This window comes from Dermacentor albipictus, chromosome 1 (assembly GCF_038994185.2).
Source record: "Dermacentor albipictus isolate Rhodes 1998 colony chromosome 1, USDA_Dalb.pri_finalv2, whole genome shotgun sequence".
In the NCBI taxonomy this organism is placed as follows: domain Eukaryota; kingdom Metazoa; phylum Arthropoda; class Arachnida; order Ixodida; family Ixodidae; genus Dermacentor; species Dermacentor albipictus.
Genome location: NC_091821.1, coordinates 257,111,050 through 257,232,945, shown reverse-complemented (window position 1 = coordinate 257,232,945; position 121,896 = coordinate 257,111,050). Strand labels below are relative to the sequence as shown.

The 121,896-nt window shown below is 47.2% G+C and overlaps 2 protein-coding genes and 1 long non-coding RNA gene across 3 annotated transcripts; 1 reads left to right on the top strand and 2 right to left on the bottom strand.

Moving 5' to 3' along the window:
* Positions 1-496: 496 nt before the first annotated feature.
* LOC139054328 (atrial natriuretic peptide receptor 1-like) lies at positions 497-48,759 on the bottom strand. The gene is made up of 16 exons (XM_070531179.1): positions 48,641-48,759; positions 46,450-46,590; positions 45,702-45,836; positions 45,492-45,627; positions 43,161-43,252; positions 41,869-42,013; positions 41,080-41,300; positions 40,594-40,656; positions 35,784-35,861; positions 35,297-35,401; positions 27,438-27,509; positions 26,224-26,377; positions 21,825-21,989; positions 19,586-19,758; positions 5,009-5,713; positions 497-4,483 (listed from the first exon to the last, which is right to left on the bottom strand). The coding sequence occupies exons 2-16, from the start codon at positions 46,549-46,551 to the stop codon at positions 4,370-4,372; spliced, it is 2,460 nt and encodes an 819-aa protein (XP_070387280.1). The 5' UTR covers positions 46,552-46,590; positions 48,641-48,759; the 3' UTR covers positions 497-4,369.
* Positions 11,833-17,579, top strand: LOC139054329 (uncharacterized). The gene is made up of 3 exons (XR_011511147.1): positions 11,833-11,989; positions 16,034-16,144; positions 17,289-17,579. It is a non-coding gene; the product is annotated as an uncharacterized lncRNA (long non-coding RNA).
* Positions 47,182-61,105, bottom strand: LOC139048353 (uncharacterized). Its single transcript, XM_070522753.1, has 4 exons — positions 60,842-61,105; positions 49,279-49,710; positions 48,641-48,868; positions 47,182-47,223 (listed from the first exon to the last, which is right to left on the bottom strand). Exons 1-4 carry the CDS (start codon positions 61,103-61,105, stop codon positions 47,182-47,184), a joined length of 966 nt encoding a protein of 321 aa, XP_070378854.1.
* Between the last annotated feature and the right edge of the window lie 60,791 nt (positions 61,106-121,896).

The following is a 121,896-nucleotide window of genomic DNA, read 5'->3' as shown; positions in this document are numbered from 1 at the left end:
CGTTTGCGCTCGCTGCCTATCTCCATGCGCATCAGCCGGCACATCTAAAGGCTGACCCACATTCAACATTTCTACCGGCGTCAGCTGGCACTGCGTCACTCGGTGTCGACGCAAGGAGACTACCAGAAATGCCGACGTGCCAGATCTCGGCGTCGGCTGCCGGCGTCGGCTGACGTTGCGTCACAAGCGCAGCTCGACTTGGGGAGAGAGGCGACGGACGCCTTTATCTCGCATGTTTAGTCCTCGACGTCCTCAGCTCCGCGGCTCGCACTTTCCTACTCTCACTCCTCTTTGCGACACCCTCTTCCCATTTACGTTTCTCATCTAACGAGGTGCTTGCGTATGCGTTTGGAAGACGAACGAACAACGAATGACGAACGGCTGGCGAAATCCCACGAAAGAGTCGAAGAAAGCGATAAAGAAAGCTACATCGCTTTAAAAGAATGAGAAATGAAACGGAACGCTACAAAATACGGGTCAGTTTTCGCAGCGCACATTCATCTTCGCCGACAACGTCAGTCACAGTCAGCGGACGGCGCCGGTGGTGCTGCCGGCCACGCGTTGGTATACGTGCCTCTCGAGAACGGCGAACAGTCGACCTGACGACGACGAACTGGTAGCTCGCGCGAAATGTCTGCCATGTAGTGGTCCCAGCTGCGCCTCATCTTGTGAGTAGGCAGTTGTAAATATCTTTCCGTGGAATCGGCGTTTGCTCGAGCAATATTCCGGTGGTGATGGCGTTTCCCCGATCTCGCGTCCACGAAGTTCCGCAGCGGCTGCTACGTCCACCTTACGGCCATCCTGACGACAGCATCCCACCTGAAGCCTCATCTGCTGCTTAGTTGTTACGGATCTATGTATGCACAGTCGAGAGCAAAAGATTGCGGCATCTGCAAGAAGGGAAATATTAATCTCTTCTAGCACAGCCGTGCAACGTAAAATTGTTTTAATGCATGACGCTGGTCAAACAGGCTCACGTAGGCAGTACCACTTGATTCCAGCCTTTATGCCTAGGCTGCGAAGAAGAAAAAAAATTTTGCGGTACCCCTGGTCCCCAAACTTTTGCTCTCGACTGTACAAACCTGAACTCTGTCCATAAATAGATTTTCCAGGCATAATCCATCGCAACAATGCTTTATATATTTCTACAATTAAAATCTACACTGGGATCCCAACAGGAGCTGCTACAGAGGGTGCGGATTTAACTTGTTCCACTATAAAACAGTACGGTCGTGTTCATACGTGGGCTGTGAATATCCTATACATAGATACCTTTTATTGGGATCGAATGCTTCGCTTCATTTGCGCAGACGTTCTAGACGGTCGCGCTGCCGGAGACGAGGCTTCGTATAAAGATTAACTCCGTCGGTGAATCGGGCTCTCAGCAAGCAGAGACCTTGCGTCAGCGCTAATGAGGGGCGCCGGAATTCTTGCCCGGCAGTTGGCGTTAGTGGGGCTCTGACGGCTTCGCGCTTTCTTCGTTCGCACTGGCCCGCTTCTCGGCTGGGCGCTGCCGTCCAGCGCCTTTTGCAGGATTCATATGTCGGTCGCGCAGCTGTGCGCCAGCCCTGCGGTCTCTCCTTCGGCTTTAATGACCTGCAATGAGGATCGCGTCGGCCCCGTTCGGGCCATAGCCCTCATTTACGACCGCGGGCCCCTGTCTGCCGGGACGTTATTGATTATTTACCGGAAAACGGCGACCATAATAAGGCGGCGGGCGTTCACGGCGAATGAACGCTCTGCACAATGACGTCTGTGCAACACCCATTTCGCCGCGGTATTTCTAACGGCACGTGGCGTGCACGGCGGGCACAGAGTCGCACCGACCGCCTTGGCTCTGCGCCTGTCGACCCGCTTGCGCTCACACGAACACAGGACGGGCTTGGTGCATTTTATTCGTTCGAATTATTGACGAAATGTGCATGTACAGTCATGACTGTGAAGGGCTTCACGCGAGGCGACTACACGATAACAGCACTACGTGTACGATGTCGATCACGCTCGTGTATAACCGTGCATAAGTGTTAGTATCAAAGCTGGCCGAGCACTGGACAGTGACCTATGTGCGTACGTTGGGAGCTGGAGAGTGAACACGTTCGCTGGCAACGGCAATGTTTGGTGTGACCCCTTTCATGACTAGAGTGAAAGCCATCGAACACAAATTGTTCCACACAGATGGGGCCGACGGAAAGTATGCATTTAGGGAAGGTTGCCATGAAACACGCATCACAAGTTCTAGACAAGTGAGATCGACCTTGCTTGCACACTGGTAAAGCATAACAAGTGGGTTACACGAAACGACGAACAACTTGGCGTCTGCCCTTTGCTACGCTGGAGGTCGCAGTCTGCCTAAGAAAAGGACCACGCACGTTGCGGCTCCTAATGAGAAAACAAATAAACCACGAAAAATGACACGTACTTGCACACACAGATGACATCAACGAAAAGTACGCAGGCAACGAAGGCTGCCATAAAGCACATGCTGCTGGTGTTCGCAGGTTGTTGGCGATAACATTTACGACATTTCATCATAATGACATATCTGCGACAACGCCTTGAGTTCAGGTGTATCGTTACAAGCACGAACAGTATTGTAGAGACACAAAAGAGACGCGACCGTCGGCTGTTCGCCTGAACGGATGTAGTACAGCATTTGCAATCGAGAGTTCGTGACGAAACGTGTCATAGCTCTTTGTGTCAAAGGTTCAATGCTTGTCCTTAGCACACCACAGAAAATCGGCGCAGCGGCTATAAACCATGTGCTCCTGCTGCGGAGAGGGTTATTCCGAATCTCCCGGAGCCGATTGTGAACTCTATGGAGTCTTACAAACAGATGGCACGAGTTGCAGCCTTTTGTAAAGAGGCCACCACTCAGGAGGCGAATTTATGTCTTAGGTGTCGCTCCTAGTCTGTTGAGTTTACCTTGCAGGTACGGTTTCCCCAAATTCAGCCTGTTAATTTATAGCTAGCGGTGCCTTACCTCTTGTAAGCAAATCAGTTGTGCGGAAATCCGCAAGGCGGGGGTAGTTTTGTAGCCTTCCGTTATTCTTGAGTGGAGGTCAATTTTTACCTTTCAGAGCTGATTTGCCTGATCAGTGTTTCTTGCGCTTCGAATTGTTGATTAATTCGCCTCGCGCTGCCGTCTGCTAGCCTTTTGATTAGCCCAAACGGCATAGTGATCCCCCCTCCTCTTTTCCCTGAAGGAATGGTGTTGCCCACGGGTTTGATTCCGGGACCAGGACGAATGTTTCTTTAACCGCGAAGCTTCCTTTCTGAGAAAAAGTTTTCTCTTGTAGCCTTCTGCAGCTCTTGAGTAGAGGACAATTTTCCATTTCATTTGCCTCTTATATCTTCTTACTTTTTGTTTCTAGGGTTCAGAATACCCAGTACAATGGCGGCTTGCTTTTGTCGTTTTATCATTTCTGCTTTTGCAACAGCCCGGCCACGAAATTCAATGCCACGTCGTGACCTTTGAGTGCAGGAAGCCACCACAAGTGATTGTAGAGATGTAGAACTGAAACAGCATTTTCCAGTGCCACGAGCGCGAACCCAGTAAGAACAAGCAGAGAAAGAAAATCTTGAATTAAAGCAAAGCGACTGGCAATAACTTGTTGGCTGCGTACGTTTCGCGAAGTAGGGTAACGTGGATTGCATGTCCCCATGATGATGGTTTGACACGAGACACGTGACAAAGACAATGCTTGAGTCAAAAATCCTTCTCTCTCTAAGTCGATCAAGAAGGATGTGTATACGAGCAGGGAGCACTGTGGCTTTTAAACTATTTAAACGTATTGTCTAGCTTTATTTAGCCTATATTAAAGTTAACTGGGCCCTCTGTTGAGTTGCAGCCAAAGCCAGGAACCCGTGCGCGTCACCTTTCGTTACTGCCTTCTCTCGGCGCCGACTGATACCAGCAAATTTTGACTTGAAAAATAGTCACCACTATGCTCCCTTCCTCAAAACTTCCTGATGTTGCGCCTCGAAAGAGCCTGGCAAGGAAGGATCCCGGCTTAAACTTTTCGGCTTATCAGTGCTTGCGACTTAAGCGCGTGCCCATTCTTACATGTGATTAAGTACGCTAGGAAGAAATAAATAAAGAAAGAAAGAAAGAAAGGAAGGAAGAAGGCGTGATTCGTGAAGATTCGCGTCACATGCCTCTTTTTCCAGCAGACCATGGCGACCGCACTGCGTTACAAGATCTGGCGACTAGTAAAGCCGATACTACCGTTCAGGCCAGCTATTCGATTCTTTCGGAGCTCGTTCTCGTGCAGCTTAGCACATAGGCGCCACAATCTGGAGTGCACGCGTCACTTGTGAAAAGTGATGCGGGCAATCGGTGCCGGTGGCCCTCGATGGAAGTTGGTCCCGTTCAAAGCTGGCGCATCAGGTGCTCGTTTGTGAAGAATGTACCCTGCAAGCCTATGTCCGGCGAGAAAGGAGGGTCCTCTGCTTCCAGGAAATAGGTGCGCATCATGCCTTTGCCCTGGAGAAATTGGATGGGAAGCAGAAGCGGAAGGGAAAGTACGATAATGAAGGATTGTTGTTCTTTGTAGGCCTGAGATCATCGATCACGACGCTTGGAAATGTGCAATGACTCTGTGGGTGCATTCCAAGAAAGGCTAGATAGATTGTACTGTGGGAGTAAAACAGGTATGCTATGACCTTGTTGGCCTTCTCAGTTGCAGCTGTGCGTTTGTTGCACTTTCGTATCTATAAGTGAAACAGCTATCTAGTCATTCGTATGAAAATTTCTCAATGAGTGTGGATGGTAGTGGCTTAAGTTACCTAACTTAGCAAAGTCAGCACAGCTTGATGGTGATAATGTGGCAACGTAGAAGCGCTACGACGCGCAGACAGTGCATGGATGGTGCACTGCTTAAGTACATCTGGTCCATGATTACGCATGGGTGCTGGCACTATTCTCGAGCCTGTTGAATGCTCCTAGCGTTGGCGCGAAATATAGTGGGCACAGCAAGCGTCGGTGCTTAAAAGTGGGCATAGTATGTACCTTGACGTAGATGTCCCCGCGCAGCCGGTGGCGGAAGGTGCCGAAGGTGTCGAGCAGGCGCTTGGTCTCGCGCGTGATGTGGATCTTCATGGCCTCGCCGCAGCTCTCCATGCGCGAGGCAGTGTTGACCGAGTCGCCGAAGAGGCAGTAGCGGGGTCGCTTGAGGCCCACCACGCCAGCCGCACAGGGGCCCGAGTGGACGCCGATGCGCAGCCGCAGCTTGTTGGACGGCTGGTGGCGGATGCGAAAGCCCGAGATGGCCGTCAGCAGCGACAGCGTCATGCGGCCCACCTCGCGCGCGTGCTCCTTGCCGTTGCGCACGGGCAGGCCAGACACCACCATGTAGGCGTCGCCGATGGTCTCCACCTTGAAGACGTCGTAGTTGATGATGATCGCGTCGAAGCAGGAGTACAGGTCGTTGAGCAGATCCACCACCTCGATGGGCGTGCTGTGCGCGCAGATGGCCGTGAAGCCGACGATGTCGCTGAAGCAGATGGTGGCGCACTCGAACGCCTCGGGCTGCACGTACTCGCCGCGCTTGAGCTGCTCGGCCACCGAGCGCGGCAGCACCTCGTAGAGCAGCTCGTCGCTCTTGCGCTTCTCCTCGACAAGCGCGGCCGTCTTCTCCTCGACCAGCTGCTCCAGGTTGTTGGCGTACTGCTCCATGCGCTGCAGAAGGTTGTCCAGCAGGTTGCTGCTGCCCATCTGCCTGCACGGGGGCCCCCACACACATTCGCCAAGCGGCACAACACACACGGCGCTGCTGGTTGTTACGCTATGCATGCCTCCTTCTACTCAGTTTCTGTGTAGCGTAACAGACCAACTGGCTTTTGGGGATGAATTTGCTATGGCGACGCGGCTATGCGGCGTGTATTTTGTCCAAGTCGTCGTGCAATTCTGCAAGGCAGCGCAACGGACAATTCTTGCAATAAAAGCATTCCGCTTTCAAGACAGAGGGAATGTACGGCGTTTTCGTCCAATAGCGTCAACTGTACAGTCGAGCGCGATTTGAAGGTTATCGCGCGAGCGTCAACCAGCCCAGCACTCCAGGCACCTGGCGGCCGGTTTCGGGACAGGAAAAATCATGATTTCGCACTCTTCTCTCCCTCGTTCGCTGTTACATACAACAACCATCACCCCGCGACAAACTCACCGCCCTTTCTCTCTATTCTACGCTTTCCATTTGTTGCGATAAAGTGTGGACTTGGTTACCTCATATCTTCGCGGGCTTAAGCTAATGTTCTTGGTCACCCATTCTTCCTGGCTCAGCAGCAATGACGTTACATAGGCTAGATACAGCTTCGTAACGTCCAATTTCAGATAATACCGAAGAGTACTTCGTGCGCACTGCGATCACTGCCTGTTCGCAGAACCAAAAAAAAAAAAAAGAAACTGATAGCCCAGCAGGGAGTGACGGCTGCTGAAGGAACAGCAAAAAAGAGTGAGGGAAGCAGGCCTGATACCTCCCTCGCCTCGGCAGAGAATTCTGGGCCATGGCGCTGTTCGCGTTCCCGGTCGACGCTCGCGCGATAACCTTCAAATCGCGCTCGACTGTACATGTATATAATAAGAGCAGTCGTGTTCACTTCCTTTCGTTCCTTTTAGCTTATGGCTTTCGCAAAGGACAGTGATCAGGACGGCCTGGCAGCAACCAATGCGAGTATGTCATTTGTGTCAATTCATACCTAATTTTAGATGTCGTACCTGCTTTAGATGATTGGTATACCCTGTGGCAATAGCACGGACCCATTTCATGGCGCAGTACCCTAACGAACCTTTCGTTGGAGACTTAGATTCCATTCGGCGCACGTGACATCTTCTAGCGCTCCGTTGGTACCAGTCATGGATGCGTAGTGCTCTGCTCCTTCCTGTTTGCCGGGATCGCTGTGTTCAGTAATGCACATGCGACCACAGGAAATTCTCGTGTGCGCAAGTTCAAACGTTTATTGCGGCTGCAAATGTGTGAAAAATGTAAGGGATTCTGCATATTGAGGTCGCGCGAAATCACTGACTTACAATAAACACCTTTAACCGATCGCGAACGCTTCCGGTATCTCCATTTCGCATGCACCAGTTATCAATTTACCCTGTTACTGTAACCATTTGGCTGCAAAACGACCATGAGACAGATTGCGCTTTCTATGGTCGCTGTATTCATAATGATAAGCCGAATTGCACTTCCAAGTCGCTTTCATGACTGACAGAGGACTTTGGATAGCAATAAACACTTAGATTTCCTTCCCTGCGTGGCCGTGCAGCTTCTGGGGCCATAGAATTAGGCAAAAAAAAAAGTTTTTGTAAAGCGCAATACTTGCTGCAAGCGTTTTGGACTTTACACACAAAGCACTATAGAAAAAAATAAAAAATACAAAGTCAGACACATGGTGTTGTGAAGCTGCTGCTTTGCAGTAGTGACGCAGTTCATGCTGGTATCTTTGAATGACACAACGATGGAGTTTTTAAACTCGCCAGCAACTTTCTAGCGAGAGTTATTTCTATCGTATTTGTTTTGTTTCTTTCATCGCTTCCTGCGGCAAAAACACGAGCGCTCATACTTTTCCCTCTATTTTGTTGGCGGGCGCGTATTTTCCGACCTGGTGACGCATGGCGTTCCGAAGCCGCGTCCGCTGTTTTACTTTTCGGCAGCAGCATGTCTTTCTTGTCTATTTTTATTATTTCTCTCACCCTTTCTCTGCGCGAGCTACGTTTCTTTGCTGAAACTAGGACAATGACGCTCACTTTATTAATGAATACGACCCCCTCATTTTCTCCTGCTCTGCTCATTTCTTTAAAAATTTGCTCGTAAAGCTGGCTCCTTTGCCAAGTGAGTGTTATGTAGAAGAAGCGCCTTTCACAAAGTACTATTCGGGAGGGAAAGTGGTATTGTGGGAAGCAGCGGTGTGTAAGGCAAGATTCCCATCCTGGCCGCTATATGGTGGTTACGTCGTGGGGCGAACGCGTCTAGGCTACGCATAGAAAGAGATAGGCTTTTGTTATGACCACCGTCTCCGCGTGCCGCCTGCTTTCGGCTGCGTGCCACATCTCTGTCGCTCCCCCTTTCCTCCATCGCGGCTAGATGCACTTCATTCAGGCCAGCTTCTCCACTTATTTGCCATTAAAGTTCTTCATCTTGTCCTTTAATTATTCAAGGAAGCGTTGACCTAATCCTTCGCGGCCACGCTACACTCGACACCCGCCCAGATCAATCAATCAATCAATCAATCAATCAATCAATCAATCAATCAATCAATCAATCAATCAATCAATCAATCAATCAATCAATCAATCAATCAATCAATCAATCAATCAATCAATCAATCAATCAATCAATCAATCGCCGTGCCCTGGAACAATTCTAAGGAAATACAACAAGTGTACAACAACAACAACAACAATAATAATAATAACCAATGAACCAACGGCCAATGAATGGGCCAACGTGTGCCGTCGAACTTCTCAGTTTCTTCAGAATAGGCACGTAGGTGGAATGCGTGCAGGAGAACAACGTTCCCAGAGGCGACCATAAACTTTGTCGGATGCAAAAGGGTGTGCGGCGCGTCGTCCACACTTTTTACTTTTTCCTTCTTGGAAAGGAATCGCAATGCCGACAATATATTGTCTGGCGGCCAGAGGAATGACACCGAGCCATCGTTTAATCTCCCGCTCCACGCGGAAAACTTAGCGTCGCTCTTGATTTCGCAGAATTCAAGGCGCGGCCTTGCTCTTTACGTGAACCGTACAGGCTTTCTCTTTTTATTTTCTTCTTTCTTGAGCGAACGCTTTGAAGCGCCAAATGCCTGGAGTCAAAGCGGTAGCGTTATTTTCTCGTACACGTGGCCTGAGAATAGGCATCTATTGATCAGCGAAATCTTATGTTTATGTTAGGACAAGCTACAGTTTTACTGTTCAAACTTAAGCACAGTACTCGTATACAGTAGGCAAGCAAATTGTCACTGCAGCGTCACGAAGAGCACAGCGACGTGCCATCGTTTCAGTGAAATTGAGTGAAATAAAACATCAAATTGATTGCATTATCAAAAACCTTGAGACACGCGAAAAACAGGGGAAGCCAAATAGCCTGCAAAGCCGTAGGATTGCGTTGCTGCGGTCTCCGATAGCGCACGGTCCCTGTGGATCAATTTTGACATCGGGTAAAGCGGTTCACGCTCCGGCAATTCTGGGGAAGGAAACATGCCGGCCCTGCTGCGCTGGAGGACGACCACGCAAAGGTGTCCGAGCGTGAGCTGGCAGGCATCCGCAGCGAGAGAACACTTTTTTTTACATGTGCACGATGTGCTGTCAACATTAGCTGTCGCATTCTTGAGCTCTTTGAGATATATAGCTGGCCAAAGTAATAATGATATGAATTGGCGTCATAGTTTTAAATACAAATATAGTAATGCCTACATAAATAAAGAAGTAAATAAATAAATAAATAAATTTGAACATGGCATTTTTTTTGTAACACATAGGCAGCAGACAGCTTGATCGGATATTCTTTCTGGATTGTCTAGGACTTCGTCTTTGGCACTTAAGTTCTGTATATAATATTTGAGCATTTGGTTAACTAATATTATCGAATTATGTAATTAGGCGAAATACAAAAAAATAGCCTGACTTGTTCCAAGCAACGGCTACCACGTACCAACATTACGTTAGTACATGAGATTACCTTAGTCCAGGTATGTACATGAAGGTACATTTTTAAACCTTGACACAAGTTACGCGGGACACCCTGTTATGCCTACTATCGGGGACAGAACGGCTCAGGACGCGGCTCCAACGGCCGGAGCAGGGGAAAACTGCATTGCTGCGCCGTCTAGTGATGGTTCACCTGGCTCGAAATCAAGAATGACAGCATGTGCGTCCTAGCTTGTCAGCAGGCGTGTATACTCGCTGGCGCCTTCCATGTTTTGCCCACGAACCTTGCGCGAGATGCCGCTATGACCGGTGCTGCAGCGCTGGTGACAAGGCACTTATGGCTTTCGCCGAACGGGCGCGATAACCTCTTAAGCAAGCGTGCGTCGAATGGCAGTTTTTTTTAGTTCTTGTTGCCAACTGCGTCTCTTTTCGCAGTCTGTGCCCCGACAATCAAACATTGGTTTTGCGGAATGGGAAAGTGGTACAAACAATGACGCTGCCAATAACGCCGCATATGCCGTGCGTTTATAAACTGGATTGCAAGCAAGTCACGCTCCCAGCCGATGCCCACATAGCGGCATCTCGCGGAAGGTTACTGGACGAAGAGCAACTTGCGTGAAGGAGCCAGCGAGTACACGCCTGCACGTAGAGTGTACTAGAATAGTCTAGTACACTCTGCTTGCAACCAAGCTAGGACGCAAGCTCTGCCTCGAACCAGGCGTACCGTCCCTAGACCACGCAGCGATGTAGTTTTTACCTGCTCCGGCCGTTGGAGCCGCAGCCGGGACAGTTCTGTCCTCAATAGTACGTATATACAGGGTGTTGGACCGAACCGGAACGGATCTCAGCAAATGAAAATGGAAGCTGAGCCGGAACCGAACCGATATTTTCTTCCACCATCTTGGAATCCAACGCGAACCGGAGCTTTTTGTAGAAACCGCTCCAAACAGGTTCGACCACAGCTCAGTGTCGTCGCTGCTACACTTCGACGAAAGGAGCAGCGTGCGGTGTGTTGCACCGGGGCAGGCTCACTTGACTGTGTATACACGCATGGTCGGCTCAACTGCTAACTGTGCGCATTGTCGGCGCGCACTGTCTAGACACATCGTTGCTGGAGACACTGCTTGTGCTCAGGGCATCTGCTGTGCTCTGGCACAAAACTAAATTACGGGGTTCTACTTGACAAAACCACGATCTGATCATGAGGCACGCCGTAGTGAGGACTCCGGATAACTGGACCACCTGGGGATTTTTAACGTATACCTACTTCTAAGTGCACGCGTGTTTCCGCATTTCGCCACCATCGAAAATGCGGCCGCCGTGGCCGGGATTCGACCCCGCGACCTCGTGCTTAGGAGCCCAACACCATAGCCACTAAGCAACCGTGGTGATGGGCTCAGGAACAGTAGCGAAGAACTGGCCGTGCAGTACAATACGTGTGCACTATAAAAAATTGGCAGTGGCTTAGCTCGGCTATGCCAGGATATAGCCTTGGTCAATCCCGATAGCAAGTCCAGGTTAGTCTGGTTGTCTAGCTATGTTGCGGCGTTTAGCCAGTCGTTCGGCGCGCTGTTCGTCTGTTTCTTGGACGATTCGCTTCCTCTCGTTCCGATTCCAGGCCTCCTCCTGCTTATCAGAATTGTCGCCGTCCATACTGCCGCCTCAACTGTGGTTGCGGCGCACGCGAGCTCTCCTTTTCAATCCTCCGGCATGTTATCAGGCATGCGACGCAGCTGGCGAAGCGAGCGGAGGCGAACGCAACGACGAGGAGTGCGGTGTGACAAGGAACGCGGTGTGACGTCTTGTACGTCCTCGGAGCACGGCCACGGCGAAATCGCAAGTTCGCGGCCCGTAAAGCTTTCGTTAAAAAAAAGAAAAAAGAAAAAAAAAGCTTTCTTAAAATTACAGGAACATCCTATATACGGGACCGCAGCCGCACGAACGCCGTACCTGCCGCGTCCTGTACTGGGCTTCAACGGCACCGAACCGTTTCAAAATGGAAGCTTATTTTGGGATATCATAAGTAATTATGTTTAATGTGACTGACGAGGTGAGTACCACTGTTGTCTGCGATTGCCAGGAAGCAGCATTAAAACTTCGATCAAACTAACTTTTTGCTCGGAACTTGCGCTGCGACGCCACCGCGCGGAAGAACACGGCCAGGGGCACGCAGCACGCAGGCATAAAAGAAATTACGCAGGCCTGATTTCTGTGGTGGTTTCGGATGTGCCAGCGGTGGGGGCTTCGTCCCGGGTTTCATAATTTCGTGCGTTTTTCGCTGCTGCAAGGTACAACCGGGCAGCGTTGTGGATTCTCCGGCTCCTGTCAAATAATTTCACGGTAAGTTCGAATGAACTTATAAAGTTGAACTCTTGGTTGTGTCAGGAAGCTGTTCATCTACGAATCACTGATCCGCCGCCTGCCCGTGCGCTTGCTTATCTATATGGCACGCTTCCTTGCTGTAGGTTAATATTCTAGACCTCAAGCGACTGCTTTTGTGACGTTCAGCTGTCGCAATTCTTTCTGGACATGCAACTGAACGGCGTAGCTTGCTCTGTCGTCCTTGAGATTTAGAATTTTTCGCCGAATCGCCGGCGGGTGCTTGCTTGTAACTTCGTCTGGCCGCTCACAGAGCCTATATAGGTAGTTGACGTGCCTGTGCGGTGGTGTTTTGCATAGTGTGTCGTTCCATGAGTTTGTATCGGCATTGACGGCGTGCCCATGTCTCCTGCGCATGCCTCACAACTGCTCATAACAACGAGCGAAAGTGCGGCCACAGATGCCACCCACGCAATTATACACTGGCGCACCGAGAAAACCTCAATGAGGTGGCAAATGAAGCAGCACGAGGACTTTCTAGCCGTGCTCTTCAAGACCGAGCAAGTTACACTTCACCCGGGGAACACAGGGATCGATTATTAACATATAACGAAATCACGAAGCATTATTATTTAAGCAGAAGGGAATACCCATTGCCACACGGTAAGCTTTGCAGAGCCCAAGCGGTCACATTACGTTTGCTACAGACAAGAACATACTAAGTCCATATTTTATTAACAGGATCTATCCGGAGGGGGAAATTCAAACCAACTGTAATAAGTGCAATAGCATCATTACTCTTGACCACATGCTTTGGCAGTGCCCCGCGGTCTTCACGGACTGTGACAAGGAACAAGAATGGCGGCGGCAAGTGCTACACAGTGAATCACTCTGACCAATTACGGGCAGTCCAGAAGGCCCGCGATGTGGCTGAAGGGCTCGGCCTGATAATCCCAACGTGGGAGCGGCCCGCGTCAACGTACGGCTGACCTTCAGGACCCAATAAAGTTCTCCATACCATACCATGCCGGCGTTAGATTACGCGCCGCTGCCCAGGACGTGTTCGACTAACGCTGGAAAGAAATTCGCAAGTCAGCGGCGGTTATCACAGCACGATTATCTCTTGCTGGGGCATCGCAGCATCGTTTCCAACGCTGGCGGCAAACGAGGCGCTGGTAAGGCTGCGTTACTTCCACAAAAACACCATTCGCATGTATAGCCGTGCGCCACTCGGCACGGATAAGATATCTTGTTTATCTATCTTGTTTATCTTGATATACGTTTTCTTTTCATACATACGCCTGCGGGCGTCGTTGCGCACAAGGCGAGGCGTTAGGGAGGAGTGACTACGTGACACGCTTGATTATCATGAAGTCGCGCACGAGCTGTCACAAACAAATAAGTGACATGGGATGCACGCGCCGAGCGTTTCAAAGAGCTATCTGGCTTTGGAACGAGAGAAGTGCGCGTGGGATCATGGCCTATCTTTTGAGCACCGGGCTGCTGTGCTCGACGGCCGAATTTCGGTTCCACCGTCGGTCACACATTTTCATATTGCGCGGGGCTGTATAAAGAAGCTTCATCCAGACAGAGACTAAATCCAGGTTGTTAGGCTAGTGCTTTCGCACTAAAATAAGCAAGGAAGCTAACTGCGTTCTTGATTACACGCGTCATTCCTTGATACGCGCACCACTTTCTGTAAGACTACTAGCATATTCGACAAAAGTACGACCGAAAATAAAATATTACTGTCCAGTCTGGCACACTCGAATCTCATCAAAGCCCTACAGCTATATTTATTTATAACGAGTATTTCTGCTACAGCAGCATGTCCTTACAGATTAACTTTCACGGCTTATAAAAAGAGAAACATTTCCTACTTTTCTTTCTGTATTTCAAATTCTTCCTCTCTTAGCTCTGCAATCTTGCGTGTACATCGCCACTGCGCCATTGCGCATCCATCATAAGAACATGTATCTGCCACACGCACGTACTTCTTTGTACCTGAAGTCCTTCTTCGTTCAAACACCCGTCGTGGTTGCTTAGTGGCTATGGTGTTGGGCTGCTAAGCACGAGGTCGCGGGATCGAATCCTGGCCACGGCTGCCGCATTTCGATGGGGGCGAAATGTGCACTTAGATTTAGGTGCACGTTAAAGAACGCCAGGTGGTCCAAATTGCCGGAGACCGTCACTATTGCGTGCCTTATAATCAGATCGTAGTTTTGGCACGTAAAACCCCATAATTTAATTTTCATTTTTACGTTCAGACGGCCAGGGACAAATGATCTCGCCGATCAAACTATGTACCATTTCAAAGCCACTATAGAAGAAATATTTCTTTATCGAACAGAAGCCCACCCATCATGTACTACCCTGACAGGGGTGTTTAAGGAATTAATAAATTATTTGAACAAAGCAAATAGTGGGCATTCTACAGAGCTAATATGGATTGCGGCTGTGTATTGCCATGATAGCTTGTTTAGTCACCTTGCTTTTTATAACATAGCAATAAGAACAAGGGTTAATATATATGACCCATTTGCTGTAAAGTGTGTGCTACAGTTGGCAGTTTCCAACTTTTTTTCTGCAAAAGTTCCTTCTAGTCAAGACTGGCCAAGGTAACACTCCAAGGTAACACTATATGGTATTGCCTTATCTGTTATGCCCTTCAATTTTTATAGGTTAACCACAAAAGTAGGTAATGATACTCTGAAGGAAGCATGTGAAGCTAGGCATTATATTTTGCAAGTTGTATCCATAATTTGCAGTAACATGTATTAGTGTACTCAATCTCCCTTACCCTTACTGCACAGATAGCATTGCGTGTAAACAGTATTACTCAAGAAAATGAACACAAAGCCGATTTATTTGACTAATACTTTAGGGTTTTCTTTTCATTGTACCTGATTTTGAATTCTCCATCAGAAAGACAGCATGGCGTTTTTCATTTCTGCATTGTGTTACATTGAAAGTGTCACTTGTTTTTTGCTGAGATTTGACAGTTTCAAGCCGAAGAGGTATCATAGTCACATTATTTCTTGCATTTAAAAGAACGAAGTTTTAGTTCAGTTGGTCCATCCCTGATTATGCCTGTTAAGAATGCAGGTACACATATAGTTGCACAAGCTGTTCATGCATGGATACCATCAATTGTTATACGTGTTTCCGTTGCAGTGTGGAATAGCCTAGTATGAGTGCCAAGATTTGTATAGATGATCGTGTGTGGCTGCTGAGATCTGTGTGTATCTTAACAAGTTATGATACTGGTAGGGGCTCAAATTACATGCCAGGCTTAGTAGGTGATGCGGAATGAACCTTGGATTATAGGTTAGTTGTCACAATTGTTTTTTGCAAGGGTGTTTTTAATTGCATTGTCAGCTGCCTATCTCATATTCATTTCGGATACCTCGTTGGCATATGCGAAGAGTACACGCCAGCAACTGAATAGAAACAAAGGATCCCGCTCAAAGGCTCTGCCGGCTTGAGCAGAGATTGAGATCTTCAAATGGAGCTCTGTGGGTCTTTTTTATTATTGCTTGGCACTGGCTTACGTTTCCTGCTTTTCATCTTCAGCTCCTCTGATGGTCCAAGACAGGCTGTTCATGGTGTTCAAACACAGTACAACTGGAAACTGACCTTCATTTTTTTTCCAAAGACTGTCCTGAGCATTCGTGTAACCGTTATGGAATATCAGTTACTACTGCATGAAAAACATTTTGTATTAGACAGAAACGGATAAAGCTCACCAACAAAAATTGAGCCCCCGATACCCACACAAGACCCAAAAAGGCGGTTTTGTTCATTATTCTGGCTAACATACATATTTTTTAAAGAACTCTTGACTGTATGAGTTCCACTTTAATTAGACTGCCTAACAGGTGGCTGCAACACTGGGGAATGCTGCACAACACAGAAGGGAAGGAGTCGCACACACGAGCACCTCTTGGTGTTGTGATTTCTTTTCTTTCGTGTATTTATGTTGCATTACTTTACGACGTTTTCATTACCCATCAAAACTGCTGTACAACACTGCAACTATACAAATTTATTGCGGTGTCATTGCAGTCACGATGTCGCACTGGTGATCCCTCATGCGCTACTTACGGTTCCGACCCTGAACTTGCCTGTTACATTTATGTAGCCGTTTAGCCATGGTACGGCATTGACAATGTCCAGGTAACTACGGCTTGAAATGTTTTCGTTCGTGGTACGGCATTGGAAATGTTGGGAGGTACTACAGCTTTAGTGGTAATTTCTTGTGGCACGGCATTTATAATGTGGGTAATTAAGTGCGGCTTCAGAGGTTTTTGCATGTGGCATCGCATTAATAAGGTTAAGGAGCACTGCGGCTTCAAAAGTACTTTCTTGAGTTACGGCATTGGTAATGTTGGTTGGTAACTACGGCTTCGGTAGTATCATGTATCATTGCGGGAACTTCCTGGAATCAAGAGTCTGCAGGTTGTGATGACGTAATATAGCGGGACTTTTTTTAATGGTGTATTGCAGTTTCTAATGTAGCTTCAATGACTGCTGTTACTTTTGCAGCGTGATTGTGACTGTGTGGCAATTTTTCCATGGTGGAGTGAACACGGCCAGAGCCTAATGAAGTGAAAGAAAGCGCGGACTTTGTTTCGCGTGCTACCCGCCATGGTTGCTCAGTGGCTATGGTGTTGGGCTGCTGAGCAGGAGGTCGCGGGACGGAATCCTGGCCATGGCGGCTGCATTTCGATGGGGGCGAAATGCGAAAACACCCGTGTGCTTAGATTTAGGTGCACGTTAAAGAACCCCAGGTGGTCGAAATTTCCGGAGTCCTCCACTATGGTGTGCCTCATAATCAGAAAGTGGTTTTGGCACGTAAAACCCCATAATTTAATTTTTTGTTTCGCGTGCTGGCCCATTTTTCGCGAATTTGTGTAATTGTAGTCTCTCTCTATAACGTTTAGATGGCATTACTTATTTTTTGTGAAGCAGTTTGCACGAGCGCTTATTGAGAAAGTCAGGATGGGACATGTGTTATAATAGAATGCGAGAAAAAGTACTCCTCCGAGATATCCACTCACGCCGCTAAAAACGTGATAATTGAAGATATGAGCACGAAAACAGGACAAGAGAGACAATTGGACAGCTGCTCAGCACCCGATCAGCATCTTTCCAGTTGTCTCTCTTGCCCTGTCTTGTTTTGGTACTCGGTTGTCACTATGAACATGTATACACAACGAGCCCAGCAGAACGTTTCGCTAAAAATCTCGCACGATGTTTACCGAATTCTGCTCACTGTTCACACTACATACTCATCTAAATTTCTTTTCTTTTTTTACAGCGCAGCTCTTGGTGAGACTATAGAAGCGGTCTAAAACATCTTATGCGTGTTTTCACGGTGTCCTGAAAGAGCCACATCATTCACCAAGTTTATATTTAGAGGAAATAGGGCCTAAGTACATTAGGGATGGTAGAAGCTGAATGAAACTTAATGAATCCTCGTTTCCTGCTTGTTTAGTAGCGGTGCACGAAACGCTCAAGTTTTAGCACTGCCGTGGGAGAACCAAAAATGGCAGCAATCCTATGTTAAAAAAATAGGAGCGATGGTATGGATGACCCTTACATTGTGTAGATTATGTGCACCTTTTTCAGTAGAGATGTGAGGGTTTGCAAAAGAAATAACAGAATTATGAAAAAAAAAACAAATAGTTTCTTGTTTTTTTCCCAGGGCATAAAAAATTAAAAAAAAACACAGACTAACGGTTCTAATTTATCGAATAATATGGAGTGCACTGATTTTAATCATGCTAAAGTTAGGTTGGTGTTACTTTGCGAGTATAAGCATTCAGGGAATGTATTGTTTCATTCAGTTTGTGCAACACTTATGATGTTGGTGGTGTGCTGCATCTCTACGTTTGTTGCTCGCAATGGCAACCTCAGTATGCGTCACATATCGGGGGACACAGGATCCGACGTGCTACGTATGAAAAACGACAGGGAGGACAGTCTTGGTAACGCTCCCATTCATCACGATACAGAAAAATCGGCTTTGAAAGCCACGTCGGATGCCTTGCCTAGTCTGTCAATGGACGTCTGAGTCGGTAGGCGAAACAGAATCTGCCGTCTTCTTAACCTAGTGCTGAGAGCAGAGAGCTGAGAGCTGAGAGCTTGGCGATTCAGTGCAGCATTCTAGAGTAGCTACTCTGCACTTCCGTTTCTTGGTGTCAAAAGAGGCACACCATCCCATACTAGTTTCACCTTGTTTTCGCTGTATAGTGACAAAAGCGGGACACCTTCCTTCTCTGCGTTGTACATTTAGGAATTATTCCACCAGCAGTTTTTCTCTACAAAGGAACTGCTTGACTTGGCTTTCTGTCTTATTATTACAAAGAAAGCCTCCACAGAAGTTCCTTCTGTCCCTTGACTCTCAATTTCAATTCAAGCCTTTATGTTGTCATATTCCAAGGTAATATGCTGTCTGGCTGCACAACTCGAACTGACGCACTTCTGGAGCAAAAAGTGGGACGTGTTGATTCCGACAAATAAATTCATTAATTACATTTTAACTCAAGTGGACATTTGTTACTCTTAAAGGTATACTAAAGAAAGCCTTTAGCAAAATGGCAAAAAGCCCCCTTTTACCGTGAATAGTCAGGCAGAAAAAAACACATGAAATCCGGGTTGCACCATTGTCCTGAAGTTCTCCGCAATCGCTCGCCAAGAGCTCAAGGGTTCATTTCAATTCATGGACTAAATTGAATTTTGAACAAATCAAAGGCTCAGCCTTTTAAGTTTTGAGAACCTACTTGGCATCGAACGGCCCAAATACGAGAAAACAAAACTTAAAATTCGAGACGTCACATGCGTTTCACGGCCTAGAGGTTTCAACAAACAGTTCAGAAAAGCAAGCTTGGTCTTATTTCTTGGGTTATTTACCAAGCTTTCTCTCACAGAATTAATAAAAACAGTTTTGGAAGAATACTTTATCATTGTTAAATGGTTTCAAGCTTGTCGCATAAGAGAATCTACTTATGACTGCTCCCTTCCCACCGTTCCGTACGTCTAAAGGCGCCACAAGTTTGACCTGTAACTTTTGTCATGGCAAACCCTGCAACGTATAATTCACCACACGGCATCCGCAATTCGAAAAATTAAATTTCCAGAAGTGTGCAGACAGCAGCCTCCACTCTCTAAGAGAGTAAAAGAAAATGCCAAGTAAGAACGAATGCGCGCAACGGATCCAGCATGTATGCGCCAGCTTTAGCGAAGTCTTTGTTTTAGTCAAGGGGTATAAGCTGGATTTGACACGCAGATTTGTTTCCTCGTTGGGTGGTGTTTTATTGGTTTGAGGTGCTTACGTTTAAGGTCTGAAAGAATAAAAAACAAAAAAGAGCGCTCCGCTAGACGCGGCTCGTAAGTTGTGGCGCCGCAAGCGTTGTTCGCGGTTGCCTTCAACTTGAAAAGGCAAGACCACAGGGTTGCGAAAGGGGCTGCGCCATTGAACTACGTTTTGGTGAAGCCTACTAATTGTCTCTACAGAAGCCCCGAAAAGCAAGTGTGATATTAAGAGGCTAAACAACACGTTATGAAAAAAAAAATGAAAGTAGACTGTTTCTGTTATGAGCTTGAGTTGGGCACTCGCCTGGTGTACTTGCGCATGAGCTGCTTCAGTATGGCAAACGAAGGTCGCAGCGCGGGGCTCTCGTTCCAGCACAGCTTCATGAGTGACAGCAACTCGCGCGGGCAGTCGGCGGGCGTCACGTCAGGCCGGAACGGTGGCCGCGAGCCCAGCTTCACCCGGAACAGGATCTCTGCACACGTTCCGAGATCCCCCATTGAACCGATGTTTGCCCCCATCCCTTCATAGGCCTCGAGAGGACGCCCACAGAGACGTTTTCGCCACCACCATACTTCCGACTTCCGACGTTTCTGAGCAATCCAGAGACATCAGAACATAAACTAACATTGACGCGTAGAAAAAGGAAAGAGAGAGAAAGAATGTCAGCAATATGGTATGACACGATATGTATCAGATATCATGCCGGAGTAAGTCCTTGAACGCACATGGTTTCTTTAGGCGGGAAACACAACAGTACCAACAGAATCTACGCTCTAACGGAAGTGCGCTTTGTAAATGACCGGCACCCAAGCGGCACTTGATACGATAGCGAGCGAAGTGATAACCAGACCCCAACCGAAGTGGTGTTGCGATGCGAAAAAGTTTTCCTGACGAATCAATGCGTATTAAATGAGATCTTCGGTGGTATGGTGGAACCAAATATTAATCATGGTCTGCTTGGTTCTTGAAACCGTTACCTTATGTCGTTTATTTTTCATGTACTTCCAGAAGGACTACGTCAGCATTTTGTCCAGACAGGCTCTGAACGTTTAATCCGTCACGCAATGGCCACATCGTTTCAAGTACGATGCAACAAAAGTCGAAGTTTAGAGTCCGTCTGGCGCACCGTGCACGCACCATCAGGATGTTGCCACTGGCCACTCAACATATTGATACAGACTGCCGATATCGAATATTTTCCATCGTACTGCGGAAAATACCTTCGCACGCCGTGTTTGCGACTAAAACTGGAGATTTATAACAAGATTGGGCATATACAGTATTTCTTGGTGGCGAAGATAGGAGTGCGGAGCGTGGGGTCTTATTATGCATGGTATAACATTCAAGACGTGCCCCACTCGTGCAGTTACATTAAGGCATTAGGCATGCTTGCAGGTATGCTGTTGTGTGCGTTGGTACGCATGTATCACATTAATTTGGGTGACTTCGGAATGCATATGGCTGGCTCATCTCGAGTGCTTCCCTAATGTTGGCTAAAGCTATATGTGGAATTGTGATTTCGCAGACAGCAAAATTCTTGGTTTCATCTGAAGGACTGTAGTAAATTCAGTGCAAGGCTTAAAGAAAGGCAGACGCCGAATGGCGTCGCTTCACAGAAAGGCTGTGATGATCATCGCCAATGCCTTTTCGTATCTTTGTTTTGCTTTACGAAGTCAGGACGCAACGAAAGTGTCTCCAGGAGACCGGCCTGGAGTAACGCGGGATGCGCATCAACTATACGGAGCGTTTTCGACGGAGACACTGGCCCAGAAGAGGCTGCAACAAGCAGAGCGGAAGGGCGCCGATCTGCCGGAAGTCCGAGCTTCCGATCCGCCAGCTTGGGCGACTTGGGGAGAGCAAGCAGCAGGCAGACTCGAGAGTCGCGTCGCCGGATGCAATACATCTGCACTTTCGTCTTTTTTTTTTTTTACTGCGAGTGAAACCCGCCTGTGTCACCGAGTCCAAACTGTCCAATAACGTCGTGTTTAAACTACAAACTCTCGAAACGGCATTCAAGAAAAAAAAGAAGAGAAAGAGAGGAGAAACACAAGAAAAAAAGAATGCTCTGCACAAGTCGCGGATATCGTCGCGTGTCGGCGCTGGACTGAACTCGTGTGGTGCCCCGCCTTCACTCCATCTGCAGAAATTTTCTGCGCTCAAGTACGTGTTTACAGTACGTGGAAACGGCTGATAACGGAGTTCTCGGTATTTGTCAAGTCAACGTATGGCGTTTCAGCTCTATAAGTCGCGGCTGAATATCACGGGCAGGCTGGACGACACCGTATATGGCAGCCCATGCGCGATTATTTCTTTCACTTACGCTGCGCTGTCGTCTTTGTCGTTTTTTTAAAAGCTTATATATACCCAACCGGCATTTGATCTCTCACTGTGAGCCAGAGAGCGGGATTTCAACACCAAACATGACGGAGGGAAGCACCAGTTCACTCAAAGGCTGTTACCACTCGTTTTACGGTGGCGCTGGAGTCGAGGTATCGTACATATCGCTAGGAAATGTGACTCAGGCGCAGGCGGTCTCACCTTCTGGGGGCAGGAAGTGCTTGGAGTACTTTTCCAAGTTCTCGAAGGGCCCCGAGCGCGTGAGGATCTCCTGAAGGATGATGGCGAAGCTGTAGACGTCTCCTTTGACCGAGCCGCCAGGTATCTCCTCGCGCAAGTGTTCCGGGGCCGTCCACAGAAGGCTGCCTGCGCCCCGCGGTCCCAATCCCGGTGTTAATGACCTTTGGCACGTGGACAGAAACGCTCGTCCTGTGAATGAAAGCTTTTGTGCGCTCTGTGCGTTGGTTTCGGCACCACCACATCACTGAAAACGAAATGCGACAGCGGCCGTGCACCTTGGTTACGGTGCTTGTCAGAGAACAGAAGGGGCAGCTCGCACGAACGTTTATTAACGGAAATGATAACGAATTTAAGAATGCGTTCTTAAATGATTTCTAGACAACTCCCAGTCCAAATAAAAACGCTTTCTAAAATTTGTAGTTACTTTCGTTATTAAATGTTCGTGCAAGCCGCCCCAGGCCTGTTAGGATGAAACCGAAATCGTTCTTCGTGGTTAGCCTTGTTGCTGATTATACGGGTCCTAAGTAAGTGCATAACTTTTGACCACTGTCGGCACGGCGGTATATATGTGAAAGACGTGTCTCACCGTTGCAATCACAATGGTGGTGACAAATGTGTGTTTGCCAGTGCACTCTTCGTTTTAATTCTTCTTGTTGGAGGAGGCGGGATATACAACTGCATCAGTTTTTATCAGTCAGAATAATGATATCTCCTCTTTTGCCATCGAGCAAAGGAAAATATGACGTTAGAGGGGCCCGGTGTGTTAAAAAAAATTTGGCTTCAGTCTATAAGCTGCACATGACTGTACAGGTAAATTAGCGCGATAAAAGACACAGGTACAAGAAAGAGAGACAAAGACTAGCGCTTGTGTCTCCTGAGTCCGTGACTTTTATCGCGCCAATTTACCTGTTGAGTTATGCAAGACCAACTAACCCAACAATTCTTGCAGATGACTGTAACACGCTTGAAGCTGCTAAAATATGTAAAAAATTATGGGGTTCCACGTGCCAAGACTACGATCTGATTATGAGACGCTACGTATACAGAGAGGGGACTCCAGATTAATTTTGACCAGCTGGGGCTGTTCAAAGTGCGCTTATATCTGAGTACACGAGTATTCTTGCATTTCGCCCCATCTAAATACGGCCGCCGTGGCCGGAATCAAATCTGAGCCCTCGAGCTCAGCAACGCAACGTCATATCGTGTCTGTGAAAGAAAACAAAGAACAAGAAAGAATGACTCGGCAGCATCTTTCACAACTCGTTCAAAAACGGCTTCGAAATGCGACTGCAGTCGTTAACAAGTTTTTGTGGAGTGTGTAATCAAGTTTGACTATAGAATCAAACGACTGCATATCGTGCAGGGAGTTGGAACGGGTCACTTTAGATGAGTTGATAATATCTGCGGTACACTGGCTCATACACTTGGCGTGCACTAAGCGTACATTTTTCGTTCACACTGGCCACCGTGGCGGACAGCACCCCCCTGCACGCGCTGTGTCGATGCAGCTGCGCAAGACGCTGTGCTTCCATGTCTTCAACTTCCAATTTTCTCGAAAGAAAATGTCTTGATGCGTATTATGCGTATTAAAAAATTTGAAAGAAAAAGAAACGTGAGCAACACTTACAAATTGCGGCGAAAAGATCTAAGAAAACTTCGTTCTGCTTAGTTCTAATGACTGACGACGAGTCAGGATAAAATCAACAGGGCGTACGTGTATGTATAGATTGCTTTTTCTAGAGGCATTGGATCGTGTCAAGAACGACGAATTTCAGGTCCTAAGACTAATTTTGTTATAGGGTGCAGTTCTCACAGAGAGAGAGAGAGAGAGAGAGAGAGAGTAGGGAGGGAAAGGCAGAATGTTAGTTCCCGGTTTTCATCACTAAAGGGGTGAACGAAAAGTACGCGCAGCATGCTGCATTTTTATCCAATGATGCGAATGAGCACCATCGCATTTAAGAAATAAGGCGTATAAATGTTTTAACATCTGTCAAATTATACATTACTGCGTCAGATGATCCTCCCTGCGCCGCTTTCGCGCTCTCGGTCCCTTCAGTCAACCTTCAGTTTTTCCCGCTTTAGTGCAGACCGACACGAGCCGTTCGCAACGCTTTATAGACGGAGCTCCCATCGATTGCACTAAGCCGCTTTAGCCTGTGGCCGAACAGAGCTCTTGCGCAGTCCACAAATGGACAGAGACAAATTTGGCGCTGTTAAGGCTACGTTTTAAAAGAAATAAATGGCGCTGTTTTTCCACAAACCATTTGCACGACCGTTCGGTAAACAGCTACCCCGATGCGTGTGGCAACATTGAAGTGAAGACGACAAAAGGGCGGGTGCCGCATGTGCGTAGATGAGCCGTGTCTAGAGCAAGGAATGAGAGAAAGATAAAGAAAGGAAAAAAGAACAGCAGGAAGCAAAGTCCAGGAAAGGGGAATCACAGTCGATGCTCATAGTAAAAGGTGGGGGAAGGGGGAGGCGCGACTCAGCAGATTGGAAGCTTCAGAGCGAAAACAACTTCCGCAGGCTTGTCACATTCTTCTTGAGCATTTAGAGATGTGTGCGGCATGTCCTCTGTTCGTTTCACCCAGGATTCCCATTCTTCCTAACGCGTCTAGCTCAGTCGCTTTGGCGTTGCGCTGTTGAGCACGAGGTCGCGGGTGCGACTCCGGTCGCGGCAGCCGCATTCCAATAGGGGCGGAATGCAACAAACGCTCGTGTACCTGCATTTGGTGCACGTTAAACAACTCCAAGTGTTCAAAATTAATCCTGGCACCCCAACTGCGGCGTGCCTCATAATCAAATGGAATTTTTGGCACGTAAAACCCGGGAATATATATTTTCGTTCGCCCCATCTTCCGTAGGGAGAATATGACTTTAAGATGTAAAAAACAAGGATGTGTCTCGCTCTTCCAGTTACAAAATTTACTCCACTGCGCATGAGCGGTGGCGCTGCGGTCGGGCTTCGTATGCGCCAGGATCGCACGTTCGGTAAGCTGCAGGCTGGAGCAGCTTAGGAAATGACTCTGTTTCGTGCATCACTTGGCAACTCGCATTGTAATCGGAGTAGCCGAAGTCTCCATCTACAGACCCAGAGGCATCCTATTGATTTCGTTCAAAATTAATTTGTTCATAATCGATAGGTTTATTTTTGAAGCTTAGATGTAAAAATGACGTATTTTGCAGTACCTAAATGTACGGAAATATACAGTTCAACTAGATGTCCGTAAAGGTTTACGGGCAATTATAACCCGTGGGAATGGATTGAGCCACGGTTGGTCAAATGCGAACGAACAGAGAGTGCTGGCTTTCAAAGTGCTCTGTTATTGCCCCCCCCCCTCCCCTCAAAAATAAATAAAAGACTCGAAGCGATAGTGTATAATAGAATACACTGTGATCCCACCACTGTGGCGTTCTGCAAAGACCAGTCTAGCTTCGGGACGCAACAAGCCATGAATAAGTTGATTAAAATGATTATCAAAGTAGGGTTGCCTGGCACGCATTGGCACACGTACTGAAGCTGTTTTATAAAACAGTTTCGAAAGAAAATGCCCAAGCGATGGCACAGAAATCTGCTGTGGACACGGTACGTTTCGCTTGCATTCTAAGCGGTTAAGCAAACTCAATTATTTCAGTCAATACCACGTGAGAATGGAGATACTGAATCACGGTGGTCTGCCTATCGTGCTGAGTCCAAAAACGTGCCAGTATATACTTGCAGCCTTCAAGCTCCTCCGGAAGCGAGCTATGGTTTAAATGGTGATGAGGATAAAACTTTATTAAAATGCGAATGGTTCGTCGGGCTACTAAGGGTAATAGGGGTTGAAAGAACCGAACCTGTCATGGTGGCTAACAGACTATGACGTTCTGCTTTTCAGCGCGAAGTCGCGCCTTCGATCCCCGTCCGCGGGGACTGAATTTCGATAGGGGTGAAATGCAAAACGCGCTCGTGTACTTAGGTTTAGGTGCACCATGCAGGTGGGCAGAACACCGGGTGGTAAAAATTCACCCGGAGCCCTACACTGTGGCGTGCAGTTTTGAGACGTTAAATGCTATCTTTCTTTTTTTACAGCGAAGCTGTTTATGGCTATAGATTCTGGCGGATCTCGCCTCCGTGGACATAGAGCAACGATTTTTCATATGTGGACCAATCCCGAAGATAGTCCAATGCCGGGCCGGGTGGAGGTGCATTTCGCCATTAAGCAGTCCAGATTCACAGCTTCGCTCGCCGTCCTTCTTCACACAGTAGAAGGGCGCTGATTTTTTTTCCTTTTTAAATAGCCGACGGCAATCTTGAGGCAACAAACGCCCAGTGTGTAGCGGAGCTAAGAAACGCAGCTTGCGCGCCGCATATACGTACGAGGGTTCTCGATGTCTGGTGGCGTCACCTGCTTGCGAAGCTCTCGCAGGCCAAAGTTCGAGATTTTGACCACGAACCGGGCGTCGATGAGGCAGGCGGTGGACTTTAGACGGCCGTGGAAGCCGATGAAACCACCGTGCAGGAAGCTCATGCCCTGCACGCCACCAACAACGGCTCTGATGAGGTTGCGTATACCACTCAGCATCATCGCCACTTCGGGAACGCACGGTCTGTCTGTCTGTCTGGCAGTCTGAGGGGGCCATCTTATCAGAGAGGCCATGGTGACAAGGTTATCACCACGTTATAACACAGCAAGCTACGAGGCCAGAACGTTTCGCTGCTTCATTTCCTCGAATGTATCGGTGCATTATCAGTTGCTTTCCCGTATACGGTTTGTTTTCTGCTTCTCTAGAATATATCAAGAACAATAGCGCAGCTGTTTCACTTCTGGTGCATGCAAGGCGTAACTTATTAAAAAAGACTGCAAACTGTGAACCTTACGATGACGCCGCTCACATACTTCAAAAGCAACCGATAGGCGGCCGCGTGCCTTGGAAATAAAACATTTCGCGCTTCTCACTTATTCTTAATGGCGTGATAAGCTAACATTTTCGCTGAAGCCAATGGGCAGTTTACTGAACCATCTTTTCACCTTTGTGCAAGTGCAGTTAGTTGACCGCGCGAAGTATTTATTTTGGCGCTAGAGGCTACTACAGTGTTGAAGAGAGCACAAAATGGGCAAATTTCACGATAAAGAAACGCCTGCGCAATGCAGCCGGTCAATTATACTGGAAGAAAATAGTATAGGGAAGGTGGACAGGAAATGATAGCCTAAAATGAATAATTATGGGCGCAAAAGACGAACGTACGTTTTTAAGAGGATTACTGCAGAGCAGCTGCACGACCAAATAAGAAACAAGACACGAGACAAAGCGCTAACCTGTAATCGAGCTTGCCTGTACCATTCCGTTTTAAGATTTTTTATAAACATGAGTCTCATGTCTGATGGATGGTGCGACACCCAATAGAGACTTCATATTTGTAGTAACAATCGACTACGGATGTATAAGGAGAAGATTGCACGGCATGCCTCCGATGCGATGAGTTCGATGGCCCATGAAAGTTCAGGACATGGCCCATTTTTAAGCGCCCGTCGTACTTATTTGTGCCTGTAGTTGTTTCACGGTTCAGGTCTCTCCATAACATTAACTCACCTCGACAATATCGTTGATGATTGAGTACCTAAATGTCCAGTCCAGCTTCAATGACTCGTTTTCCAGGAGATCCTGCGTGCGCGCAATGTAAATGTAAGCGACAAATATGTATGATCGCGATGCCTTCAGTGGCGCAATTCATTAATGTTCTCGTGTACACACCAGCCGTATTCCTGTCTGCATTGATCGGCAGCGTGAAACGTCCTTCCGAAGCTATATATATATATATATATATATATATATATATATATATATATATATATATATATATATATATATATATATATATATATATATATATATATAGCTGCGGCGTAAGCAGTGTTACAAAAACATATACATGTCATGCACACCGTGCATAAAGCCAGGTATGTGGGCTAATCATTTCCGCTTATAACACCTGGTCGTATGCGAAAGCTTTTCGTTTGCAAAAGCTTTCGCTACCTGCGCTGTCATTCATTCATTTCCTTTCTGAGTTGCCTCTTGCTGGCAATAATGTGGAAGAGCGGACACAGTATACACTGGCACGCCTAGCACGTGTGCATCATTGCAGAAGAGAAACAAACACTGTATCCTCCGAAATAATAGTAATATAGGTATTACTACAGATCACAGCACAGCTGCATCTTTCAGAGGTGATCATTATGAAGTAGAGGGGGGGGGGGGAGAAGACAAAGGGGAGGAAAGACAGGGAGGTTAGCCAGTGTAAGTACCGGCTGGCTGCCCTGTGCTGGGGAAAGGGGTGAAGGGAATAAAAGGAAAAAGGAGAAGAAGAGGGAAATAAAGTAAACCGGAAAATTCACACAGTAACGCGATACTACGCGCTACAATACTCAAAGACGGTCGCACAATTCGCATGCCCGTAAAAACTTCAGCAAAGCCCTGAAGGCCTTGAGTGCCGAAGCCCGTCTGGACCAGTGTCCTAGAGCTTTTTCCTCTGTAAACGGGAGATTGCCCAGTTTTTCGAGCGTGGTCATGAGCACTTTTCTTGGCACTTTGTAACAGGGACAGTCGCAAAGGAGGTGCTCAATCGTCTCCTCGCAGCCGCAAGTGTTGCAAGTAGGGCTGTCGGCCATTCCAATGCGGAATGGCTCGGCGTGGCATTCACGAAGTAGAGGTGGATTTTCAGAATCGAGAATGGGGACGCCTAATTCGATCAGAAATCAAATTGTTCAGAGTTATTATTTATACGTCCCAACATAAAATTGTTCGTTCCGCCAAAGTTGAGCGACAATACAAACTTTGTAACTTTATTGCACCTTCTGCGGCTTGACACAGCATTCACGCGTCACTCTTTACACATGCTTCAATGCGTTGCTAGTGCACAGTGCCATTGTATGCTGACGAAGACGTACAACACCCCATTCTCGAGTGCCTGTGACAAGGCACCGCTAGATGAAGACTAACAGGCTGATTTAATGTTGTTAGACCGCAGACCTTTCACTCTGAAAAAAAAAAAAAAACTTGGCCCACAACAGAAAGGAGCACTTGTGGTTTTTAAAATGTTTTTTTTTAAGGAATACAAATATACTAGGTCCTTACTAAGTGTATCATGGATCAACCTACTATTGCATTTTCTTTGAATACCACAGGTTGGGATGTCAATGCTTTCAGGAAGGCATTGACATCACGCGACACTTCTTGTCTGAAAGTGGCATGAATCTCTCAGCCGACAAGTCAGTTGTATTGCCCTTCACAAGGGGACGCCTAGCAAACCTGAGAATTAAAGTCAGACAGATAGACTTATTTATTGTTCTGACTGACCGTTTCTTGGGAATAGTGTCAGACTGCAATCTTTCTTGGATTGGCCATATATCCCATATTTATGAGCGCGTCGATCGAACTCTCAACGTATTGCGGTGCATCGCAGGGACTATATAAATGGGGCAGCACATCAGACTCTCGCTCTCGCTCGCGAAAAAATCGCCTGCTCATTGCCTGCAATGCAAGGCTTATGTTAGCACCTGGCGGAATTATAACTAAACTGATTCCTCGGACTCTCAGAAAAAACCTTGGATCACGTCGCTCGTTAGTGAGCAACCGCGTTATAGCTGAAGCCAGGGAACCACTTGTTCAAGTTCCATGTGTTCGGGAAACTCTTAGACATTTCATCACGTTAACAATACAACGCGATAGCCATCCATTGCAGACTGTTCTCGTTCAAAGATTTGGACCAATATGCGGCGCACTGCGCTGTCATTATCCGTCCATTATTTCCCAGCAAAGTCAATATCCTCGCCCGAACTGAAGTATCTCGCTTTGGGATTCGATTATACCTTCATACCTTCTGTAGCTAGCTCTCAACAGAGAATAGCTGCAGTTCTGACATCGTCTTGTCTGCCGTGCGAAGCCGCATTCAAGTGAATTTGAAAGAGCCGCATATTGTAATAAGCTTTAGATATGTGGATGACTTCTTAGTAAATTTGAAAGATGTTTCGGACCTTTACCTGGTCATCGATAGTGTTGTGAGCGTGTTCCTAAAAGAAAGTCAAGGCACTTATATATACGTATGAAGGGCGTGTAAAGAGGGAACTCCAATTTTGGGGAGACTGCGTTTTGCAGATAATCATATCTGTTGGATGTACCATTCGAGATCGAAAAAAAGTTTTATTTCCTTTGACAGTGCTCATTTTAAACTTGTTAAGCGGAGCATTACAATGAACTGCCTGAACTCAACCTTAATCAAGTCATGTATTCATGGTACTTCTGAAGGGTACGGGGCTCAAGTTGTGAAACTGAAGCATGCGAACTTATTCTGCCAGAAGTTATTTCTGCCAAATGTGCGACCCTTTTGCAAAATATTGAACGTTTCAGCGCAAAAGAGAAGCCCAGGAAAGCAAAAAGACCCGTGCAAGTGATTCCCTATATTCACTATATTTCCCACACTATTAAGAGAACCGCCTCAAAGAACAACGTTCAAGTTGTACTTTCTGCGCCGTGCAGACTGTCAAGGCAGTGTGTAATGATTAACAAAGACAAGCGTCCTGGTTGGATGACGCAACACAGGAACAGGTATAAAGCGTCCCTCTTCTAACGTGGTTTATAGGATGCCCTTAAGCTGCGGTCGCCAATATATCAGTCAGACTGGCAGGTGCTTTAATGAGAGGGCTAAAGAGCATAATTTGAACGTGTGCAATAAGACAGGATGTTTTTTAGCTGAGCATTGTAAGCAATGTGGTTGCTCCCTTGGTTTTCACCACACGCAGTTTCTAAAGAAGGGGACAAAGGAAGTAGAACGCGAAATTGTAGAAGCTTTTTTTCATCCATGAAGCGGAAGACAATTACGTTACCAAGCCTTCTATTTCATTGTCTGGCGCAGAGATCGATTATCTCATTTTTCATTATTTTTTTCACGCTGTGTTAAGGTGTGTCGCGTATCGTTTTTAATGCCTTTTATCCGCGTTCTTGTTGATCATCTCCTGACAAGCACGCATATTGTGCCTTGGTTTTCTAGTTGCTATTTTTATTCGTCTTTCAAGCAAAGCATCCATTAGTTGTTACGTTTTCGTTTGATTAGTTCGGATTGTGGCGCCTTTCGTCCCACGCATGCTCAGAATGAAGCGTCTGCTGTGTGAAATCTTTAAAAGAATGTTTTTATTATAAGTTTCTGAACTGGCCTTCTCAAAGCAGATTGTCAATGCGTATTTTGGCGATTGTGGTACATATAAATATACAGGTGATGGCAACAAATAGTAGTTGTTAGTTAGCGCCCGTCATGTGTATTATGTGTCTCTGTCCCTGTGTTTTTTAATCGCTGCTTTCCCAACCGTTCTTAACGCGCGTAGTCGCTTTTCATGATTTAGTTTGTTTTTCCCTCGTTTAATTTTTTTAGAATTAGTGCGTATGTAGCTCGCGTTCGGGCGTTGTTATATGTGATTATGCGTCTTGTTGTGTACATATGCTCTGAACGTATGCGCGTGCTCTCAGAGTCTTTTGTAGACTTTTACATATATTTACTGAGCTGTGCACGGAACTCTTAATATCCTTTTACTTTCTTCTGTGGGTAGAGCTTTGGAAATGTTCGTGCTATTTGATCGTCGCCATCGTATATGATTTCTTGCGCTTTAAATTGTTTTCCTTGCCATGAGAAAAGGAATAGCCGGCAACAATAATGGTGCCAACCTTTCCTTTAATTTCGTATTAGTAAGAAAAAAAAAGAAGAAATGACGGAGAAGGACGCTGTGGTACAAAGAGTATGTAAGTTCCGTGAGCGATACGGTGAAAGTATTGAACGCAATACGTTACCTTGACCGCTTGTATGTCGCCAAATGTAAACGTGACTGTAAACACTTTATCGCTTCTGCGTGCTTAACATGCTGCACGCTCTTGAATATATTACTACTTTGCCGCCACTGAATGGTCAATCCCGTTCAACGTGAAGTCAACAAGTCGGAGGACGCTGCTTTTGAAAAAAAAAAAAAGACAAGGCGCACGTTACGCTGCGGAGGCCCCTGTACCAGTAAGAAGGATGCCTAGCACTTGTGGAATATTCACGTTGACACACTAGTAAAAATCTACGACCGAATTAAAAACCTTAGGCAGACTAAACTCCAGTCCACATCTACGTAATGCCAATCATTCTTGGTTTTGTATAGAGAGTGGTTGTTATGAATCATGTAAGTGTTCTGTAGAGAATGTTTACTGCTCTTGCGACGTGTGTAGTCTGTCTGTCTGTCTGTCTGTCTGTCTGTCTGTCTGTCTGTCTGTCTGTCTGTCTGTCTGTCTGTCTGTCTGTCTGTCTGTCTGTCTGTCTGTCTGTCTGTCTGTCTGTCTGTCTGTCTGTCTGTCTGTCTGTCTGTCTGTCTGTCTGTCTGTCTGTCTGTCTGTCTGTCTGTCTGTCTGTCTGTCTGTCTGTCTGTCTGTCTGTCTGTCTGTCTGTCTGTCTGTCTGTCTGTCTGTCTGTCTGTCTGTCTGTCTGTCTGTCTGTCTGTCTGTCTGTCTGTCTGTCTGTCTGTCTGTCTGTCTGTCTGTCTGTCTGTCTGTCTATCTAATCTAATCTAATCTAATCTAATCTAATCTAATCTAATCTCTTGGCACATTCCTAATGGCACTGAGTAAGCACATCTCTAGAAATCCTCAAGCACCTAAAGCGGAGCGGCACAGCACGACCGCCCTCGATCGCACTATCATAAGTGCGACCACAAAGCTAGAGCAAATGTGCCGCCCCTTTGATGCAAAGCAGCTTAACAAGAGGCGCAATGGTGTCGTAGTTAATTATGCAGTTTACACAGTTTCTTTCGGTGCACAAAGCATTTAATTCGGGCAGAGGTCATGTACAACGACTATCCAAACCGCGATATCTTTCTTTTTACTAGCTTCTCCGCTTACTGACTGCGTCGCGAAAGAGACCAGATACCGTATACACGACAAAAACTGAGTTGACTCGGACAAAATGCCTCGCATTAAAGAAGCACGGCGTTGGAGGAGCACTGAGCTTACTCCATCCTTTATGCAGGATAGTGTTGCGCTCTCAAATAACTTGTTTATATTGAGTATCGGAGGCTGGAGCAGGGTAATATGCGTGACTTCGCGTAAAAGAGACCTCCAGGCTCAAAGGCCTCGTGTTTCAGCAAGAGACGGTGTAAGTTTGTGGCTTTCGTCTTTTCATTTTTGACCATGACGCTCGACGAGGGCGCTTTCAACCAGAGCCAGATAATGTTTCCCGGCTTCAATAGATAACCTCGCTTTCCTATGAATAATGTCGCCTTCACGTTGAGCTATAGCTGTCCCCTTCATCCTCTTGACCAGAAAAAGAGGCACAAAAAAAAGGACAGCGTGTATTTCTTAGGCAGGCGCGTATCATTCGCAGAACTGTCGAAAGGACAGAGAATTTCAGATGTATTACACCGGCTAACTTTCTGCTCCCATATTCTGTATGTGAACGAAGAACCCTCGTACAGAACCTCGGTGATGTTCACATTTCCTGCATTTGTTTTACTTGCGCGCACTGTCCTGAATTCATTTGAACGGCATTTGTCGAAGCGCAATCAGCTTAATTGACCCTGAAAAAGGCTCTCTTTTACGGTGGCGCTCTGACGTGAACAAAGAACGCATCTCTGACGTGAACAAAGAACGCTTAGGGATACAGCGAAGTGGAGGAAGAATAAAAAAGACGAAAAAGAAGATTTTGTGCAGTTTGCGATGGGCAAACTCGTCCCGCGCGCGGAACGGCCGGTACTCACAGCCGGTACGCGGAATTAGGTTGCACTACTGAATTTGAAATAGCGTTTCCTTCTTACGCGGCGCACTTTCGTGTCACATCTAAATCTCGTCTTTTGTGCTGATGGGAAGCTTGTTTGACTAAGGGGAGTGTAGCACCTGCTTAGCCTTAAAACGTGCATGGCTATGAGCTGCACGAGTCTCGTCAGGTAGGTCAAGGAGGAAGCTGGTGCGTTTCTCTGTGTGGTTTTAATGCGAAGCAATCTCGACGAGTTCAACCCAGTTTTCTGTAACGACCATCTGCGACTACCTGGCCATTCTCGTGGGCGTTTGTGGGCCGATCCCGAAGGTAGTGTAGTGTAAAAATGGTAGTGGCACGTACCTAGGTATAACTGGGTATGTGCGACTGCGTATGTGCCGATATCCAATGAACCTACATGACACTAACTGAGTCCACTGGGTAGCGCAACCACAAAAAGCACCATGCGCTACGCTGCTCAGCAGTTCGCAACATGTCGCAAAAGCATTTACTGTTCACTGCAGAACAGTTATATGATTCATAAGTACGATTATCTACGAAATCGTGAATGCCTTACATTACGTAGATGGCAGCTGGAGTTGAGTCTGTAGAATTTTTTTTTTATATTTGCACATACACTCGCATAATTCGCACTGAAGATGGTTTTGCGCAGTAATAAAAACATGGTTTGGGCAACCAAAGCGCGAGCTTCTCGGAGAATTAAACGCGTGATCGAACGAAAGCAGGAAAGGCCTGTAGAATCCGGAGGCACATGCATCAAGTGGCGTCTTGTAGCCCAAATTTACTTTCCAACTTTTATTCCATTTTATCCGATGCGGCGTCAATGCACCGTAATGGCAGAAAAATGCCTTCCTATCAAGTATTTTACCTTTAGTTAAATATTATACAAGCAGGGGCATGTTACATCACAGTATGTTTATTGTCTACCACGAAAAAACAACGCCCAACCTTACATTTTCGTAACAAACTTACACGGGCGTCAGTCAATACTGCGACGCGCACAGTATTCTTTTCATCCGCGACTGTCACAAAAGGTCATAACTGTCTCGCTGCATATATGTCCTGCAAACGATACTTACATACTTGTATGCTTGATATTTGCACGCTTCGCATTGCATACTTGATATTGAGCGCAAAGAAGGACGAAAACGCAGGCCGACAAACAATAGCTAACATCCAGCTAAGCTGCATTTAAATCTCACGAATGTGCGCCCGTTTAGTGCAGTGCTCGCACCGTGCACGCTGCAAATGCACTACAAGGAGCAAAAAGCCTCTCTCTTACACTCGGCATCCACATTTAGAAAGCAAGCAGAGAGATGGCGAGGAACGCGATTTTTTAGAAAGAAATGGGAGGCACGTTCTCAGATTAATTATTATCAGTCTGCGCTGCATCAGCCTCCTCTCTGCGGGGTGTGATTAGTGTTCCGGACGTGCGTGAATTTCATGCGCGCGAAACAGACCGCTTCAGTTAGCGCTAATTACGACGAGTATAAAGTAGACGCCAGGCTCTCGTACAGCGGCCACTATACCGTCGCACGCCACAGCAGCCACGGTGTCACAAGTCGTGGCGAAATTCGTCTTCATTCGGGAGCGCGCGCCTTCGCGAATCAGCTGCGCGCGAGTTCGTGCGAAAGGCGTTGCATGCCGAAAACGTTCTCACCCTGAGGCTTCCCCGGGGACAGTACTCCATGACGAGTCCCACGTTTGGGTCCTCTGTGGTCAGCCCCACCAGACGAACCAGGTTCTCGTGCGTCACGTCCCTCATCTGCGTACACGCGAGCTTGGGTTGCCCCCACATGTGAAGAATCGCTTCCATGTGCGACGCCCTACTTCCGCCTCCTCCAGAAGCCTCTCCTTCGCCAATATCAGACCAATAAAGAAAAAAACACTGCACAGGCAGCAACCTATGGACCCTATAACACCGGTGTTCTGAGATGGCAGCCCCTAAAAGGCGCTGAGCCCAGCACAGGGAAAAAAAAAGTGAATTTTACTCCATGTCATAAGAATGTTCAAGCTGAACTGCAAGCTGAACACATCACGCATTAGCTGATATTTGAAAGAAAGCAACTTGAACGCCGCAAGACAGGCGTTGCAACTGTCGCACTTGGTTCTTGACGTTCGAAAGTGATTTCAAGCGTAACTATTACCTGTTTTAGCTCCAGGAGTATGGTTCGAGTGGCCGTGAACTTGGTGATGCGAATGGTCTTCACTGCCACAGTCATGCCCTGCGTAGAAGACCAAACGCGATGCACGCTTACATGGGTGCAGGCGCAGGAACACGTGCCTTGCACCATCGTTCATACCTGCGGTACCTTTTCTAAGCGCTCCTGTCATAAACATCTGTCTGGTCACAGGTACCTCCAAGCAAAATTTCTGAATACATTATATAGGTGCGAATAGTGTGTACCGACAACTTCTTTTGCGCCAGTGAATGCTTGTCCCTTATTTTACTTCATTTTCTAGACTTTTCGTACTCGGAAATAAAGCATCTTCAACTTATATGTGGGTACAAGCTGAGTGAACGTACTCCGGAGAAAAAGAACTCTCGAAGAAGTAGTTAAATTTGGAGCCCGCCGTGCACCCCCAAAAGGATGAGTTGCCAGCACTGCGTTTGTTCTTGGAGTGTGCACATCTTTTTTTCCAAGGCGGCCTCGTACGGTGGCCGATGTTGTCATTATGTCGCGATTCGCCATGTGGGAGCGTTTTGTGTATACATAAGCCGAGTAACAAACTGATTACTTCAGCTCAAGTCCTCCTTGCTATATGTGTGATTTGGATGAAGGTCGTGTTGACCTGAACAATTTATCTGTTGTCCTGTTTTCGGATGAGCCACCTTTTAGCCCAGTGACACAATCTAAAATGGTCTCGTCACACTGCGCCTTAAACATTACGCACAGCATACGACTTCGAGCAGGTGGTCCTGGTTTAGGCCTTCCGCTTGGACCGATAAACGAGCGAGTCGCATTCTGCTGTACTCGCTCCATGGGTTCCCCGCAGGGTGGTCTGATTAGTTGTGTGGCAATGATAGTTTAAGTAGTGTCGTAGTTTTTATCGTTCTACTGTCGCTCAGTATTCCCACCGTGATGGCTCAATGGCTATGGTTTCGTGCTGCTAAGCACGAGGTCGAGGGCTCGATCCCGACAGCTGCGGCGTTCCGAAGGGAGCGGAATACAAGAACGCTCACGTATACCGTTCTTTGGGTGCACGTCACAGGCCACCAAATGCTGTTCAGTTTCTCGAAGTACACTTCAGTTGATAATCAGCAACATTCTCTTTTTTTTTCTTAGTCTTTCTCCAGTCGCGCTGTTGCTGCCATTAAAGAACCCTAGGTGGTTTAATTTAGCCCGGAGCTCTCTTCATCTACGGCGTCCCTCATAAGCCACTCTGCCGTTTCGGGATGTTAAATCCAGCAATTTGATTTTGAACTGTTTGTTTCTGAACAACGAGCTATGGAAAGAAGAATGATGGGCGTAACGTTAAGGGATAAGAAAAGAGCAGATTGGGTGAGGGAACAAATGCGAGTTAATGACATCTTAGTTGAAATCAAGAAAAAGAAATGGGCATGGGCAGGACATGTAACGAGGAGGGAAGATAACCGATGGTCATTAAGGGTTACGGACTGGATACCAAGGGAAGGGAAGCGTAGCAGGGGGCGGCAGAAAGTTAGGTGGGCGGATGAGATTAAGGAGTTTGCAGGGACGACATGGCCACAATTAGTACATGACCGGGGCTGTTGGAGAAGTACGGGAGAGGCATTTGCCCTGCAGGGGGCGTAACCAGGCTGATGATGATGATGATGATGTTTCTGAACATCGCAGAAAATTTTCTATTTACGATTGATTGATTGAATGATTAGCTTTAACATGCGAAAGCAATCACTGGGCTGTGAAAGACGCTGTACTGGAGAGCTCCGAATAAATTTTTACCATCTGTAGGTTCGTTGAGGTTCACTTAAATCTAAAGGCACAGGAATTGTTTACATTTCGACCTCATGGAAATGCTGCTGCCGGGTTCGAGAACCGAATCAGCGACGCTATTCTCTGCACCAGAACGCCACATCCAGTGTGACAGAACTTTTTTATAACGCCAATAATGTTTTAACCATTTCACTATGTTTGAAACATTCCTGCCGTTATAATATATATTTAAGGACATACGTATCTGTTGTCTTTATGCCGAAAAAATGCCGCGATAAACATTTTTTGCGTGCATTAAACTCCTGATGGTGCTAGAAAAACAAAAAAAGAAAAGGTTGCGAGATGAGCAAGAAACAGAGATGAACTTCAAAGAACAATAAAATATAAAAGAAGCCCCAATGTTCGCGCTATGTACGAAGCCATAGTCAAGTACTAGAAAAAGCTATGAGTAAAAAAATCTACTCATGAGTAACGATCCTACCGCGATTTTAATCGGGGCTGAACGGCTGCCTCGTTAGACTGTCCTTTGCGTGAAACTACATGATCGGAGCTACGCCAACTCTATGCGCTTGTATTATTTTTCCATGCAGACGTCATTTGTAGGAATGTATTGCCATGTGCAATCATCAAAAATTTGCCGAGTTTTTCAATTATGAATTTTGCGATCATATTCATGTTAAACAGCCGAAACCATTGTTTCCCGAAAGAGAGCCACACTTTTTGAACACACTTCTTGAGCGCTTTCATTGTGGTGTGAGTGACTGTGCAGTTAATTGAAACGAAGCAATTTCAGTTGATGCATGCAGGAGTGGAAGATTGTATCTCGTCTGACGTTAAAAGCGAGCAGTTAAGCGCGCCATGGCATCACGTCAACGTTTCTACAGCGAGCTTATTTCTTCATCCGGGTCAGAGTGGTCGGCCTTAGCAGAGTTAACATGAACCTCTTACCCGGTAGCGGCAAGCAATATGGGGGATTCGCGTCGTCTACAGCTGGAGTGAGGAAAAGAAAATGCTTGGCTTCACGTGACAAAGGATACAGCCTTCGACACGTTGAGACGGGATTTCGGCGAGATGGTGGAGTGAGGAATATTGCATCAAATATTGGGCAGTATTATTAGAGGAGCACTGACACGCATTTTCAAAGTGGTAGAAGCTCCACCACAGGCCGGCTCGCACGTTAGGGTTGACGCTTGGCAAGTGTGAATGTTGAGAAAACTTAAATATTTTAACCTGACACTACAGTGTCCGTCTCTATGTAACGGACCTGGCGTCGCGACGTCATGACGCAGAGCAACATTTGTTGACGTCGTGTAGCGATAGCTATAGGCATGACCACGTCGCTTGTAAAAGAAGTAAAAATAAACAAATCTGCCGCGCGCTTTTCTTCTGACTGTGCTTGAGTGTGACAGCTGCCGCTTGCGCAGGAAAGGAGCGAGCCAATTTACTATGACGTCGTGACGCATCCACCTCCTGAATACCGAAGCCAATAATTCATGGAAACAGGGATTAATAATGGTAAATTATTTAGGGCGTCCTGACGCTTGCCAGTATTTCTTTCTTGGGTTTAGACCGTTTACACCTTCATTTAACGCAAAAGAAGAGAAGCTAATCAAAGAATCTTATGTCACTACCATTTAATGTAAAAGAAAGAATAAGAAAAAAAAAGAAGAATCTTTGTACATCGCGCCAGTCTTATTTTTAGGACATCTCTCTTCCGCGGCCGCGCATTGCAGCTGATGCTCAAGTTGTTGCACGCCAGATGACCGGAAAGCAATCGGTTTCCGGCCGGCGTCATCGAACGTCCGTTTCAGACCGAAGAGGACGTTGCGGCTCCTCAAACTCGCACGTTGCAACAGAGACAGCTACTAGGCGACACAGACCCTGTAATGGTGCTCCTCGTTGCGGTGCAGTGAACTACATCGACGGTGCATATTAGCCGAAATAGAAGACGCGCCCAATTGGCCACCCGTAAAAGCGTCGTTCGATCGCGATGCACCGGCCCAAATAACGAGCGCTGTCTAGTTTCTGGAAGGTCTGCATGGAGCGAGGGGATTATCCTGCCGAGGCTTAGCCGGGAAGCGACCCTCTCGGTCGCCTTCGCGCATCCTCCTCTGCAATGCGACTCTTCGCGGAACGTCAAAAAGAGCTGAAACCACATTCGAAGCCGGCTTCACTTTTTGAGCTCTACTTGACGCGTTCACAAGCAGCCGCCTTTTATATGCCGCTCCTGCTTTCAAAACGATATCGCCGAGCAGAAACGTTTTCTGTTTGGCGCGCTTGGCTCGGCCGTTCGTTTTTGTGCTTTCCGGCGTTATGCTGTTGCTATTATAGCTTTCCGCCTTTTCCAGCGAATATTTCACAACAGCCAAGCAAAAAAAAAAAAAAAGGCGTTCGTTCCCCCCCCCCCCCCGCCCTTCCTATGTTTTCGCATTAAAGGATGAATGGCGAAGACGGAAAAAAGGAACAAGAGTGCGGAGCAGGAGGCATGAAAAGGCTGCCGCCCTTCTGGGCAAAATGAACGCTGTCGCAGTTGTCAGGCGGGCACCAGCGCTGGGCGGCAACAATGCCCACAGCTTATGAAAATCCGGCAGACTCACCGCTTTAGAAAACATAGAACGCACTTTACCGTGTGTCTTGTGTTCTTTTAAATGCTGAATGCTTCGGAGGATACCATCGCTGCACTGCAGTTGCCGTCTTTAGACTTCAGAATAAGGAAAGAAAAACTTGCAGTGGTTCAGTTTTACTCTCTCTCTCTCTCTCTCTCTCTCTCTCTCTATATATATATATATATATATATATATATATATATATATATATATATATATATATATATATATATATATATATATATATATATATTCGCCCATTAAGCAAGCCTTTGTTCTCTTCAGCGGACACGGATTTTGTCCCTTAAGCTTTTCCTTTAAACGCCTCTTGACCAGCTGGCTTGAAATACAAAAGAACGTCACGATTTCACGAACGCCTTCATGCTACGCCGTCGTTCAATGGTATCGTATAACGATGAAATAAATGCCCTTACCTTGTAAATCCCAACGTGGACATCGCCATAGCAACCCTGTGTAGAGCAGGCGCCTGCAAACCTCTGCGCCAAGGAGAGAAAAAAGAAAGAGATATAACCAGGGACGTTCTCCCTGAATGCGTGTCTCTTAAAGTGCAACTCTTCCAACCAGAAGTGCAACGTTGAGACGTTCAGCAACGGAGATCACTCTCGCGTGCACGCCGTCGCTGAGAAATGTTTAGAGACGTGCTGAAATGAACGGAGTGAACCCAATTAAACGAGACTTATGGGGAAGGTCTCAGGTTCGTCCCTGCATGTGCATGGTTCACGGCTTAAAAATGAGAATGAGAGTTTCTTACCGCTGTCACCCTCGCCGCTTTTTTTCGCTAATGGAGAAGACGGAAAGAAGACAGTAATGTATGCACTCTAACATTATCAATCGATCCTATTGGGACTTTTCGGGCGTGCCTGTAATCTAGAGTAAAGCCCTGTTCGCGAAGAACTCACGGGCGAGCCCTTGGACAGGCCTTCGTCGTTGGTGGCGAGGCTACTAGCAGACTTCCGGCTTCTCTCCGGAAAAGCGATGTCCTCCCACTTGATGCTCCACCAGAAGTTTGCTAGTTGCGTCTCCAGCTGCACCCTCCGGTAGAACAGGAGGGCGACTATGGCCATGCCGAAGAAACTCAGCAGCGTCACCAGCGTCACCACGATCAGCAGCGTGGGCGATTCTGCGCACGACGTCGAGACCGCCACGACTGGCAGCTTCAGTGGCGGTCAGTGACCTCACATAGCCTTACCTAACATCTGCATGTCTAGTTCTGCACTCCCCCCTTCCCCCCAATCCGCTCCTCCCATTTCATTCTGTTCCCTCGTTTGTACGGTACGATCGATGCGCTATTAAAAGGAACACTTAACCAGTTATAACGTAAATCTAACTGGAACATTTCTTGAACTTTATGGGTAATAAGTGTCTGATGTATAGTCAATTTGACGTATACATTTATGGCATAAAGACAAAGTTTGGGGTCCTTTATGCCACTTGTCATGCAGCGATAATAGATCGCAATACACTAACTGCGTGTTTCCTTTAACAGTGAACACTACTGTGCATAACAAACGATGTGTAGAGTGTGCCTTGCCCGGGCTTTGCAGCCGAACTTCACTGAACCGAGAGCGAATCTGTCTAATTAAAACTAATTTACTGCACGTTACCACTATGCCGCTTGTAACACAGAAAGGGTGTGCCCTATCACCCCACAACTAATTCCGAGTACGCGGAATGGATAGAACCGGCACCTTTTCGCTGGCAGTGGGGGGCGTCCCCAAGGAAGCCGCACTCGGGCACATCCTGCGGTGGCTCGGTTCGCTGACCTGGCCAGTAGATGGTCACGTTCTCCACCGGCACCAGCACCTGTCGCGCCCCGTGGTACACAGCCACGGGCTGCGATCGAAACACACCATCGTGGACATCGGCAACATCCGCAGCACGAGCACAAATTAAAAAAAAGAAAGAAATAAGGGAACTAATATGCCGGGATGGTGAACACTCCTGGCGACACATTACATGCTATATTATCGATTTTTTTTCATCGTTCTCAGATAAGCGTCAACCTCCGCCCTACTAAAAAAATATCTAGTTCCTTCTAATAATAAAAAAAGCACCTTAAAAGATTGAACCCCGAATTGTGTTCAGAGGTTAGAGACATTTCAAGTTCGATATCAAACGTAAAATAGGAACGCAGAGCGAGAGCAAATGATAAATGATGGTAGGGAGGTTAACCAGGACTGAGTCCGGGTGGCTACCCTACAGTGAGGAAAGGTAAAAGGGAACGGAAGTAAGAACGAAAATTTAGCATGGTATATTAGGGCTAAAGCGTGAAAAGTGCGTGTTCTCTTGTTGCAGCCTCGAAGTTGTTGTGATGAGGAAGGACGACAACTACGTGAAATTAAAGCAGAATATTTACGCATTACTTCAAGATACAGTGCGCCTTCATTAAACATCGAGATACAACAAGAAATCATATAACAATAGTTAACACTTCAAATTGAAATATGTGGTTATTTCTGCGGTCGAAACTACAGTGAAGCACCGGCAACGCTCATACTTAATAATGAATAACCATACAAAAGCGAAGAAACCAGGAAACACAATTTGGAAAATTTGGCTTTTTAAAAATTGTGTTGTTTATAAAATGTAGAAGATGGTTAAACTTGCATTCATACTTTCCTTTCCTTTAAAATTACCGACCCATAGAATTGGGAGAATTTGAAGTTTATTTACCCCATACTTACTTTGGGTTCACGTCTGTTTGCTTTACGCTGCAGGTTCTTGTCCATCACATGGCACAGTACCCTCAATTTTCCTAGCTCAAGATTACTGTATATTTCCGGCTCCTGTAAACCTGTTATCCGTCATCCCACATGCATTAGGTGACAGATAACGAGTTAGCACAGACGTTTGTGCAGTTCCTGCAGAATGCAGAGCTGCACGTTATTCTCCAAACATTTTTTTTGATCATAGTATGTTTTGTTATAGATCTTATACACTTCTGAATTCAAGTTTAGACGCTCAAAGTGACTGATCATACCCGCATTTCAAGTGTGGTAGGGTCGAGAGCCTTCAAAGCGTACTCAGCGATGCGGTCTCCATTGGCGTTGAAGTGGATTTTACCCGTCAATCCTGCATGCGCCAGAGAGCACCAGTAAGCAGTGCACCTTGTTCCTCATTGGCAAATTTCATGATAAATCAAATACAATTACAAAAAGATTTGAAGCACTGTGGTGGAAGAGCCAAAATGTCATATCATCATCATCATCTTTTCTTATCAGGGGCTGAATAGAAGTGCGAGCTCTCTCAAAGGGAAGTAATACTTAAACAATAAAAGGTGGAATGTCTCCAATATCTGCCTCGTTTAAGGGTTGAGGTCCGAGTGATTTAGAAATATGTCAACAATCTCAGCTGGGGCTCTACAAAAAGTAAATTCCCATAAAACTGTAGGATAGCTTGCTCGGACACGCGGGATAGTTGAGGAGCTTTTATTCCGGGATATGCCACAACTGAATACTCGAAGGTGATACTAAAAGAAACCTTTTATATCACCAGAAACATGTTATCGCGCTTAGAGTGATTTTATAAAAATAATATCTTCTTACCCTGTGCTAAAGTTTTCCGATTTTACCATGTCCTTCGCGCCCTGGTTTGCTATGCTTACTTTGGCACCAGGGTCGTGCTTTAGGCGAGCTCTTTGAGATCTTTTCGGTTCTCCAAAGATAGCTCGCAGAGCACGCGAGCAGCCAGATGAAAGTCACTGGATGCTGCATACAGTTTTCAAGATACCACAGTACTCGGCTGTTGGAACGGAAGCTTTGGCTGCAGCGATGGTTTTGTTGTCATTACAGATATTGTTTGAAAGGATGTTCTTTAGACCTTTTTAGAGATAACCAAGCGCTCAGTTACTTTTTAAGCTAGGCTCAGCCGCATACTTGACTGGCAAGATAGATAAAGATCTTACAGTTAACATATTACGTCGCTCGTCAACCTCGCCAAAGGCTTTCGGGAGCCAATGCGCGTTCAAGGTCACGTATATGCACGACAGGCTGGGAAGACAGCGTCAACCCCTTACGGCGTTGGGGAAGCACTGAGGAAGTGAAACTTCAGAATGTAAAACAATGTTTCGAAATCTAACGTTCCCCTTGTGCGGAAACTTTGTCATGATAGCCGCGAGTTTGATGGGTACGACAGATATTGCAGAACTGAATGAAATGTATTTAAAAATATTTAATTCTACCCTCCCGAAGAATAGCATTGGCGAATGTTTTGTTACTTACCACAAGTACCAGATTAGCAAGGAAAAGCGCTAAGCACGCGATAACAAGATTGTCGTTTCCGAGTGTTCAGCCATCCTTCTTGAAATGATATTTTTCGACTTCTCTCAGTTGCGCAACATGTAATGGGAATTGCAAAGAGAGCAGTCAAGTTTAGTGACCAGCGATTCGTGTGTCGATAATGGTAGCAGCTAATGCAAGATAAGCGCTAAACAATTATTAACCTTCTGGAGGCACAGCATATCTGAAAACACGAGACCTGTGGTCACTGATAATTGTGTTGCATTTCACACCAAGCAGCTCGCTGAATGGGCGTGCTGCAATTAATCTCTGGCAGATGAGCACGAGAGTTCACCTCCTTCTCTCGGGCTTTCGAACAATGCTCGTGCAACTGGGCTTTCGGTACATGCATAAGGAATCCAATGTGGTAAATAATCATTAGGAGCCTTTTTCGTCACTATATTGTTGCTCTGGGACGTTAAGCCTCCACCGTTGAATCAATACAATTTTCAAACATTGCGGACCCAATAGAAGACAGACTGTAATCCCAGAAAAGTTGTGGTCATGTTCGTGGTCACACTGTTTTCTCTGGGAAAGGCTGTACATGACTGCAGCGGAAGGGGAACAATAAGTCCAATTGAATAGCGTCATCATAAAGGTCCGTTTAAATTAACTTGTCCCGTAGAGTTGGAACGTCCTACACACATATAAGAACCCTATCGTCCAGCCGGAAAAGCGCGGGTTTAGTAGGCGTTACGATTCGTCAGGCCTACTAACTTCGCACTTTTAGGCTGCGTGAAAGCTCAACACGAGTTCAAGTATATTGCGATAAGAAGTAATAATAAAATTTTAAGCGGATAAATTAATAAATGGAAGGCTCAAGCGGACGGCAGGTTCGCCAATAAATTCTAATTAATTGAAAAAGCTTAGCTGCTTATACGCAACCGCGAGTGTCTCATTGGGTTAGAAAACCAGCTGGCACTAGCAGACAGCTTTGAGCGATGATCTGACTTCTCGCTGTGCCTTTTGGAAGAGCTCCAGATTGTCGTTTGTTCGAAGAGCATTCGCAGCTCGAAGAACTGGTTGTTCCGTACCGTATCGCGTGCTGTTCATGATGAGGTCGATAAGCGCACGGCCGTCCATGGGATCTCCACCATTGGCGAGCGTCTCGTTCAGCGCCCACGCATACAGCTGGACACAGTCGTAGAAGCCCGCGATGAGCACGTTCACCTGCAAGACACGGCTCGTGTCCGCGTACATTGGACTACTATGGACCACTCCGTGGGTGCGGCGGTTTCACTCACAATGGAGTCTTCGATGGTGGTGTTGAACTCTTTCCTCGAGTTATGCACCACCTGGCGCACGAATTGCTTGTACTCGGGGCTGGTGGGGATCTTGAGCGACAGGATCATCAGGGCTTCGTACATCTTACGTACTTCCTGCGTACGCAACGAAGACCGTTGCATCGAGAGCCTCAGGATGTTAAGGCTCGGCTACATTTGTTCAGAAGTTGATGTAAATAATTGAACCGAGCTTGTCCGCTGTAATTTACCTCACATACTGAGTAGTTTGCCCTCAGATAATTTTCGCACGGTCCTCTATCTAATTTCTCCCACAGTTCTCCCGAACACACCTGCTGGGCCGCATATCGATTCGTTCATACAAGGAACCGTCCGGTATGGGCGTAATAGGTGAACGACGATACAGGTAAAAATAGTGCGAGAGAACATGGATAAAAGAGACGCGGGCAGACGTAACGCCACCTGGGTCTGTGTTTCTTACGCTGTCATTGTTTTCTTTTTGCACTACCTTTACATGAATAATTCTACTCCAACTAGCCAAAACCACGGCAACCCCTCGATGTATATTAGATCTAAAAAATGAATAAAAATAAAAGAAGCTTAACATTATGCATTGTGGTTTAATAATGAAGATCATGCGTCGTTGATTTAATGAAAACAAAAAAACAAAGAAAGAACGTTCTCAAGGAGACTAAGTACGTCTCGTGTTAGTGTAAACCGGACACACTGTAGGTATAAAGTGCATACTGACCGGGTTCCGGGAGTCCCCTTCCTTGTACCAGGAGAACTCTCCAAAGTAACGCTCGTTCTTGTACGGTTCGGCCGTGAGGAAGGCGAACTGACCGTCGTGCATGCCTAGATCGTGTGCATCAAGCAGCAGCTGCCGAATGACCTGTTGGCATTTTGAGGACAGAAAGCGCAATTCATAGGACCACCCGAGGATGACACGTACGCTGTGCGCGCTACTAACGACTGCGAAACTTGTAGAAATATTCTAGTTTAGTTAGAGCTGTGCCTCATGACCGCTGACGTTAGTTCTTCCGAATTATTTCTGTGGTGAGCGTCTTTCGCTGCCTCCCCAGTGCGACCGACCGACCGACCGACCGACCGACCGACCGACCGACCGACCGACCGACCGACCGACCGACCGACCGACCGACCGACCGACCGACCGACCGACCGACCGACCGATTCATTGAGAATTAGCTAAATTTCAACGGTAGTAGCTGTAATTAACTTATTGTATGAAATTCAAAAGAAGTTTTATTTATGCGTTTTTAGTGCAGTTGTCTACCTCGTGCGTTAGCCAGATATACGAAAGGGCATGTCAACTTTTCGTACGTGTGTGACTTTGTGAGTGAAAAAGCAACAAAGAGTACAACGGATCACTACGAAAAGTAGACGTTTACAACAAACAGGCAGCTCACAGAAGCATGAATCTTTAAAATGGATAGAAAGAAGGGAGAAGAAAAAGCAGAAAGGTTCACCAGCATTGCATCCACTTCGCTATCTTACGCTGGACAAGCTGAAAGACAGGTCACACACACAAAAAAAAAGAAAGAGAGGGAGAAGCTAAAACGACAGAATGAAGACATATGCGCAAGCGTATTGCAGGTGTTCTGCCACACATTTAGAGACCGTCGCATGGTGCAATTGTCTATCGTTGCCTCAGCCTCGGAAGCTAGCAAGTCTGTGCTCAGATTTCGCAAACCCGCTGGGTCACATCTCTTGGTCCATGAAAAGTCAAACGTTCAGTGGCTTAGACTCGCATTAATAAACCCGCCGTGGTTGCTCAGGGGCTATGGTGTTGGGCTGCTGAACACGAGGTCGCGGGATCGAATCCCGGCCACGGCGGCCGCATTTCGATGGGGGCGAAATGCGAAAACACCCGTGTGCTTAGATTTAGGTGCACGTTAAAGAACCCCAGGTGGCCAAATTTCCGGAGTCCTCCACTACGGCGTGACTCATAATCAGAAAGTGGTTTTGGCACGTAAAACCCCAAATATTATTATCGCATTAATAAAAACTATCTTGAGCGAGAATAAATCTTGGAGTAGGCTAGTTGTTTCATCATGAACGAAAATTCTCAGCGCAAACAAGACGAGGACACAAGGAAGACACATCAAAACAGGACCGGAGCTGCATTTGAGCGCGGGTCCTGTTTTGATGTGTTCTTTTTTTTCTTTTTTTTCTGTCCTTGTTTTGTGTGCATTCGTTCATGAGAAACTGTCTTGCCATTAAAGGAAGGGCAGCGACAAAGGGCATGCTCTGTAGTTCCGGCGAAACCTCAAATATTGCGCGCAGCCCTTTTGATACGATCTCGACCGGGTTAGGTGGGTCTTCACCGCTAGAATCAGGAGACGGCGACGAAGGCGGGCATCGTGATGATGAAAAACATAAAGAATGCATTCGCTTCAGTGGTACTTGGTTGTCACTCTATCCGCGTCTCGAGTGGTTCTGCCTAACACGGGGACCGGGACGGCCTTAAATAACCCCTCGCGTACAGCCGTTACAATCGGTGGAGAGGTCCCCGACGAGAGGGTAATTCATTTCTCGTGGTCTTGTGGTAGTCGAAGTCTGCTTGGGGTTGTGCCCATGGAGGTGTCAGTGCCTGTAGATTCAGCGCAGTCTTCTGTTCCCTTGTCAAGTTGTGAAGCCGACGGCCTCGTCCCCTTCTTGACCTGCTGGTTACTCGTGTCAGCTCAGGAATGAGGGCAATTTCCACGACACGGGAAAGCAAGCTGGAACGTTTCCCACACTTGAGAGGTCGAATTGCAGGCCGATCATAACACTTTTAACCACCTCAGCAGGAAATGATTAAACATTAGTAAAAGCGACCTTCAGCCATTAGCGACACAGCAAAGGGACTTGATGTCTCATACCTGCTTCTGCGAGTCACCTCATCGCTATATGCATGCAGAAGAGTGTTGGGCAATACGTACCTCGCCATCGCCGGCCAGCAGGAAGACTCGCGCATATGAGCGACCTTCGACCAGCAGTGAGGTGTAGTTGACGGACGATCGGCTAGAATCGAAGTCGCGGAAGACGGCGCGCACGCCCGTGTCAGGGTCAGCGAATAGGCCCTCGAGCGCACGCCGCAGCTGCCGGAAGAAGGACTGCGAGCTGTCCGACAGCACCACCAGGTGCCGCCAGCCGAAGTGGCGCAGCACCTGCACACCGGTGAAAAACGCGCACCGTGGTTCGTTTGTCGACCACTGTCTGGAAGTTCATGAAGCTAACTTCCAGAAGCTGTCTGCACAGTTGTCGATTTAGTATGCGCTGTAATTTTAACGTGGAACTGTTTCACACAGAGCAGCCCTCGTCTATTCCAAAAAGGTGCGAGTTAGGTCTCTTCCAGCCCTAACTCGCACCTTTCTTCCTCAAAATGAGACTGCATTTGATCGTTAGAATAGCTTAAGATCGGAAGCAGCCAATACAGTTGGCTGGCTGTTCGTGAAGAAATCATTCTATTCCTTTGTTTTTACCCACAGATGTATTCAGAACACGGTAGCCACAAGGCTGAATTTATTGGCAACCTACGCATACAGCCGGGAATCTGTGAGTGCTTTCTGCGACTCACGCGCCTCTCATTTCCAGGCTGCCTGCCTATAGCCCATGAAGCTGATTCATTTGTTTTCTTTTTTTCGCAGCTCATCTTTCTAAAACAACTCAGTTGAAGCAGTGCGCGAAGTGAGCGTGCCTTCATCTTTACCTGGAGGAAAGCATCCCGGAGCGCGTTGATGGTGAGCGCGAGGCGCACCAGTGTGCCGTAGATGGTGCGGTCCTCGAACTGAGCCCCGACGCCAGCCGCCGTGCACACCGGCACGTTCCAGTGCGAGGCGAGTCGGCCCACCGAGTCGACGGCCATGGAGCAGCCGGGACCCACGAAGGCAGCCACGCCGCCGCCCAGGTACTCTTCGGCCGCATAGTTGCCCGCGTAGTTGTTGATGCACGACGTGTAGCCGCGCCGGCCGATCAACTCGAACGCAATGTGCGGGTACAACTTGCGAACCTGCAACGAAGCCGGTTGTTAACCTAGATTTGAATGGAGGCCAGGGTGCGTGTTTACGAGCGTTCAAAGAAAGCATCTGTTGGTTTTCAGAGGCATTTACAAAGTTGGCTTTGAACCGTGGATTAATGACGTAGATTTAAGTGGCAATTGGCACATGAAAGGTTCAGTTAAAATAATAGTCAGGCTCAACGCATCTATAACTCCGTCAAGCTAAGGATACGACAATTTAACTTTGGTTTTGCCGCACGACAACGATCGCTTTTTTCTTTCTATGCCCGCGTAGGTTTCATAAATGAATGGACCAATGCTGACGTCATTTCTTGTTTTCACTTAGTGTCGAAAGTTTAACTTTCTACTGTCACCTCGAAGCGATACTTGTTTCTGGTTATTGTTCACTGCCATCGAGGCGGCAATATTGTCCCAGCCGATTACGCGAATGTTTGGTTTGAGGAAATCAGTCTGGCAACATGCATATGCACCGTTCCCTACTGCTTAGCGATAGACGCATTTTCGTCTGTTCATTCGGCAACGCTGCAGGCGCATATCAGTCACAAGGACGGAACCCACATTCTCTGATCTGAGCAAAACCAACGGGTTAGAGATGACGCTTTTCTGAATGCTTCCACGCAGAATCTGCAGCATTCGCAACAGTGCCATTCCGCGCAACCATCTCGCGAGCGTGAATTGCTTGACATGAACCACAATACCTGCTTCACGCAAATACTGTATGGTGCTTTCAGTAGAATTCGCTGACGCTCTCTTACATAATTTACCTCTATAAATATTGGTGCTGTTCAAAAAATATTGTATCATGGTCTTTTAGAATGGAGGAAAGCCTGTTGCAATATCAGTCGGTGGCCATTTTAAAAGATGGCGATAATTCCGAAAACTCAGTTACACAATGTGCATACCAAAACCACAAAAATGGAATAGAAAGCAAACAAAACCATTTCCTCGACCCACTTCGAAGTCGATGAGCATCGAGGGCTCAACTCGTGAGAAGAAGCGCGTTGTTCTCGTATGCGGCCTAAATGAGTTCACAGGTATACGAACAGGCACTCCGGACTTTTTCGGCAGCGATAATAAGTCGCGTATCAATTGCAGTGAAATTGGAACTTGATATTAGCTTTAATCTTTGTCCCGCTTGTAACGCAATCGTTACGTCTGAAGTTAGCTATAAGGTATGAAAGTATCGCATGTACGCAGCTGAATTCTTAAGAACCATGGATAATTTGAAAACCGAGCAAAATATACAAGGCCGCCACCTTTGGCCTTGCTCGCCCGCCACTGAGGTTGGGAAACGAACATTCGACGTCGAAAATCCGTCGCACTGCTTAGAAGCTTCGCTCCGGTGGACACGGTGCAAAAAATTCCACGCTGCGTTTCAGCTACTTTTTACATGAACGGTCGTTCTTTTATTAGGAGCTGCCTCTGGCGCCACGGATGCGCAGGCATTGAAAAGTTGTATATAGTGTCCCTGCGGGTTAGTCTTTCACGGTAATCGGAACTTCTAGGTCAAGCTCCATTGTCCAATCGTGTAGCGTCTTGTGCGGCTCCTGCACGGTGGGCATCAAACGCTGGCCCCCCTCAGGGTTCCGGCAATTACGTCGACCGTAAATCAGCCGCGCAGCAGCAATGGGACCCACGAGGATTGCCGTCGCCGCCGCGGATATTGGCTCATCCCGATGTCAGAGGGCGGGCGCGCGCAGCGCTGGGGCCCGGCTTAAGGCGGCCATATTTCTCCGGGCCCCTGATCCGCCGTGCTCTGGCTCCGTTGTTTCAGGAGGTCGCTCGTTCCGCTCGCTCGAGCAGCGGCCACTTGCTCGAGGACCGGTCGCGTACCTCGCCCAGGACCCGCTCGTTGCCAAAGGCGCACTAGTGCAGGCTGCGGACACACCGGCCCTTGCGAAAACTTGATTTATGCTAAGAATTCGCACACCAAAATCAAGTCGTTCGCGCTCGACTAGCTTGTATAAGTAATGCACGATAGACGTCTATTTTTTTGTCTGAGATCATGTCGTGGAGGCGACATTTGCTTGGTTGTTTTGCCGACAAGAAGACAAAGAAAAAAATCGGTAATGGAGGATTTGGGCATCATGATTTCGGCGTATTTCTCTCGTCTACGAAATATATAGCAAAAGCGGGCAAGTGGTGCTCGCTTGCGCTACACGTGGCGACCACAACCATGCTCTCGCTCAGTTTCTGAACACACGTGACACGTGGACGCTGCAACGGCGAGGTTTCGGAACCATGGCAGCTGGTCACTCCGTTTCCGCCGACGCCTACCTGGTTCACGCGAGGAGAGATGTAACTGACGCACCTCACTGTCACCTAGCCACCTGATGAGATTCAAAGGGTGGGGGAGTGGGGGTGTACAAGTATCCATGTCCGAACGATAATGACCGGGGCGCACAGACACACAGTGGCCACACTGCGCCCCCACTGGGCCCCACTGAGCAGTCTGTGCATTGGACTATTCGTGTAGGCAAATATTGTTGCGAGGACGAGAGACGCTCTTTGTCGTTTAGAAGATGGCATTTTCATTTGGCTTCACTCAGTGTATTTGCCGGAGTGTTACCGAATTCGCATGGATGCTGTCCTGTTACTGTCCAAAATACTGGATACTGCTAAGCGCGGTGCCCCTGCTGTGCGCTGTGTTTCTGTACGAAATTAACGTGAGCGCCATGCATAAATGCCTCACATTACCTGCACAGAGGAGCGGTTAATGAGGAGGAAAACGCGGGGCGACGGCGGAACTTCCCCTGGGGCTCATCAAAAAACCAGAATCACGATGTTTCTTAAGTTCATGTAGGTAGCATAATAACTCACAGACAAGGGTTCCAGTCGACGCGTGCATGTAACGGGACGTTTGTGTATCAATGCGAAGGATTGCTCTACGAATGCAGCCAATTTCTTACGTGCGAGCGGGAGCGCGGGGAACCTTGCTGTTTTCGTGGGCCGATTCCGGTCATAGTGCAGTTTCGAATTATGTGCCACAGGGCGACTGGGTATGTGCCACTGGGTTTTCGTTTGCTTTCAGTCTTATATCTTGCCATTAGAATAATCCCCTCTTATTTATTATAAATGATAGAGGCCCATGTTCAGAGACGCGTCCGCTGACCTATACCGAAATGGTCCTATGTCCTCTCCCTTCACCGCCGGTAACGCCATTTCAGCCACGGCCCGTTCCCGTGTCGTGGCAACGGAAATCTGTGAGACGACCTCCAGTTCGCCGTACCTACTTGTGGCGCTCGGCCGACCGTCGACCACTCTGCTTCCACTGCGGGGAACCAGGCCCCAGCCATCGAGGCTCCAAAGATACCCCCACGCTCTTCACGAAGACGATATGACGACGACAAATACTCACGGCGACGAAGACGATATGACCACGACGAATACTCACGCCGACGATGTTGCCCGTTCCGATAGCAGCATTGTGGTGGATGGACATCACGTCAGCGCTCTTGGCATTGGCACAGATTCCTCAATTTTTCAATGCGGCAAGAGCTGGCCGACCACATTAGGAAAATGAAGCCCTGCATAAGAAGTGCCGGGGGTCAACTAATGACACCAACGCGAACATGCACCGCCTGAATCCACATCGGTGATTCCAGCTTCGTTGCCTCTTTCGTCATTCTTCCCGACTGCAGCAAGGACCTCCTCTTGGGAATGGATTTTGTGCGAAATCATGGCACAGTCACAAACATTCCGGAACGTATGATGACGTTTTCTTCCAGGCCATATGCCGACACGATGATTGACGGGCAACATTAGCGTTTGCGAATCGCCGACGATGTGACCACTCAGCCGTGTTCCTGCCACCTTGTATCTGTATCATACAAGAAGCCCTACCACGGGGATGTGATCGCGGAGCAAATCTTTGCACTATTGCTCACGCAAGGCGTTTCCATTGCTAGAGGCGCACTCAACATGACTCATGGGCATGCGGAAGTCCTTCTCACGAACTTCAGCAACGAACGCCGTCGCATCCAGAAGGGTACCGCAATTGCGTACTGCGACGACATCACCCAAATAACAGGTTGTTTCGCTCTACAATCAACGACCATCCCGCCCTCAACGCCTTTCTCTGTCGACGTCAGCTCCACCTTGTCGACTTCCGAGTGGCAGAGCCTATGATACACAAGTTCGAAGATTGCTTTTCGACTACGTCAAAGGTCATACAAACACCACTGACCAAGCGCCGTATCCTCACGGATGATACTACGCGGCCGATTCGACAAGTCCCTACCGTGTAGCTCCAAAGGAACGCGAAGAGATTCAAAAGCAAGTGGAGAAGATGCCCGAGGATGATGTGATACAGCATTCGAAAAGTCCCTGGGGGTCACCCGTGGTCTTAGTCGAAAAGAAAGACAGCAGTTTGCGATTGTGCATCGATTACCAAAAATTAAACCAGGTCATGAAGAAAGATGTCTAACCGCTGCCACGCATCGACGATTCGCTGGACAGGCTGCGGCATGCACGTTATTTTTCATCAGTGGACCTACGAAGCGGGTATTGGCAGATTGAGGTCGATGAGAGAGATCGTGAGAAAACTGCCTTCGTGATCCCCGATGGTCTTACGAATTTAAGGCCTTTCCTTTCGGTTTGTTCTCAGCGCCTGCCACTTTTCAGCGTCTAAGGGAAAGCGTACTATCATGCCTGAAATGGCAAACATGCTTGATCTATCTGGACGACGCCATAGTGTACTCAGCTGCTTTTGAGGAACACCTAAGCCGGTTACTCACTGTTCTCCAAGCCATACGCTCGGCTGGCCTGACGTTAGAGTCCGAGAAATGTCATTTTGGTTTCAGTCAACTGTGCTTCCTCGGCCACGTCGTCAGTCACAAGAGTGTGCGACAGGTTCCAGGCAAAATAGATGCTGTGGCAAAGTTCCCCACATCATCCGACAAGAAGGCAGTGAGGAGCTTCTTGGGGCTGCGCCTATTACCGACGCTTTATTGCGATTCTTTCATGTATTGCTGCGCCGTTAACACGCCTGACATGAGACGATGTTCCCTTTCTATGGGGGGAAAATGAGCAAGTAGCATTTAGCGAACTACGCCAACGCCTGAAAACGTCTCCTGTTCTTGCGCACTTCGACCAAGATGCTCCTACAGCACTTCACTCTGATGCGAGCAATGTTGGTCTGGGTGCCGCACTGGTGCAGTGGCAAGACGGCTCCGAAAAAGTAATCACCTACCCTAGCCGAACTCTCTCTCGTACGGAAGAAAACTACTCAACTACCGAGAAGGAATGCCTCGCCGTGGTGTGGGTGGTTATCAAATTTCGCCCGTATTTGTACGGTCGTTTATAAAGGTTATCAGTGATCTTCATTTTCTTTGTTGGCTGACTAACTTGAAATACCCATTTGGCCGTATGGTGCGCTGCAGTCTTAGGCTTCAGGAGTTCGACATGACAATCATTTACAAGTCAGGAAAGAGCCACACCGACGCCGACTGCCTCTCGCGGTCACTCGTCGAGTCCGCAGGTAACGATGACGTGGACGTGGACGCTGTATTTCTGGACGTCGTCGACGCCGTCACTATTTCACAGGAGCAGCGCCACGACCCAGAGCTGCTCCCACTCATTAATTTGTTGGAAGGCCGAAGTAAAGATGTTCCGCGACTCTATGCCAGGGGACTGCCGTCGTTTTGTCTCCAGAACGATATTCTATATAAGAACTTTTCTGCCAGTGGCAGCACGTACCTGCTTGTCGTACCGGTATCACTTCGAAAAGAACTACTAAAAGCATGCCACGACGAAACCACCGCAGGTCATCTAGGCTACACGAGAACATTGTCCCGACTCCGACGGATGTACTACTGGCCGAAACAACCCGCTGTTGTAAAACGTCACATACAAACACGTGCAGACTGCGAAAGACGCAAAGCGCCTCCTGGCATGCCAGCAAGTCTCTTACATCCGGTCGAGGTACCAGTCCAGCGATTCGCCCAAGTTGGAATGGATTTCTTGTGCCCATTTCCAACTCCTACAGCTGCCAACAGATGGATCATTGTTGCCACCGATTACCTGACGTGCTACACGGAGACGAAAGCAGCACAGCGGGGCACAGCAGCCGAAGCAGTTCATTTTTTCATTGAAAACATCTTCCTAGGCACGGCGCCCCAAAAGTAGTCATCACAGACAAGGGAACTGCCTTCACTGCCGAACTTCTTGACTCGCTTCTCAGACTCAGTTGTACAAGCCACCGGAAAACAATCGCTTATCATCCTCAGACGAACGGACTAACCGAGCGTCTTAATAAGACCCTCGCAGACAGGCTATGCATGTATGTCGACATAGAACATAAGAACTGGGATCAGTTTTTGCCTTACGTAACATTCGCCTACAATACCGCTCGACAGGAAATTACTGGAATGGCACCATTCGGCTTGGTCTACGGTCGCGAAGCCATGACAACGCTGGATGCCATGATGTCGCACGAGTTTGACGATTTAACTACCGACGTTGACGAATTTACTCAATGCGCCGAAGAAGCCAGACAGCTTGCCCGCGTACGTACCTGCATTCAGCAAGATCAAGATGTAAAACGGTACGATCTTCAACCATCGTACGGCGTTTGTGCTGTCCTTCTCTTCTCGTCCGTGTTCAATTGTGCGCTGGAGCGATGTTTCATAATGCCAGTCACAACCAACTAGCCCAGCTGTCCATACGATCTTCAACACAGGTACGCTTTCTACACTCCCGGCGACAAAGTCTGGATACCCGTACGCCGTCGTGGACTCTCCGAAAAACTCCTAAGACGGTACTTTTAGGCCGTACAGAGTGATCCGCCGCCGGAGCGACGTGAATTACGAGGTCGTTCCCGACAGTGACAATAGCTCCAGTCGCCGCCAGCACTTACCCGAAGTGGTGCATGTGGTACGGATGAAGCGGTACTTGTCTAACTTTTTTTGCTTTTTTTTGCGTGCGTTTCTCTGTGCCGTTGTACACCCCCATTATACGCTTAAACTGCGCATCGGGACGATGCTTCCTTCGGAGGGACGCAAGTGTCGTGCTTGCACTTCTGTGAAGAAGAGAACATTGCGAGTATGTACGAGCGTTTTTATCAAGGCGCAGTGAAGAAGTCGCCGTTGCGCTCAGTATTAAAAAGGCATCTTGCCGCTGTGCCTCCTATACGTGCTCTACAACGCCTGTTTTTGACGGTGCGACAATATAAACATTATAGCATATATCGCCATGTAACCGTTCGCTACACATGATTTGCATTATTTATACAACAGTTAGCTAAAGATCGTGAATGCTTTGCATTGCATAGATGTCAGCTACAGTTTAGTCGGCCGAAATTTTGAGTTATGAAAGAATTTAAAAATAAAATAGAAAGAAAAGATTTTTAGCTTTTCCCAATGCTTCTTGTACATAAATGTCATCCGCGATTGGCCATTGCCACTGCGATCGTGTCGTTATCCCTCTGATCGATATCGTGAGTGGCGGGTGCCAGAACGCCGACCAATCACGAATGGATGTGAACAGGGCAGGAAATGAGGATGGAGACAAACCACGAGGGCTGACTCTCTTGTCTGCGTCCTCGCCTTTTGCGCCGTTCCCGCACCTTCTATAAGATGAAAGAACTAGGCAAACGACGCACGCTTTTGCATTCAGGAAGCTTTCTTATGCAAGAAAAATTTAGACTATCGATTCCGTACTTCCGTCCTCGTGCCTTGTCCCCCTGCGCTGGTTCTGTGAGGCTGACCCACCGCGGTGGATTCGCGGCTGATGTATAGGAGATTAGCGGATGAGGACATGGGTGTTAACACAGACTCCTTTCAAACTATCATACCACAAAATTATTGCATTCTCCTATGTGCATTTCCAAAATAAATAAATTAAATTATGGGGTTTTACGTGCCAAACCTACGATCAGATTATGAGGCATGCCGTAGTGTGGGACTCCGGATTAATTTTGACCACTTGGGTTTCTTTAACGTGCACCTAAATTTAAGTACACGGGTGTTCTTGCATTTCGCCCCCATCGAAATGCGGCCGCCATGGCCGGGATTTGATCCCGCGACTTCGTGCTTAGCAGCGCAACAACCATTAGGCAACCACGGCTGGTTATGCGCATTTCCAGCCCTCACAACATTATATCGCTGTTGATTGGTTGTAATTAGCTCTCTCTCTCTCTCTCTCTCTCTCTCTCATGCTTGAAAAACGTCTTTATTAAGCTCTGTTTCTTTGAGAATTCGACATGCCTCATAAACAACACTTCCTGAATCTGCAGAACATATAGCAAAACATTCTTCTCCCCTCTAAACGTCACTACACTGGATGCCACACTATATCAGGCGTCCAAGCTCACACGACGCGAGAAAAGAAAATGCGAAAAATAAGGACGCTCTGAATGGATGAAATCAACTGTATGTTAAATGCGATCTCCTGAAGAAGCCTTCAGTGTCTTGTGTTTCGCTCATTAAGTAATTAGGACTAGTTAAGTAACACGCCATTTAATTACTAACTTTACGGGCACAGCTTTTTTACAAGGTTTGTAGAGTACATTTCAAAACATTACTTTCAGTTGCTTGCGACGCGCTACCTGTAGTTCTTTTTCCTGCTTTAAAAGAATGCCTGCGATGCTTTAAAAAGCCGAGCAGCCCACGGCTTACGCGCTACAGCGGCTTCCTTTTAACGGCGGGGAAAAAGAGCTACGCAAAAGGTAACGCGTCGCAAACAATTGAAAGAGTTATTTTCAAAAGTGCTCTACAAGCCTTGTGTTGACATTGTAGACGTATACTTAATAATTAAAGGGTTATATTCTTAATTACTACCAATTACTTAATAACAACACAAAAATACTGGCGGCATCTTCAGCAAGCTGCAAAGAGCGTATAGCTGGTTTCATCCGCACAGAAGGTTTCGCTTTTCTTTGCGACTAGCTCCGTGTTATCGGAAAACCCCGCATATTATCTCACACAAAAACGATAAGCCGCAAACGGATTTCGAATATCATTGTATGATCATATGATTAAGCGAGAATAGAGCTGTTGAATTATGTAGATAGCCGACGAAATATTAACGAAATAAGCAGAAAGACAATTTCCAGGATTCAATAAATCTGCGAAGTACTCAACCACTACCCACGAAAGCGTCCATATAATTAACCGAACACAAAGCAATGCTGGCAATGCGCTACTTGTATATTGGGCTTGTTTAGTTTCGTCCGTGAAAAATACCACCCCAGGACAGGACACGAAAAAGGGAGTACATCGTATGTGCCTCCATTTCTGGTGTTCCATCTACGTTGTCGTTTTTCGCCCTTTAAGTACTCAGAGCCCGCTAATAGCGGTGCCCTGTGTGAACCTCTGCTTCCTGAATGGGAGCCCTGTGTGAAAATGGATGGAGCTGCTCTGCATGCCGACTCCAGAGTGCACGGCACAGCGTGCGCAGTGACGCTAAGCACGGATATTGTTGAAAGAGCAGTCACGCGAAGAAGGCATGCAAGCGCTGAACAAAACACAATGCGAAATTTGCGCCATGACGGGTGCACATTGTACCCTAATATGTACTCCGGGAGCACTGACAACGTTGCAACGGTGGGCATTTATGCCCACCATTGCAACGCTGCACTGAAATGTAGTTGAAAAGTGCCAGCACATTTTACATAACTTTCGTTTTTTTTAAGTGGCTGCAAAGTAACCATCAAGCATAGCTGGAAGCCGACTGCAGAATCAAGCAGTTCCCAGACCAAACATTTCGTGAACTTACACCTAATGCGGCAACTCTGCCGCTGCCAACACCGCCTGTGGCTCGTGCTTGTCACAGTTTCTCCTCTGGCATTCAGGTTCCATGCCAGTACGTCGCCCTCACGTTAGATTTGTTTCACTTTGACCACGTTTTTCAACGCTCCTGTTCCCAGAGACGCATTGGAAGTGTTGTTAGGCTCCATTACATCATTGTCTTGATGGTGCCTAAAAGGCGAACTGCTTTAAAGGAACCGCGCAGGAGAGCCACTAAATCTAAAACAGTGAGAAATCTCCAGGGATTGAAAAACGAAAGAATAAGCAACATCAGAATGTGAATGGGACGCAAATTTGAATAATGCAAATAAAGAAGTCTAAAAATTGCGCAGCTGAATAGACAGCATGTCGTGAGTCTTTGTCTCGTGACGACTACTCTGAACAGTCTTAGCACCAGCTATGGAGACAACGTCTCAGTACAAGTGCAAACTCGTGAAAGAACATTTCGAGGCGAAACACCAGGGCATAGGCTAAAAACAAAGGTTGAAGATAGGAGGCAATTATTTGAGACAAATTCCCGATACTTTATGCATAAGATAGAATGCCAAAGAAGCCCCAAGCAGCACCAAGACAGCTACAGAACGGTGTTCCAATACAAAGCCAAGAGGAAAAGCCTGCCCCAACAACAGAAATAAAGTTCCGACATGATTGCATGAGGCAAAGTATCATGATTGGACTGGACGACTACCGTGCACAAGTAGACGAGTACGAAGGACCGCTTACTTTCAACCAACCTTTAGTGAAAATAATATTAAATTAGTATAAAGAAGGAGAAACTAACAACAATGAAGAGATTACTCTAAGCACAACTTCTACCGCCTTGCAGGCATTCCCGCAGTTTCTATACAAGATATCTCTTTTGGCTGTCAGTGCAATAAATGATTTGAAATTAAATTGGGGGATTTTACGTGCCAGAACCACGATCTGATTATGAAGCATGTCGTTGTCGGGGCTCCGGGTTAATTTTGACCACCCGTGGTTCTTTAACGTGCTCCTAAATCTTAGTACACGAGTGTTTTTCGCATTTCGCCCACATTGAAATGCGGCCGCCGTGGTGGGGATTCGATCCCGCGACCTCGTGCTTGGCAGCGCATCACCAAATCCAGTAAGCAACCGCGGCGGGTTAATAAATGGTTTGCTTACGCACTATCAGGATGCAGTAACAGACCAATTTTGCACTACCAAGATTGACCAAGATTGCAGTACCAATTCCTTCCACTGATAAACCAGGACAAGATCTCTAGACAAACTCCCGAGATGAGGTGTCAGTGCAAGTTCTCATGTCAAGACTGTCAGAGGATAAGTTAGATTTCATCGAGGGATTTTCATATATAGAGAAGAGAGCATCCGACTCGCGTGCCCGCGTGGTTTTGTACCTTGGTGATGGCAATGTCAAGGGCGGGCTTGGCGATGCGGTAGTCGAAGCTACGCGTGAGGTCTTTGCTTAGGATGAAGGTGGCCATGATCTTCGCCAGGAAGCGGCCCTCGGCGTCCACGAAGCGCGAGTCCCACCGCGTGCGGTTGCGGGCCGGCTCGCCGCCGAGCTCCAGCTCGACGTAGTCCGGCGTGGCCGGGCTATCGTCCTCGGGCAGCGCCCCGGCCGATAGCAGCACGGCGGCCACCAGAGCCCAGCCGCGCATCGTGCCCGACTGGCGTCCGCGGCACGCGCTCGCCACGGCACAGCGCCGCCGCCGCTTCCGGGCATCCCCTCCCCGAGCGTTCCTCTTTCCGCCCTCCCCCTCCTGGCTCGCCGCTCTTTTCTTTTTTGCTTTCTCTCTCTCTCCATAGGCTGTTTTAATGTCCGCTATCTGCGCGTGCGCTTCTGGAGTGCGCGCACCGGTGGACGACATACTAGCGCCGGGCTTGCGCTCCCGGCGCAGTGGCCTCCTCCACCTTCCCCTGTCCTCTTTGACTTTCGGAGACATATCCGAGCGAGCGCCGTTGCCCGGACGAAATTGGGCACCTGTTGCTGCCTGCACGGACGGCGCGTTGTTATTACCCGTCGTCGTCCGTCCATCCCCGGAGCTATCGTTGCCTCCGAAATCCGACTGCGCCTATTGCGTCGGTTTCAAACGTTTCTGCTTTTATTTTTCTGATTCACGACTCTTGAGTGCTCGAGACGACGACGAACGTCTTTTGCGATCGCCAAGTTTTACAATACTGGCGCGGCTCCTGGAAATTTCCAGCGAGGATATGTATATATATATAGAAGACAACGAAAAAAAATATGACACACTGAACACAGACATCCAAAAAGTCCTGAAAAGCTCTTCAATATAAAATGCGTATCTTCGAGTGCTTTTAGGGGCGAAACGCTAAGCCGGCGGTCTTATACACTGCAGCAGTGAAGAGCCGCCGTTTGTCATACTCTTGACCTCTACGTCAAGGAAGAAATGATGACACTGCACGAAATAGAAGCAAACAGCTAATATCTCAGCGTTGGGCCATCAACTTAAACGAAAGTGGACGTTCGTCATTTAAACACGCCCCCGCTATTGATCGCTCTTCGGACGTCCGAAAAGCGATCCCCGGCAAGACTTGGTTAGTCCAAGAGCAACCAGAGGGCGCCACCGACACTTTTTCTCATGCGTTAGGTCACTTTTGCTTTCTTCCACAGGGCGGCGTCACTGTTCGACAAGGCAATATTCGTGCGGACGTATTTGGTGAGGCGGAGAGGTAGTGTCTGGAAATCCGTTCATCCCCTTTTTTGTTTACGAGAAATCCATTCTCGGCCACTCAGGGCCACGCTACCGATGTTTACCGGCAGCGCAGTAAACATACCTTGCCTCATTTCAAACTCACTTTGACAGCTCATTCACTCGGTTATTTTACGTAATATGCTTGCCACATTCTTCAACGAATAAAAATCAGACACGAAAGCTTAAATCGGCGAAACACACACGCACGCACGCACGCACGCACGCACGCACGCACGCACGCACACACACACACACGCACACGCACACGCACACGCACACACACACGCACACGCACACGCACATGCACACACACACACAAACACACACACACACGGACCCGCCGTGGTTGCTCAGTGGCTATGGTGTTAGGCTGCTGAGCACGAGGTCGCGGGATCGAATCCCGGCCACGGCGGCCGCATTTCGATGGGGGCGAAATGCGAAAACACCCGTGTACTTAGATTTAGGTGCACGTTAAAGAGCCCCAGGTGGTCTAAATTTCCGAAGTCCTCCACTACGGCGTGCCTCATAATCAGAAAGTGGTTTTGGCACGTAAAACCCCATATATTATTATTATACACACACACACACGTGCGTGCGCGCGCACACACACACACACATGTACGCACGCACGCACGCACGCCGGTTAAGAAAAAGGTTAAGTGATTGCCATTCCGGCCGTCTTTCCTAATTATGTTCTACATCACAAATGGCTCGCAGCTGCTCGTACAAACAATGCTAGCACAAGAACATTTTTATGAATACACATCCTGATAAGGTGCATTAATTACTCATGAGCAAAATAAAAATGCTTTCGCAATTATAATATCTCAGGTCAAGTTCGCGATAGTTTGTAGAAGTAAGTAAGAACAAATTTGTCTCCTATAAGGAAGTGTGATAAGCTCCGGATATTTGTCCGATGATATAATTTGCAAATAAAATTTGTTACGGATTGTCCGAAGTGTGAAAATTGGCAAATGGTCGTGCTCCAGCGTTCCCTTGAGCGAAACTGCACGAGGTTTTCTGGGCTATTTTTTATCGTTTGATGTCCTTCGAAGAACAAAATTTTGATGCGGGCTTTTTACTCGCGTACTTCCATCACCATTGAGAGTAGCCAATGAATGAGCATCGAAGTCATCTCGCGATATATTTTATTTCAGCTACAAGCTGCATTTTATGAAATATCATCAGGTGCTCGTTATACTGCTGTACAGATGTACGAAAGGCCTATGCTAGTGTTGTGAATGTTAGTGAATGTGTTTTGAAACTAGTGTTTATTGCTACGCTTTGTAGTTACGTTTAAAGGGAGTGCGAAACGTGTACGACACAGACTCAATGTCATTATATGTTGACTTCGAAACTAGTGACTTCTAAACGGCTGTTTGCGCTGGCTCTCTACGTTAGGGATAGTCGAGCCGAACAGGCGACTCGGTTGTCGCACAGAGAAAGCCAAACAGTCGTGGCACTTTCGTGTCATTACAAGCTCTCCATTGAAGCGGGCTTCGTTGTGCTGTTTGGTGTGACGCACAGGAGCCAATTTGAAAATTTCATATCACAACATGTGCGCACCGGCAACTGGCCGTCGTGCAAACGCTTTCGAAGAGAGGACGTCGTGAGATGAAATGGGATTCTTAACATTTGGCTAGCTCAAACTGATGGGCTCACTCGTGTCCGGGCTTCAAAATGGAGCGAGCGTCAGGGCTGTTCGCTCTCAAGTCGATCAGGTCCGTCGCTTATCCGAAGGCAGAAAATCCAGTCATTTTGCCTCTGAAAGGTGTCTTGATCAGCTTTAAAAGCACGACTGCCCTACTAATGCACCCTCCCTCCCCCCCCCCCCCCCTCCCGTCCGCGTTACATCCGACGTCACTGATCATAAAAGAATTTCATGCCATGCGACGCAGTAAAATTTAATATCAAAGAAAAGGTGGCGCCTTGGCGTTTAGGGTTCGCATACACTGTCACATCATCACTAGGGCCGGCGGAGGCTAAGAATACATGTGGTCGAGAAGGAGAGCGAGTGCAGGGACAAGAGAAATGTCGAGCAAAGCGCCCACAGGAGAACACTTAAGAGCATTCAATGGCGGGTAGCTCTTGTCGACGTTCTCCCGTGGAGGGTGAATCACTTAAGTTCTCCCTTTCATGCCTTAATTACGACTCTTCATTGCAGTGTGTGTATATTGTTGCGGGAAGAAAGCAGGCCCACGAGTGTAAAATAACTTATATTTACAAATGATGGATATGGCGTTCAGGCAACCGCCAGACTTCGTCTTTCTCTAGTCCAATTCAACGTCTTCCTTCACTTCACCGTAACATCACCCTCCCGGTGGGGGAGCTCCGTCCCGGTGCAAGTTAAACAGCCTCACTTATTGGGGGGACATAGGGCTTGAGCCTGGTGACGTGAACAACATCACTGGTTAAGTTGGGAGGCACGGAAGGCTGACCGAGTGGGGCGATCTCGTATGTCACGTCGGACAGTTGGCGTAAGATCTGGTACGGACCAGAAAAACGGGACAGTAATTTTTCCGACAGGCCGACACGACGTGAAGGCGTCCAGAGAAGGACAAGGGAACCAGGTGAAAAATGGCGGTCTCGGTGCCGAAGGTCGTAGCGTCGCTTTTGAGAAGCTTGCGAGACTGTGAGGCGATGACGGGCGACATCTCGGGCCTGGGCGGCTAAGTCAATAGCATCGCGAGCGTAAGCAGTGCTGGGTGACTGTACTGCGGAAGGTAGCAACGTGTCAAAAGGCAAGGTGGGGTCGCGGCCGTACAAAAGGAAAAATGGTGAAAATCCGGCAGTGTCGTGACGGGACGAGTTGTATGCGAAAGTGACGTATGGTAAAGCGACGTCCCAGTCGCGGTGATCGTTGGAAACGTACATGGCGAGCATTTCAGTGAGTGTGCGGTTGAGTCGCTCGGTGAGGCCGTTCGTTTGAGGGTGGTACGCGGTAGCAATCCGATGTTCTGTAGAACAGGAGCGGAGCAGATCATCAACGACCTTCGATAGAAAGTAGCGGCCGCGATCCGTCAGCAACTGGCGAGGGGCGCCGTGGTGCAGGATGACGTCTTTTAGTAAGAAGTCGGCGACATCTGTAGCGCAGCTGGTTGGCAGGGCTCGTGCGATGGCATATCTAGTGGCATAATCGGTTGCTACAGCAATCCATTTGTTTCCTTTGATGGAAATTGGAAACGGACCAAGGAGGTCGAGGCCCACACGGAAGAAGGGCTCTGTAGGTATATCAATGGGTTGAAGCAAACCAGCGGGAGGCATAGCAGGCGTCTTCCGGCGCTGACACAGGTCGCAAGAAGCGACATAACGGCGCACAGAGCGATAAATGCCAGGCCAGAAGAAGCGGCGCCGCAGGTGGTCGTAAGTACGAGTGACGCCCAGATGTCCAGCAGTAGGAGCGTCATGAAGTTGCTGGAGCACGGTGAGTCGAAGGTGCTTGGGAACGACTAGGAGGAGCTCCGGGCCGTCAGGACGAACGCTACGACGGTATAAAGTTCCATCGCGCAAGGTGAACATCCGAAGGGACGGGTCATTGGGCGAGGAGCTTAGGCGTTCCATAAGTGTTCGAAGAACAGGATCCTTGCGCTGCTCGTCGCCAATGTGGAGGAAGCCGGAGAGGGACAGAATACTGATGTCCGAGTCTGCATCGGTATCGTCCGGTTGATCCACGGGATTGCGGGACAGGCAGTCAGCGTCTTTATGCAGGCGTCCTGACTTATATATAATAGAAAATGTATATTCTTGTAGGCGCAATGCCCAACGTGCAAGTCGTCCAGTTGGGTCCTTCAAAGAGGAGAGCCAGCAGAGGGCGTGATGGTCGGTGACAACGCAGAAGCTCCGACCGAAAAGGTACGGGCGAAATTTCGCGACCGCCCATACGAGCGCGAGACATTCTCTCTCAGTAATGGAGTAATTTCGCTCGGGCGTGGAAAGGCGGCGGCTAGCGTAAGCGATGACACGGTCTTGGCCCTGTTGACGCTGAGCGAGGACAGCGCCGATGCCATGACCACTCGCGTCAGTTCGTACTTCAGTGGGCGCAGAAGGGTCAAAGTGGGAGAGAATCGGGGAAGTGGTAAGCCGCTCAATCAGGGTAGAGAAGGCTTTCTCCTGTAGCGGTCCCCAAGAGAAAGAGGCGTCTTTCTTAAGAAGGTCAGTGAGAGGGTGAGCGATGTCCGCAAAATTTTTCACAAATCGCCGAAAATAAGAGCATAAGCCCAGAAAACTACGGACATCGTTCGTTGAACAAGGTACAGGAAAATTTCGCACGGCGTGAACTTTCTGTGGATCAGGTTGGATTCCGGCGGCGTTGACGAGATGACCAAGCATGTTAATTTCACGGCGACCGAAATGGCACTTGGAGGAGTTTAGCTGAAGGCCAGCCCTGCGAAACACGGAGAGTATGGTTGTGAGGCGCCGCAGGTGGCTCTCAAAGTTCGGCGAAAACACAATCACATCGTCGAGGTAACACAGGCATGTAGACCACTTCAAACCGCGCAAGAGAGAGTCCATCATGCGCTCGAATGTAGCTGGCGCATTGCATAATCCAAAGGGCATGACTTTAAATTGGTACAGACCGTCCGGTGTGACAAAGGCGGTTTTCTCGCGATCCATCTCATCGACGCTAATCTGCCAATAGCCGGAGCGGAGGTCAATTGATGAAAAGTATTGGGATCCGTGAAGGCAGTCAAGAGCGTCATCAATGCGAGGCAAGGGATAAACATCCTTCTTTGTTATCCGGTTGAGGTGACGGTAGTCAACGCAGAAGCGCCACGAGTTATCTTTTTTCTTTACTAAGACAACCGGTGATGCCCACGGGCTACTGGAGGGTTCAATGATGTCCTTGTCCATCATCCTGTCTACTTCTTTCTGTATGATGGCCCTTTCTGTTGCCGAGACACGATATGGCCGCCTATGAATGGGGCTGGCGTCACCGGTGTTGATGCGATGCGTGACAACAGATGTCTGGCCAAGTGGACGGTCGTCCAAATCAAAGATGTCCCGATAAGATGACAGGAGATGACGAAGAGCTGTTGTTTGCTCGGAAGGAAGGTCGGGGGCGATCATCTTAGAAACATCGTCCGCAGGCGTCGAGTACGGAGGAGTGGGTGACAAAGGTCCGTTCGTACTGAGGAAGGATTCAGAGGTCAAAAAAGAAATCTGAAATTCTTCCAAAGGAGTGATATGCGCTATGGCGATACCGTGTGGCAAAACATGTGACGAGAACCCAAAATTCAGGATGGGCACGCGAGCGCAGTTTTCGCGGATCCGAATTAAGGTGCTCGGTAGGGCAATATTACGCGACAAAACCACGTCAGTAAGCGGCGACAGGACGTACTCGCCATCAGGTACGGGAGGACAGGGCGTCAGCAGGACATTTGTAGCAGCCTGTGGAGACAGCCTTGCAAATTCAGCAGCACATAAGCGGTGTGGAGCACAAGTGGTTGCGTCGGCAGGAAGCGGCAGGTCCAACTGTACAACACCTGCGGAGCAGTCAATTTGGGCAGAGTGTTTCGAAAGGAAGTCGAGGCCGAGAATTAGGTCGTGTGGGCAGTGTTCAAGGACGATAAATAGAACAACGGTATAATGGCCCCCAATGGTCACACGTGCTGTGCACATTCCAAGGACAGGTGACGTACTCCCATCGGCGACTCGCACGGTGCACGGTACGGCGGGGGTCAGAACCTTTTTGAGCCGGCGGCGGAGAGCAGCGCTCATAACTGAAAGCTGCGCTCCTGTATCAACGAGAGATCTAACAGGAACGCCATCGACTTCAATGTCCAGCAGGTTTCCACATGTAGGCAGGGTCAATAGAGGATTTGTGGGCCGGGTCGGAGTTGCAGCTTCACCTCCGGGAGCTGCACCGCCTAGTTTCCCGAAGCGAAGCGACCGGTTGCAGAAGGGGACGAAGAGCGGTGAACGAGAGGCGAACGGGACCTACGACCTTGCGGAGACGGGGATCGGCTGGATCTTGGTGGAGCACTGTCGGCGTTGATGTTCCTAGTCGGCGTATAGGGCGAGAAAGTGCGATTGTCGGGCACTTGGCTGTAGTGACTCGGAGACGACCACCGAGGAGGCGACGACCAGTGGTTGCGGCAATGACGGGCGATGTGTCCAATACCGGAACAATTAAAACAGATGGGTTTATCATCCGCTGTGCGCCATTCAGCTGGGTTGCGACGGAGTGGTGGAAAGCTTTGCGTCCGGGAGCGAGCGGTCGGAGAAATTTGGTAGGTGTTGGTATGGCGGACTGAGCACAGAGATGGAATGCCCAAACTTGCTATTTCCTCCCGAACGACCGCTTGTATAAGGGAGATAGCGGGTACGCTTTCCCGACAGTCTGAACGAACGGGAGCCGGGGCCATGGCCTCAAGCTCACGGCGAACGATGCGCGTTATTTCTTCCGGTCCTGCGGGCTGAACGAACCGCGGCGGGTCTTCGCAAGAAGATGTCGCGGCGGTATTGGGCAACCGGTCGAAAGTTTGAGTGACGCGGCGGCCCTTCGCTTGTTCGAAGCGCCGGCACTCCTTAATAATTGCATCCACAGTGGCACAATCCTTACACATCAAGAGATTGAAGGCATCGTCTGCAATACCTTTCAATATATGGCCAATCTTGTCTGCCTCGGTCATGTTGTCATCAGCCTTGCGACAGAGGGCCAGCACATCCTGTATGTACACGACATAGGATTCTGTGGACGTCTGAGCGCGGCACGCAAGTTCTTTTTTAGCTGCCAGCTGACGACCGACAGGTCTGCCGAACAGGTCTCGCATTTTTTCTTTGCAAACATCCCAGCTCGTTAGGTCAGCTTCATGTGTGTCATACCATTGCTTCGCAGTTCCCTTCAGATAAAATATTACGTTTGCAAGCATCATTGTAGGATCCCACCTGTTGTTGTCGCACACTCGCTCGTACATCGTAAGCCAGTCCTCGACGTCGACGTTGTCCGTGCCACAAAATGTTCCCGGGTCCCGTGGGTGAGTGAGGATGACCGTGGGCACGGGCTGCCGAGGCGTTGTCGCTTGTGTCGGTTGATTTGCCATTGTGGCAGCAGGTAGATGACGTCCGCTGCGAAGTTCCGTGGTGGTACCCCGCACCTTCCACCAAAATGTTGCGGGAAGAAAGCAGGCCCACGAGTGTAAAATAACTTATATTTACAAATGATGGATATGGCGTTCAGGCAACCGCCAGACTTCGTCTTTCTCTAGTCCAATTCAACGTCTTCCTTCACTTCACCGTAACAATATTAACGCACTTCAATTATAATGTAGCAAAGCGTTAGTGTGTCGGCTGCTTACGCTCTATTGGTGGAAAAGATGACAGATACACGTTTTGGCCATCATCGGTGGTACAGGGCTGCAAGGTCGCTTCGCCGCATTAAGGATGCTTAGATGGTGAAGCCAGCTTCCGCGCTCAATTTGAAAGCTCGCGAATTGCCACGAGAAAGTAGCTTTACTATGTGTTCTTTGGTCTCCAATGAAACACAGTTGCTGTACCACGCCTGTGCGATGAAAAGTTGTACATCATCCGTCGCGTTGGCACTTGATTAGCTTTGCTACGCAGTTATTGAGTAGGAGATACTGCTTCCGTATGGGTGTCTAGTAAGCAAGAGCTTTTGTCTAAACCAGCTGTTTATCTGTTATCTTGGATTTAATATCGTCTAGTCACTGCAATGTTAGATCGTACGTCAGCGGACCCGGCACGTACGGTCATGCGTGATATGAAGATTAAAGCGCGAGCATCGACCATTTCAGTTGCTGTCGGAGAGTGTTTTGGGCGCGGCGGAGACAATAATGTTGGTTATTTTCTCACTCCTCTGGTGTTCTTTAAAGCAGGCACCACTTCCGCTGAAGTGTACTCAAAATCTGCCTAGGGACAATAGTCTCTCATAACCTATGTCCACAGTGGAAGATTTTTTTTTTCCTAACTCTCTCCTGGCGTGATATTGTGATGGTATCGACGAGTATAGACGAGTATCCCGATTATAAAACGAAACTGAATGTGTACATTTACATTAGGCAATTTTTTTGCGCAAGTTGCCGGCTGACTTAAAGAAAGATAATGTTACCACTCAGTCAGTGTATTGAGCATGCGTAATGGGGACGTAACCAGTGCTCAGTGCTTTAAAGATAATTATGCAGATACATTGCGGACGATTGTCGAAGTAAGTGAAGCCTCTCGTTGTTCGGCTGCTTCGGCTGTCTCTTTCTGCCATCGAGCTTCTCGTTTCTTTTGGCGAAAGGAGCTTCCTGTGCTGCGTCACCTATTTCGCTGATGGACGGGACACAGCGCACCAAGTCTGAGCGCAGGTGTAACACATGCCACTGAGGCGCTTCCCTTCTGACGCGACCGAGCGCAGGTGCGTATCCGGCGCGACGATAATGACGTCATCATTGATGCAACGAATGAATCGCGCAGCACCCTGCAGATGATGTCCTCCTCTCTGCCTGACCGCTTTCGCAGCATCCTCTCCGTAGTCTCCCTCCTCCTCTCCACCACACCACTTCTCTACATTCCCTCCTCCTCCTCTTCACAGTTCAACCACGACATCATCAAAACCCGTCCCTCTCAGTAAAGAAAGCTTCCCTTTAAAATGTGTCAGCACACTTCAGTGCAATTTTGAAAGGAATGCATGGCCGGAAAATTGTCAGTGCATTCTTTCTTTGGAGAAGATTGGCGGCGTAAATGCGATTATCAATATTTCTTATGATGCATGTGTAATTGGGGATGATGTGTTTTGGATGTTAGGATGGTATTATGAAGATTATTGTAATGATTATAAGGATGAAAGCAACAAGACATAGCGTTGTGATATCATCATCATCATCATCAGCCTGGTTACGCCCACTGCAGGGCAAAGGCCTCTCCCATACTTCTCCAACAACCCCGGTCATGTACTAATTGTGGCCATCCACAAGTTGTGAGTTGTGATATGTACAAGTACAAATGTTAAAGAACTTGACGAAGTACGTTGAGTGGTCGGGCTTCTCTCGCCCCCCCCCTCTTTTTTTTTCTTCTTGTTTTTTTTCCTCTTAATTCAAGAGTGGCACAAACCCAGTGGCACATACCTAGTCACCAAGTTAGTGTGAAAACGGTTACATACGGATATCACGCCACGAAGTGGGTAAGCTTCCGAAAGTCTCCTAATCGCATAAAAAGATGGCTCTTGGTACGAGGAGGTGAGTATATCTACGTAACAGGGGTAGCTGCTCCAAACAAGAAGGGAGAGAACAACTGATAGTGTTGTTCTCGTCGCGCCGTAAATGTCTTCCAACGGCATATTTACTGAAATCGTCAAATATCACGGTTTCCCCTTTATACATAGCGTGTTTTTTTTAAATCATTAACGTACATTTTCCAGGTTTCCCGTGACACATGACACAATTCTATTTCTTGAGCTGGATAACTGTAAAACACGGCGAGTATTTGCACGAGAGACTAAATTACATAATTGACTAATTACCAAAATATTGCTAATTAGCATTTAAATACGAGTGGGCGAATATTTGAATGTTCGAATAAGAATCGAATATTACACATTAACTCTTTGTATACGTAGTCGAAAATTCGCGGTATTTTCGAATATAGAAACTAAGCAAATAATTCGCAAGAACCGACTGTTAATGATGGGCTGCTGTTCTCCGTCTTCTAAACAAAGTATCGCAAATTATCAGAGGTGAAACAAGGACAAACGTTTTCGAAGCAGATAAGAAACAAAGTGGGTAGTGCAAGCTTTGCTTTAGGTTTCGCGGCGGAAGCCTACATGAAAGCCCGATATTCGTGCTTGTAGGCTGTAATTTAGTTTTTCATGCAGTCCAGCTATGTAGCAGTTTCATCTTTTACGCTGCAACCAGTGAAGATTTCCTTTTAACGGGCCCTTTTACACGTCTCTGCGGCACACAAGTCCTTCAGCAGCTTCTCTTTTCTTTTTTGACAACTTGTTATTTTTTTCAACAACCATTGATTGAGCGTTTTCGGAAAGCTAGTCAGGGCAGCAATTCATTTTTTGGAAATCATGTTTGCAGCTATGCTCTAGAGATCTTGAGTTGATATATTCGTGAAGTTCTTCTATTGACAATTGATGATCCGGTGTTTAAAACTGATCCTAATTGTTCGTGATAGTCGGCTGTCTTTCTTCAACTAATCAGACAAGCGTCGTACCTAATTAAACCGAAATAAATGTTTCTGCTATAAATATATGCGTCTGCGTGTGACTATTCGATATTCGATTCGATAATCGATACTTATGATTCGTATTCGAAAAATTTGATGTTCGCCCACCTATACGTTTAAATTAGGATTACTTTAAAGCACGTATTGCAATTTACGAATTGTCGATTGTGAGTTCTCAAGTCATATCCACTGGGAACGAATTCAGAGAGTGACACTAGTTTTGAGAGATGCGTTCCCAAAGTGCACAACGATTTCTGCTTGTGTTCACGTTACCTTCGAGCTTCAATTCGTAGAAAAGCGTTTTGTCATAAATGTATGTGGAACAACAGTGCAGTTTTACCGAAAGTTTTCCAGCGCTTATCTCCAAACTGGTGCTAGTTTTTAAATTCGTTCTAAATGGATACGCCTTGCTAAATAACTGCCTTCAATTTGTAAATGCGATATGTGCGCTAAAGTAATTATTTAAAAAGTTGGTTAGGCAAACTTTGTTATTCAACATTGCATTTTTATTTCTCGATCAAGTAATGTCTGCCTCTTCGAGTAATCCAGTTCAATGAGCAGATTGGTACTATATGATGGAGGCTACCTAAAAAAAAAACTCTTAACGCTAAAATATTGGAGCGCAGTTGTCAGTCAGAAGATTGTAGGCAATCGTGAAAAATCATTCTGTTGCTCTACACGTGCTACACAACAGTATTTTCCAACCCTAAATTAAGCCCGCAAGAGCACGTGAAAAGTGCCGCGCGACTAGTCAGGCAGTACTTTCCTTCTTACTGCCGCACTCTCTCGGCTTCCCACATTCTGCAGCCGCCGACAGACACTGCACATTATTGCCACCACTCCGACGTGACGGGTGAAAGTTTCTTTTACAACCGGGTATACCTGTGCGGGGTATGTCTTCCTGGGTAAAAGAGGCAAGAAAATATGTAATAACAGTTGATTTAATCAAACATGGAGGATATATTATGCTTGAAAAGCTTCCGGCCCTTTATGCCCAATGCCTCTCAACTTGAAGTGTACCAGAGAGCTGAAAGAATGCCAGCATTAAATCAATCCATAAGAAGGCAGAAGTTAAAGAATCGAAGAAATGTAGGCCCATTAGATTGCTTTCAATATTGTGTCAAATATTCACTAAGTTATTTTCCTATAGAATCAGGGCAGCACTTGACTTCAATTAACCAAGAGAACAGGCTGGTTTCAGGAAGGAATACCCTGCAATGGATCACGTCCATGTAAGCAGTGAAGTAATTGACAAATCTGTGGTGTACAAGCAACCTCTCTATATGGCGTTCGGGGAATATGAATAGGCCTTTGATTCAGTAAAGATACCAGCAGTCATGGAGTCATAGTGTAGTCGAGGCGTACAAGAAGCATACTTGAATATTTTGGGAAATATCTACAAAAATTCCACAGCTACCTTGGTTCTCCACAAAAAAAGTATAAAATTACCTATCAAGAACGACGCCAAAGGGAAGGCACAATCAATCTCTTCATGCTATTCACTGCATCCTCAGAAGAAGACTTCAATCAGGGAAGGCTTACGAGGATCAACGGTGACTACCTCAACAACCTTCGATTTGCAGATGATGCCTTCCTGCTCAGCAACAGTGGGGATTAATTGCAACGATTGAGTGATGACCTTAACCATGACAGGGTACGTACGAGTTGCATTGAAGATTAATATGCAGAAGACAAAGGTAATGTTCACTAGCCTGGTAAGGGCACAATAATTTATTATTACCAGTCAGCCGCTACAGTGTACATGTGCAGTAGTACGTTTATCCAGGGCAGTTACTCCAAGGGTACCCTGATCAGGAGAAAGAAAATTGCAGAAGAATAAAAATGGGTTGGAGTGCATACGGCAGACATTACCAAATCATGACTGGGAGCTTACTACTGTCGCTGAAAAGAAAAGTGTACAATCATTGCATTCTACCCGTGCTAACATATGCGGCAGAAACTTGGAGGCTAACAAAGAGCCTCGAGAACAAATTAAGCACCGCGCAAAGGGCGACGGTACGAAAAATGTTATGCCTAACCTTAAGAGACAGGAAGAGAGCGGTGTGTATCAAAGAGCAAACGGGGATAGCCAATATTCTACGTGACATTAAGAGAAAAAAAATGCAACTCGACAGGCCATGTAATGCGCAGGCCAGATAACCGGTGTACCATTAGGTTTACAGAATGGGTGCCAAGGGGAGGGAAGCGCAATTGAGGACGTCCGAAAATGTGATGGGGTGATGAAATTAGGAAATTTGCAGGCGCAAGTTGGAATCAGATATAGCGCAAGAAAGGGGAAATTGGAGATCGCTGGTAGTGGCCTTCGTCCTGCAGCGGACATAAAAATAGGTTGTTGTTGACGATGTTGTTGATGATGATGATGATGATGATGATGATAATGATGATGATGAGGAGGAGGAGGGGGAGGAGGAGGAAGAGGAAGCAGAGGAGGACGATATCTTTGTAGCACACAGTCAGTAAACATTCCCACCGCGCAGACTAGCTTCGGTGAGGCAATTGGAGCAATCTGCGGAAATTCAGCGGGATTTCAACCGCAATCTGCTCCCCTCGAGGCAGGAACGTTACCTTGTTGCTGAGAGCTGCGTGGAAACCATGCTTGGTACAAGATCACATGCTCACCACGAGGTAGGGACCTCTGTATCAGCAGATTGTGCACCTGCACTACCAAGGGAATAACATAGATATGCACTCGTGTGGGAAGGCGACAACGGGGAAACAAAACCAGGCAGCAGTTAAGAGAAGGGGGCTGTGAACAGAAGGACGGGGTAGCCTAATACTCTGATGAAATTATTCCGCGTGTATTCACTTGGTGGAACAATTAAATTTGTGTATAAGCAGCCGTGATATTACCAGTCTTAGTGAAATTAGAAGAACTGGTGGGGCTTACACATTGCTAAATAACGGCCATGTCCTCTGCTATAGAGGTCTCCGTGATAAGCAATACGGGGTAAGATTCCTGATCAAGAAGGACATAGCGCGCAACATTGACGAATTCTATAGCATTAACGAAAGGGTAGCAGTAGTCGTAATCAAACTTAATAAGAGGTATAGATTTAAGGTAGTACAAGCCTACTATTCAACATCCAGTCACGACGATGAGGAAGTAGATCAGTTTTATGAAGATGTTGAATTAGCGATGAGAAAAGTGCAAACTCGGTATACAGTAGTAATGGGGGACTTCAATGCAAAAGTAGGGGAAAAGCTGGCGGGTGAACAGCCAATTGGCCACTACGGCGTCGATTCTAGAAACGCTAGAGGACAGATGCTGCTAGAATTCGCAGAAAGGAATAAGCTGAGAATAATGAACGCCTTCTTCAGGAAACGTAGCAACAGAAAGTGGACCTGGAAAAGCGCTAATGCTGAAACAAGAAATGAAATTTATTTCATACTTTCTGCCGATCCCAACATAGTGCAGGATGTAGAAGTGATGGGTAGGGTAAAGTGCAGTGATCATAGGTTAGTGAGGGCTAGGATTTTGGCATAGTTCAAACCAAGATGTATGTACTGATGCATGTAAGCAGGGTAACATCATCAGCAACCTCGAAGGTATAATAAATGCAGCGGAAGAATTCTATACTGATCTGTACAGTATCCAGAGCACTCAGGAGTACTTTATTCGAAACAACAATGAAAAGTATACAGAAACTCCCCCTTTAACTGGAGACGAGTTTAGAAGGGCCTTGCAACGCATGAAACGGGGAAAAGCGCCAGCGAGGATGGAATAACAGTCGATTTCATCAAAGATGTAGGAGACGTAATGCTAGGAAAACTGGCGGCTCTCTATACGAAGTGTCTATCGACTGCAAGTGTCCAAGAAAAATGGAAGAATGCAAACATTATACTGATATACAAGAAGGGAGACGTTAAAGAACTGAAAAAATTAGGCCCAATAAATCCCCGTAATATGTAAAATATTTACCAAAATATTCTCCAATAAAATAAAGACAACACTGGACTTTAGTCAACCAAGGGAGCAGGCTGACTTCAGGACGGGATTCTCTACAATGAATCACATCGATGTCATTAATTAGGTTATAGAGAAATCCGCAGAGTACAATAAGCCTCTGTATATGGCTTTCATAGATTACGAAAAAGCATTTGGTTCAGTAGAGACACAATCACTCATAGAGGCATTGCGTAATCAAGGAGTAGAGACCGCTTACGAAAATACCGTGGAAAATATCTACAGAGATTCCACAGCCATCTTAATTCTACACAAGAAAATTAGGAAGATACCTATAAAGAAAGGGGTCAGACAAGGAGACACAATCTCTCCAATGCTATTCACTGCGTGCTTGGAAGAAGTATTCAAGGATGAAGGATTGACGGCGAATACCTCAGCAACCTTCGGTTTGCCGATGACATTGTTCTATTCAGTAACACTGCGGACTAGTTGCAACAAATGATCGAGGACCTTAACAGGAAGAGTGTAAAAGTGGGGCTGAAGATTAATATGCAGAAGACAAAGATAATGATAAATAAACGGGCAAAGGAACAAGAGTTAAAGATCGCAAGTCAGTCTCTAGAGTCTGTGAAGGAGCATGTCTATCTAGGTCAACTAATCACAGGGAACCCTGACCATGAGAAGGAATTTCACAAAAGAATAAAAATGGGTTGGATCGCATACGGCAGACATCGTGAGCTCCTGACTGGGAGCATACCGTTACCATTGAAAAGGAAAGTATACAATCACTGCATTTTACCGTTGCTAACATATGGGGCAGAAACTTGGAGGCTGACAAAACAGCTTGAGAACAAGTTAAGGACCGCGCAAAGAGCGATGGAACGAAGAATGCTAACTTTAATACACAGTATAGACGATATTCTAATGGACATGAAAAGAAACAAATGGCGCTGGGCAGGTCTAGTAGTGCACAGATTAGATAACCGTTGGATCATTAGGGTGGTAGAATGAGTACCAAGAGAAGGGAAGCGCAGTAGAGGACGGCAGAAGTCTAGGTGCGACGAAATTAGGACATTTGCGGGTGCTAGTTGGAATCGATTGGCGCAGGATGCTGCTGCTGCTGCTGCTGCCGCCGCCGCCGCTGCTGCCGCTGCTGCTGCTGCTGCTGGGCAGCCGTACAGCTTGCTTGTGTTTAAGAAAAATAAATTGTCAGCAGCGATCAGGTGAGTTCGTCTTGTGCTGTCTCGATAAAGGGGTTCGATACTCCTCTCTCAAAAATACTTCCAAAATACCAAAACACCTTGAAGATTGTTTAACATAAAGTAACTGGAATCGAGCATTTAAAATGCGTTCAAGTCTGCTCGTGCGACAGCTGAAGGGGCCGCAAGAAGATAACAAACTGCCACAGCAGGTGCAAATGTACTTTCTCGGGTATGTAATGAATTTTTAAACTGTCTCTGTAACAGCAGTGATATTTCAGGTTGAAACATTGCACCCGTAGGCGAGACCACCTACGTTCTCATACTTTTCTTGATAGTGCCTTAATTGTAGTTGAAACTAATATTAAGCGGCGTTGTAGAGGCGACTTCTCCTCGCCAGTAACAAGGGCGGCGGAGCAGCGCTGCATGAGTGGTCGAAGGTGACGTAGCAACCGTGGCGGGAAGAATACCGACAATGGGAGAGGAAAATAACTACGCTGAAAGAACGGCCAGAGAAGAAACAGCTTCGCTGGGAAATGGATTATGATTCTGCAAGGTCGCACAAGTTTATCGGGCTTTTATCATACTCATATTTGCCTGTCCACACAAGATGATAATGCATTGTTTTAATGACGCAAGGGCCAGCGGTGGCCGAAGAGCACTAGAACAATGCTTTGGAAGCTGTGAGATGACGTTGTGAGATGTGAGACCTCTAGCGTGGCTGCATATTGGTACATTATTATCGGCAGTAAAAATGGGTAAAAATAAAACTATGATAAAACTATGGGTATGCAGTCAGTGATGCGCTAAACGTTAAACATTCATTAGGGAGTAACCAGCAAGATAACAGTGCGTGAAAATGACTTCTGAAATAACTCTGCAGCCTCTTAAGATCCCTTAATGAAAACGGAACGGATTCGAGCCTGCCCAGACAAGACGGAGGTGTACAGGAAGATGGTTACTTGAGAAGGGATCAGCATTGATAGAATGAGGGTTGTCAATGCAACCAATGTTTCGACAAGGGGACTTGTATTGCTACCCGACGAAGGCAAGTCCCCTTGATCAAAACGTTGGCTCCAGAGAGAGAGAGAGAGAGAGAGAGAGAGAGAGAGAGAGAAGTTTAATGATACGAAATGAAGAGTGGTCGGCTTGAGGTATATTCCTCTAGCCAGCTACTCTGCGCTGGGGGAAGGGGAAGAGGGAAAGAAAGAGGGAAGAAAGAGGCGCATGATGAGTGACGATGACGACAGAAGGAGGATGTAAAACGTATGGCAAGCAATTTGGCATGCTCAAAGCCTACAGTCGAGGACCGTACTTTTTAAAATGTTCACTAACGCCTGGATGGCCTTGAAACTCGATTCAGCGTCTGGCCAAGGGCCTAAAACAACGTCCTCCGACAACGGTGGGCTGTCGAGACGCGTAAGGTCATTGTTCAACTTCTGACGCTTTTCCACGTACTTAGGGCAGTCACAAAGCACATGACCTATAGTGTCATTACTATTGCACAACTCACCGTCTCGAGACTCAGTGCGTCGCATGAGGTGAACGTATATCCGCGCGTAAACGCTACCCCCAATTTTAGTCTGTGCAGAAGACTGGCACAACTGCATTGAATTTTCGGCGGTAGCCTAAATTGCATGGTAGGGTTCAATCTCTGGAGTCGCCTGTGGCGATTATCCTGATTGTCCCAGTGTTTTTCTGTCGATTTTCAGATGACACTGGAGGGGAGGCAGTTGGCGTCCGCTCTTGAAAAAGGAATTGCAAGCAGTGACTCTGGTTCTTCGAGTGGTTTCTTCGCTTCGGCATCGTCCAGTTCGTCGCCCTGTATACCACAGTGACTGGGAATGCACTGAAATGTGATGTGGTGGCCGTTTTCTTGCGCTAAAGTGTAGAGCTCGGCAGTTTGAAGAGCCAACACTCTGTAAGCGCTTTCTTTAAACACAACTCTAAGTACCTGCGGAGCCGATTTTGCGTCACTGAAGACCGTCCATACTTGAAGAGGCTGTCGCGAAATATATTGAACGGCCTCTCTGATTACCACTAGTTCCGTAGATGTTGTAGTCGTCTTGTTACACAGAAGAAACCACCGAATGACTTGATGCGCAGGCACGACGAAAGCCGCACCAGACGCATACGAGGAGACCGATCTGTCAGTATACACATTCACCGAGGAGTCATATTCGTTCCACCTATATTCAAGTGTTAAATGTCTGAAGCCGACGGTGGGTATTAGCGATTTTTTAGAAATTCCGGGAATAGATAAACGTACCCGTATTCTGGACATTACCCATGGGGGCATACGTGGAATGTCAGCAGGGGCAAAGTATGATGGTATGGCAGATTCTTGGCATCTAATGACTCTTGAAAAAGTGGAGTCCGGTCGTATGTCGGGAATTGTCGATAAGGGGTGGCGTCCATGACGGCACAGCAGTCGCAGGAATACTCGAAGAGGTTCGCATCGTAGATAGACAGCTAAAGGGGGGACGCGAGCCTCCTCAATTTTTCCGTAGGTTGAGGTGGAACAACGTGGAACACCGAGACATGTTTTCAGCATCTGTGCCTGGGCACTTTCCAGCGTACGCAAACATGACCGGCTCATACTTGATAAAACTGGCGGGCTATACCGAATGTAGCCGACGTAGAGAGCCTGGTACAGCCGGAGTAGCGAATACTCAGATGGACCCCACTTCATACCGGCCAGAAAGCGAAAAACTTGAGCAAGCCCAGTTAATTTTTTCTTTAGCATTGCCACATGCTTCGACCATGAAACACCGCGGTCAATGACAACGCCGAGGTATCTGTGGTGGGTCACATATTGGATGACATTGCCATTGATCATAATTGGATACCAACACATAAGCTTCCGTGTGAACGCTATCGCAGCGCACTTATCTGGGCCAGTTGTAGTCCTTGGCACTGCAGGTACTGAGACGTTAAATGGGCACTAAAGGTTAATATTAAGTCAACGTGGACTGTTGAAAGACCATCCCAGAAACCTCGAAACGCTTGTTTCATGCGAAGAAGAGACTGATTTTAAGAGACTTTATCCTAAGGTACGCGTCCGCGTACCTTTAGCGTAGTTCAAATCGCCCGCCCTCCGATCGAGGAGTGGTGACGTCATGGTCTCATAGTGACGTTGCGCCGTCGGTGAGTAAAACGACGCCCGCAGACGGCGCTACGGCTTTTCTGCGCTAAACGCAAACGCGCGGCCAGAAACAGAGCCAAGACAAAGCCGACAGCTGCGCGAAAACGGAACTATAGTTGCTTGCGGAAGGGAAAGCGCGCGACGATAAGCTGGTTCTTTATTTAATGACGCCAACCTTGACGCTCGTTGCAATGGACGACCCTCACAACGACACATTGGCTCGCGATGCTGGGCTCGACTTCAGCTATTTAGGTACTGATGAACGTGACCTGTTGCTGAGGGCTTGCGCTGCCGGCGTCGTTGCGTACTACTACGACGGCAACTGTAGGTCATGGCTGTATATATTCGCACATTTGTAGGTTTTCCTTCGTGAAAACCCAATGCCGCACTCATCGCCCCGTCTTCGACCTGCAGTTCTTGCGCTTCGGAGAATGCAGGCAAGACCGACGAAACAGCGCTACGGGAAAGCATTGCTTGGAAAGGCACTACACACGACTTCAGTAAGTCGGCGTTGAACTCATAATCCTCTGGACGAAAGTGCAGCGAGCACACTATGCGATTTTTCGGCTCTTTCCCAACGCGCTATGGCAGAGGTACGGCACTTAACCACTACGAATGGAGATGTTCACTCGTTGGCACACAGCGATAAGTAACGTTGGATTCGCTGCTGCAACTGCTCTTGGTCAAGTTCTGCGGACCGTTCGCGCATCGGACGACATCACATGGACGTGGCATTCTCGCTGCTTGTTCCAAATGCAAGTTTCGCGAGCCAGCAGAACCAGCGCAGCACGACCTGCAGCCTTAGACCTGCAGTTGTCCTTGCGCTTCGGAGAATGCAGGCAAGACCGACGGAACAGCGCTACGGAAAAGCATTGCTCGTTCATATTCAATATCAATCGCCGTTCTGAATGTAGGTGCACTGATAAACTTAGTTGTCTTCTGCACTGACGATACAATAATGTCTTCTCTATCAGATGGTTAAGTGATGTCTCCGCAATACTCTTCGACACATGTAGAGAATGTGGACCAATCAGTGCAGCGTACAGCAGATACAGTTGATTGCACAAACCGCTTGATCTGCACATATGTTGGTATATGATCGCTTCCATGCGTTTCTGTGTCCAAGCACCAGCTGACTAAGGGGAGGAGGCTCTGAGATACGATAGTGAGGTCTAGGCAACTTCCGTAGGTAGCGCCGCGGATGTAAATTGGAGACCCATCGTTGATGACAGTCAGACTTTCAGTGTCTTTAAATCCATCCAGTTCCTACCCCGACAGTTCATTGCGGCACTTCCCCAGTAAGGATAATGAGCATTGAAGTCTCCAATAACAACATGAGGGCCTGGGGAACCTTGTAACACAGCGGATAGGTAGGAGAGGTCAAGTCTTTGTCTAGGAGGTATGTAGGCGCCGATGATCGAAAACACATGCAGTTTATGTTTTAGTGTCACACACACATATTCATTGATGTCATGTGGAGCAATCGTGTGCCGAACAAACGTCATGTCACTGCGTATACACATGAACACTTTGCTCTTGTGTTCACCTTCACGTGACCAGTGCTTAACGTATCTGGAAAGGCGAAATTCCGGCGTAAGATTTGGCTCGCATATCACGATCACTAGGAAGCGGTATATCAAAACCCGTTGCCTAAAGTCAGACATGCGGCCGCATAGACCTCGAGCATTCCATTGCATTATAACAGAGTGATGCATTTTCTGTTCCAATGTCCAGTTTTTTATCGTGAGAGCCATGATTGCCATCCTTATTTTAGAGCCGCTAATAGTGACTAAATAGCACCTAACGCCTTCACGACAGATAGTGCAGTTGGCGTTGCCAATCCGGAGAGCAATATACGCGTAGTGTTTACTAGCTATTTAAGCATGTCTATCACCTTTTCATTTCCAAGCCTTTCATTACCCTCCCGGCTATTGGGGAGCGCCGAAGGAGTATCTCCACCTGAAGCTCTTTGTGGTAGCGTGTGGGGATTTGGAGAATTCGACGCGCCATTGCGCGGGTGCATTTCACCCATGTCTGCAATCCTTAAGCCACGTCGTCCTCACTCCGAACCAGTTTCGGCGGTGGCGCTCCACCTGCGCTGGTTCGCGTTGAGGGCGGGGCTAGTGACGTCACGGAGTGGCGCCTGGTGGCTACTGCCGTGACGGTAGCGACTCTCTTGCTCCATGGGACGGCGCCCGGTACGTACATGCTTCCTCTCGTCGGCCGACACCTTTGTGACTAGGACTGAGCTCACGCACGGTGCCTTTGCCCGTGCGGGAAGCGCGTACCTCGTGTTGTTCCTATCCCGACGCTAAGCCGAAGAACGGGTGCCTACTGCTCGCGCGAGGTCGTACCACGCCGAGCCGCACTCATCGGAGACCCAAGCCGAAGGAGATTGCCCGAGCTCTCGCGAGTTGGCCCATCGGTTATCGCGAGGGCGAGTAGCGCAGCGACGTGCTACAGGCGCCCCTAACTGTATTTTACGCCCTTGGTGCGGGACCCCTTTGGTTCCCCGCCGTGCCGGGACCGGGCCTTCGTGCAGTGTTGGGTGCCGTTGGAGACAATAAACGGTTTCCGTCAACTTAGGGCAATACTGTGTTTTTGCGTGCGTCGCTCGGTAGCCCCTTGTGGCCTGAGCTCGCGCGCAGCGGCGCTAGAGGCTGACGGCTGACGCGGCCCTGTGGCTCGCTAAGCTCGAACCCGTGGTGGTCGGTACTCCTGTGAGACCCTAAGACCCCACAAGCGAATGCCACTCTACAGCCGAAGAGGTTGGACGCATGTTGGATGACGCTTCATTCCTTTACTGGGGCAGGCGCATCTTGTGTGTGCCGGCCTTGCTCTCTCTGTGGAAAGTTTTGCATCCAACTACTCAAAGGAAGTGCCTCTTTCCCCTGGGACTTGCTCTGGGAGCGGCGATGCCTTTGCCGCAACCGGCGCCTTTCCTAGTGGACGGAATCGGCAGCCTCCTTGTGCGTGGAGTTCTCTCTCACCATTTTTCTCTCGATTTGTCTCTCCTCTGCAATTTTAGGGCAGTCCTTGGATGTCGCTTCATGGGCTCCCGATCAATTCGCACATTTCAAGGCGTGAGTCTCACAGGAGTCTAATGAGCACCACCACATCTTCGGCACGACGTAGGGTTCTTACACACAACACTCTCGTGGTCCAGTTTGAAACACTTGTGACACTGTAACGGTCGCGACACATATGGACGCACTGAGTGCCTCACATAACCTACTTTTATCGATGCTGGCACATAGTTTGACTCGAAGACCAACTTGATGCACCGGGAGGAGCCGAATCGGTGGATGTCGAGGATTCGCACTGTGGACGATAAAAGAGATGGCAGGTCTTCATCCTTGATGTCAATGTCCACATCTGATACAGCACCAGTGCAGGTATCGTTGCCGTGCGCTAGGAATGAGCGAACTGGGATGTTGCCAACCACTTGAATGGCTTTCAAAGCCTCCAATACTGCCTGAGAACTCACGTCCACCGTCAGAATCTTCTTCCGAGCATTAATGCGGATCTCTCTCACATGTCCTGAGGCTATTCGATCGAAGTATTTGTTCAGCGATTGTCTGTTCAAGAAATTCAAATTCGTTCCTGCCGTAGTTGGGATGTTGCCCACGGAAAAGACCCGTCGTCACATCTGCTTTTATGAGTAGAGTCACTGCCTGCTGACGTCCGGCGAAGCTTGCGCTTCAAGTGGCGCGATTGGACTAACGTGTAATCACTGTCCGATTCCGTATCTACCACTGTTGAGCTGTCGGATGAATCGGGAAGCCTATAGTCGGTGATGTCATGGTTTCCCACGGACAAGGCTACCGCTGCGGGACTCGCCTTGTCAGGAGGGCGCGGAGGTCCTCCATCCACCATTACGGAGGACGACGATTCGGGGAAGCTCCTGATATCCAGAAGTCGCACAACTTTGAAGAACCACAGAACAAGGACTTTCGTTCCGCACTTCTTTGCCTGTTAATTTGTTTTCTGTTTTCTGTTCTACCATTCAAGAAAACCTAACAACGATGGCCTTCATCATCACGTGAAGCGCACCAGAACGCATTCTTATGCGAAATGGTCGAAGAAGGATTATGAAGGTTTGAAATGCGGGAAAAGGGTGGACGGAATCGTGTGCGGCAAGGCCCATGAAACCTTGCCCTGCCACCAAAACTGTGGCCGCGGCGCGGGCAGTCTGGTAGTGGTTGCAACGTCATCACTGACGTGCGCTTCCTATGAACTCACTCGAGGAAAGACGGTGAAGACTTCGACAGTAGAAGACGTGAAAGCTCACAGCCGTAATGCAACTTTAGTGTGACGGTAGCCCACAAATGTCAAATGGTCCACCACTAGCGAGCACTACTTGGTAGCATGGCCATGCTTTCATCACTTCGTGCAATTGCTGTGAAAAAATCGGCCCACTAGTTTGACATCAAGATTATACAAGCATGCCGTCCTTTTGTTAGCCAATAGACGTTTGCATATAATGTTTTATCTATAGCTTTCTCTAATGTGAAACAGGTGCACGCCGCAGGCAAACCATAGATTTTATAACATTTTTTTTCATTATTGTAGTTTTTGTTGTTTATTGCCAACTTAAAGCCAGAATTGCGCCTTTGTGTGATGTAGTAAAAAATAAAAAAATCAAACCATGAATCCAACTCGGCCACTGCTGTTTTGCGTAATTTAGGCGCAGAAATTTACAATAGTAGTGCGAAAAACGCGATAAACAGACGTAGCAGTTGTTCGTTAAGTAGATAATTACCCCCCCCCCGTTTTTTTATGATGGTTATTCGGAAGCCTCTACGCGTTAGATCGCCACAAAGACGAGACGTATGACTCCGTAGTTTGGGTATACAGCGGTAAGAGAAAACATCGGTTGCATCAAACAGAGGACCAGCTAAAATCACGGCAAAATTTATTGGAGTTCTCAGCGTAATTAGTATGTATACCCAGAGCGTTGCTTTCGTATGTCATAATTAACTTGTAAGTTGTAGGCCAGAGGGCCCTATTTACCTCTTTAAAATGTAACGTTCTGGATCCGCTACGGCTCACTACTTTTCAAGAGGAAGCTTTAGCTCGGGTGCTCCTATCTAAATACACGTAAAAGGAAAATTCGTTTTTCTCGGTAACCACTGCACCAAATTTCACGAGATTTGTTGCATTTAGAAGAAAAGCTTAAAATCTAGTGACTGTAGGCTTCTAATTTTCGATTTAGGTTATCAATACTTTATTAAAAATTGGAAAAAATAAAATTCTCAGAAAACAAAACTATGAAGTTTACAACTCTGTAACTCAGCAAGGAAAAGTGATATCACAATTCTATGAATGGCATTTGATTGTACATCTAAAGCGGACAAAATGCTTTGTTACACATGAATCTACAGAAATTCAGTAATATGGAAATACAGCGTTTGCAGAACCATTGTACACAACGTAACAAATTCACGCTAGATATAAATTGACATATCGAATTTTTCCGGTTTGAATTATCTAATGAATGCTGTTTACAGAACCACGATATCTGTTCCTGATTCAGAGCTATTAATTTGTAAGCTTCGTGCGTCTTCTTTTTTCGAACTTACGAATACTTTAAAATTCATTTAACAAAATTCAGGCCCTACAACGAAATTCCGCTTCCGAGAGTGACTATAATTTAACTTTCTCTCACAAATGCAACAAATTTCATTACAATCGGTCCAGGGGTTATTTCAGAAAAGCACTTTTGCGTTTTACATGTATTTGCATAGGCGGAAAGCTTTCATTTTTCCAGGGGAGGGGGGGGGGCGACCAGCTTATGTGTATATATATATATATATATATATATATATATATATATATATATATATATAATTTCCCGCACTTGAAGAAACTTCGTGTAACCTCAAGGAAACGAGCGCAGAAGTGACGTCGTTATATGAGTATATGCAAGAACTCATAGTAGGAGACAGTTCAAGTTCACAGCCTGAGTCCTCTCGGTGGTGTAATCTTTTCTTGTGTAATTGGTGTGATTGTTGTATACTTGGCTGCAGAAGCGTACGCATTTGGCCTGGTTGGTTCATGATTACGTGCAGTGAACAGCGCTAAACAACAGGACATGGAGAGGGACACAGACAACAGCGCTGACTAACAACCAAGTGTCCGTATTCTTTCAGTCAGCATATTTATATACTCCGCCGCTGTCTCAAAGCACATAGTCAAAAGAATTCAGCAGGCACAGGGGTGAAAATTGCAACTAATGCAACAGGAAGGCAATCTTCTTCGGAAGGAGAGAAATAGAGGGAAGGCTTACACATGCTTGGTCGCTAACATGAATGTCGAAAGCTTTGGAAATAAGACGTGCGCGGTCATCGCGGTATTTGGACAGGCAGGTCACATCTTTAACAGAAGGCTTGCGGCCGCACTCATTTCAATGCAGTAATAATTGACTATCTCTAGCTCGTTTTTGAACTTTGTTTCAGTGTTCGCGCAAGCGGTCATGCGTTACTCGAAGAAAACCTTGTGCATATTGTTTCCAGCACAGTGTAGTAGCCATCAGTATTTCTTTCGTTACTGAGATTTAATTCGGTAATTGCAATTCATTGCCTAACTCAAGAAGTCCTGCTCTAATTTTCGAAGTGTCAATGAGGCATTTGTAGGCAATCTCAAATGACATCTAACTGATGCCTTTTCATCGGCGTACTAATTGCGTGCATTTTTTTTCCGACTCGCAAACAAACCTCACGAAATATAAAAAATAGCCCGTGAGTGCGCTCCCACCCGCATCATACAGCAGTGCCCTCAGATAAGCTGATTGAAAGCGACTGCATTGGTGTCGCAAACCCGAAGGGACCTTGATAAACCCGAAGACCTTGATAATGGTACGGAAGGAGCGCCAACAGCAGGTTTTGCGGCTTGGCGGCTATTCCTTCCTCTCATTTCTACGTCAGACTTATTATCTCTCTCTCAAGGCCGACTGATCAAATTGATAACAAAACATCCTTGATGACGCGGCTGAAGCGCCGCTCTGACCACACACGAAATGCGAAAAGCAGTGCAATAAGCATAGAATGTCTCAAAATTTCGGCTTTGGTCGTACCGCATCGGAAGAGTGCGCGCGCAGCTCTGTTTCGCGCCAGAAACTTGCTTCAGACCAAAGCGACATAAAAGTGACCGTTTTATTTGTCATGAAAGTGTATACGTTCTACGAAAACAGGTTCGTGTCAAAAAATAAAGGTGGAATAAACCGACAGGGAAGCGACCAACGTGTAGAGACAAGGCAAAACCTATGCGTTCAAGAAAGTACATATACCACTTCTAAATGAGCCCAATTAGCAATAAGGATGTCTGCACAAAAAAAAAAGGAAAAGGAAAGAAAAACATCAGATTTCAGTGTGTCCTTATTATCTATGAATTCGTAAGCTCCGTTGAACACCGCCCTAGAGGACGTGTTGGAATAGGTCTTCTTTTGCAGCTACGCAGTACTGTGTCCGTTTTATCACATCTTCAGTGGCTTTCTTGATGACCGACGCCGGAATTCTACGACACACATCCGTTATCCTTGGCTTGAATTATTCTGACGCCCGTCTCGATAATGTAAACGCAATCATTCACACAACCCCAAAGAAAGAAATCGAGTGGAGAGAGGTCAGGTGACCTAGCCGACCAATTTACCGGCCCGTGCCTTCTAATCTATTGCGCATGAAAAGTCGCATCCAGCCACTTTCGTGATCGGCTGTTGCTGTGTGCGGGTGCTCCACAGCGGGACTTCGCTGAGAAACTCATCCACCATTCCTTCAAGGATTTCGTTTACGTAACGTTGTGGGCGTAACGTTGTGGGCGATCAATGGGCGATCGAAGAAGATGGGACTAACTATAGCTCCGGCGTAAATTCCGAAACACAGACAGCGACCACTGGTACTGGTGCCTAATGCGCTTTACACAGTGTAGATTGGAGTCCCTCCAGTAGTGTGCATTATGCAAATTCACCTAGGCGTTTCTGCGAAAATTTGCTTCATCTAGCTGTGCACATTATGTTGCTGAAAAAGTCCGGTGACTCATCGGCGTTTGTGAAGACCGAATTCGAGAAATCTAGACGATTCTACAGGTCTCCATCTTCTAAGTATTGGTGCTCGTTAAGGTGGTACGGGTGAGAGGCCATCATTTAGAATCCTCCAAATTGATGACATGGAAATTGATACCTGGGCGGCCACGTCCCGCAAGCTAGCATGAGGGTTTGAGGCCATAAATGCCAGAATATTCGTGCGTAGACTAGGACTCAAAGATGGAGTCCTCCTCCGCTGTTTCTTGAAGCTGCCGGTTTGTCACAGGTTTTCATAATTTCTGATGATAGTAGATGTGTGTGGTCTACAGCCACACCTCCATGACTGATATATTTGCGGCCAGGGGCGTAGCCATGGGGGGGGGGGGGGGTATGGGGCTTCAGCGCTCCCCCCCCCCCGAAATTTTTTCGTGCTGTCATGCACCGCCGACCAAAACAATCCCCGGCACCGAAAATCATTTGTTTAGAATGTCATTTTCACACTCCAAAATGCATTTAGAGGGAACATTGTGAACTCGAGCTCGATATCGTGGCAGCGCCCATGCACCGGAAATCACATAACATCCGAGCACAAAGTTTCAAGGGCGTTTTGATGGCGAGCGCGCTTGTCGCGGCATCTCCCGGAGGCGGCGGAATCTACGGAGCGCATGAATTTCAATTCCGAAACATTATGGGTATAAAGTTCTCATAAGCTTTTGGTGCAAAAGGTGCATTCACATTTCCAGAGTCGTGCCTTAGACTTTCAATACCGGAAATTTGTAGAGTCAATCTAGTTATAAACATTGGAAGCCAAATGTGCATTGACTTTTCTAAAGTCGTAATCAGACCATACAACGAGGCAAACCAAATCAACACACTATCAGACAAGTTGACAAAGCACGCAGTGAGGTCCGTCCGTAATAGGCCCATCGAATAATGGGCCTATTATTTTTCAATTCTTTAACGTCTCCCTTGTTGTGCATTAGAATAATGTTCACATTATTCAAGTTCTCCGGTACCCTTGAAATCGATAGACACTTGGTATAGAGAGCCGCCAGTTTTTGATTAAATCGACTGTTATTCCATCTTAACCTGCAACTTTTCTCTGTTTCATGTCTTGCGAGGCCCTTCTAACCTCACCGCTAGTTATAGAAGGAGTATCTGCAACCTGTTCATTACAGCTGCGAATGGAAGTATAGTGGCACCTCTGGGTACTGTACAGGTCAGTATAGAGTTCTTCCACTGCTTTTACTGTACGTTCGAGATTGCTGACGATATTACCCTGCTTATCTTTCAGTGCATACATCTTGGTTTGTGCAATGCCGAGTTTCCTTCTCACTGATTTCATGCTGCGTCCATTTTTTAAGGCCCCCTCAGTCTTTCTCACGGTATAATTTTGAATATACTTTATTTTCTCCTTGTTGATCAGTTTTAATAGTTCCGCAAATTCTATCTTATCTCTTGAGTTGGACACCTTCATTGTTTGTCGTTTCTTTATTAGGTCCTTCGTTACTTGGGAGAGCTTGCCTACTGGTTGTCTTGGTGTTACCTCACACTTCAACAGCTGCCTCTGAAGCCAGCCTAGTTACAGTTTCATTCATTACCTATGCATCATCTTCATCTCTTCGTTTTAAGGGTGCATATTTGTTCGCAAGTAGCAGTCTGAATTGGTCTGCTTTTATCCTTACTGCGTCTAGGTAGGCCTGTATCTTCCCGACCAATTTTAATCTTTATCTCTTCAAATTGAGGTGAATCCTAACCCTCACCAACTTATGATCACTGCACTTTACTCTACCTAACACTTCAACATCCTTCAGTATGCGGGGATAGGTAGAAAGTATGAAACCTATTTCATTTATTGTTTCACCATTAGTGCTTTTGAAGGTCCATTTTCTGTTGCTACGCTTCCTGAAGAAGGTGTTCATTATTCGCAACTTAATCCTTTCCGCGAATTCTACCAGCATTTCTCATCTGGCATTCCTAGACTCGACGCCGTAGTTGCCAATTGCTTAGCTACGTAGATTTATTGAAGACTTATTCGTATATTTAAATATCTATTTGCGAGGTTTTGTTTATGCGTGCAGTGAACTCTGTTTCCAGTGACACTTTTTTTGCCCTTTATGAGGCTGTGTCTTCGCACTTGTATATTATTCCATTGTATCTTCGCATTTCTAATGTACGAGGGCAAGTAAGATGAAAGTCAGCCAACCCACCCCGCGCAATAACGGTTCAATTTAGTATCTGCGAGGCATGCGCGTACCACAAAGGCATCTCATTTGCGGTGAACATTGCATTTCATTGGCCACTGTGAAGCGTTGGATCAAACGGTTCAAAGAAGGACGTGAAAGTTACAAAGACGATACAAGAACGGGATAAGTCACCGTGCAGTCGCCCCCAACCCAATTACAAAGGCTGATGAGCTGATTAGACAAGAACGGAGGATAAGCATCGATCAACAGGCAAAGCGTCTGGATATCAGTCACGATTCGGTTCACACCATAATTCATGAGCATCTCGGTTATTGCTCTTGTGTGCGCGATGGATGCCGAAGATTTTGAACCACCGCCAGAAGACGGAGAGGTTCGGCGCTGCCTTGACTCATCTGATCCGGTATCACAATGAGGGTGACGACTTCTTGTCTGCAATTGTAACTGGGGACGAATCATGGTGCTACTACTACGAGCCTGAAATACGACGGCAAAGCTCACGGTAGAAACATTCGAATTCACCACCCCAAAAGAAATCAAAGGCCGTCATTACCACCGGAAAGGTGTTGTTGACTTTTTTTCGATCGTCAGGGGCCATTATACCTATCGAATTTGCTAAACCTAGACACTATCAATCGTTTCCGATATTGTGAAATGCCGGATCGTCTGCGTATCGCAATCAAGAACAAATGACGTGAAAAATTGACGAATGGCGTCATCTTGCTCTGCGACTATGCCCGTACCCACGTCGCTGATGTGGTTGAAACAAAACGAGCAAAGTTCAAGTGGGAAACACTGCAACATCCGCCATACAGCTAAGACCTGTCGCCTTGCGACTTCTACATTTTGGGGCAATTGAAAAGACAGCTCAAGGGAACCAGATTCGTCTCGGACGATGACGTGAAAGTGTTACAGACTTGCAGAACCCAAGGAGTTTTATGAGAGGGGAATCACGCTACTCGTTAGTCAGTGGGACAAGTGTCTAAATGCTAATGGAGACTGCATTTAAATGAAGTACCCCGTCGGTCACATATTCGCATTGGCTCACTTTCATTTGACTCGCCCTGGTATATTTTGTAGAACTTCTGCTTTTTATATGTGCTCTCTGTTGCGACTATAACTTAGGTGCAATTACTCACAATACACGAACGATGACAGCTGCTCTTGCACAATGAATTGGGACAAAGGACAGCGTCATTGAGATATTTCCCTGGTCGTTGCATATGTACAAAAATGTAATCAAGGTTCTTGAATGACAAAGTTTCACTAAAATATTTGTCCTCAACTTGTTTATTTCATGGCCTTTACATTTTTCATATCAGCGGCATGTACTGCTTTGCTGGTTTAGAACTGATATAGTTCTAAAGTTGGTGCGATATTTTCTTTACATAATAAATAAACAATGATGGAACCATTGATATCAGTTATTTCTGGCACAATTTTTTGAACATACGAATATATTCTTTTATAAAAAAATACATATTATATATCGACACGTTTGCACAGCGCAAAAGGCGAGGACTGAAGGAAGAACACAACACAGGCGCTGACTTCAACTGATATTTATTTGCGAAATCGCGAGAACTATGTACATGAGCAAAAGTAATGAAAAAAACAGCTGTTGCATTAAGTCACACGTGGACCCCTATTGCATCACAGCCAGATACTTGATTTCGCGACTTAATGCAAAAGTTGTTTTTTTATTACTTTTGCTCATGTACATAGTTCTGTCGATTTCGCAAATAAAGATCAGTTGAATTCAGCGCCTGTGTTGTGTTCTTCCTTCAGTCCTCGTCTTTTGCGCTGTGCAAACATGTCGATATTGAATCACGAACTCGTCCAAGCTTCCACATTATCAATACACGTTTTACTTGTTTTGATCGTGCGTAGCGTTCAAGAATCCGTTTGCAGCATCTTTGGCAATGGCAATGCAGTTATTATTAATGTATTTGATCCCTCAACGAATTCTATATACAACGTAAATTATTAGAAATGCTTTTTTTTTCATGTGCCGTCAGCATTTCTTACTGGAAATAAAAGCAATACTGAGACACACAACATTCAAGTTCATTTCACACGCCATTGATGAAAGACTCTGCCGAAAGGGTCACGAAGTCTATAGTTTTCTTTTACAGTAAAAAAAAAAAAGCAAATGACATATCAAATTTGTCCGCTTTCAATGGTCTAGTGGATACCGTTTACAGACCCGCAATATCTTTTCTTGATTCAGAGCTATTAATTTGTAAACTTCATGCTTCTTTTTTTGAAACTCTCGAATTAAAAAAATTTTTTAGCAAAATTCAGGCCCTAAATCGAAATTCCGCTTGCAGCAGTCACTATAATGTATCTTTCTCTCTCAAATGCAACAAATTTCATTAAAATTGGTCTAGGGGATAACTCAGAAAAGCGCTTTTGAATTTTACATGTATTTGAATAGGCCGCGTCGTAGTTGGGCCTGAGCTAAAGCTTTCTCTTAAGGTCATCGTGCGCAGCGGCGGAGTTGAAACAGCGTAGCATAGTATATGGGCATCATACCCGATGCATTGATTCTGTGCTCGGCAACGTTGGGCGGCGGGAAGCACGCAACGCTGCCCAATCTTGGAGGCCATGTTCAACCAGAAGCAGTGCGCTAAGCTCTCCCTCAGCGGCGCCACTATCCTTTTGGTGGCAGAATGAACACCGAGCACTGAGCCCGCGCATGGCTTTGACCACAGTGGTTCTGAGCTGCCGCTTCGTGCCTACCTTTTTAATCTCGGAGGCTTTGACTACGCAATGTACTGTTGAGGGAGCTTTCGCTTGATGGCGCTACCAGCTCGTTGCAATATAAAGACGCTGTACACTCTAAGAACAGTTTACACCCTTTGGAGTGCCCCTTCTGCCACGCAACGATAATCGCCATCTGCCGTGATGCGTTTCCTTTCTTTAACGCTGCGAGCCCGGTACTTTCCAGTTACGAACGGCACGCGCGTTATCAGCATGATAGCATTTCCTGTAGGAAATGCTATCATGCCTTTCTCTTTTCACCTTTTATTCCCTTTACCCCTTTCCCCAGCACAGGGTAGCCAGCCGGTACTTACGCTGGCTAACCTCCCTGTCTTTCCTCCCCTATGGCTCCTTCTCCTCCTTCGGGGCGTTAAACACCGCAGTTTAATTTAATGCGCTGCGTTCTGAATAGTGGATGTGTAGCGACCGACCGTCACTTCGCCTTGCCTTGCCGGTATCATTTCCCTCTGCTGTTTCTTGGCGCCGAAGCCGCTGTCCGACTGGGGCGTTACCACTGCCACTCGGCAAACCTGCTTTTGTTTTTGAACAAAGCCAGTCGACTCTCCGTTCTCGACCTGTCAAGACGTGTATTCATTGCCTCCGCTTGACCGAGCTCCCAGCAGATGCATGTTAACTCCACAAGCTTTCGACCAAGCAAACGAACTGAACTTTCACGACGCATTTTATCGCCCGACGTGACTGACACGCTGCTCGAAGTTCTAGCACTGTCTGTGCAACCGGACGCCGTCACAGAAGTGCAAATACAACTAATGACTTCGGCGATTTGTTCACAGATATTTGAGGCAGGTCCCTTGCGATTGCTCACGCAGAGAACGAAATCGTTGACGGGTGCTTTAAAGCCTTTGTAAGTCTGACCCGATATGTGTTGCATCGTTTATTTTTAAGTTTTAGCTCTTTCTGCTTAATGCTCAAACAATTGGCGCTCCATTTTCAAAGACTGCACCCTAACGCCTCACCTGTGCCATATTAATATGCACATAGTGCAGTGAGACATTGTTTTTGCCAGTTTAAATTAAGTATTACTGCCCCCTTGATATAGATGGACCACCCGCGGTGCAACTTAGACGGGAAATGCCCCCCCGTTCACGGGCGCGGTCCCACTTTTGCAATGGCGCCCTTCTTTGATCCACATCTGTGCCCTTTTATTGGTGCGAGACTGAGAAGTCACTGGGCGCCGGCAAGGCGGGCCAACGACTTCAGTGCTGCGAATCACGAAGACAGAAAGATGCCAGGAACAAAATATGCTGAGGCATTAAAATAAACAGAGGTGGCTCTGCCTAGGTCACATTTGTATAACAGGACAGAGAAAGGCGATGCCGTCCCGTGAAATCGGCAACAGAAGGTGTGTACAAAACGTTTCCGTGGTACATTTGGAGGCATCTAGGAAGCACAGGCGCCAGCAACAGCCCCCTCTGCCGGATGGCACCCTGTCCCGCTATTAGAGCCCGCAGGCAGAGCGGGAACATGATATCGCGCCGTGGCCGGATTCGGGACTCGCGTGGGCACAGTCCCTCCCTCCTGGACTTCCTTTAGAGGTCAGGGCTTCGCTTTTATATAGCTAGCCTCTCCTACCTAAGCTACATGGCAAACTGACTTTAAATAATAATATTGTACACTTGCCTTTTACTACTCCGAGTCTGGCGCACTGTGTAAAAGAAAACGAAACTATGCACTTAAACCCAATCCCAAAGCAGATAAGCTATCGCTCACTACATCTGTACGCAGCTGCTCGTCAGCGTTGCTATCCTTCCAGTACTTTTACCTCTCTTTTTCGGCTTTGTGGCTCTTTGAAGAAACTTTTGTATATAATTGTTTGCGAGTATTACTTAAATAAGTTCTGGGGTTTTACGTGCCAAAACCACGATCTGATTAAGAGGCACGCCGTAGTGATGAGCTATGGATTAATTTTGACCAACTTTAGTTCTTTAACTTGCACACAATATACGGTACACGAGCGTGTTTTTTTTTCCTTCCACCACATCGGAATGCGACCGCCGAGGCAGCGATTAAATCCGTGACCTCGATGATGATGATGATGACTTATTGGCATCCACGTTGAAACGGGGCGGTGACAAATGGTCACATAGCCTTCTTTAATTATTCAGGTATGCTGTACATGTTTTTCATTCTAGCATTTTTGTATACGTCTATATAATCTTTTATTTTTTTTCCCTCAAAACTTCTTTAGCGACCTTGTAATGCCTGCAACTGATCTGGTCGCGTCAATTCCTTTCCTGCTCTTTTTCCACCAATACATTAAACGTATCTTGCTTATCTCGACTGTTGACCGGTTGATGCTTCCACCCATTTTAAATCCAAGTGCTTCTGGAAGGTGTACGTTACCTCCGGGTCTCACGAGGTGAATCCCTTCGCATTCGATTAGGATGTGCTGAGTGGTCTCCGGATATTTGGTTCAGCATACACATGCCTCATTTTGTTGCGAATATTTGCTCCGGTATGTTTTTTCCTTTAGGCAACCAGCTCGGGCTTCAAATAGCAAGGCACTGCCCCTTGTATTATCATAAAGACTTTTCCTTCTAATTTATTTCTTTCCATTCTTGTAAATATCCGTTGTCTTTTGTGCTTCCATTCTTTGCGTCCATTTCGCAGCATCTGTTTCTCTCACTCTCTTTCTGGTGACTCCTGGTTGTCTATTTACTTTTTCGATCTCCCTGTACTTGGTTGCGAACTTTCTGAACCTTTTCCTCCATTCCGTGTCCGCGCTTTTCAGCTACAGATATTTGTACACTTTATCCGCCCATTTATTTTGATCCATGTTCCTGAGTCTTTTTTGGAAACTAATTTTATCTGCGCTTCTATGACTTCAAAAGAGGCCCAACCCATGTCATCCTGCACTGCCTCATTTGTGGCTTTATCGTGGGCTCTCGAAGCCAACCGACAAAATATCCGATGTCAAGCACAGAACGGTATTTGCGGATGTTAGCGCTGGCACAGCTACTCCAATTACTCCTTTCAAGATTCCACGCACCACCTCATATTTCTTGTGGCCCCAAAGGTCTCTGTTTCATTACTGATGCGTTCCGCTTCCCTTTCATCTTCAAGTTATCTTGGTGGGTGCTTGAGTAAGTCTGTTTATACGCTGATGTACTTATATTGCTTGGCTGTGGATATGACTTGCTGTTGAACTGACACCACGTATTAACGTGTATCTTCATTGAAGATCATAATTCCCGATTTCTTTGTGCTAAACTTAAGGCCTAGATTTGTCGCTGCATTGCCACAAATATTCGCAAGTGTCTGTAAATCTTTTGCATTGTCTGCTAGCAGCACTATGTAGTCCGTATATACCAGTCCAGGGACCTTTTGTTGTACGCGTATAGGATAAATAAAACCCTAATTGACTGTTTTCCAGTCGCCTTTCTATGAATGGAGACAAGAGGACATCCTTGCTTCTGTTTTTGGTGAATTTCCACCACATCATTACATTTCCGGCGTTTCCCAAACAATTTGTACTCGGTTATCTTTATATATATCCTTCAGCAACTCCTCGGAATTGTGATATATGCTTTCGTGCTTGAGAATACCCTATAACAATTCCCTGTCTATGTTGTTGTAGGCTCTTTTAATATCCTGAAATGCTATCCATAAAGGTCTATTTTGATCTAAGGAAATCTCTATGCACTGAGTTGGAGCAAAAATATCATCTTCTAAGCGTCTGCCTGGTCTGAACCCATTCTGCATTTCCCCCAGTGCATCATCTTTTACAGCGAAGCTATCTATAGCTACCCTCCGGGAAAATCTTGGCGGCGAACAAAAAACGCCTTGCGGCAAAGCCAATTTTTACGCAAATGCTCTGTAGCTCTCAATCTAATGTAGGTATCTTGGAAAAAAATCATAGTGAAATTGGCCGCTAAGGCGAATTTATCATTACGCTGAGTTTCATTTACTTGTCCTAATGAGTTAGTTCACAGTGAGGTTGTAAACGTTACAGAATTCCCATCTGCTGTCAATACATTGACATCCACAGAGGGAGTATGGTTACAGAAAACGGCGGTAACTCTTGTTTTATCGAAATTATCACGAAATAAATTATGTGACAATTAGCCGCTAAGCTGATTGTAACATTATGCCGAGTTTCATTTACTTTCCCAAATTATGTGGAATTCCCGTCTGCTCTCAATACATGGGCTTCTACGGGAGGGAAACGGACAGCCCCATTTTTGTCCCCTAGACTAAAACTCTAGTCCTTCCAAGTTTCATTCAGCTAATTAACTAGGAAGCACGCTCGATCGAAAATTACAAAGAAAACGCGTTTCCTTTCGTGCACTCCTCCGGACTGCGCTCCGGTCGACGCATATCGTTGCTCGCGTCGAGGCTCGGTTTAACGGCCACCTGCGTCTAAACGACGCTCCGTCCCAGTTGCGTCGACAACACTTCCGTCTTTAAGCGGCGTCGTAAAAGCGCTTCGGTGGTATACCTCTGTGTATGTATAAGGCATGCGTGATGTAGTTCGCTCCGGTTAAGGCGTCCAAGGGGAATTTGGGTACCATGGGACGGCCACGCGCGATGGTTACGCCTGAAGAGCAGCGTCTCTACGATGAGCAACGTTGTGAGCAGCGGCGGGAGGCGGACCGTGGACGTCGTGCCAACCCGGCGGCCCTAGAAGCGGCCAACTGCTTCGCTGGTCAACTACCTTCACAGGGTGTAATGGCTCCTCCATTTTTCCACCCACTTCGACAGTCCTAATTTTATGGCTTGCATTGCCATTCTATATATCACCGACGTTACCGTAACTGGCTGCACGAGCTCGTCTTCTCCTTATCACCTTTGCCTTTGTAGATGAAGTTCATCTTGATTTCACGCCATCCTACCGGAATTTTCTTCGTTCTAATCACTTGCTCTATGACATTAGTCAACAGTGCCTTGCTCTTTGGACCGAGGTGTTTGATGAACTGTACTGGGATTTCATCGGGTCCGGCCGACGTGTTATTAGGCACATTTTCATCTGCTCCTTCTTTTTTTTTTCGCCAAAAGTTTCCTATGCTAAATTTTGGACTCTTAGGCTTGTGGGGATTCGGGGAATTCGACGCGCCATTGCGCGGGCGCATTTCATCAGATGTGAGCGGTGGCGCTCCACTGGCGATGGTTCGTGGTGAGGGCGGAGCTATGACGTCACGAGGCGGCCCCTGGTGGCTACTGTCGTAGCGTGTCTCTTTCTCCTTGGGACTGTGCTGGGTACGTATACATGCTTCCTCTCGTCCGCCGACACCTTTGTGACTAGGACTGAGCTCACGCACGGTGCCTTTGCCCATGCGGGGAGCGCGTACCTCGTGTTGATCCTGTCCGGACGCTAAGCCGAAGAACGGGTGCCTAGTGCTCGCGCGAGGTCGTACCACGCCGAGCCGCACTCATCGGAGGCCCAATCCGAAGGATATTGCCCGAGCTCTCGCAAGTTGGCCCATTGGTTATCGCCAGAGCATGTAGCATAGCCACCGGGACTTTTCCTAGCGGTGTGTCCTAGCTTGAGCCTGTGCTCTCGCAGCGACGTGCTATAAAGGCGACGCTGACTGTATTTTCCGCCCTTGGTGCGGGATCCCTTTGGTTCCCCGCCACCCCGGGACGGGGCGTTGGTGCAGTGTCGGGTGCCGCCGGATACAATGAACGGTTTCCGCTAACTTAGGGCAATAATGTGTTCGTGCGTCCGTCACTCGGTAGCACCTTTCGGCCTGAGCTCGCGCACCGTGGCACTAGAGGCTGACGGCTGACGTGACCTGGAGCACGCACTCGAACCCGCGGTTGTCGGTACTCCTGTGAGGCCTTAAGACCCGACAGGCTTCTCTCTTGCTGCTGAATTTGTTTGAGTCTGAACTATGCTTTCTTTCATGCTGAAGCTTTCCCTAATAACGTCCCTGATGCACCGCAGCGCATCGTCTCCTTTGAAGGTGTTACCGTCTTCATTCCTTATAGCCGTTGGCGAATTTTTAGCTTGAGCTGCGAGTGCTCTTACGTGGTTCTAGAGTCGTTTGGTGCGCGTTTGTCTCTTTTGCGAATGTTATACACCCAACGTTCACTTGTGCATTTAACTTTCTCTTGCGCGAGATCACTCGCCACCCTTTTCTTTTTTAAACATTTGTTCCATCTAAGGAGCCCCTCTTCTTCGTGTAAACCCAACTTTTTGGCTTCTCAATGATCCCTTGACACCTGCTTACGCTCTTCTGTAGCTTGCTGCATTTCCCTGTTCCACCACTTACGTGGTTTCCGCTTTCCAATCCAACATATTTTTTTTTTTGCCGTGTCTATCTTATCTCCTGCTACATAACGTCTACCGGTGCCTTATATTCCCAGACTGTTGTAGTAAACGCCTCCATTTTATTCTCTGTGTTTTTTGCGCTCATTGTTATTTGCTTTTCATTCATTTTTATAAATCCTGATCATACTGGTTCATGTATTGCGTTAGTATCTCTTCCAAATTTTAAGTTTAAACCTTTATGATCGCTACCAAAGCTATTTTTTCCATGTTACTCTATCATCATTTGGTCTAGCCATTAGTAGACAATTTCCGAGACTAAGCTGTAGTCAATACACAACTGCCTCTTTCCGCATTGCCACGTTACCTGTCCATGATACTTTTTCTCCCTGTTCACTACTGTAAGGTTCTGGTCAATGCACAAATTTAGCACTAAAGAACCGTTGAAATCCGTATATCCATCTAAATCCTCCATGTGCGCATTCACACCTGCTACTAAAACCACCTGGATCGATTTTTGAACTCATCACGCCGTTTAAGCTGGTTTACGGCAGGAACCCGACGACGACGCTCGACGCCATGCTGCCCCACGTCACTGACGAAGAGAATGTTGACGTCGCTAGCTATCTCCAGCGCGCCGAAGAAGCCCGACAGCTCGCCCGCCTACGGATCAAGAACCAACAGAGGACCGACAGCCGACACTACAACCTCCGACGACGCTTTGTTTAGTACCAGCCCGGCGACCGTGTTTGGGTTTGGACACCGATACGCCGACGAGGACTCAGTGAGAAACTACTCCGACGCTATTTCGGACCCTACAAAGTCATCCGACGTATTGGCGCTCTGGACTATGAGGTCGTGCCAGACGGCATTTCGCATTCACAGCGACGTCGCGCACGACCTGAAGTGGTCCACGTGGTGCGTCTTAAACCGTTTTACGGACGCTGACGAACTTCCCTTATTTTGTTTTCTTTGCTACGAGTGCTTATTTATTACTTTCGTTTGTTTGCAGCATCGGGTCGATGCTTTTTAAGAGGGGGGTAATGACACGTGTACTTATCTTTATCGGGTGACCACGTTTGGCCGCCTAACAAATGTTATCGTGCAGCGCAGGACGCGCCTGCATGTAAAAGAAGTTTCTGGAAAGTTTTCGATGCTTCTATCCGCTGTCTGTTGTCGCCGAACTTGGTGTTATCTGATTTTATCGCGTGACGCGAATAGTGTAGAACTTTGTGGAAGACACGCGGGTCCCATCGGTTAATCTGGAACATTCGACGGCTGATCTATAAAAGCCGACGCGCTTTACCCGCTGATCAGTTTTTCCGACGATCGCTGACCGTGTTCGCCGCTATCGTTGTGCTATAAGTGTAGCCTGTTTTTGTGGGCACAGGTTCGCCCAATAAAAGCCAGTTTTGTATTCCACCATATTGCTTCTTTCTTCACCGTCACTACCACGTGACAATATTGTCACATGGTGGTGACGTTGAAGAACACAGTAGCAATACTGTGAAAGACAAAACTAACTTTTATTGGTCGATTATGTGCCCACAAAACAGGCTACACTTATAGCACAACGATAGCGGTGAACACGGTCGGCGATCGTCGAAAATCTGGTCTGCGGGTCAAGCGCGTCGGCTTTTGTACATCAGTCGTCGAATGTTCCAGAGTAATCGCTGGGACCCGCCTACCTTCCACGAAGTTCTACATCATTCGCGTCGCGCACACATGCGATCAGATTACACAAGGTACGATCACAGACAGCGGAGGGAAGCATCGATAACATTCCAGAAACTTCTGATACATGCAGGCGCGTCCTGCGCTGTACGATAAAATTTGTTAGGCGATGAAACGTGTCGACCGATAAAGACAAACAAGTACACGTGTCAATATCGTTTCTAATGAAATCAATAAATTCTTTATTTTTACCTCTGCTATCACTACCTGTCTATAGGTAAATTACTACAAGCCACGTCTTTTTGCCTTCCCATGTGCCGCTAATACATAAATGTTCCTTACATGACTCTTTTGTCCTTTGCTACTTCACACCTCGCCTAATTAGCATGCCTCCGCCTTTCCTTGACGCAGTCATTCTGTTGCACCCCTCCCGTACAAAATTGTCTATAACAGGCGGCTGCTCCAGATCTCGTAGATGCGTTTCGGTCAAGGCGTGCGCGCTAATCGCTTCGTCATTCAGCTGCGTTCAGCCTCGAGCTCAGCAGCGTAACACCATGACCACTGGGCTACCGAGGCGGTTTTTAAATATTCTCAAAGAAACGGCTCAATTTCTTTTCAATACCTAAAACTTTTTAAAATTTTTTATTTGAACTATATATAGGAGAAAAGGAGCTAAGCTTTAGGCAAAACAGGCTCGGTTACTCCTTCAATGTATATGCAATGCCGTTTACAAGAAATCTCTGAGCCAACATTGCAGGTTCTACGTGATCAATAATTAAATGGTCACCACAATTAGTATAATGATTATTGTCCTAAAATAACTATAGGAAGCATAGCGCGACTATAGGCGTCTAGAATGCTGGGATGCTTGTGTGCTAAAGTAGGACTGAAAGCAATTAGCAATGCTAATCATGAATACTCATAAATGTAACATTACGTTTGATGTGAACATGAGTTCCACCAGAAGAATATATTTCCCTTCACATAGAATACCCTGCGAAATAAAAGAAAAAGCTATCTGGGTACGAAACCGAAACAAAGATGTGTCGAAGACGTAAAATAATGAAGCAAAGTGAAAGCAAAGAAGACAAAATTGAGCGGGACCTCCTTGAACCGGAACAGTCCAAGACATGCGCAGTATTATGTGGCGGTCGTCGTGGTGCGGAATATGGTATGCGTGGTAATGATGTGTGTTTGTGTGTGTGTGTGGGGGGGGGGGGGGGTGTCGTTATGCTGATCTAGTATGCATTATTTATTAAAAGCGAAGTTTTTTCTTTGCGAACCTCGCCGTGCTTCGTGACCGTGGGCGCTGCAGCCTGGCTATTCTCTGACGCAGCAGGCCAACCAATCACAGGGGAGCACGCACGACGCTGGTTTTCTTGCACCACCACCAAATGGCGCTCACCTCCGCGGATGTGCGGAGGTGAGAGACTAGGGGACTATTTGTCACCGTCCCGTTGCAAGGGGGACACCACTAATAATCATCATCACCACCACCACCGCCGCGGCTGCGCCGGCCATGATGGGAAAAGAAAACAAAAGAACCAGAAATCTCGCCTGCGGCGGCGACACCGATTAGCCTCTCTGCATTGTCTTAATAAAGACTTCCTTGTCACTTTGTACAGACATTCAATGAACACAAACTCGTGTTTTGGCTTTTTGTGCATTCAAACAAAACTTTTTTGCTATATATAGATTTCAAGTCGATGGATCTGCTCGAAGTTTGGCCGGAATTGGGCCCAAGTTAAAGCTCCCTCTTTAGAGGAACCTTTAGCTCGGTCCCTACTCCGACGCGGCCTATTAAAATACATGTAAAACGCAAAAATGGTTTTATGATATAACCCTTGGACCGATTTTAATGAAATTTGTTGTATTTGAGAGAGAAAGATAAATTATAGTGACAGTGACTGTTGGAAGCGTAATTTCGATTTAGGGCCTGAATTTTATGAAAAGGATTGTCAAGAATTCGAATGTCTGAAAAGAATAGACACACGAAGTTTATAAATTAATAGCTCTGCATCAAAAACAGATATGATGGTTCTGTAAACTGCATCCATTAGATTTCTCAAAGCAGACAAATTCTATATGTCAATTTATATCGTATATGAATTGTTACGTTGTATACAATGTTACTACAAAAGTTGTATTTCCATATTACTCAATTTTTTTATATTCAAGTGTAAGATATCAATTTTGTCCGCTTTAGATGTAATATCAGATGCAATTCACAGAATTGTGATATCATTTTTGCTTGCTGAGTTAGAGAGTTGTAAACATGATAGTTTCATGTTCAGAAAATGTTTGATTTTTGCCAATTTTTAATGAAACATTGACAATCTAAATCAAGAAATCGACACCAACAGTCACTAGATCTTTTTTCTTTTAAATGCAACAAACCTCGTCAAATGTGGTGCAGTAGTTGCCGAGAGAAACGAATTCTCCTTTTACATGTATTTAGATAGGAGCACCCGAGCTAAAGCTTCCTCTTAAGCTCGCCTTTAAGAGTGGAACGCGATAGCATTCAAAGATCCCTGAGTGCTTCTGACGCCTCCCGGCAACTGCAGCTTATGTAGCCGTAATATTTACCGGGAAACGCTGGCCGCGAAAGCTATGCACGTAGGTGAGCTTTCTGGTAGAAACACGGCCTCCTGCATGGGCCGATCGCGGAGGTAGTGCCCAGCTGCGCCAAAAAGAAACAAAAGAGTGCATCGTTTTCGAGTTTATATTATTGCTTCGCACTTTTAATATTTAAGCCTCAGAAGATTTGACATAAAAGGCATGTGCTGTCGGCGTTTTGTTGCATGACATTTGTTTGTGGGCTGTCATTCTCAAAATTCCGAGAAAAAACTTTGTCAAGAATGTAAGGCAACGTATGAGCAACTTTAGTGACAGACTGGGCTGGCAATATAACCCTCATATACCGCATGTCATATACCGTGGCATATACATATACTTAAATATATACGGAAATTTTTTCTCAAGGACAACTCCGCCGACGCCGACACCGGATTTTCTGCGACACAGGGCCTTTAACGCTACGCCTTAATAGTCATGTCTTACTGATACGGCTAAACAAAGGCCGCTTGAAGCGTCCAGAAAACCATCACTAAAGCTCTTGCATATTTTTCTCAAGCAGGGTTAAATGATTGTGGTTAATCCGTATAGTCAGTCATATGTGACATTTTAACAAATTAAATACCAAATTCTAAAATGAATGGCAATAAAATGTCAATCTGTACTGCATTAATGTTATTAGTGATTTGGCGGGCGACGTCTGTGGAGGTCTGAATTTGGCGGGCTTATTCCCGGTTTTCTATCAAACTGACTTGCCTTCCAATGTCAAAGCTTTCAGACCACTTTTGTGGACGAAACTAGGAAAAATCGGAGCATGTAAGATGAGTTCTCGGTTGGATGGGGCCAAGATGCGCGCCTATTGGCGGGCGTTGGGTGCCATTGTTTACTGTTATGGGCGGTGCACTTGCTCATCGTGTGCCACCTTGTCGTCGTGCCGGTTTCGGCCATCTTCTGGAAACAAAGGGGGTGCAATGCATCCACTACATCGCCTACATCGAACAACATCCATGAGCCGTTCTGTCCGCTACAAGTGATATTGACACAGAAAGTGTTAAATAGTCAAAGTCGTATGAACGCAGCTATTAAACTGTAGGCAAAATTAGAGGTTTGCTATAGTTTTTCTCGAGGAATACCTAATTCTTAGTGAGACGTGCGCGCTTTCCCAAAATGACAGCTCAAGAGATGTCTTCCTGTAAGTTTGGCTTCGCGGTGAAAAGTAATGCCTCTCAGAAAAGCCAGCTTGCAAGGATGACCTAATCCTCCGCGGCTAGCATCTGGGTGGACAAGCTCGGCAGCACGTTACACTCCTGTAACACGTGAAGGTGAAGGACTGCTGCACACTTGGTAATGCGTTAAGTTGTGCGATCGGAGGACGTCAGACTTCTTGCAAGACATAACGAACTGCAGTGTGACGTAAACGTGTGGCAAGCCGCTGTCTGCGAATTTCGACCTCCTCTCTACGCAGCCGTCTCGCATCGTCGGGTTGCTGCTTTTGCAGTTCGGCTTCTTCGGCTTGTTTTCAACGTTTAGCTGCGGTTTCGCGCGCTCGTATAGTAGGGTCAGACTCGCGCCAACGACGTTTCTCTTCTACTTTACGTTGCATCCTCTCAGCAGGGGAAAGCAGCAATCGCGGTAGAACGTCTTGCTCCCGCCGCTTCTCATGTCGCACTTCGTTTCTCACTTGGCGAGCATCCTCGGCCGTAGTGTACTTCCGAGGGGCTCATGCATTGCTTTATTGATGGTTCGGATGCTCGTTTTGAGCTTGTTCGTTATTGAAACGTATGCTGTTCTGTGTGTTGTATGAGCGATTTAGATAGATAGATAGATAGATAGATAGATAGATAGATAGATAGATAGATAGATAGATAGATAGATAGATAGATAGATAGATAGATAGATAGATAGATAGATAGATAGATAGACAGATAGATAGATAGATAGATAGATAGATAGATAGATAGATAGATAGATAGATAGATAGATAGATAGATAGATAGATAGATAGATAGATAGATAGATAGATAGATAGATAGATAGATAGATAGATAGATAGATAGATAGATAGATAGATAGATGGATAGATAGATACTCTTTATTAGAAAAACAGAATTTTGCCGCCGCGTATACAACCGCTGGCATTCTACTATGTATAGGGATGGGGAACGGGATGTATGCAGTGTTCGCTTCACTTTGCTGAGCGCTTGTAGCCTCGGCCTTAAGCGGGTACGAGCCATTGCAATTTTTCCTTACTTTTATCATTTATTAGTCATATCATAAGAAGCCAACAAACACTGACACCAAGGACAACATAGGGGAAATTACTTGTGCCTAATAACTGAAATAAAGAAACGATAAATTAATGGAAATGATTGTGAATGAAAAAACAACTTGCTGCAGGTGGGGAACGATACTACAACCTTCGCATTTAGCGTGCGATGCTCTACCAAGTGAGCTACCGCGGCGCTGTTTCCCCATCCACTTTCTTGGGTATTTATGTTTTCTAGTAGAACCCTGGGTGTGTTAACCAGCGCCACCACTCGGAGACCACCGCCAAAGTCTCCGAGTGGTGTGTGTGTGTGTGTGTGTGTGTGTGTATATATATATATATATATATATATATATATATATATATATATATATATATATATATATATATATATATATATATATATATATATATATATATATATATATATATATATATATATATATATATATATGCACCACTTGGAGTTGGCCCACAAAACTTCGGTGGCTTGAGCACAGCTTTCGAGCGCGCGTATTCCTCGTACGATGGCGAAGGCGAAGATAATAAAATACCGTCACCGACAGTGACACATACTCCACTTCGTGCTGTCCCATCTCGCTGCAACGTACCAGCTGCTTTCTATATCATGATGCCCTTATTGCGTATCTCCTGCAACTCTCTTCCCTTTTCAGGATTGGTGTGTGCTGCACGTTTGGCATTTTTACTTAGCAGAACAGGCGGCTCTAATGACAGAGATTAAGATATTATGTACCGATTGCCTGTGATTAGGTTTTCATTCCGCTCTTTGTCGACATTCGTTTGGAAAATGTCAGACAAATGCATGTTTACATCGTTCCTGTTGCAGTTTTCTGAAATATATTTGAAAGTCCGCGCCCGTCATGTTTTACGTGTATCTTGTCAGTGTATTTATTTATTTATTTATTTATTTATTTATTTATTTATTTATCTTTATTAATTTTTATTTAATGCCCAGCTTGGTCTTTACTTACGGCACAAACCAACTAGCCCAAACCAAAGTTTTATGACTACTTACTGCTCTTTGTCCGTTACGACGCTCCCCGCCACAATCTCTGTGAACCTTTATCCGTTTCCTTGGATATCATACAGCGTCAACCTAGACTGACGGACACTCTGAATTGTCGCCCATTTAGACAGTGTTGTTACTGGCACTTCTTGTGCATAGTAATTATTCTTCGTGTTTGTGTTTCTTTTATATACTTTCCCGTCACACCCGACGCTATAGAGAAAGCTTCTGTCGTGGTATTTATGTACCTATATCGCTTGTAGCACAGGTGATGAAGACGACAGCCGCGTGAGATCAAGTGAAGATAGAAGGTGTCGTCGCGCCCGGCCTCTCGTCGCCACGACTGGTTGGTCTGAACGAACAGCGGCCGAATTCACAGGTCGCCTCCGTGATGAGGTGAAGTAGGGACTGCACATTGTTTAATCAAACCTGAGGCATTCTTGGCAAGTCAGAAATGATTGGTAAAAATATTTTATTGCGATAGCATTTATGTGAGCACTCCAGGAACCTTTCAGGAACCGCCGTGAGGCTCCGTATAAAGTCCATGGGCGATAAAATCGTCGCCGCGCGCCGCATGCTGCATGTCCTAGGGAAAATGTTCGAGAGTGAGCCGGCGATCGTGGCTTAATCTCGCGCACGATAGGGAGCAAGAGCGCCGTCTTCCGAGGAGGAGGTTAGGGAAGGGGGGCGCGTTCTACTCGGGGCTGCTGTCTTGAAAGCCATCTGCGACGTGTATGTATGAAGTTCGCCGCGCGCTGTGGCTTCGCTTAGTTCGCGTTCACGCGAGCGGCAGCACGAAGGTGAATTCGCTCGTTGCACCTACCGTGCTAAGTCACTGCAGCGTTTTGACAGCGAGTTTCTGCGGTCATCGAGTGAGATGTGTTCACATTTGCTTGTGCGCGCATGACACCATGCTTGTTCATTTAGTGTGTATGCCTATGTTTACAACTTTACACGGCCGATAAAACTACTACGCGTACTTATTTTAGCTATCCACTAATTTGCTATCGCGATCCACGCTTCGACTTTAAACTGCGATTCATTTTTTTCAAATGTCAACGTTATTTTAACGCTATTCTACATAATATTGCATGGGAGTGCCTATACAATTTGCGGGGATTTAGGAATTCGCCGGCGGCATTGCGCGAGCGCATGCACCTGTTCTGCCATCCCTACGCCTCACCCCTTTCTCAACCGTAGCCGATTGTCAGCGATGGCGCACCACTCGCGGTGGTTCGCGGGGAACGCCGGCGTGACGAGGCGGCCGCTGGCGGCTGCTCTCGTGGCGGGAGCGTGTCTCCCGCCACGAAAGGACTGCACCGGATACGTACATGCTTCCTCCCATCCGCCGACACCTTTGAGACTAGGACTTGAGCTCACGCACGGTGCCTTTGCCCGCGCTTGGAGCGCGTACCTTGTGTTGATCCTTTCCGGACGCCAAGGCGATGAACGGGTGCCTAGCGTGCGCGCGAGGTCGTACCACCCCGAGCCGCACTCATCGGAAGCCCAAGCCGAAGGAGATTGCCCGAGCTCCCGCGAGTTGGCCCATTGGTTATAGCGAGAGCAAGCAGCATAGCCGCCGGGACTTTTCCAAGCGGCGTGTCCTCGCTTGAGCCTGTGCTCCCGCAGCGACGTGCTATATAGGCGACCCTGACTGTATTTTCCGCCCTTGGTGCGGGACGCCTTTGAGTTCCCCGTCGCCCCGGGACCGGGTATTTGTGCAGTGTCTGGTGTGATCGGATACAATAAACGGTTTCATAATAGTGTGTTCTTGCGTGCGTTGCTCGGTTTGCTCGGTGGCTGCTTGAGGCCTGAGCTCGTGTGCAGCGGCGCGCTAGAGGCTGAAGGCTGACGCAGCCCTGTGGCTCGCTGATCTCGAACCCGCGGTGGTGCGTACTCGTGTGAGACCCGAAGACGCCACAAATTATTGTTGATATAGGTGAAGTATCTGCTCCGTTTCTACATTGACGAACCACCAATAGTCAGTGCCTCTAAAGGCTGCAAAAGTTTTGAGCTAGTTTGCTGATACCGACTACATCCAAATAGCGAAATACAGACGCAACATGATAAAATACGTAATCATGACACAGGGCCGCTGCGAAATGGGCGTAAATACAGGTACTCTAAATTACCTTTGTGACGTGCTCGCTTTCTTCGTTATGTTGTTGCATTCTTGTTCTTAAACTTAACCTTTAAAGACTCGCGTCGCTACTGGTTCGCGTCCCTGGGGGCCATCCTCACTCCTGCGTGCCGGAGTGCAGAGAACACAGGCTTTTGCACCGACAGTCGCCACAGTGGCGCTGCGTGTCCGATTCGAAACCGCAGCGCACGAGGGAGCGCGCACGAAGCGCTATCATCTCGCTCTGTACTGAAGCCACATATAAGGGTCACGTGGGGCCTGCAATTGCTTTCGGAGTGGGAAACCTGTCCCTAAATGCTTGTTGCATGCTTCCACGGGAGAACAGTTTTGGAGTACTTGTGCTCGCTGGCTGTTGTCCTTGGTGTCACTGTTTGTTGGCTTCTTATGATATATGACTAATAAAAATCGGGCCCCTTGGTTAACCCCCTTTCTTCTCATTTATTACATAACGAGGTTCTAGAATCCGGCAACATTGATGCCTTCAGGTAGCATGTGTGGGTTTATTGACCGGTTGCCTTCACCCAAAAAGATCACGTTCTCGTGATGCCTGCGGCAGAAAGGATGTTGCACATCCGCCGCCAAGGTCTGTGAGTGTTGGCGCTGGCTAAAACTCCCAGAGTTCTACTAGGAAATCATAAATACCCCAGAAAGTGGATGGGGAGACGGCGCCGCGGTAGCTGAATTGGTGGAGCATCACACGCGTAATGCGAAGATTGTGGGATCGTTCCTCACCTGCGGCAAGTTGTTTTTTCATTCACTTTCATTTCCATTAATTTATCGTTTCTTTATTTCAGTTATTAAGCGCAAGTAATTTCCCCTATGTCGTCCTTGGTATCAGTGTTTTTTGGCTTCTCATGATATGGCAGTGAAACTTGTTTTATATTGTTTGCTTTGTAGTACATACAGTATTATTTATTTATTGTTAGTGTATAAAATTCTACAATATTTTCTAGCTGTATTGCTAGCCGTGTTTTAATCAACTGATTAAACAAGCTGGTGTATTTTATTTCTACGTTATTTTGGTATTTTCCACCATTATGCAATACGGTACACATTGCACTTATATTGCCTATATAAGGTGTTTATAGTGCATGGATTTTGTGCATATGTTTCTTGTGCATGTCGGCCCTGTAATATGTTTCTAAATAAATAAATAAATAAATAAATAAATAAATAAATAAATAAATAAATAAATAAATAAATAAATAAATAAATAAATCACTACAAAAATGGCATGTGTTCGTTTTTTAATACTCGTGACAACGCACGAGCATAAACTGCGCGTTGTAGTCGCACCAAATTATGGTAGCTTCAGTGTGCGACATACTTCGGTGTACGAAATTGGCGCAGCGTGCCAGTGAAGAGGCAGGTGCCGCCATCAAAAGCAGTTTTGTCACTGGCGTAGCAGGGCTTATCAAATGCGTCCTGTAACATCGAGAAGCGCAACGAGAAATATCACTCAATCAGAACTTTCTGTTTTTGTCTGTAATTCTGGGGTTTTACGTACCAAAACGACGATATGATTATCAGGCACGCAGCAGTGGCGGACTCCGGATTAATTTTCGCCACCTAGGGTATTTTTTTAAAAGTACATCTAAATCTAAGCACATGCCCGTTTTGTGCTTTTTTTTGCGCCTGTCGAAATGCGGCCGCCCCGGTCATTAGTCGAACCCTCGACCTCGTGCTGAGCAGCGCTACGCTGTCGCTGCTACGGCCCCGCGGCGGTTTTAATGTGAAGCGACCCTTAAATAAGAAGGTCCTCCCATCCGTCCCATTTGTATGTTATGAAACTCAATATGTATGGAGAATGGCAAACTGCACAAAACGGTGAGAGTATAGTAGAGATAGAACTTCTGTTGTCAGCTTAAGCCACAAGTAAATGCGTAGAACGCCACTTGTTTCAGCTTGCTTGGTTGTTTATCTCCACGCGGATGCTAACGAACAACCTTTTCACGTCTTTGTGACGCCTTGCAAGCTTGCTTCACCAGTAGATTTGCAAGCTTAGGGCAAAACCGAACGCATGATTAAGGTGGCATTGCTCGATAGAAACGGGCCTGTTGCGCATCGCAAAAGACAAGCAAATTGGTTTACTTACAAGAAATAAGTTTTCAATGTGACGAATACAGAACCACCCGGAGCACCAGGTGAAGAGAATTGCTACTAACTTGGAGAATGAGACTATACGTACTGTTTAGAAAAAATTCAGTCATTTTTGCAAATCGCCACAGCTAAATGTGGATCCGCAGTAGATTTCTACGCAACTAGTATTTTTGTCAAAATTTGCCAGTGCTTGTTAGATCACACTTAAGCATGTAGTTGAAGGAACAAAAGTCACGAGAAACATTCTGCCTGAGAGGGAGGTATCTGTAATATATTTTTCTTCATGTAATGGTGTCACCTTGATCTACAAATTGATCTACAAATGCACAAGAAATTGCTACTCGCTGCATTATTTATGGGTGCCTTTCTTCCACGTGAACTTCGTACAATACTGCTCTTTGCCAAGGAAGTAGTGTCTGTCCAGGGCCTCGTTCATATGAGCTCACCACCCGAGGGGCGTAAGCGTGCACTGTTGTTGATTTCCCTCTATTTTCTTAAATATTTTTTATATATAGAAACATGATAAGGTAGGCTACATTAGAGCCGGCTATCCAATAATGTCAAATACATTATTCAATCAACAATAAAAAAGGAAAAACAAGTTGTTTGTCTGCCATTTTCAAGTCTCTCTTTCACATCCAGAAGATACAGAAGCTTGCACTTCCACACCGGTGTTATTAACAGACTCCCTTAAACATTCGACACCTCATCATTTTATCGGTACTTGTGTCATCCATAGGTGAGCAAAATCACTCATGAGCTCGCTCATTCACACACAATAAGCGTGACACCAACGTGTCAGTTAAGTTCTGAGTGATACTAAGTGATTCCGCATTAGTGTGATCTTGAGTCTAGCTGCGCCTAGAGAAGTCGAGTGTGTGCGAGTCAACGCTTAGCAAGTCCATGTGCGTTGAAGTGGGCGCAGGTCTGAGGTGGGCGCGGGTCTGAGCGCGAGATGAAGATGCGTTTTCTTAGCGAGTCAGCTTTGTTCACTTCGGTGACCTATGCGCTCATCACTGCCTACTCGCCACATTTTTGAGAAAGGGAAGAATATCTCTTTATGACTACCTTCTGCAGTACATTTTGCAAACCATATAAATCCTTCCATGAATAGTCACTGCTTTCCTCTTGTCTCAAGGCTGCTATATGAAGACCAGATTAAGTTCCTTTAATGTTCCCATCGACTTGTTACAAGTTTCTATCTTGTGTTTAAGTTGCTTGTCTCGCCTTTTTCCTCTCGGTCTCTCTATATCGCTCTCCTTCTTCGTATACATATTGCTTATCTCTTTGGTTTGCCTAGGATTCCAACCGCTGTTTGCAAAGTTGTTTTACGTTCCATTTCTTAGTGGTCACTTCTTGTTCTGTTTTCTTGTAGCATACATTTCACATCGCACCGATAATTAGCCAAAAATGCATAATTTTTCAAGTGCCCGTGAAAGGTTCCGGCAGAAGCATTAAGCCAGAAGTGCCACATATATTCTCCATGTTGCAAGTACCTGGCGTGGTGGTAATGGTATAAGTGCTGCCACATATGTGGCTCCAAAAAATACTATTCGGAACGCACAAGGGCACTTAGCGCGAGATCACTGTCAGGTTATCGGCTTCAGGGTAAACTTGGATTTCGACAAGTTCTAAAGATGTGCGCCAGTGCTATCAGGTGATATTATTCATGGCCTACAGAAATTCGCGCATTTTTTTTTCGCTTCTTGTTTGATTGTTTGTTTGCATCGTATCTTTGTGTTATAATGTCCATTCATGATCGAGCGAGACTTTATAAGAATACCTGAGGACGAACTCTTCCGTATGCATTGGCCCATTCTTCCGCGTTCACAGAGGCATACGCTTCGATTTTTTAGAGAGAGAGAGGAAAGAAGGGGGGGTGGCGACGAAGGAGCATAAATATACGGCGAAAAGCGTTCTCTTTATAAGCGGACGCTAGAAACCAAGAATCGAAAGAAAGCGAAAGCGAAGGGGTTTCTCGCGTATGCGTGGCGGTTCCCGAGTCTTGACAGAGATGCATTCGCGGTTTTATCGAGTGCGCCACAGCCACGCGCGTCGCGTCGCGAACCAAACGCACCACGGGGCGGGTGGGGGCGTCCGGGCGCGCTCGGCGTGCTCTCGCCCCTGGCGTCATCGGCGGGCCGAAGCGGGGGGCCAGCCAATGGCGGGCCCGATCCAGCCGCTCGCGCCGTCTCGAACCCAGGAAACGCATAAATCTTGACGCACTGCAGGAACACAGGGGCTCTCGACGTCGTTTTCAATCCTTGCCACGATAGAAAAAATAAGAGAGAGAGAGAGAGCGAGAGAGAGAGAGACGGGGAAGGAAGAGAGGTGCGACGCTATTTGCGTGCATAACCGTGCATGCGGCTCGCACGCGTGCACGCGTTGGCGTTCGAGTACGGAGCCGGCGACAGCCGGGCGTTCGGCGAAACGAGCGAAGAGCATTTTCCGCGATTTGAAATTTGCAGCGATCGCGGCTCTGCGCCTGCAGCCAGTGCGCGCGACTACGGGTGCCTTAGGGCTCCCACTTCTTCTTCGTCTTCTTTCCACTTTTATCCCTTCTTTCTCCGCTTTGCGCGAAAGGGAAGGCTTTGGCAGAAGGGGGCAGCAGCTCGTCCGAGGTTCCCGGATAAAACCGAGATCATCGACGCAGCAGAAAAATTTTGAGAAATTGCGAGAGAAAGAAATTGGACGTAAATAAGAGAACGCGAAGGGATTGGAGTCGGCAGCGTGGATCTCACGCGTGGATCCCCCCCGTCCCCCCTCCTCTTCTGCAATCCCCCTCAAACCAGAGCCTTAAGTAAAGCGCTAGAGAAACGCAAGAAGCAACAGCAACAACAAACATAACATTAAAAAAAAAGAAAACACCCTTTCACGTGAAGGCTCACCAGAGCGCAGTGCTGAAAAGGATGGAAGGAAAAAGTAAGGGTAAGGCGAAGGGGTATATGGGCGGGAAAGGCGTTGCTGAACGACGCGAAGAAACGGGATGTCAGAGTATGTGCGTGCGTTGGTGCGTGCGTCTGTTCGGCGCGCGCGCAGCCGCCGCGTTGGTGGGCCGCGTACGTTCGTATATCCATTTATGCGCGGCGCGAAGTCCCCGATCCCATTCGCGGGAGAGCTTCACAGCCTGCATGCATTTGCAGGTGCCTGCGTGGCACAAAGAGCTCCGCATCGGGATGACAAAAATAGAAAAGAAAGAAAAAGAACTGTATAAAAAATATCTTCGGAGCTCCGCGGCGATCGCGCCAAGGAAAGGGTGCGGCGGATGGGTAGTGCGCGCGTGTATATTTATACATAAAATACTGGCGAAAATCGCGACGGACGGGGGCAATTTACATTGGGAAATAATCGGCGGCCGCTGATAAAGCGCGCGAGGTGAATTGCGATCAAATGTATATTCTAGAAGGAAACGATCTGAAGTATAAATGAAGAATCGGAGAGAGAGGGGGAGCAGATCAAGCCGAGGGATAAAAAAGGGGGGAGGTAAACGATGAGTGAAAAAAGTACAGAAAGGGGATGGGCGCGATTTTTTAGTGGCATAGCGCGCAGGCGCTTTCTCCCACAATACCGACGACGCGCAGAAATGGCCGCGCGCACAAAGCAACTCGTGCCGAATGAGTTTAGGCTCCCTGACAGCGGAACGAGGCGAGGAAGTGGAGCGGCGCGCCCCGCCGAATGAACGGAAAGGGGCGAGCCTCCCCATCCGCATCAAGGGTTGAGTGAGAAACGCGATGAATTTGGGGGCGGTTGAGAATTTTATCGCCGGCCCTTATTATCCCGGCCGGCCGCTTAAGAAAAGGGGAATGGTGTCTTATATGGCACTGCATAAATAGAGAACGGGCTCCCCCTTCCGCGCGCCGCGCATTTATATACATTATATGCCTTCGTCGACAGAGGCGTTAGCGACGTGGCCCGCCAGTGGTGCTCTCTCTCTGGCCGCGACCGGAGCGGGGTTTTGAACCGCATGAGATACGAGCTCGCTCGCATGGGAAAGAAACGGCCGTTTAATTGTGCAGTCTGGACAGTGTACGAGCAGCTCCTTTCATCCGCGGACGCTTGACGAGCCGTGCTCATGCAAGGAGGTGTCAGCCACCAGCATGCGGCTCAAATGCGATAAGGGCGTCTGCTTGCCAGGTGACTGGCTCGGATCCCGCTATACTAGAGCGGTTGAGCTTTTCAGGCAGAAAGATACTGAAATGGCCCTTCAACAAAGTCTTGGTCAATGCTTAAAGAGAGAGAGAGGGGGGGGAAAGATGCGGCTTCCTTGCACTAGCCTGCGATAGAATGGGCATGCAATAGCCTAGAGTCCTCTGAAACTTTCTGCGCTCCTTTCGGTATAGACTTATACCAGCACGCTCCAACGCATCGCTCCTCTATGACATTCAAATCAGATTGCCTGTGCCAGAAGCTGGCCTATATACTTTCGAGAACATTTGAAATAACTTCCAATGGGCAACACTGGACTTCAGCCAACCAAGGGAACAGGCTGCCTTCAGGAAGGGATGCTCTACAATGGAACATATTCATGTCGTTAATGAAATAATCGAGAAATACGCAGAGTACAATCAGTCTCTCTATAGGGCTTTCATAGATTCCGAAAAGGCATTTGACTAAGTACAGGTACCAGCAGTCCAGAGGCATTACGTAATCAAGGAGTACAGACAGCCTACGTAAATGTCTTGGAAAATATCTACAGAGATTCCACAGCTACCTTAGTTCTGCACAAGAAAAGTAAGAAGATAACTACAAAGAAAGGGGTCAGACATGGAGACACAATCCCTCCAGTACTATTCACTGCGTGCTTGGATGAAGTATTCAAGTTACTAAACTGGGAAGGCTTAGGAGTAAGGATCGACGGCGAATATCTCAGCAACCTTCGGTTTCCTGACAACATTGTTCTATTCAGCAACACTGCAGACGAGTTACAACAAATGACTGAGAACCTTAAAAGAGGGTTTGCAAGAGTGGAATTGAAGATTAATATGCAGAAGACAAAGATAATGATGAATAGCCGGGCAAGGGAACAAGAGTTCAGGATCGCCAGTCAGCCTCTATGAAGGAGTACGTTTAACTAGGTCAGCTAATTACAGGGAACCCCGATCATGAGAAGTAAATTCATAGAAGAATAAAAATGGGTTGGATCGCATACGGCAGACATTGTCAGCTCATGTCTGGAAGCTTACCATTATCATTGAAAAGGAAGGTATACAATCAGTGCATTTTACCGGTGCTGACATATGGGGCACAGACTTGGAGACTGACAAAGAGGCTTGAGAACAAGTTAAGGACCGCACAAAGAGCGATGGGACGAAGAATGCTAGGCATAACCTTGAGAGACAAAGAGAGCGCTTTGGATCAGAGAGAAAACGGGTATAGCCGGTATTCTAATTGACATCAAGGAAGAGTGGGACGCGCTCCTGCGAAGTCCCCTCTTTGAGGACCAAATCCTGGCCGTCCAGCGCGCCCGCGATGGGGCCGGCAGATTAGATCTGTCAGTCCCGTCGTGGGATTAGCCGGGTGCGCGTTTCATCGCGCTTTGCTGGACCAAATAAAAGTTTATTCACTCACTCACTCATTAAGAGAAAAGAAATAGAGCTGGGCTGGTCATGTAATGCGCAGGTTAGATAACCGTTGCGCCAATAGGGTACCAAGAGAAGGGAAGCGCAGTCGAGGACGGCAGAAGATTAGGTGGGGCTATGAAATTAGGAAATTCGCGGGTGCTAGTTGGAATCGGTTGGCGCAGGACAGTGGCAATTGGATATTGCAGGGAGAGGCCTTCGTCCTGCAGTGGACATAGAATGGGATGATGATGATGATGATGATGATGATGATGATGACGACGACGACGACGACGACGACGACGACGACGACGACGACGACGATGATGATGACGAGGACGACCACGACGACGACTACGATGATGATGATGATGATGTACTAGATGCAATTTCTGAATCTGCTTTTACCCAATATATTTTTGCAGGCTAGTCGGTAATCCGTAAAAAGCTGATTTTTGTCCAGAATAGTACAAAGGACAACGGAAAACGACTGTTATAATGGCCTCACCCAACTGGCTTCTCCAGATAGCACATCTTGGGAAGAAGCCAGCTTTTAAGGTGCCTTTACGTACGTGCAGACGCGTTCTAATCCACGTTTATTTTTGCAAAATGTATGCCAATCAGGGGACATATGACGTCCTGTTGCTGAGCAAGCGAAGTGATCAGTTTAATTTTCAGCTACGGTAGTAGCATTCATGAGGTACCACGATGCAAAAACGCAAACGTTTTGATAAGTCCGTGAGTATTCAAGGGCACTAGGTGGTTAAAATTACCGGCGTCGTACTCTTCGCCGTCTCTTAGAGCCAGAGTGCACCTTCGGGTGCACTCTGGCTCTGGGGTCAACAGTTATTCAGCCATCATGCATAGACGACCAGACACAGGCGACCTTTTGATCGTCATGTATGACGAAGGTATATGTCACAACAATGAATGACAACTGCTGATGTCCTTAAAGTGGCTAAAGAGCGGTCTAACGCTGATTTGAGTGGATTGAAGAAAGCTCGGCAAAAGGTATTGCAAGAACACGACATTATAGAGACCGTCGGGACCTGAACGCACCTCTTTGGATTTGTGAAGTCTTGCCTCGCCTCAGCAACGGTGCAACTGTTTAGACAGTAAGGACCTTTAATTGAACGATTCTGATAGCAAAGTCAGTGTGGAACATTTGGATGAGCCTAAGCTTATGTATATAATCCGTGGCAGAGATGGTGAAAAATATGTTGACAAAACCAAAGCAATTTGCTCCAAAAGTAAGCACATATTTGAGGACAACTCGAACGTCGGACCACCGAATGTTGTAAGCACATAGGCTCGCTGCTCGGCTGACACAAACTGCTCCGATGGCCTCGTACGTGTCGTCTCTGCTTCCTGTTTTCACCCACCGCGAGGTTAACAAATTCTTCGCCGCTCCAGCTCGATACTTTGGGGCAGCCCATAAATCTTTCCGCACTTAAACTTGTCGCACATGTGCACCGAGCGCCAAAACCGCAAATGCCACCGGTGAGATTCGTGAGCCGTTGCTGACGCGCTACAGCCGGAACAGATAAGCAAGGCCGGAGGGGGGGGGCCGCCCGTCGACGAGCGTCTCTGCTGCCAGCGAAGGAGCCTTGCGGCCGCGTGGCGAGGGTGCGCCGCTTCCGGCGCGCTTCATTACACGGCTGACGGATGGCGTTGACCGTGGCGGCGGGCGTTAATTGCCGCAATCGGTGCATCCTCCCTCCTCCCGGTAATTGGGGGCCGCTGCTCACCGAGGTCAGCGGGCTCGGCCGACCGGTGTGACGTCGGGGCCGCATCGGACGGTGGCACGAGTAATAAGATGGCGCCGCGCGCTACACGCAGGAGCAGCGCTGGCCGGAGCGCGCGGGAAGTCTTTCATTGACTTTCGAGCAGGATTAGGGAGCGCGGGGCGGAAGCTCATCTGGATTCCGAGCCCGAGGGCCGGAACCTGGCGCGTCTGCTGATGCGGCGACTCGCGGAGTCCATAATGTCGCTTCCGCCGCGCGGCTCTCTCGCCCCCCGCGCTCGGCTGGCGGCTCGTTAAGCGCACGAGGTCCGGCCGATGAGCGCCTTCTCTTTGTGGGCTGTGCGACGCCTTCCTTGGCGGCGCCCGCGACGACGCCCTTTCTCGGCACGCCAGGCCGGCCCCCGCGGTCAGCGCCGAGTGATTTGGCCCCGCGGCCAGGAAACTGAGGCGGAGGGGAGCGAGACGTGGGTGACGGAAGCGCTAGTGCATCGCGATGAGTTCCAGCCGAGCTGTCTCGAGGCGGCGGACAGAAAGCCCAGGCAGCGTGGTGTCCAGTGGCCGGAAGCTAAATGAGAACCGAGCCGGAAAGTCAGCAGAGTGTTTGTCCCAAACGCTCTGCTGTCCCAAAAACTCTTTTGACTCGTTTGCCTCACGCTGGATGGGTCGTCACGGGGACTGTTTGTGCGCAATTTGTTCCTTCTTTACGTGTAGCTCGCATATGCGTACGTGGGGCGAAAGTTGAATGACTGGCGTGCGTGGATGCCTTGCACGTCTAGCAAGACGTCCAAAAGCTTTCGAAGCGTGCTAGATTGTAGACGTAATAATACCTTCATGTGGTGAAAGGTCAAACAATGCTTAAAAGAGAGGTAGCAAGCAGAAGAAAGGCAGGCAGGTCAACCAGACGAGCGTCCGCTTTGCTACCCTATACCGGGGTGAGAAAAAGGGGCAATAGAAAGAAGAAAAGAAGGAAGTGATGACTGTGTGTGCAGTGAAGCACCGTGAAACCAGAGTGGAGTTCCATAGCTGATGATTTGCGTTGATGACATCTGGGACGACGAAAGAGCCAGTGGTCGTTGCGCGAATAGGAGGCTGCGGGTGGATAAGCCCCATAGACAATTCTTACATTTTGTGGTAAGTCGGAAGGCCCGTTTCCAAATGCATTGCTATCAGGGCAACCACATATATATTCGGCAAATGAAGAGGAATAACGTCGTATAGCTTGCTGGGAGTAGGCGCGCAGCAGTTCCGCAAAATGCATAAAAAAATAAGTTAACAGACGAACGATAAACCCCAATATTCGCATGGCAAAGGACAATCTTACATGAAAAAGCTCGCAGGGTGGAGCCTTTTCCATTTTTTTTTCATGAGAAATACCTTGTCGTTTGCGCCACCTGAAGACGGTTACACATGTTACCAATTTCAGAGAGGAACATAATGAACCATGGCATTCTACGTCAAGGTTCTTAAACGTCACAATAGTGCTTAGGCTATTCCTGAAGTCCAGGGGCTGGAGCGACCGCCTGCCTCTCAACAACGAATACACGAGCGTACGAAGGTGTGTTAATAACTGATTGTTTCATTTCTTAGTTCACATCTTGTTGCCTCCTCCATGTTGAAAAGGTGCACAAATTCGTGGCTAAGCTACCTGCCTTGTCCTTCTCCTCTATACCTTCAGAACGAAAACGCTATTGCACAAGGCTGCAAAAGCTACCACAAGAACAGTTTTCAAATGTTTTAAATTTCAGGAACATATCCTTCAGGGTTGTATCACATTTTTCTCTCTTTATATATATATATATATATATATATATATATATATATATATATATATATTTTTAGAATTGGAGCCGATGAGCCGGTGAGTGCTTTGCGCGCAGTAGACTTGGTCTTCGACCGGAACACTTGCCTGAACCAAACACTCCAGTTTTCTGTTACCAGGTGTGCATGCTTGTGCACGCTACTTACCTGTGTAGATTGCGTACGTTGTGCGGTCGTTTCATGGGCATCACCCTTGTCGTCCTGCCAGGCAAACACCTCCCAGCACGCAATAAAGAATGCCCCTCTCTTTCAGCTTAGGTGGGGTACCAGGCACGTACCCAGGGGGTGGCCCGCCCCCCCCCCCCCCCCTCCATTAGAGAGGCGTACCCGCACCCCCCCCCTCCCCCCGCCCACGCCACCACTCCTCACACATTCCTAAAGCGCTGCCAAATCAATGTTGAGACTTGACAGCTATTCGGCGATCAACATTTTGCTTCCTTTCTCCCTCCTTTTGGATGGCGGTATTTATCGGCATCTCCTGGGGTGTAAAGGCCAGTTTTCTCATCGATTCGGTGCCCGCGCGATTAACTCGAGCTGCATTCAGTTGTCACCATCTATTCAACGGTCACGCGAATCACTCTTGCTTCGTTAGTTCAACCTTCTTTGTTTAGACTGATCCAGGGACCAGGAAAGAGATTTGGGTCGGGGTCCGCTGGTCTGTATGCGCGTGGAACGAGCTGCGGCCGGAGAAAACGCCACTTGCGCTTACCTCTTCCTTTTGCTTCATTATTTCCTCGAGTGACGGCTCGCCGCGACGCTGGCAGATCCTCCGAACCATATGCCCGCGATATTGGTTAGACAAGAAGGAAAATGCAATAGTGCGAGACAGCGTCCATCATCAAACCCTGCAATAACCCTTAAACCCATAAGCAATATGACTGTACCTCGTCTGGTTTTTCTCTAATTGAACAGCACTTTTCGTGCAAAATTGGCAACTGGAAACAAGGGTCGCAACGAGTTGAGGAATTAAGCGAATTAAGCGAAAGGGAGAGAGCAACAGCCAACCAGAAAGGCAAAGCGAAAATTAACAAATTTAATGTTTGTTTGTGAAAATATTTATGGATCAAGGTCTTTTTATTTAAAAAGCAAGTAGAGAAGACGCCGCCGGAAGGGGAGAATAATTCCGTGTATTTTGAATGACAGTTATCATTCGAGCCGCCTGGCGTAGCCACT

Coding starts and splice junctions, on each gene's coding strand:
- LOC139048353 (XM_070522753.1), bottom strand. CDS start 61,105: ATGCGCGGCTGGGCTCTGGTGGCCGCCGTGCTGCTATCGGCCGGGGCG. Junction 49,711..60,841: donor TTGACATTGCCATCACCAAG/GTACAAAACCAC, acceptor GCTTCGTTGCAG/GTTCGCAAGTTGTACCCGCA. Junction 47,224..48,640: donor TGCTGGCCGGCGATGGCGAG/GTACGTATTGCC, acceptor CCTGTCTTTCAG/CTTGTCCAGCGTAAGATAGC.
- LOC139054328 (XM_070531179.1), bottom strand. CDS start 46,551: ATGCACGACGGTCAGTTCGCCTTCCTCACGGCCGAACCGTACAAGAAC. Junction 26,378..27,437: donor TCATCAACGATATTGTCGAG/GTGAGTTAATGT, acceptor GGTGGCGTGCAG/GGCATGAGCTTCCTGCACGG. Junction 5,714..19,585: donor TGCGCAAGTACACCAGGCGA/GTGCCCAACTCA, acceptor CCGTGCAGGCAG/ATGGGCAGCAGCAACCTGCT.